This window comes from Oryx dammah, unplaced genomic scaffold (genome assembly GCF_014754425.2).
Source record: "Oryx dammah isolate SB20612 unplaced genomic scaffold, SCBI_Odam_1.1 HiC_scaffold_2, whole genome shotgun sequence".
Taxonomy (NCBI): domain Eukaryota; kingdom Metazoa; phylum Chordata; class Mammalia; order Artiodactyla; family Bovidae; genus Oryx; species Oryx dammah.
The window spans coordinates 96,143,540-96,287,718 of NW_024070186.1; the positions used below are offsets into that span (position 1 = coordinate 96,143,540).

The following is a 144,179-nucleotide window of genomic DNA, read 5'->3' on the forward strand; positions in this document are numbered from 1 at the left end:
CAGTTCACGTATTGCTGAAGCCTGGCTTGGAGAATTTTGAGCATTACTTTACTAGCGTGTGAAATGAGTGCAATTGTGCGGTAGTTTGAGCATTCTTTGGCATTGCCTTTCTTTGGGATTGGAACGAAAACTGACCTTTTCCAGTCCTGCGGCCACTGCTGAGTTTTCCAAATTAGCTGGCATATTGAGTGCAGCACTTTCACAGCATCATCTTTCAAGACTGGAAATAGCTCAACTGGAATTCCATCACCTCCACTAGCTTTGTTCATAGTGGTGCTTTCTAAGGCCCACTTGACTTCACATTCCAGGATGTCTGGCTCTAGATGAGTGTTCACACCATTGTGATTATCTTGGTCGTGAAGATCATTTTTGTACAATTCTTCTGTGTATTCTTGCCATCTCTTCTTAATATCTTCTGCTTCTGTTAGGTCCAGACCATTTCTGTCCTTTATCAAGCCCATCTTTGCATGAAATGTCCCCTTGGTTTCTTGAAGAGATCTCTAGTCTTTCCCATTCTGTTCTTTTCCTCTATTTCTTTGCATTGATCACTGAAGAAGGCTTTCTTATCTCTTCTTGCTATTCTTTGGAACTCTGCATTCAGGTGCTTATATCTTTTCTTTTCTCCTTTGCTTTTCACTTCTCTTCTTTTCACAGCTATTTGTAAGGCCTCCCCAGACAGCCATTTTGCTTTTTTGCATTTGTTTTCCATGGGGATGGTCTTGATCCCTGTCTCCTGTACAATGTCACGAACCTTACTCCATAGTTCATCAGGCACTCTATCTATCAGATCTAGGCCCTTAAATCTATTTCTCACTTCCACTGTATAATCATAAGGGATTTGATTTAGGTCATACCTGAATGGTCTAGCGGTTTTCCGTACTTACTTCAGTTAAAGTCTGAATTTGGCAATAAGGAGTTCATGATCTGAGCCACAGTCAGCTCTTGGTCTTATTTTGGTTGACTGTATAGAGCTTCTCCATCTTTTGCTACAGAGAATATAATCAATCTGATTTCGGTGTTGACCATCTGGTGATGTCCATGTGTAGAGTCTTCTCTTGTGTTGTTGGAAGAGGGTGTTTGCTATGACCCTTGCATTTTCTTAGCAAAACTCTATTAGTCTTTGCCCTGCTTCATTCCATATTCCAAGGCCAATTTTGCCTGTTACTCCAGGTATTTCTTGACTTCCTACTTTTGCGTTCCAGTCCCCTATAATGAAAAGGACATCTTTTTTGGGTGTTAGTTCTAAAAGGTCTTGTAGTTCTTCATAGAACTGTTCAACTTCAGCTTCTTCAGCGTTACTGGTTGGGGCATAGACTTGGATTACTGTGATATTGAATGGTTTGCCTTGGAAACGAACAGAGATCATTCTGTCATTTCTGAGATTGCATCCAAGTACTGCATTTCGGACTCTTTTGTTGACCATGATGGCTACTCCATTTCTTCTGAGGGATTCCTGCCCACAGTAGTAGATATAATGGTCATCCGAGTTAAATTCACCCATTCCAGTCCATTTTAGTTCACTGATTCCTAGAATGTCGACGTTCACCCTTGCCATCTCTTGTTTGACCACTTCCAATTTGCCTTGATTCATGGACCTGACATTCCAGGTTCCTATGCAATATTGGTCTTTACAGCATCGGACCTTGCTTCTATCACCAGTCACATCCACAGCTGGGTATTGTTTTTGCTTTGGCTCCAATCCTTCATTCTTTCTGGAGTTATTTCTCCACTGATCTCCAGTAGCATATTGGGCACCTACTGACCTGGGGAGTCCTCTTTCAGTATCCTATCATTTTGCCTTTTCATACTGTTCATGGGGTTCTCAAGGCAAGAATACTGAAGTGGTTTGCCATTCCCTGAAACTAAGCCATGCCCGCAGGGCAACCCAAGACGGGTGGGTCATGGTGGAGAGGTCTGACAGATTGTGGTCCACTGGAGAAGGGAATGACAAACCACTTCAGTATTCTTGCCTTGAGAACCCCATGAACAGTATTGTTAGTACCACTGTATTTTGTTAGCTGCATTCATAATTGAAATTTTTATGACTCAGTGTTTCTCTTCCCCACAAAATGCATGGACTGGAGCCCTGACTCTCAACATTTTGATATCCAAGTGTGAGGCCTTTAGGAGGCAGATAGATTTGGATGAGGTTGATAGCTTACCATGAACAATGTCGGATTCGTGATCTCTGATTTAGCTTCAGGACCAGGAACCAAGCTTGATCACTCAAGAGCTTTTGTGTAGCAGAGTTTTATTACAGTAAGAACAGGGACAGAGAAAACTTCTGACATAGACATCAGAAGTGGGGCAGAGAGGGCTCCCCTCACTAGTGTTAGCAAGGGAGTTATATACTTTTTAAAATTAATTTTACAATAAATCAAAAGAATGCTTCAAGTTTGTGAAAATTTTACAAGACTCACTCCCACAATTTACATTTTTACAATAACAAGATTAGTCAGAAGGTTTTCAGGAAAGAGAAACTGTCCTTAAGCAGGATACATTGTTGTTGTATAATCCTTAGTACAGAGTTTAAACAGTTGTTTGTAGTGTAATCATCAGTTCTGGCCTTAAAGAAAAAAACGTTTTCTGTGACTAAGACTAAGGAATGTAGAGGAAAAAAAGATGTTTGTCCTTTCCTCCTCCTTGAGAATTAGAGATCCCTATCTCCACTTTGAAAGCCCTAAATCCTTTCTCCTCCTCGGACCCGGACTTCTTATCAACCTGCCTAGGAATTGATTCTCTGAAGGTGATGAGGTGAAGCCCCCATGATGGAATTAGTGCCATTATAAGATGAGAAAGACACTAGAGTTCTTTCTCTGCTATGTGTGAATAAAGCAAGAAAGTGGCAGTCTGTAAGCCAGGAAGAGGGTGTTCATCAAGAGTCAAATCTGGGAGATGAGTGTGAGAGGGAGGCTCAAGAGGGGAGAAATACATGTATATTTATGGCTGATTCACACTGTTGTACAGCAGAAACCAACACATCATTGTAAAGCAATTATCCTCCATTAAAAATTTTTAAAATAAGTTAATTTTGAAAAGTAGTCCAAGCTCTTTAATGTTTCTTCCTTCCTAATTCTCAATAAAATATCTTTTTTTTTTCCCCTGGAAGAAAAAAGAATCAAATCTGCTGTCATCTTGATCTTGGACTACCCGGTCTCCAAATCTGTGAGATTTTAAACCATTCAGTCTATGTATTTTGTTTCAGCAGCCCAAGGAGAAAAAGACAGAAGGAAACACTGTATTTCACATAACAGTCAGTACAAATAAAGATGTATTTTATTTCCCATCTAAGTTCACAAACCCCTTGAATTCTATTCCAGATGGATTCTAGTAGTTGGGTCCCTATATACCAATTGTTTTTGCAATAAAGTCAAAACTCCTTAGCTTATTTTTAAAGTGATTTACAAATATCTCCAGAACTTTTTTCCAGCCTTTTCTATCCACAAAACCACATATCCTCTTGTAATCTAATCTCCAGACATACAGACCTCATGCCATGTCCAATTCTATCAAATGGTTTTGTGTCTTTAAGTCTAAGGGTGGTCTCTCTGACTGAAGTATCTTTCTTCTACTTCACCCAACAGGCTTCTTTATCACTTAAGATTAAGTATTTCTGACTCTGTCTTCTCCTCCAGGGAGCCCTTATTATTCTCTGCATGGCTTAGCTATGCCTCTACCTGGTTTTCACAAAACTGTTTATTCCTCTACAGCAGCCTTCACAACGCTTCACTTCCCTTGTTTCGTGCCATTTTCATTTAACTGTGTGGATTGCGTCTTGTTTCTTGTGCTATTTCCCATGGTTAGGGAAGTGCAAGGGCTTGATAAATTTCTATAGAATCATTTGATGTCCTGAAACTGTAGTAGCTTCTAGGCTCCAGTGGAGTGGTCAGAAAACAGAGATTGAGTATGTATAAACAGGAGAAGTGGTCCTGATAATGGTTTTAAAGTAGCAGACGAGGATTTGAACTTAATAATACACGGCATGATGTAGAAGAAAATGCTAGCAACCAGGAGAGAAAAAAACAACATGACTTTGCCTTTTCAAGAATACAAGCCCCTTTCCAGAGTAGGCCTGGGGGGCTGGCTAATCATCCCTATTTTAAGTAATACCTTGGTTAAATGAGTTCTTACTACATCTTAATTCCTTTGGGAAAAAAATCCAAGATAGTTACTAGTGACAATTGATTTTGTTACAGCTGTTAAGGTGAGGCTCCAGTGTTTTTATTTACAATTTAAAAAATTTCTTATCTCACTTTCTATACCTTTTAAAATTATATATATATGTACATATATATATGATATGAATTTGAGCAAACTCCAGGAGAGAGTGGATGACAGAGGAACTTGGTGTGCTACAGCCCATGGGGTCACAAAGAGTTGGACACAAATTAGCGACTGAACAACAACAACAACAAATATATATATATATACACACACACACATACCATACACATATTAAACATGTATATATACATATAGACATGCATATATACTCATATATACATATATGTGATGTATTATGTGTCTATATACAGTATGTGTATATTTATGTGTATATATACAGTGTGCTATTGTTGTTTAGTATCTAAGTCATGTCTGACTCTTTGTGGCCCCATGGACTGGAACCCATCAGGCTCCTCTGTACATGGAATTCTCCAGGCAAGAATACTGGAGTGGGTTGTCATTCCTTTCTCCAGGGGATCTTCCCAACCCAGGGATCGAACTCAGGTCTCCTGCATTGCAGGCAGATTCTTTACCACTTGGTCACCAGGGAAGCCCATATATACAGTATATGTGTGTGTGTGTGTGTGTGTGTGTGTGTGTGTATACAGTATTTGCTACTCTAGGCAAAAAATATTATACTAATTTTTATATCATTAAACACCCACTCATTGTAGCATAACAGTAACATACCCAGAGTAAATATTTAAAAATATTTGTTCAACATAGTTTGTTAACAGGAAAGGATTTGTGTTCTTTAAGATGTATAATTACTTTCATACCATATGCTCTTCTGATGCAAAATAAGGTTCGAGTTTTGAAGGTGATACCTCTATGGTTTAAAAATTAGATCACATCTAATATCCCATTCTTCTAAACACACAATATACTTTATGTCTTTTGCTCAGAGCTTAGGGATGGGGAAAGTGTCATTGGCATCCCTAAAACTCACTTTCAACTTTAGCTATATATTATAATGCTTTCTTCCTCAGTAGACACAATGACCTCATCTCTTAGCATTTTCAGGGGCTTTTCCCCATGGTTTAGTGGTAAATAATCCACCTTCAATGCAAGGAAAATCCCATAGACAGATGAGCCTGGCAGGCTACAGTCCATAGATTTGCAAAAATTTAGACATGATTGAGCATGCACACATGCATTAAATCTTGAAAACATCAAATGAACACGTTGGGAGGAAGAATGAAGATGCATTATATACCCTGGACAGCAAATCACCATGCTTATGCCACAGATAGTGTGAAAATGTCCAGGGATCAAGAAACCATGAACACCTGGTGGGAAGTTACTGGGGCTCGGGCAAGTATGGAGAGACTGATATATCAGGAAGCTTTTAAATTGTAGATGGCAGAAGTACCATTCAAACTAGCTTAACCAAAAAAAAAAAAAAAGGTATTAACACACATAACTGAAAAGTCCAAGAATAGTACTTGCTTCAGGCATTGTTAGAACTAGCAACCAAACAATGTTACCAGGACTCTGTCTCTTTCCATTTGGGGGGCAGGCTTTTTCCAAGTGGTAAGAAAACAGTCATCATTTTGTGAAATGCATTCACTTGTCTAGAAATTCTAGAAAAAGAGTTTTTGGCAGAAAATTCCATGGGAGAACTGGCTTAAGTCACATGCCTGTGATTAAACCAATCACTGTGTCCAGGAGATGTATGATCTGATTGGCCAGGCCTGGTTCTTGTATCTATTATATGTTGAGGAGGAAAAGACAAGGTTCAGAGTCAGCTCCATTAAAACTAAACAGCATAGATTCAACAGAAGAAAGAGGCAGTCTACTGACAGAGAGCTGGAAAGGGTGAACAAAAGAGGTCCTCTGCTAAGTAAAGTTATGAGACAGTGGTCCATGGATAACTCTATTGTTTTATAAGTGAGAAGGTGAAAAAGTATGTCTCAAATTTAGGTAAAACACTTAAAGTACATTTTTCTAATTAAAATGCTTTTAAAAATTGGAATATAATTGCTTTACAATATTGTGTTAGTTTTTCCCATAAAACGTGAATCAGCTACATGTATACATATTCCCTCTCTCTTGATCCTCCCTCTCTTCCATCCCACTCTTCTAGGTCACCACGGAGCACCACGCTAGCTCCCTGTGCTAAGCAGCAGCTTGGCGCTGGTATTTTATACATGGCAGAGTATAGATGTCAGTGCTACTCTGGATTACAGTTTTGAAAGAAGTGCATTCGTTTCCATTTATTGAGATTCTATTAAACAACCAGCAGTGTCTTGAGAGCTAGAGACAGAAACCAAACAGAGTAAGTTCTTACCTTTGGGAAGCTTATAGTCTAGTGATTGAAACTAGGTAAATAAAGCAACTGAGTAAAGGATATAGCATTTTAACAGAGGTAAGACTTACCTCTGCTTAAAATGTTTTCGCAAGAAAGAGTGATAGAAAACATTGAGCAACCTGCTCATGGGAGGCTCTGATGAGAAGGTAATATTTCAGGGAAGACTTGAAAGAACCATGTGAGTATCTCAGGAAGAGCATTTCAAGCAGAGGGAACAGAGAGGGCAGAAGTGGCAACGTCAGGAATGGAGTAAGCACGGACAATGAGGAGGTCCCTGTGGCTGGAGTTTCTCGGCCACCACTGAGTACCTGAATCAAGACTTCTCAGAGTTATGCAGCCGCAGCTACCCCAAGTTCATCAATGGATCTGGTATGTGAGAGTGCTAGGTTCTCAGGGAAATACTCCTCCCTCTTCTTGGACAAGGGGCCTGAGTTGCAACTTGGAGCTCCCATGAGAAGCTTCTAAGACTGAAGGAAGGGGAAAGGAGGTAGAGAGTGACAGGTGAGAATCAAAGCCCTTTCATTCATTTATTCATTCATCCATTCTTGCATTCTTGAAGCATGGCTTGCAGTATCTGCCTGCTAGTTTCAGATACTTGTGTAACTAGAATACAGGACTAAGCTGGACAAAAATCCCATCACCGAGCAGTTTGCAGTCTGGCAGGAGCTGTTTATGCAGACAGGCTGGGCTGTGTCAGGGAGGGGAAGGCAGCATGCCTGGGTCTAGGTGTGCAAGGGCAGCACTGCAGAGTCACCGTCGGGGCCGGTGACCCCGGTCCAGAGGCGAGGTTGCCTTCCTTCCCCGGGCGGAGTGATGCTGGGAGGCTTCCCGACTCTTGGTGCTATAAAAACTGGGACCCACGGGCTGCTTTCCTCACCTGCTGCTCCTCAGCCCCTCCTTGCTTAATGAACACTTCTGGGTTTCCAGGCTTTGTCCTCACTCTACTTAATAAACATTAGCTAAAGAGATGCACAACATGAGAGTTGTGAAATTCAGTTTTGTTTGGGGCAAAATGAAGACTGCAGTCTGGGAGACACTTTCTCAGAAAGCTCCGAGGAATGGTTCCAAAGTGGCAGTGGGGGAAGGTCAGTATATAAGACTTGGATGAAGGGGGAGTTCAGTGCAATCAAGCACTTATGTTACAAAAGGTTTTCTGCTAGGCATGAGGAATGGATGTCACCATGAAGGGATTTAGTGCTTTTCTAGATATGAGGAGATGCAAGGATTGGGATCATGAAATCAGTTCTTGAAAATGTCTAGCTATCTAAAGCCCTGTTCCACCAGTATCCCGGGAGAACAGAGTGCTTCACTCTCCACTCTGAATTCCCTTCAGGGAGTGTCGAAGGTCAGCAGCTGCAACAGCACAGGCAGATGGCAAAGGCCCTTGGTGGTGGTGTTCAGTTGCTGGCAAATGGTCTTGGCAAGTGCCAATTGTAGTTGACATAAAGGAAGAGGAGGAAAGGCCATGAAGGTAGAAAAACAGAAAAAGGCACAAAACTCTTGATTTTATTTCTACTCTGCATCTTTCTTTCCCTAATATAATGGGAAGAGGAAATTTTAAAAAGCATAATTCTTCTCTCCAGGCTTTAAAATAAAAATTCTGAGAGATATAACCTTGTTTTTACTCCAATGCATGGAATGAAATATCTATCATCTTCTTCTCTATAGTTTAAAGATAAATTTGTACCCATTGTGTACAATCAGTGAACCCTTCACGAACATGAGTTTTGAAGTGACTAAGTCTTGTTTTAGAATCGTGCTCTCCCTGGCATGGGGATAGATACAGCTGGAAAGAGCAGTGAAAGCCCAACAGGCATCACATATTGGTGGTTTGGTTTGGCAGCCCAGAGTTACTCTTGTTTACTTTTTGATTTATTTTCAGAATGTTTAGGTAGGTTATGAATTCTTTAGTTCATCCCAGCCCTGATCAGCTTGGAACCATTCCATCGTGTCTATATCTCTCAAGGAAACTTCTGGGAATATTAGACATTTAATTCCCAGGTCCTCAGGGGCCAGCCCACTCTCAAGCCTTACAGTCCCTGGGTGTCATCGAGACCTCACATAATCACAGCTGCCCAACTGTCATTAGAAAGTGTTCATCTAGAAAACACAATTCTAGCATTCCCTTTGGGAGAAGCAGGGACAGGGATAGGGTGAGGTGCATCCAAAAATCAGTGAAAAAGATAAATAATACTTAATGCAAGTCTTCCCCAGTGGCTCAGCGGTAAAGAATCCTCCTGCAATGCAGGAGACACAGGAATCACATTTTCGATCCCTGGGTTGGGAAGATCCCCTGGAGTAAGAAATGGCAACCCACTCCAGTATTCTTGCGTGAAGAATCCCATGGACAGAGGAGCCTGGTGGGCTACATACAGTCCACAGGGTTGCAAAGAGTTGGACATAACTGAGCATATATATGCATTTAATGCAATATTTTAAAAATAAAAATTCATGTTAAACTGTCTATGATAAACAGATATTAAAATTTCAATTAAAAGTTCTGTTTGCTTTTGTTGCTTGTGTGTTTTATGACCCTGCGTTACTGCACCCTGGGGCCAGCCCTTCCTCATCAGCCCTCAGCTCCCTGGCCTGGCATTGTGCCCCTTGCCCACTAGCAGGTGGGTGTGAGGGCTGATAGTGTGCCAACTGTTGGGGCAAAGTGGAACTTTCTATAATATATATGTATAGTTTTGTGTTTTATTATAGAGCTTTTATTAACGTTCCCATTTGATTCAAACTACAGAATACAAACTGATATTTTAATGAGCGTATACAGAAATGCACATTTTTAGCTAAGGCTTCACTAACGCCTAGGAAAACAGCAATGGGAACCGTGGATTTTAAGGTCCTCTAGCAGTCTGAATGAAAGCCTCTGTGGTGTGGAAAACAGTTTACAAAATAATATGTACAGCATGAGCCTATTTTAGCCTTAAATATATGTCTATGCACACATATGAATATAGCTTAATAGATAAGTGAAGAATATGTGGGAAGTGAGGAAGGCAGATAAGAAGGCAGAGAGGCTATGTGAAGCTATATCTCTGAATGTTAACATGCTCAATTCTGGGTGGTAAACTGTAGATTATTTTTGCCTTCTTTTTTGTTTGTATTTTTACTTTTCTACATTGAAAGCATATTATTTGAGAAATTAAGCAATAAAATTATTTTAAGGTTCTTATGACAATCCCATGTGCTTTCATTGCCATGTTAGCTGGCAATAATTTTCTTTGTATGGAGGCATCTCACTTCATCAAAAATATATTTAGTAAGATACTGTCTGTGACACTAAATATGCTATAATTACCAACAAGGGCGCATACCTGTTTAAAAAAAAAATCAGGTAACCAATCTGCTAGAAAATATACATTCAAAATGTCCTTGCCTATTTAATCAAATTCCCCAAGAACTCTTAATGACTCATCATTCTCATAGCTATAATCTTGCCCTCTTTCTCTATGCCTGGGAATTTCTTTCTAGGAAGAAAGGACAAAAGTGCAATTATATACAAGTCAATATGTGACTGAAAAATGTGGTCAGTGTGGATGCAGGCTTTTCCTGCATGATAGGCAGGATGAGATTTAATCCCCTAGGGGAAAAAGTAAATTTTTTTTTAAATAAAAAAAGCCCACATTTTTAATGTTCATTAGCTAGCATTTAGCGAGAAGGGTCACCTATCATTAAATTATTTTTATAGGCAGCTTAGCAGAAGCTGTGTTTCCATGACAACAGACAACGTATGGAAGGTCAAAAAAAAAATGTTAATGGAATTTGTGGTGATCTTAACAATGCTCTATGGAAATCATTCATTAATCTGATTTTCCTATTGCTCAGGATTCCATGCCAATTGCAGAACCAGCTTTCCTGGAGCTGGCTCATGTTGGAAATAATGTATTTTTGAGAGCTCCAGCATGCTTTTCCCTAGGGAGTTGAGATAGAGTTTGGTAATCCTCCCCTGATCTCTCTTATGAGCTGAATATGGGAAGAGACTACTATTAAAAGAAAACAAAACAACCTCCCCTCCTGCCCCCCCCCAAACAAACCAAAAAAGCCCTTAGATCACCTCAAGGTAACTATGAAATGTGTAGGTTTGGTCAGAACTGCAGGTGCAAGTTTTATCCTCATTCTCTTCTGGAATCCACATCAGAAAGCTTGTTCATGAATTAAATGTTATGTGAGAAAAAGAGGAATCAGGCTGCTTTTTAGATTTTTGAACTAAACCACAGGGTGGATGATGGTGGGAAAGACTGAAAGATGAACAAAGTGTGAGCTGGGTGAGGGGAATAAAAGGGTCTATTTTAGAAACCTTTTCATCTTCAAAGAGATCAGATGTATTACGTCATGCTGGAACATTTTAGACTTAAATAATGTAGCTCTGTCAAAAGAATTTATTTCATGCAGACATGGGCATGGTTTTGCTATCAATCTGGCCTGTTGCCCAGAATATGATCTTATTACCACCTGAAAGATTCACTTGTCAATGCTGAGGCCTTTTAAACTTGTCCTCAACCTAGCTTTTATTTTTTAAGCAGTAATCCAGATGTAGATGTTTTAGGATCATCAAATTCTGAACAGAATTTAGAATCTGCTTGTCTTTGCGTGTTGAACAGTATCAGCTGATTTTGTGTGTGTTGCGTATATATTTGAGTCACATTGTTGTGTACCAGTGTTACAGCTTCAGTTATCCTTGGCATGTCTTTCAGGATCATTACAAGCCTCTCTGATGTGTCTTCCCCTATTCTAAAATTTCTATTAAGGGGACAAGACTTTAAAAACCAAATAAAAATTAGTAAAAACAAAATTCCAACTCTGACACAACTAGTAATGTCACTGAACAGTGAATGTTAATATAGACTTAAAAGGTGATATGCTATTGTTTTCAGTATAACTATAGATTCATTCGGTGGATGAAGTTTAGAATTATACTTTGAAGAAGGTGGATTGTGCCCGGTCAGAGGAATGATGCTTTGAAGAATAGAGTTGGGAAAGAAATTAAAACATTTACCCTATCAAAAAAACTTTGGGGTAAAAGAATTCCTAAAGTAATATCTTGCCACTATGGTTCCAACCCACGGAAGACATTTTTTAAAATCTTTTCTCACATCTGATGAGACCATAATCAGATCAAGATTTAATTCCAGATACTTGCAAAGTCCTCTGTAGAAATCAAACTCAGAATAAATTAAAAACTCTTAAATTATTTTAATATGTTATTGATGCTTCCCTTTTGATCTTTTTATGCTTTTTTTTTTTTTTTAATCTCTTGGCATCTGAGATCTTAGTTCCCCAGCCGAGGATTGAACCCATGTCCCTGCAGTGGAAGTTCAGATCTGAACCCCTGGACCACCAGGGAAGTCGCTGTGCTTTTTCTTATAGACCTTTTTCCTTGTGCTTCTTCTGCTTACTGTCAGTGATGAGGAAAGACTCCTTGATCTAGTAAGGACTCATCCTTCACATGACATCAGCTTTCTTCAGAGCATTAACTGGGCACTAGCTCCACACAAAGCTGAGAACTACCAAGCTGTAGGTTCTGTCTCCTAAGATCACTTCTTTTCACGATCTTCATTAATTTCAAGGCTTTGACACAATTTTCTCGTCCTTTCCGGGAAATTCTATGTGCAGATAAATGTAGGAAGCTGAAGGGGAGTCCACTGGTGTTGTTTGTCTATAAGAATCAGGGTCAGGGCAAAGTACGACATGTTAAGAACTCGACCCAGAATTGACTTATGCAGTTTAGAGGAAAAAAGAACAGCATCAGATGCTTCAAGATTTAGGGACATTGCTTTGTTTCTGAAGGGAACTGTTTACTTCCTAGTAGAGGATATTAAAAAACAGAAACTGGAAGGATATTGGAAAAAAGGTGGATGTGCTAAATGTACCTTCTTTTTGTACGATCACCACTGGCAGGAACAATGATTATGACTAATCAGGAGTCTGTCAGTTGCATTGTGTAGGGATGAATCTAACAGAAGTTAATAAACTGAAAAAATAATCAAATAGACAGGTCAGTACTTGGATTAAAAATAAATTATCTAAGCAAAAGCCTGGGGGGTTTCTAAGAGTTATGCAGGAAGGAGACCGTCATTTATAAAATGAGGAGAAAGACGTGGGACAGATTCTTCCCTCACAGCCCTGAGAAGGACTCAACCTTGCCAACAACACCTTGATTTTGGACTTCAAGCTTCCAGAACTGTTAGAAAATAAACGTCGGTCCTTGTTTAAGCCACCCAGTCTGTGGTACTTTGTTACAGTAGTCCCACGAAAATAATGTGGTGCCCAAGAGGCCCATTAAGGACCTAGGCCATTTGTTCTGACTGAAGCCTTATGGCTTCATCCATCTTTTCTTTGTCAGAGTTGTTGGTATCAGACTGGGAGGTCAGAAAAAAAAGATAAAATGTAAGAACCTCAGTGTGTCAACCCAACTCACAAGAAGGCGGCACAGAAACACAGCCATTGGAGTGTGATTACTCTCATGGTTTATTAATATTCAGATTGAAAAAGGAGCCGCAGAGCCGCAAGTTACGCTAATTGGCACATTTGCTTTATTTACTTATTTTCAAAACAAACTGGGTTTTTTGAATTTTTTTTTTTTCCTTTTTGTTCATTCCATCACATTGAAAAGGAGGAAAAGAAAAATGGTTTTGAATTCACTCGATATTTTGGACTCCTCAGATGAACGGAACATTGCACACACACTTGGAACAGAGAGAAATAGAGAGGAAAGTGGACTCCCACAGGGCCACACGCACCAGATCAAAAAACTTGGATACAGTGCAAGAATTTCCCAAATGATTGGATCATCATTACCAAAAACTTGCCATAACAACACCAAGAAACAAAAATGTTTAAGCCACACTGTTTGACTTGGGATCGTTCCTGCTTTTTTTTTTTTTTAAATGTTTGCCACACAGAGAGAAAGAGGGCCAGTGGGTGGGAGAGGACAGACTCACGGACGTGAGCAGGACAGGAAGGGAAACTTCAGAGTGGAGTTAAGAAGAGGGTGAGGAAAGACAGGGTTCAGGAGAGGGGAGAGTGGGGACGTGGAAAGCCATTTCTTAAAGTTCAGGCATGTTCTTGGTCCGCCTCACGTTCTTCTCCTTTACCCTCATCCTGCCGGGCACTTTCCTTAGGTTTGGTTTCATCTACAGCTTCTGAGGAAGAAAACAGAGGGGTGGAGGGTGAGAGAAGAGTTAGTATTTTGTCTCATATGCTCAGATGACAGTGCAATGGATTTCTTCTTTTCATACTGCTTCAGAAAAGATTTCAGACATCAAGAGACTATTGCTATCTCAGTAATGTAATTTCCAGGTTCAGAAGAGGTTACCCCCAAGAAGTTGCTCAGTGATGCATAGGAAAGAGCTCAGGAATCAAACCATGATATCGTGGGCAAGGAGTCCACTAAACAGAAATTACAATGGTCTGTAATCTCTCAGCTATACAAACAAGGTGTTCACACATACAGGGTCCACAATGATCTCGTATTTCTTTTTTTCTTTTTGCCGCATGGCATGTGGGATCTTAGTTCCCCAGTCAGGGATCAAACCTGTGCTTCCTGCATTGAAAGCATGGAGATTCAACCACTGGACTACCAGAGCAGTCCTTGATCTTGTATTTTTTCTGCATCAATGTCAGACTTATCAGATACTATTTGGATCATTCAACATGCATTTCAAATTTCTCACTCCTTATTTCTGATATTATAAAGGTTGGAAAGTACAATCCCCTTGGAGGTAGGGATGTTCATGTCACACAGTGATGGTCACTTAGAGACAGGTTTCCCCAGGAGGACTCTAGAAGAGGTGTTTGCCCTTTGTTTTCTCCTATTCCTGATGACTGTGACATCAAACAATACCTGTTAGCATAGCAGTCAGCCTGCGGTCATGAAGACAAAAACTACACACTAAGGGCATGTGTGCTGAGTCGTGTCTGACTCTTTGTGACCCTGTGGACTCTAGCCTGCCAGACTCCTCTGCCCATGGGGTTTTCTAGGCAAGAACACTGGAGTGGGTTTCCATTTCCTTCTCCTGGGGATCTTCCTGACTCAGGGGTTGAGCCCCTGTATCCTGAATCAGTGGGGATTCTCTACCACTGCACCACCTGGGAAGCAGTCTGCACATAACGACAATGAAGCAGAAAAGCAGGAAAAAACCTACTTGTGCTCGACCACAGTACTTCTGGGACGCTTTTCCTTAGACTTTTCCTTATTAATGTGAGACAGGTAACTAACCTCTTTAAGCCACTGTAGTAGTTTTTAGTGTTTTGCAATCAAAAACATTCCAGATGACTATATTTATCCATAAGGCAAGTGAGTTTTGCTAAATAAGAAATACTTTGTGCTTTTATAAAGGATCACTTTTTCCTTAGGGAAGAGTTGATTTTCTAATAACTTGTCTGCGTGGTTTTCTGACAGAACTCACAGATTTCGTATTATAGATAGCTTACTAATATACCACCTAATGGAAAGAGAATCCATTCACCCTGACGTCACATCTGTCATTAAACTAAACTCCATGTGTTGGGATCCCCACGACTCCCCTCAGGTTCAGAGATTTGCTAAAGGACTCACCAGATTCAGCATATAGTTTTACTCATGGCTACTGTTTACTAAATGAAAGGATACGAAGAGGAAAAAAAGCAGTATGTGTACCCCAGTATTCATTGCAACACTATTTACAATAGCCAGGTCATGGAAACAACCTAAGTATCCTCTGGAAAATGAACAGATAAAGGTGTGGTACATATAAACAATGGAATATTACTCAGCCAAAAAAGGAACAAAAGTGCCAGAAAAATGGTACAGATGAGCCTATTTGCAGGGCAAGAATAGATACTCAGACGTAGAAAATGGACATGTAGACATTGCAAGGTGGGTTAAGGGGGTGGGATGAATTGGGAGATTGTATGGACATATATACATTACCATGTGTAAAATAAATAGCTAGGGGGAACCTGTCGTATACCACAGAGAGCTCAACTCGGTGTTCCATGGTGACCTAGATGGTGGGGGAGATTCAAGAGAGAGGGAATATATGTATACATATAGCTGATTCACTTTGTTATGAAGCATAAACTAAAACATTGTAAAGCAACTATGTCCCAATAAATTTTTTTTAAAAAGCAAAGGGAAAAGTTGTATGGGGCAAAGTTTGGAGGAACCCAGGCCCAAGCTTCCATGAGCCCTCTCCCCATGGAGTCATGCAATATGTGCTTGATTCCTCATCAGCAATGAAATATGACACATGTGAAATGTCATAGCCTAGGGAAGCTCTCTTAAGCTTACAAGTCTATGGTTTTTATCGAAGGCTCGTCATGTAGGCACCCTCTATCTAGCATATACCAAATCCAGACTCCTAGAGGAAAACAGATGTCCAGCATAAACCATATTGTTGGCACAAAGAGTTTAGGCATGGTGAACACTCATAGTTAGGAAGTGGTGAGAACCCTCTCAAAATTCAAGTTCCCAGATACCAGCCAAGGAGTCAATTTTTCAAACAAATATTGCTAAGAATTGAGAGATGCTGAGACTAGAGAAATGGGAAACTTTTAGGAGACTATTAGAAACATATAAAATGTTTCTTTGAAATCAGTCAGCTACATAGTTATATTCTGATAAAGCCAAACATTTATATCCAAACAAGACCATTGCTGCTAAATATAGTTTTTGCAATTTCTTCTTTAGAACACCTATTTAATAATATTCTTTTACATCTCTTCAGTAGGAGAAAATGCTTATCTTTTTGAAAATAAATTGTGTGTGTGTGTGTGTGTGTGTTTGTCTGTGTGTGTGTTTTAAGAATAAATACATTCCAGGTCTGGTAAACAGCAACTATGATAGGTCATTTTATCTTATGGCTTGTTTTTGATCAAAGTTTTAAAGTCTGATCTATTTTGTGGGGTTTGCAACTGACTGTAAGTTAAAATGTAGTTATGCTAGTAAGACTATCTGCAACTACTCATAAAGATTTTTTAAGGCTATATCCCTCCAAGGTGACCATTATTAACTCCTGAAGAACCAGCACACTGATCACATTTTCCAACCAAAAGTTTTGAGTGAAAACTAACTCAATTCTGATTTTCATAATACTCTATGTAGCAGCAGTGTGCCTCATGGATCACAGAATTCAATGCTCTAATGGATCACTTAATTTTCTACCAGAAGAAAGCTTCCAGATTCATTTGTTAGATCTTTTTTATAGCAATTTGGAAGTCTTTCAGATAATTTATTTAGTTCCCTAGCACTGCCCAAACCTTTGGAGACTAAAAATATACCTACAGTGCTTTACCATCCTTACCAGTTCCAAGAAACAACATATTTAATGCCGTCTCCAAACTGCAAAGAAAGAGAATATTGATTTGAACTGTCTAGAAGAACATGAAAGATTGACTGCAAGAGCAAGAGAAGACTTCAAACCTCTCTTACTCAAAAACTTGGGAGCTATTATATATGATTTGAAGGAGGTTAAGAAACTCAAAAGATGAGAAAGTAAGCAAGATAGGTGAGAACAGAGGTATATTTGTGGAATAAGAGAACACAATTCAAAAGGGGAAATCAAAGGAACAAAGATCCAGATAATTCTGAGAAGCAGCCAAACTTTCAATCCACTTTTGGAGATAAAATCAGGTTAAATCTTTCCAAATTCCCTCACTTTCTCTTGTTATCCTTTGCTTGGGTCCAGGAGAAAAGGTTAAGCTGGACATGCATCTGTTTGTTGTGACAGGAAGTCACTGTTGACTGTTCTCTATTAAAAGAGCCTCAATATCTATATATCATTTTCTCTTAAATGCTTCAAAGTATTTGAAATATAATTAGTCATTTGGTTGTCCAATAAACTGGTTTTGAACACTTGCAATGTGCTAGACATCCCTCCAAGTATTGAGAAGAAAAGTGAGAAAACCACAAAACATCCTTGTTCTTGTTTAAGACTTTAGTATTAATACCATTAATAGGCAATGAAATTCATATTTATAGGATGTTGGCAACGAGAGGGACCTTTAAGATCTTCAAGGGTAATGACAGTATCTTCTGGTCAACTGTGAATGTCCCATGTCCAGCGCTGAACCTCTCAGAAATCACCCTGTTCACTAGCAATCTCATGAATTTTATGATTTCTGTGTTACCTTAAAAAGAGAAAGTTAACATGATAGACAGTAAAGCCATGTATTCTTCATGTGCTAGAGTTGAAAGGTGCTTCAAAAGGGAAGAAAGAAATGTGTTCATTCATTCATTTATTTATTCAGTAAAAGGTCCTGGGCCTTTATTACACACCACACACTGTGCCATGCATTTCAAATGCAATGCGTTGCAGTGGCGATACAGCAACTAAAATACCAGGCAAAAATCTGCCTTCTTGGAATTCATATGCTAGTAATTATTGTCATGTGCTTTGTTTGTGGGAGAAGGGCTGGTAAAGGAAAAAGTAATATCTAGACAAGACAAGAGCAGCCTAAAAAGACATATTTTCTCCAAGGCCACTTCTCCTGGACTTGCAAAGTTGAATATCTCTAAACAATATCATAAATTTTGAAATACATTAAACTCTAGTAGTTTTCATATTCTTGACCCACAACTACCAGTCCTAAGAAAGATCAAGACCTCATTAAGACTGCAAAGAAATCAGTCATTTCTACATCCATCTGGAACTGGGTGGTGGTTGCCTTAAACGAGTAAGGGGATCCACGTGGATGTTTTCACAGTGGTCCTTGAAATAGGTATGTCTAACCGGCTCTCTGATTCTTGCTGAAAATAGTTTCCGGAAGCAGCTTTTGCCTTTGTGCATTCCATTCATTTCCTGGAAAGGGTGAGACTAGCACGCCTGCAACTTCTGTTGGTGAGCAAATACCAGGAGCATATGCAGCAGCGGCTGCTTATGTGCTCAGCCAGGCACCGGCTGCAGGGCTGAGGAGGGATGGCGGCGCTCCCAGCTGCCAGTGCCTACACTGCACTCTAATGGCCCTGTTTACTGGCACTGGTCCAGGCCCCTCCACAGCCCTACATTACTGAAATTAGGTTGAGTGGATTTCCCAGTAAAACATTATCTCTTGGGACCTGCCCAGCTCTCCCCAGCCTTGTCAACATTTATTAAATAGAAGCTGCTATCATCCTGGGGCCATGCCCACAATTACTCTACCAATCACCACTTGGCTGGGGCGTGTGCTTCCTTTCCTTCTGATTTTCACTTTTCTTGAATATTAAATATCATCTCCTCAAAGGCAAGTAATAAAAAATTTCAGTAGCAAACTCACATGTGTCCCTTTGTTACTTACATGGTCTTCCTCTTGAGCTGGGTACCAGCTGTCAGCCTGGAGCCTGGGGATCATGACTTTGGGTGGTCATATTTTGCTCTTTCTTTTGCTTTTTATTTTTACTATATTTACATTTTAAGTTCCTTTAAAATTTCATCTCTGATACTTACTATGACTTGGAGTAATTTACTCAACCTCTATTGTCTCACTCTCCTTATCTATAGCTGGTGTTAATATTGGTACCCACTTCATGTGGTTATTAAAACACTCAAATGTGTTAATTATTTGAAGTACTTAATAACAAATGGCATGTTTCAGTAAACTGCTCAGTAAATATTATTATTAAGTAATTGGAAGGGAACTAACACTGGTTTAATGTTTACTATGTGCCAAGCCAGGTGCTAAGTACTTTCACATATTGGTATTCCATATATTGATATATTTCCCTTGCTTTGCTATTCCTTTGTCAGCAAAGTAGAAATAATAATATCTATCTCATAGATTTGTGATGAGCATTAAATGAGAGGGAAAAAAACCCTAATATGGTGCCATTTCCTTGGTCACCTAAGTGCTTCATACATAAGAGTTCTCTCTCTCTCTGTCTCTCCACTAATTCATGCTTATCTACTCTTCCCAACTGAGCTATCAGGGAAGTCCAAACAGGAAATCTGCATAGGACAGGTGAATTGTATACAGTCTTTGCAACCCCAAGGACCTCACAGTCCATGGAATTCTCCAGGCCGGAATACTGGAGTGGGTAGCCTTTCCCTTCTCCGGGGGATCTTCCCAACCCAGGAATTGAACCCAGGTCTCCTGCAACCCACCTGTAATGTGGGGGACCCGGGATCCCTGGGTTGGGAAGATCCTCTGGAGAAGGGAAAGGCTACAACTCCAGTATTCTGGCCTAGAGAATTCCATGGACTGTATAGTCCATGGAGTCACAAAGAGCTGGACATGACTGAGACTTTCATTTCCACTTTCTTCTATTGTTAGCCCACAGCCAAAGATAAACTTTCTTCAAGTATCTCAAGAAAGAGAGAGAGAAGTCTGTGCCTTATAAAGCTTTTGCTTGTAGAGTAAAAATAATAATAATTCTTTGAAAAAACAGCTCTGAAGTCAAGGTCTAAAGTCCAAGATTAATCACCAGGGCAAAGCTGACTGCTGGCCAAACTTGAGAGGCATGATTCTCTGATGCAAGAACCAAGATGCTAAATAGTAATGTCTCAAAAGGCAGGAGCTTCTCTAAGACTGCTTTTACTTAAGAAGAGGACAATCTCCTCTATTTCATACCTACATGGCAGTCTGTAGGTAACCACCTTATCCCTGCCCTTAGTTCCATTTGATTCCTCCAGGTTGTAGCAAAAATACACTTACTATATTGGATGAGCAAGAAACAAGGAACCTCCTGCCCTCAGATATACAGTAAACTTTGTGTCCAGTAGGCAAGTTACAGAGGGGATGGCAATTCTCCAGGCTTAAATAGTATATCCAATTTTAAGAAAAATGCTCTGATTCAATAATAATTATTGAATCCAAGACTTGAAAAATAAACTCAGGACATCTTGTCTCTTAGTCTCAAGGAAAATGATCAAACTGAGATTTTTCAGCTTTATTATAAGAAAGAACTTTTCATTTCCCAGAAGGCTTTCAGTCATCTGTGGACAAGGCACGTTTATGGGGAGAAATCCCTGGGGCCTCGTGGAAGACTGCTCTGATAGGGTTATTCCTTCTGCCTGTGCACGTGCTCTCTCAGTTCTTGGATTTCTCAAGCAGGGAATCCCAGCATATTGTGAAGAATAAAGAGATTGAAGATGGAGAAGTGGCCACTTTCTTCAAAGAATTCCAGGCAAAGAAATGCCATACTTCTTTAGGACTCTTGATCAAACATGGTTGAAGTTAGCATTCTCCCTCTCACCAAAAGATTATCTATACTTCCTCTTCCTGCATTTCATAGAAAGTTAATAACTTTCTAAAAAATCAAGCCTCATGTAGTTGATGTTAATTATTTAGGTCCATACTTAGGAGATAAGGAAATGTCAAACAGGTTAATTGTGTCTGTTGCTCATTTTTTGTTGAATTTACTCTTAGCTATTCTTTCTTGAAGTTTTTTCCATTGATTGAATCAGGCTGCTTAGGTATTGTACCAGCTATTTCAAATTACTGTACTTCCTTAGGTATTTCCATTATACTCATTGCTTTCAACATTGAGTTATCTTAAGTCTTATCTTGTGATCAGAAGTGTAGTAATTTGTGTCTGTCAGACCTAGAGAAAGTTAGTAAACTATTTTCTAGATTATACTGGTTTTAATTTAAAAATTCAACCAATGATTTGTAATGTTTTAACATATTTGAGTTAATATGATTTATTAAAAAATTACAAATATTTTCAACATTTGTCTTTAAAAGCAAAAGCAGATCTAGATATGCCAGATCTCATGATCTGATATTTGACTACATGATTTGATTATCTGACTCCACAGCTAAAATGCATAAAGCCAAACTAGAAATAATTCTAATTCTATAAGGGTCACTCCAATAGTGACTACAGCTGTCTAAATTTTTTTTCCTACATATAAATATCTATTGCTTGGATAACATTTAAATTTTATAATAGAAGCACTATATTTATGAGTCATATTCAGCTCATGCTTTGCCATGTCTCATCACGATGTGTTTGGGTAGTGATTGAGATTAGCTAGACAGTTATTTATCTGTGTTGTTTAATTTTCCCTTATGGCTGTATCCACACAGCACAAAGAAAACTAAAGACTTGGCAGTTGTCTTGCTAATTTTATCACTGCAAGTGGATAAACCACATAATTCAGGACAAAAATGCAAAATCTGTATATACTGTCGTGGAGTGAGCTCTTAATTGTGAAATTGTAAAATTACACAATAATGAAAGCTGAAGATCTTAGAGATTATCTGATCTCAGCCCCTCACTCCCAGAAAAACTGAAGGTAGAGTGTTTCTGTGACTTGCCCAGTCTCACAGCTAATTAAAATTCAGCAGGCCTCCTGTAATACCATAATGTCTCTTTGGGGATGATGTATTCCACTGTTTGATTTTAACTTGAATCTCTCCTTATTATGCCTAAATGCACTGTGTAAGTCTGTTCCTCCCTGCTCCTTCCCTCCCCACCCTCCCTTTCCCTTACCTCATCACTCTTCCTCCCTCCCTCCATTCCTTCTCTCCTTTATGAAATAAAGGGTAAACTCAATATAATTTTACTTTAAAAGCTATCAAAAATAATATTAGATACTCTGGAGGCTTGCCCAACCAGGGCTGAGGACTACTCTTCTATCAAACTTCAAAACATTATGCACAGATGGTGAGAGGTGACGTGAATATTCTAAATAGAGAGGGGACAAAAATGGGGACGTCCGCAATTAGTGGCTTAAGCTAAATAGTTATCATTGATTATGGTAGGCTTCATAAACTCAGTGATTGAAGAAAAGAAAGTTTTAGTTGCTCAGACATGTCCAACTCTTTGTGACCCCATGGACTGTGGCCCACTAGGCTCCTCTGTCAATGGGATTCTCCAGGCAAGAATTCTGGAATAAACTGCCATTCCCTTCTCCAGGGGATCTTCCTGACCCAGGGATTGAACCCCGGGCTTCCAAATTGCAGGCAGATTCTGAGCCACCAGGGAAATGATTGAAGAGTTACTGGACAGTGAAAGTGATTGAAGAGTTACTGGGTAATGAAAGTCCAGAAGTAGCTGAAATTACTACAGATACAGGAATCTGTACAAGATCAGTACTAGATCCAGAGAAGACATAAAAGTGCATATCATTCCTCCATCTGTCACTCCCTCTGCTTCCCAATGAAAGCAGATTGTTCAAAAGCTGACTGAGAAATTTAACTCAATTTTGAAATTAGTTTTTAAAAAGATCATTGTAACAAGTGATTTAGCCCTATAAAAGGTGTTTGTGTTGTATGCTTGCATGTGGGTAAATAGATGCAATCCTCACCTCTCACTGGGACAATTCATTCTGCACTCATTGTGTTCTGGCTTCCTGGGGCCTGTCAAATTATAGCATTGCCATTGAATGAAAAATTGCTTTAAGAATCAATAGCACTCACTGGAACATAACCAGAACCATATCAAAAAAGTGATATTCATATTTGTGCTGATTTCTCTCTTTTCTGTAAAGATCTCAAAGCTCTTCTATTTAGTGGCAAAGAAAGTAATACGTCTGGCTATTTGGAGACACTGGGACAAAAATCTCTTAAAGAATGAGACTCATGGTCAGTCTGTAGCTTATGTGAGATGGAACCATGGACTCATACCCTTCCTGCTCATTACGCAGCACTGCTCTGGGGAAGGTCATCCTAGGAAGGCTTTCTCTCCTTTCTCCACTCAGAGCTTTTACTCTAATAAAACTATATTCTAAGACACACCTTATATCCAGAATCTACCTCCTACTCTCTTTCCTCCTTCATAATCCCGTTTATTTGAAAGCAACACACAGACACCTTAGAATAGAAAGGCTCGCTGGAGACCCGCCACCAACTCACCTAATAGAAGAACCCTCCTAGCGGATGGACAGCCTCCTCCTCAACAGACCACTCCAGCTCTAACTGTGCATTATTCCCGAGAATCAGCTAACATCTGCTTCCCCTAAGTTTTCATGCAGTTCTTTCCTCTACAATAACACCAAACAAAATATATCCTCAATATGCTTTCTTTTGTAGAAGTCCAAAAATGAAAACAGCCTCTTTCTTCAAGAATTTTACCTAACTGTTTCTTTTCCCTCTTCAATCAACAAAGTTCATTAAAAATATATATTTTAATTATGCCACCTTTTCTTTGTCTCACCTCTTAGTTCTTTTGGAGCTGACTTTATAATTTTTCTAACAATGCTCTCCTCAAATTCACCCCCTCCAATTATATCCAATGCAGAAGGGCTTTTCTCATTTACTACTACTTTTGATCTTCTTCTGACAACTCCTTTAGAAAGTGTTGATCTTTACTTGAGCTCTATGTTCTAGAAAATAGTGGAAGTTAAGAAATTCTCATAATTTTTTTTCCCTGAAGTCTCCTCACTGTTTTACACTCTAGAAAATGGCTCACTATAAAACCTTCTTCCCCAAGTGATTTGCTGTCCACTCTCTCTCTCTCATGATTCCAGAAGACTCATGGGTGATTCCCTTGTTTACCCATTACAAAGCCAAAGACAGGTCATTCTTCCTTTGCCTGAACTTACTGACAAAGCCAGACTCCTGAACTTTCTATTCTTTGTTTCATGAATGACTAGCTTAGATCAGAATTGTTTGTCCCTCTGACACAAGGTAGACATAGAAATAAATAAATCTTGTTCTGCTAACTGACTAGACTTCCGCTGATTACAAAATAAATCCAGTTATAAGTCACCTACCTAGAACTTACCTACTCCTCCTACAAAAGCTAAGGGAAAGCCATCCTACCAAGACACTGTGTTGGGAGTTGAGGGTCCCTATTGTAACAAATAGGGACAAAACTGAACAAAACTAGCTCCTTCATTGTTGCTGTATTTTTATTTCAGGCATCTTCTTAAATATCCCCTTTTTCTTAACTTCAGTGAAGACAAAATTCGCCATTTACATTTGCTATTTCCTATCCCCTAACAAGATACATGGAGAAGGCAATGGCACCCCACTCCAGTGTTCTTGCCTGGAGAATCCCAGAGACGGGGGAGCCTGGTGGGCTGCCGTCTATGGGGTCTCACGGAGTCGGACACGACTGAAGTGACTTAGCAGCAGCAGTAGCAGCAGCAGCAGCAGCAAGACACAATCCAAGATTCAATTCTACATTCTCTTCACCAGCTCTGCATCAAATAACTCATTCTAACAACTTCAATCCTGACTCCATAATCAGGTAACCACCACGTTTATGCAGAAAGAAATTTTATGTGGTAAAGTGTACCAAAAGATTACCAGGAACACACCCACAGTTGAACAAAACTTGGTCTATTGACACAGCACAGCTAGGGAGAACATATAGAAGAGGAATCAGGAAGCATGGTAGTAAGAAGGGGTTAGGAAGGACTGATCTGAGCTTGTGGGAAGGGATTTGGAGACGGATTCAAGGCAGCAGGGCTTTGCTCTTTATCGGATGCTATCACAACTGTCATTCGATGGTTGGGCCTTCCCATATGTATCTAGAAGGGAGAATGAGGTAAGTATCAGCATCCATACAGCAGGCTAGGGAAAGATTTGGCCATTGTATGCTTTAGACACTGTCCATACTTCGTCTGTGTGCAGACATGATTACGGGGTCTTGCTTTGTCTGGGACCGTCACACAAGTCCTCCGACACTGTGTTCTATGAAACTGTGCATGTTAATAGCAGAAGACTAGGGCTCTTCTGTGGCAGCCAGACCAGCTCCCGGCTTTCAGGTGCTGGTTTTCTGTTTCTTGGAAGAAATAGGGGTGAGGCTAAACTTGACTTTTCTAGATCTGAGGTGTCTCTGTTAAGGTCGTGCCTTGTAACTGCCTGTGTCCCGCTCCAGAGTTCTGCTCGGAATCCTTATGGATGTGTGAGTTCCCTGAGCACAGAAAGAAACTGCATTGATTGTTAAGAAACAGTGAAAAGGTTCTACCTCAGCGCTGTGTCATCAGCTGAAACTCTATCCTGAAAGGCTTTTACTGGCTCTTAAAAGATGCTGATGGCTCCCAATGGACTAGTGGCACGTCTTCCTAATTTAACATATTTTAATTAAATAAAATCCTTCCTGAGGAAGAAAGCGCGAACCACATTGCGTCTGTCACTTCGGTTGTTTTCTCACTTCACTGATATGATGAGACAAGTTTGGGTTTTTCTGCCTCTCTCTCTTCCTCTCCTTCCTTTAATGGCCTGTCAAAAGGAAATTCCATCCTGTGTTGGCATTAGTGCCTGCTGTAAATAAGAGGAAATGGGAGGAAAGAGGAGGTGGGAGGGGAGGGGGTTGTGGGATCGAAGCTGGATCCACAGCTCAATTGCAAGGCATCTCTCAGAGTGTCTAGACACCAGCTGCCTGGTCACCATGGAAACCCACAACTTTGGCTGATGGGCTGGGGAGTAACGACTCTCAGGAGATTCTGTTGGGAGCTTGGTGGTGGGGAGAGAGGAAGGTTGGGAGTAATGGCACAGAGAGTGTTAAGAATAATGGGGGGAGAACAAGAGGAAACAACTCTCTGTGAAACGGGGGCATTGACCTTGTTTCCCATCTTTCTCAGGCACACTCTCCATGCAGTGACAAGGTACAAATCTGCAATACCAGCAGGTGTCAGGACACAGGTTGCTAAAGATGAAGAGCTGAGCTGGAATGATTATACTCCCATCAACCTCCTGCCAGTGCCAAAGTACTGCCTCAGCAAACCAAGGCTTTCCACAGTAAACAGATGTGATCAACAATTCCCTGAGGAAGCACTGGGCGTGGGAAGTTCCGGTCCTCAAGAATGGCTGCCACTTTCACAAGCTCTCAGAGATGAAGGTTACTCCCTGCTCCTACCTGAAGTTTCCACCCTTCCTGCTGCACTCATTATCCTTTGTCCTAGGAAAGGGCTGGGCTACTGTTACATAAAGGAGGCTGGTGGAGGAATTGTTGAGGGAATGAGTAAGAAATGAAGAGATGCCAGTTTAGGGTCAAATTGTCCATCATATAAACATATTTTGCTCTCTTCTTCATAGAGAGATGCCTACCATCAGAGGTTTCCAATCCACAGATTTTTGAGTTTTTCAGTTGCTTTCTGTAACCCTGGTCCCTTTATACCACACATTCCTGTTGGATGGGAATTTTTAGGTAGCACTGGCACCCCTAACCCCCACCCTTCTCATCACCTAATTTTGTACCCATTCCCACTCCTTACCCCATCTCTCCACTCCACTTCCTTCACCAACTACCACCACATACAACCACGTCCCCATCCCCACTCCCCTCGCCGGGACCTCCAGGCCCTTTGGGGATGCAGAGCATTCCTTTCTCACTAAAGTTTGTCTACAGCTACACAGACTATGCCAAAGCCTTTGACTGTGTGGATCACAATAAACTCTGGAAAATTCTGAAAGAGATGGGAATACCAGACCACCTGACCTGCCTCTTGAGAAACCTGTATGCAGGTCAAGAAGCAACAGTTAGAACTGGACATGGAACAACAGACTGGTTCCAAATAGGAAAAGGAGTACAGCAAGGCTGTATATTGTCACCCTGCTTATTTAACTTATATGCAGAGAACATCCTGAGAAATGCTGGGCTGGATGAAGCACAAGCTGGAATCAAGATTGTCGGGAGAAATATCAATAACCTCAGATATGCAGATGACACCACCCTTACAGCAGAAAGCAAAGAAGAACTAAAGAGTCTCGTGATGAAAGTGGAAGAGGAGAGTGGAAACGGTGGCGTAAAGCTCAACATTCAGAAAACGAAGATCATGGCATCTGGTCCCATCACTTAATGGCAAATAGATGGGGAAACCGTGGAAACAATGTCAGACTTTATTTTTTTGGACTCCAAAATCACTGCACATGGTGATTGCAGCCATGAAATTAAAAGACACTTTCTCCTTGGAAGGAAAGTTATGACCAACCTAGACAGCATATTAAAAAGCAGAGACACTACTTTGTCAACAAAGGTCCATCCACTCAAGGCTATGGCTTTTCCAGTGGTCATGTATGGATGTGAGAGTTGGACTATAAAGAAAGCTGACTGCCGAAGAATTGATGCTTTTGAACTGTGGTGTTGGAGAAGATTCCTGAGAGTCCCTTGGACTGCAAGGAGATCCAACCAGTCCATCCTAAAGGAGATCAGTCCTGGGTGTTCATTGGAAGGACTGATGTTGAAGCTGAAACTCCAATATTTTGGCCACCTGATGCAAAGAACTGACTCACTGGAAAAGATCCTGATGTTGGGAAAGACTGAGGGCAGGAGCAGAAGGGGACAACAAAGGATGGTTAGATGGCATCACCCACACAATGGACATGAGTTTGGGTAAACTCCAGGAGTTGGTGATGGACAGGGAGGCCTGGCGTGCTGTGGTTCATGGGGCTGCATAGAGTCGGACATGACTGCGTGACAACTGAACAGCCTACCTTTATTGTCTGTCTTGCAGTGTCTTGCCCTCACTTGGGCAATCTTATCTATCACCATTGGAGTCTAACAAGACCTCTGATTTTTTTGGTGTTATCTGGCTCACAAAACTGTTTTTTAATTGTGCAACCTAATAGAAGATATGAGAATTAACACTTGGACTCTGACTGATGAGAGAGAGAGAGAATCTGTAAATTTTTATGCAGTGGTTCCTCTGAAGAAATATTCCTGTATGAAAACATGTTCCAGGCATCTTGAGCTATAATCAACATGGAGGCAAATTCAACACATTCAAAAAAGGCTGCTGCTGCTGCTGCTGCTGCTGCTAAGTCGCTTTAGTCGTGTCCGACTCTGTGCGACCCCATAGATGGCAGCCCACCAGGTTCCGCCATCCCTGGGATTTTCCAGGCAACAACACTGGAGTGAGTTGCCATTTCCTTCTCCAATGCATGAAAGTGAAAAGTGAAAGTGAAGTCGCTCAGTCGTGTCCAACTCTTAGCGACCCCGTGGACTGCAGCCCACCAGGCTCCTCCGTCTATGGGATTTTCCAGGCAAGAGTACTGGAGTGGGGTGCCATTGCCTTCTCCACAAAAAAAAGGGCTACTAACAGGTAAATACTGAGTTAGCTATAACTATCGTTTGTGATAAGTAGAACATTTTAATCCACCAGAGACTCTTCATTAGACTTTAAAGCTTCCATGACTTTGATCTGATGACTTAACCTGAGAGAAAGGCAGATCTCCCCTAAGCAAAAATGTGTCTGTGTCATTTATTTTTGGTCAGAGCAGAACTCCTAGTGGTTTGGAATTGCTATTAATAAAATGGCTCTCTTTCACAGATGTATCCTTGCATGGGGAGGTGAAAGCACTCTCTTCTCTATGATTGCGTTCCATGTAGGGAGTGACTATAACGCAGTGAGACTGGGCCACAGCTCTGCCCTTCCGGTGCCGCTGACATCCCAATCAGAGTCACTGCCAACATCTTTCCATCACTAGGAGGGATCTTATTACCTGTAAGAACTAGAGGAGTCTCCAAGGGACTTGAAAGGGCACAAGAAGATGAGGGAATGTCTGTCCAGATGGCAGAGGAGAAGATCCTTCAGTGGTGATAAGGAGTAAACCAACTGAATGTGATGGTGACCTTGGGTCAGTTTTGCCACCGATGCATTGACCATCACGACTGATTCAACTGCTCTGTTTGACTAAATAGGTACCTACCTTCTCACACATCTATTGAACATTCTGTACCTGTTCTAGCTGCTGGGGATACAGCAGTGTATAAAATAGTAATAATAATAAAAACAAAAAACACCATTTGTGGAGCTTATATTATTCTATAAATAAGCAGGTAAAATCTATAGCACGTCAAGTGGTGGTAAAAGCTATGAAACACATAGTGCTGGGAAGGAGAAGAGAGATGAAGACGGCATGACAATATCAGACAGAAAGTCTCTTTGAGAAGGTGACACGTGGACAGAAGCTGAAGAAGATAGAGAGTAAGTCAATGAGCATCTAAAGAGGAGAAGTTTTGAGGTAGAGGGATCAGTAGTGCAATGCTGTGGTTGTGAGCACATGTGGTCATTGGGCTTTTAGCACAGATATTGGAGTTGCTAGAAGGGAGTAGGAGAGAGAGAACAGAGAAGACCAACTCCAAGTGGTGACCTTTGCAGGATGTGAATCATGGAGGGCTTCAAGACCATTTTAAGACCTTGGCTTTTGTTGAAATGAGATGGAAGCAAGAGAAAATAAAATTGTGCTCAGATCCTAGATATATTTTGAAAGTGGAGCCAACAATATCTGCTGATTGATTTAATACAGGAAAAGACAAAAGAATCAGGAGTAATTCCAAGATATGTGGCCTGAGCCTCAGGAAAAGATGGGCTTGCTATTTCTGGAGATGGGGAAACTTGAGAAGTAGCAGGTTCCGGGAGAAAAGACAGGAGTATTTTCTTTTTCCAAAATGTTTGGTTTAAGGTATCTATTGGATACATCAGTTGAGTGACTGGTTGTCCAGAGTGGGGAGAAAGGTTTGGGCTACAGATGGACAGTTGGGATTTGTCAGGTTGTATGTCTGTGATATTTGAAGCCATGACCTGGGAGAGATCACCAAAGGAGTAAATGTAGTGAGAGAAGAGGAGGTTCAAGACTGAGCTGTGAGAGGTTCCAATGATTAGAAACAAGATGAAGAAACAAGGACAAAGGGAACTGAAAAGGAAGAGCCAATATGTTAGGAGAAAAAAAATCAGGAATAGGGAACATGCTAGAATAGGAAGTATAGTATTTCAAAGAGTAGAAAGTGATCAACTATGAAATCCTATCGGTAAGTCAAAGACTACGAGCCATGGAAGTGACCACTGGACTTTGGCAATGAGGAAGTCATTTGCAGCTTGGGCAAAAGTTGTTTCAGTGACGGGTGGGAGGGTAGGTGTGATTATGAATACAGACTCAGGAGCTAGACGGTCTGAGTTTGAACTGAGAATCCACCACTTCCCAAATGTGATATTTTGAACACATTATATAACCTCTCTGTACCTTGATTTCTTCTTCTACAGAATGGGGTGTAGTACCTACCCCACAGGGTTGTTTTAAAGTTTGAGACATATGAAATGCTTAGTTGATGTGCTCAGTAAGTTATTAACATGAACAGTTCTTATCATCACTTCTTTTAATCCTTCATAAGACATGGTCCTTGTAAGCAAGTTCTATTACTGGTTCTGGAGACTAAAAGCTAAAAAAAATGTTTGAGCAAATATAATGAAAACTCTGCCAACCTTGATTTCTCATGGTGCTCTATGGCAGATTTGGATCGAACCACCTCAGTGGAGTGTCATAGTTCATTTTCCACATAGTGCAAGATTATGATTTAATAAAACAGTCTAAGGATACAGAGTACTTGATGAGTTTGAGGTTTTCCAAGTGCTGCTGCTGCTGCTAAGTTGCTTCAGTTGTGTCCGACTCTGTGCAACCCCATAGACGGCAGCCCACCAGGTTCCCCGTCCCTGGGATTCTCCAGGCAAGAACACTAGAGTGGGTTGCCATTTCCTTTTCCAGTGCATGAAAGTGAAAATTGAAAGTGAAGTCGCTCAGTCATGTCCAACTCTTAGCGACCCCATGGGCTGCAGCCTACCAGGCCCCTCCATCCATGGGATTCTCCAGGCAAAAGTACTGGAGTGGGGTGCCATTGCCTTCTCCATTCCAAGCACTAGTATTCTTTAATTCTGAAAGACTCCAAAATATATTTTTTCTGATCACATAGAACGTTAGTGGTAGTTCACATGAAGTATTTTTAAATATATAAAATTCAGTGTTAACACATTGATATCTCCATCTTACAAAAGCAGTTCATCTGGCATGCTGTCAAACAGACATCTTTATCAACTAACACTTCTGCATCACAGTAAAAATTGACATATGTAATAGTGGTCCTGAAGCATTTTATGACTATGATTACTATACTTTTAATGTTATACATGTTTTATTATATCCCAAACCTTTTCCAATTGAAAATCCAATGATGACTTGATGGCAGTTATTAATCAAAACATTTGATTAGCCAGAATGTTCCATTCCCCGATCACACTAGGGAACACAGAACTTACTATAAACGTGCTGTTCCCTTTTTCTCTTGAGGACACCCAAGTTAAATAAAAGGGGAGAATGAAAATAATTATGTGCAACAGAAATGCGAGCCTGATGTATTCACACTCACTAATCACGTGACCTAAGATGTCTTTTAAGTTCTCTGACTTCCGTAAAGGGGACAACGATACTGCTCATTGTAGGGTTCTTATTAGGCTTAAACAAGAAACTCCACATAGAGCATTTAGTAGAGAGCCTGACAAGTAAGTGTTATTTATATTGTTATCATCATCAGTATTACTATTGCTCTTGCAGTTACTCTATGGTGAGGACTTAAAAGGGAACACCAAACCAAAGCCTGAATAATTCAAAGCTATCTAATATGCATTAGGTTGGCTTCACATGTTAATTAAGGCTTGAGTTAATATTAGTAATATAGAGTCACCACTGTCTTTGTGAGGAAGCCTCAATTAATTATAGGAGCTCAATAAACATACGGGGCGTGTGATATATTCATATGGATTTATTCCAGACGGATGGCTTTTGGGGCGGGACTGGAAAGAACAATCTCCACTTTGATTTCTGCAACAGCAGCCACCACCACTCAAGGCTTCAAGGGACGCTCACACAGCCTCCTGTATGGCCACAGTCCCCGAAGTGACAGGGGGACAAACGGCTGCTGTCTCACCATGCATCTCCCTTTCCCATCTCCTCCACCCTCCTGCCAGCCCACCAGGCACGTGCCAGCAATGAGCTGCCTGCCTCACTGGGATCCTCAGCTCCATTAATAAGCCCTGCAAGGCTGATAATTGGGGATTTGTGGAGCCTGCCGTCTTTCAATAAGCCATGTTGTTATGGAAACCACAGGCAGACCTCCATGTCCGTGCTATTGATCCTAAAAAAAAATAAAAGTGGAATGTTGGAAACAATCATTTCAAACCATCCTCTCCTCCCCCACACCCATCAGTTTATTTTAGAAGTTCACCTCCAATTTGCACACAGGAGAATTCAAAACACTTCTCACTTTCGGGTTCCTTCTCAGCACGCCCCTATCCAGTTCCTAATTACAAGTGAATGTTTTTTTCACCTCTAGCCAAAAATCAGCTGAGCAGTGTACCAAAGGAACACCAGAGTAGACCCTCTAAATCTAATTTAACACCATGGCATTAATTCTGATGATCTGAGCCAAGAAATCAGCGATGAATATCAATGTGCTTTCCCTGCCTCTAAAAGAAAACAATAATTGAACACGATTAAAAAATGGCCTTAGTCTCTCACTGGCCTCTCAAGAGGTAGTGTTGAGTAGCAAGATGGCCACCTCCCACCATAAGTCACGGTACTGTGCTCAGTGAAAGGAGGCTCCAGTTCTCAAATTGGCAGGGTAAAGGGGGACAGTTTCCTTGAACTACTTTTTTTTTTTCAATTAGCTGACAATCTCCTTACAATAAAAATCTAATTAATCCTTGTAAATGAATTTGGGCTTGATGCCAGAGCATACATGACTGGGAGGCATGTAAACAGCACTGAACGAATCCAGCCTAGAGGCTGCTGTGGGCTCTGAATCACCCACTCAGGCCCTACTGCGCAAAGACCAGGGCACCATTGTTTCCTGCTGAACTTCCCATCTCCTCCCAGCAGAGGGCACCAGCGTAATTCCGTTCCCAGCCTGGGAGCCTGGGTGAAAGTCCGTCTGGAATCGCTCTCCAGGAAGAAAGGGCTGCAGACAAGTGAAAGAGCGATGCCTCATGGTTGGAACAGCCTATTATGACTGGGTTCTATTTTTAAGTTGTCCTGAAATTACTTTTTATTATTCAGTCCTTCTAAAATGATTAAAAGCTCAGTCTCAAGACTGTTCATTGAAGCCACTTTTACGAATAAGTTAAAATTATTAGTAAGTATAGACTGTATTTACGTGTAAACCGTATAGAAACATCAGTCATTCTTGGAGCGAAAATAATATAATAAAGTAAAAACTTCAACCACCCTCTATTCACCTTCCATTAACTGTGATATTATGAGTGAAATCCTCTAACCACTTTCAGGCTTCTAATAATAAGCAGGTTCAGCACACCCTACCTTCCGCACACCAACAGGAAGTGTTGGGCCAGCATCTTCACTGATACGCCATAGTGATGTTTATTTCTTTCCTTCGGACACTACCCATCATCCCAACCTTGGAATTCCTTTCTTTGCAATTACAGACTGCAGCCCGCAAGCTGGCACGCACTTACAATGTTCTTGACTGGCCTTGAATTTTTACCCTTTTAAGATCACTTTTCTTTCTCAGACAGATTATAACTTCCATGATAACAGATATTCACTTTTATGCACCACATAGTGCCTTGTGTGGTGTTGAAATTATGCATATTAATAAATAAATAAAGTATTTGGGACTTCTGGGTTTATCCCCTCTATTCTAATTTGACCATGGACAGACCATGCAAGCTGGATTCTGCAGCATGTTTCAGCTTTCATTAAAACACACAACAACGTAACATCTTCTGGAGGGTGCCAGAGTATGGTGGATCTTAATCTTTTTGTGTCATGGTCCCAGCTGAATATCTGATGAAAGAGGAGGATACCGGAATATCATGCATATTCACATCCAGTATAATACGTTGCAGATAATTTCAGGGGACTGAAGGAACCTGCTGAAGTTCACCCAGTTCCCATATCTAGATTTTTAAGTTACCCTTTAGGTCTAAGTTTGTAAGACTGAAATCCAAGATGTGACAGTTTATAGTTGGTATCTACCTAGAAAGAGTGTATTAACTATTTCCCTTAAGGGACCCCACCATCTTCTATTGAATCCTTAGACTGCAGTTTCCCAGGGACCAATTATATGGAGCCTAAATTAATCCTGACATCACTACCTGGTGGAAGCTCCGTCATTACTGATAATGTAAGGACTTGGTAATCTTGCTGAGCTACAAGGTAGGCCAAATAGAAATAGTCTCTGACTCCCAGAAGAGACTGCAAATCATTATGTGTCTCTCTTGCTGGCCATAATACACATCCTATTTGCTCATTAATTTCCTTTATAAAGTCAGTAGTAGAGCCAAGGAAAAAAATAAAGTTTTTCAATAGCTTCACTTGAAAAGAACCAGAAGCAATGATGACTTTCTATTAGACACTTACTATGCGTTCAGTAAAACACAATAGTAGGCCCTTTACATGTGATCTATGTAGTACTAGCAACTACCAAGCCCAGCAACCAAGATGTTCTATTATTTCATAGACACCAAAGCGTCTCAGGTGGCACTAGTGGTATAGAACCTACCTGCAAACACAGGAGATGTAAGAGTGGTGGGTTCAACCCCTGGGTTGGGAAGGCATGGCAACCCACTCCAGTATTCTTGCCTGGAGAATCCCATGGACAGAGGACAGGCTGGGGCAGCCCCTCTCCCTTTGCTGAGGCTGACACCACTGAAGGGTCACACAGAGTCAGACATGATTGAAGCAACTTAGCATGCCCATGTGTTCAGTAAAATACCATAGTAGGCCCTTAAGCAGAAGCAATGATGACTTTCTATTAGTCACTATGTGTTCAATAAAACACCACAGTAGGTCCTTACATGTGATCGATTTAGTACTAGCAACTACCAAGTTCAGCAATGAAGATATTGCATTATCTTATAGATACCAAAACTGATGTTGAGTTGGTGACATAAAGCTGGTTAGAGATCAGGCCTTTAATTCAAACACTTGAAAAGTGAAAGTGTCAGTCACTCAGTGGTGTCCCACTCATTGTGACTCCATGGACTGTATGTAACCTGTCAGGCTCCTCTGTCCATGGGATTCTCCAGGCAAGACTATTGGAGTGGGTAGCCATTCCCTTCTCAAGGAAGATCTTCCTGACCTAGGGATTAAACTCAGGTCTTCCGCACTGCGGGCAGATTCTTTACTACCAACTGAGACACCAGGGAAACTTCTTCACTCAAATATAAGTAGGTCCAATTCCAACACCTGTGATCCTTCCCTTGTACAGTAATCCTCTAAGGAAGAGAGGTGGCTACATCCATTGCTGTTGCGATTCTGTCTATTGTTACAGTATCCATCAGGTAACGCATTTTCGTTTTGTAGTATTCTATAGTCAAGGCTATGGTTTTTCCAGTGGTCATGTATGGATGTGAGAGTTGGACTGTGAAGAAAGCTGAGCACCGAAGAATTGATGCTTTTGAACTGTGGTGTTGGAGAAGACTCTTGAGAGTCTCTTGGACTGCAAGGAGATCCAACCCTGGGATTTCTTTGGAAAGAATGATGCTAAAGCTAAAACTCCAGTACTTTGGCCACTGTTCATGAGAAGAGTTGACTCATTGGAAAAGACTCTGATGCTGGGAGGGATTGGGGGCAGGAGGAGAAGGGGACGACAGAGGATGAGATGGCTGAATGGCATCACTGACTCGATGGACGTGAGTCTGAGTGAACTCCGGGAGTTGGTGATGGACAGGGAGGACTGGCGTGCTGCAATTCAATTCGCAAAGAGTTGGACACGACTGAGCGACTGAACTGATACTCCTTGAAATATTTCACTTTGGGTCACCAAAATAAAAAGAAAAAAGGTGGTGGTTCTTTATTTACTTGATGAAAGAATCTGTTCCACTAACAATTTTATGAATGAAAAGATTATAGAAGATCCTTGTTTTTGCCATCTCCAAGTTGAAGATCTGCCCAGAGAATTTCCATATGAGGAGAGGGGAGTATGAGAACTACTTATTTCAGATTATCGGAAGAAAAGATGAGGCCAAATAATGTTCTTTGAAAACTTATTCTGTAACAGATTCTTTAACAAGGTTACATTTTTAAATCCTCACATCCTCTGTTTGAGGGTGGTGTTGTTATCTCCATCTTATAAATAAAGAGATGGACATAAACTGGACATAAAGGAACTGGACATGTTTCATAAACACATTATGAAAGCCATAGAGTGAGAACTCAGGGTGATACAATTCCAAAACTGTTTCCCTATGAGGCTTTCTAAGTAAAAACTGTTTTTGAGAAAATGCTTGGAATCCAAAATGTATTAGGATGAAAGATCTCCATTTAAACTCGTGGGGGTAGTAAAGCTCACGCCCACTTTCCTTTTCCTGCCTAGAAGCAGGCTGGGGCAGCCCCCCCTCCCTTTGCTGAGGCTATGCTGGCTGGGGACTGACGGTGTTGAAGGACTGAACAATAGTGAGCCTTGGGGATGGGGAGGGGAACAGCTCTCTCCCTGGGGAGCTGGGCCCCATCTGCCACTTAGATCTGCTTGGAGACAGAAAATCCATTTGCCAGGGGGTCCTTTTAGGGCCTGCTATTTGTGAAGCAGGCCTTTAGGGCCTGTCAATCCTAAAGGAAATCAGTCCTGAATATTCATTGGAAGGACTGATGCTGAAGCTGAAACTCCAATGCGAAACACCTGATGCGAAACCAACTCATTGGAAAAGACCCTGATGCTGGGAAAGATTGAAGGTGGGAGGAGACGGGGACGACAAAGGATGAGATGGTTGGATGCCATCACTGATGTGATGGACATGAGTTTGAGTAGGCTCCAGGAGTTGGTGATGGACAGGGAAGCCTTGTGTGCTGAAGTCCATGGGGTCACAAAGAGTCGGACACGACTGAGCAAATGAACAGACTGATTTGTGAAGTGGAGAAGAGAGAGTGCTAGAGAGGGAAGGCACCTTCAAAACCATATCCTTTTACCAGAGAGTAAGGTAAATGGGACATCCACTGCAGAGGGTGTGCTGGCAGCAAGGCTGGAGGGCATCCACAGCTCTCATACCTCTCCTCTGCTGGCCCATCACTGCCCTTCCCGTCCTGCTTCTCCCATGCCTCCTGCTTTCTTTTTTTCATTTCTACCTTCTCTTCTTTCTCTACTTCCTTTCTAACTCTTCCTGAATCCTCTGACATTTCCACTTCTGGGACTCCTCTATCAGTAGTTTTCTTCTCCTTTTTTCCTCTCCCATTGTCTGCCTCATTCATCCTCCCTGCAACTTCCTCCTTGCTCTCTCTTCAAATGTGCAGTCCCCACCACACCTCACCTAGTTCTCTTCCTAGGGGTCTCCACTCCTTTTTACCTTCAGACCAATTTTCCTTCTGAGCTAAACACTCTCCTCCAGATGCAAACTGGCTGGTGCCTGGATGACAGGTCATGGAATAGAGGATGCTGATTTAGAAAGTCTATGAGAGTTTCTCTGTAAGCAAGAAAGTTGGACCCTCGTCTAAAAAATTCTTAGTTTTTGGTGGGTCTTCGAATTTGGAAAATAAAATGATGCTTTTCCCTCTCTAAAGCTGCTTACAAGGATAAATCTTTCCATAGGTAAAATCCCTATGAATAATCAATCGAGAGATTTCCCTAGTGTTCCAGTGGTTAAGAATCTGTCTTCCAAGGTGGGGGACATGGGTTTGATTCCTGGTCGGGGAGTTAAGGTCCCACATGATGCAGGGCAACCAACCCCAGGTGCCACAAGTAAAGAGAAGTGTGAACAGTGCAAGAGTTCACATGCATAACGCTGCAACTGACTTGACACAGCCAAATAAATAAACAATAAAATAAATATTTAAGAAATAGTTGATCAGTGACATCCATCGAGGGCTCTCTACATGCAGGGGTCCATTCTGAGCACTGGGGGTGCTGTGCTGAAGAATGCCACGTCCCTGCCTTCAGGGAATGGAAAGTGTAGTGAGAGATAGATAAATCATTCATTCTAGGCACCAAGAGTGATAGAAGAACACAAATTGGGTAGAACTGATGGGGCTGGCCAAGGAGGTGCTATTCTGGTCAAATGGTCAGGAAAGTCTTCTTTGATCAAGTGATATCCAAATGGAGACTTCAAGGTGAAGAGGAAGCGATGGGAAGATTGAGGGTGAAAGCAAATGCAGTGGCCCTAAGATAGGAACAAACTGAGCGTGTTCAAGGGACCCCAGGGAATGTGGAATGGCTGGAGAAGAGTGAAGAAGGGCAGACTAGGACATGTGATCAGAGGCAGATACAGAAGTCAGATCATACGGGGCCTGGCAGGTCATGGTTATAATTTAGATTCCATTCCAGAGGTAAGCACTGGAAGGTATAAGGCAAGGGATTTGTTTGGACAGATATAAGTTTGTAGTTTTATGTGAGTGATCTTCAAGTCATCTGGCAGAAATGATAAGAAGTCAAAGTGCATTCAACCCTAAGCCTATCTCGCCATTATTGGATCTACTCCTCTTTAGCCAGCTGGGCTATTTCACTACGTGACTTTAAGCGTTCAAATGACATTCAGGATGCTCATCTCTGGAGTTAAAGAAGTGACCCTGTTGCACACGGGTGCTTCCTTTTTGGCATCTTTTTAGACAGAGGCACAGACAGCTATTATTCACTGGGACTGAGCAATGGAAGAAAGAAAGGTGACAGGTTTTTTAGAATTCTTGAGACAGATTTTGGGCTTTGCCTTTCTAGTAATCTTATTTTTGTGACTCTTTCAAAATTACATGGATAGAATTCCTTAAGTGGTATCTCATCAGAGAAAATGCTTTGTTTATGCAATTACGTTGCAAATTGGAGTAGAACTAAAAAATATTATTGCATTATTAGTGTGTTGCTTTTTGTGAAAGACTCAGAAGCTACAGATGTAGAAATTTGATTTAGTCTTGGTTTGTCACCTTGGGTGAGTCATCCAACTTCCATTTTTTAACAATTTGCATAAGAAACAAATTTTTATAGAATGTGAACAACTCCTATTTGAATGCAAACAGGATTTGAACAAGTCTTATATCTGGGAAGATCATCTGATTATAAAACAAACAATTGAAACTGAGTATAGAGTGGGTGCCTGAATGAGAAATGAGTTCTGAATTATGTGCAGTTGATTTTTAATCATGCCCAAACTCAAGGACTTTTGAAATTAGCCTTAGGTTTACTACGGTGATTTTCAGTTATTATTAACTAAAATGCTGAAGTTTTACTAAGATCCAGAACTAAGGGAAGAATAGAGAATTGTGGGAAGGTGGAGGACCCAGTGCCCACCAACCTGGCCACTGCGAAACAACCTAATTCCCAGATACCACCCTGAGGTCCTACTCCCTGGAATTTCAGAGCTCCAAGGGAGACAATTCAAAATTCACGGGTTTATGGTTTTAAAACAAGGCTTTTTAAAACAAATTTGGAACGAAAATAGAATGTAGTTTAATGTCCCTAACATCCTGCCTGGAGGTTACATAGACCAATCCTATCTATGACTAAACAACTGGACTATAACCCTGGGGGTTCTGTTCACCTTCTAAATAATACACACAATCTACTACCTAATTAGTGTAGCTGCAGTTATTCATACTCATTGTGAAGACCACGACAGTGAGACTGAAGGTTCAGATCTCACTTGACCATTTTGCTGTCCACGTGTAGAAAGTTAATACCAGAGAAACTCCTTAAATTTGTATTTTTGAAACTATACTTCAGAGGCCAGAGAAGGTCCATTTAGAGGGAAGGAACAGAAGCAGAAGAGGGGCTCTGGATCTCTCCTGCCATCACTGTTTCCCCCTACCATCTTCAACCAGATTAGCCCTAATGGGGTGGGGGATGCGGTGGTTAGTATACTTCTAGATGTTCAAGCTGGTTTTAGAAAAGGCAGAGGAACCAGAGATCAAATTGCCAACATCCACTGAATCATCAAAAAAGCAAGAGAGTTCCAGAAAAAAAACATCTATTTCTGCTTTATTGACTATGCCAAAGCCTTTGACTATGTGGATCACAATAAATTGTGGAAAATTCTGAGAGAGATGGGAATACCAGACCACCTGACCTGCCTCTTGAGAAACCTGTATGCAGGTCAGGAGCCATGTCCAGCAGTTAGAAATGAACATGGAACAACCGACTGGTTCCAAATAGGAAAAGGAGCACAACAAGGCTGTATATTGTCACCCTGCTTATTTAACTTATATGCAAAGTACATCATGAGAAATGCTGGACTGGAGGAAGCACAAGCTGGAATCAAGATTGCCGGGAGAGATATCAATAACCTCAGATAAGCAAATGACACCACCCTTACAGCAGAAAGCGAAGAAGAACCAAAGAACCTGTTGATGAAAGTGAAAGAGGAGATTGAAAAAGTTGGCTTAAAGCTCAACATTCAGAAACTAAGATCATGGCATCTGGTCATATCACTTCATGGGAAATAGATGGGGAAACAGTAGAAATAGTGGTTGACTTTATTTTTCTGGGCTCCAAGATCACTGCAGATGGTGATTGCAGCCATGAGGTTAAAAGACGCTTACTCCTTGGAAGGAAAGGTATGACCAACCTAGACAGCATTAAAAAGCAGAGAAATTACTTTGCCAACAGAGGTCCGTCTAGTCAAGGCTCTGGTTTTTCCAGTGGTCATGTATGGATGTGAGAGTTGGACTCTAAAGAAAGCTGAGTGCCAAAGAACTGATGCTTTTGAACTGTGGTGTTGGAGAAGACTCTTGAGAATCCCTTGGACTGCAAGGAGATCCAACCAGTCCATCCTAAAGGAGATCAGTCCTGGGTGTTCATTGGAAGGACTGATGTTGAAGCTGAAAGTCCAATACTTTGGCCACTTGATGTGAAGAGCTGACTCATTGGAAAAGACTCTGATGCTGGGAAAGATTGAGGACAGGAGGAGAAGGGGACGACAGAGGATGAGATGGTTGGATGGCATCACTGACTCGATGGACATGGGTTTGGGTAGACTCCGGGAGTTGGTGATGGACAGGGAGGCCTGGTGTGCTGTGGTTCATGGGGTTGCAAAGAGTCGAACATGACTGAGTGACTGAATTGAACTGAACTGATACATATATATGTATGTATATATATATGAAACATATCTGAAGAAATGATATACCCAGCTAAGAAATTTTGAAAGCTACACTCTTCAAAAATGACTCCTTATTCTGTTCCTACTGTCTGTGAATTAATTGTTTCACAATGCTCTGCCTAGAATTAAAAGCATCATTTGTACTAAAAATTTGAGGAAAGGAAAGGGGCAACCATTCCTCTACATTAGAAGTTAGAAAAGTTAACCAAGGTCACAATTCAATCCAAATGCTGAACTCATCTCTAAAAAGATAAAAGGTCTTTCAATTCATATCACACTTTGAGGACAATAGATCCATCCAGCTCTTTAGCAGTTATTATTATAATTCTAAACTTTATCATTTTTCTTAACCTTTATAATAAGTGTGCAGTCCATAACAGAAATCACTGCATGTTAAATTTAGTTCTCAAGGCCTTACTTACATATGTATACAAGTATGTGAGAGTTATTAGTTGATATTTATGTGTTTCTATATCAATATATTATTGGGGGAACTGATATTGTTCCAGGGCTTTCCAGGTGGCTCAGTGGTAAAGAATCCACCTGCTTTTCTTTCTCAAAGGATCTGAGAATACTGCAACCACACTGCTAAACCCTAGTCTTTCTTAGCTCTTTAAAATGAATAAGAGAGTTTCACAAAGACAAGCCATTCCTGTCTTTTTATCAATTACACAAGAGTTGCTGCAAGTTACACGCAGGGGCAAAACTATTCTGCCTCCCAGTCCAACCTCGCTGTGGTATGCAATCTGAACGGCTCATGAGCTGTAGGCAAATTATGTTTACACTCCTCTGGAAAAGGAGAATCAGTAACAGGAATGGGAAAGCCGATTTTCTGGTCTCTGTCCCAACACTGTTGGTTTGGGAACATATTAACAATTCAGCCTATAGCTGGGGCACAGCAGGTTCGTAGACTCTTAACACCTTGCAAAGATGACTTAAACATGTCAGATGAGGAAAAGAAGCCAAGGGACCTGGCAAATCATTCCTTCCCTGGGTGTACCTGTCACACACTGGCAAGAGTCACACACAGGTCACTCATGGGGCTGGAATGAAATTAATCAACTGCTTTCAGGAGGGAGCAGCTTTGGTCTCCTCTAGTTTGCAATATGTTCCTGAACATAATGCAAAATGCTCACATTGGTCTCTAAAGCCCTAAGTGGTATGAATTCTGGCTACCTTGAGGATGACGTATGCCCCTGAATAACAACAAAACTTTCCAGGGAGCCTGTGTATTCAGCTTGCAAAATAAAAGACAGGTGGACAGCACCACAGCTTTCTGTTTGAGCAAGTGTCTGCCTCCCTCTGTCACTTAGAATCTGCAAATAAGTTGTGATGTATCATAACAGGCACGGTCAAGCTATTTTAGAAATGGTAATGATGTGGAAGCACTCTGTCCAACAGTTTTAGGCAATTTATACATGTGCTTAAAGTTATAATTGGGTTGAGGTTAGAAACCAGTCTTTTAGGTCAGTTTAAGACTTTTACTGTGATAACACTGTTCATTCATTCTTAACTCATTCATCAAATACTTATCGGTTACCTTCTATTTCCCATTGCTATAGGTGCAAGATGGGCTTCCCTGGTGGCTCAGATGGTAAAGAATATGTCTGCAATGCAAGAGACCTGAGTTTGATCCCTGGGTAGGGAAGATCCCCTGGAGAAGGAAATGGCAACCCACTCCAGTATTCTTGCCTGGAGAACTCCAAAGACAGAGGAGCCTGGTGGGCTACATCCATGTGGTCGCAAAGAGTCAGGCATGACTGAGCAACTGACACTTCCCATAAGTGCAAGAGATTCAACAATAATCAATACATATGATGGAGCTACTTTTTCCACTGAGGGTTAATCTTCAAAAGCGGCTGCTAAATTATGACTTAAATACAATTAGTTGTATTTTTGTGTTAATTCGAATGAAAGGTGGCTTCTCAAGTTTTTAAAAATAAAAGTTTCCCTTTTTATTAGATACCTCTTGTCCTTTAAGATCCAGCAGTGGAAACTCTGCACCAAGAAGTCTTCTGGAACTACCTCTCCCTAATCAGCTTAAAGAAAGTGAAGTTGCTCAGTCATGTCCAACTCTTTGCAACCCCATGGACTGTAGCCTACCAGGCTCCTCCATCCATGAAATTTTCCAGGCAAGAGTATTGGAGCGGGTTGCCATTTCCTTCTCCAGGGGATCTTCCTGACCCAGGGATTGAACCTAGGTCTCCCACATTGTAGGCAGACGCTTTACCATCTGAGCCACCAGGGAAGCCTAATCAGCTTAAAGCAGGACTTTAACTTTCACCCACAATAATTTCATCATAGAGAGCCTTAGTACTAATGCCTAACTCTCCCCATCTCATTATAGACTCACAAACACATCTCAATAACACAACCAGCATAGAAAAGAACTTTACTCTGTACATACCCCTTCCTAGAGATAGAGAGATGTGCCTGGAGTCATTCCCCACTTCTCGCTGGCTTGAAGAGTGAAAAAATATGTAGTTCATTGTTCTTCTAGATTTTCTCCAATGGCCTGAACTCTTGGGAGACCTTTCCTACATACTGAATCTATGTGTATGTGTGTGTGTGTCTTTGTATGTGTACATATGTGCTTATGAGTTGGCAGAAGAATATGCTACAGGCATGGAGACAGTGCTAAAGTATATCTAAATTATATTCTTCACTTTTTCATACCCCAAAGAGAATATTCTAGCAGGGCTATAAAAATGTTCATCTTCACTCTAAGAGACACACACAAAATGGATCATTTAGGTTAATGGTTTCTGGTTTCTGTTCTGAAATCCAAAAGATTCTACCAACTTATACTAGAAAAAATAAAATCCAAGAACTAGCCTCAGCACTTACTTGAATACATATATGCCTACAGAAAAGAACATTAGTATTGAATCTGATTCATAAGGAAAGATATGTAGCCCTCCTAGGTTACTTCCTTTATCCCTGAAGATATTGCATTTTCCATTCCAAGTAGAATGGTGTGAGATGATTGAACCAAAATATTTTATCTTCCACAATCTTGTAATTTGTGATTCAAAAATTGAAAACACACGTGAGAACTGCTGAGTAACCATATCTAACTTGTGTATCATCTACACTATCTTTTCTTGGGATGAACAATAGCCCAATTCCAAACACTTGGGCCTGTTAGCCAATTTCACTGATGGTCAAAGATCCAATTATTGTGACTGAAGTGTGAATAGAAGGATTGGAGGAAAGTTTATTAGCCTTATTCATATCATTCTTAAGTTTTACTGACAGTCTACTGACAAAAATCTTTAAAAAGCTTAACAACCACAACTGTCTGTCAAATGTATCCATTGCTCGTCATAAGAATACAAAGCTTTCTACACTCTTGAAGCTGTTTTAATTACTTTAACGAAATAAGATGGGTATTAAAATATTAATAATAAATTAAATCTCAGATGAAAGTGAAACTATTGAAAATAAATTAGAGCCACTTGAGCTGTAGTTTTCCATCTCAGGGAGGTTAAAAGCAAGAGTCTAGCCATATCTGAAAACATCACCGTCAACTCCAACTTCATTTTCGACCTTAAGTGTAAGGTGGGTTAGAAAACTCTATTGAGATTTCCTTGCAGTCTCCTGGGCCTCCAGGGTAACCATAAATTTTCTTACTACTATCTCTTCTTGAAATCTTTGCCCATCTATCAAGACTGCCCTGCCCCCCTAAACTCATTATCTAATAGTTTAGAAAACAAGGCCCTACAGGGAAGAGAGAATGGTTGAGTTAGAAACCACTAGCTCCTCTTCCAGATGCCTCTTTAGTCTACCACTGCACACTTGCCTTTTGAAGTTAGAAGGCAGAGAAGACCTAGCTGAAAGCATTTACTTTGCAGGTGTTAGACCTAGGCTCAGAGGGCAGACAACCTGCCTGAAATCAATAGGATCTGAACAAGAATCCAGTTCTCTTAATTTTAGACTGTGTTTAGTCTCTTGTACTGAAAATACACAGCACTTGTACTATATACTTCCTACAAGATACTGGATCTATTAAAAACCTGATGCTATTCATCATCCTTGTGAAAAAAATTTATGGGCAATTCTTTTAAACAAGCCTCAAAATAAATTAGTTACTTTAAGAGCCAAGCTTTATTGCTATGAGATTAATAACTGGCTGGAGATGTTTTGGAAGAAGGCAATAAGTCAAATGTTCTTGATGATATGAATCGGTCTGAAATCCAGCACCTGATTAAGTTATTTTCTTATGGTACAAAATTCAAACACAAGTAAGGGTTGGCAACATTTCCACATCCTTTCAAACCTTTCCTTCTTTGTGCATGCTGTAAACCATATGTCTTGGGAGACCTTCAAGGGCTCCGGTCTTGTAGCTTCAAGATGCATTATCAGTTTCCTTCTTCCCTTGCTTTTATGTCTGATTATAGAAAGCTTTTCATTCTTCATTTAATGAAGCTATGATTGTGAGAATAAAATGAGAGTAATGATCCACTCAATGCTTCCTAGTCCATTAAAATGGATACTCTATTCTTTCTCTGTGTTTAGCCAAATGGACTCACTAGGTAACTCTTCCTGTTCTTGGTTCTTCCTCCTTTTCCTTGTAATCCCTTTGGAATTGAGTTTATATGTGTGTGTGCATGTGTGTATGTAGAGAAAACAATATCTGATGAATATGTATTAGTATTTGAAAAATATTCTACATTTTAAGAAATATTGATTTTCAGTTCCAAAGATAGTTTTCACCAATTTAAGATTGGGATGAGTTACATACATGCTTTTCTGTTTATTGGCTTCTTTTACAAGGTGGTAGAAGTTATTAAATATGAACTATGAAAGAATGGGCAATAAATAAAAGATATCACAATATGATTTTCTTGATGCTAAACTATATATCTTCTTATCTTTTACCTTAAATCTTTGTTTGAAGATATAGTGATTGTTCTCTAATCAGTCCTAATTATTAAGTTCTTTACACTTTTTTGGTTATAAAGTATCAGGGTCCTTTGGAAATGCACTTGCCAAAAGGGAGGAACAAGATATAAACAAGAATTTTAAAAGATATTAATTTTGATAAGCTAAATTCAGGGCAGGAATTGTCCAGAATAGATGAAACTACTTTCAATCTGATTGAGTTCCAAAAACTTCAATTTCTAAATTTCAGCTCTCCTGGTATATTTAATGGAGTAAGCAGTATTCCTGTTAAGAACAGTCAATTTTTAACTGATCTTAAAGCTCTCTGAGGCCTATCAAACAGTACTTGAGGAATTTTTAAACTAAGAACTCACGATTCAAAAACAGTGTAATACTCCTAACAACTCTGGGGTGATGGAGCAGTGAGGAAGTTGTGGCCAAGGAGTGTGGTTAGTTATTGGGTACTCATCTATAAATATGATCAGTAATGATTCTCAGACAAGAGGTTTGAGCATCCAGTTATACAAATGATGGGGTGATCTTAGATTAGGACATGAAGCTAAGGCTCTTAGACATTGCTCTCATCTTCACTTCTCCCTGGGTGTCAGGATTCAATAAATAACCTCTGCAATCAGGCTTTCAGAGTTCAGCTCTTGGTTTAGCTCCTTGCAATCTGTTGATGATGATTAGGTGCCTCAGTATGTCTAAACTTCAGTTTTCACAACTGCAAAAGGGGAATGGGAAATGACAACACTTATACTACAGAGTGGTTCCGATGATTAAATGGAATAATCCCCCCATAGCACAGGGTTTGACACTTAATTGTTTAAACCTTGAAAAAACCCTAAGAAACCAACTCTCCTAGCCCCTTCTCTAAAAGATGAAACAACTGAAGCCCAGCGAGAAGCAATGACTTGCTTAGTATCCCACATCTGATGAGTAAAGATATTGAGGCTAGAGCCCTGGTCTTCTTATTTGAGTCCAACATTCTCTCCTCAGCATTACCTTACTGGGAGCGCAGGACACAGAAATGTCCTAGGACCTGGTTGGGACTTCTTGACGATAATCAGAAATTGTCACAGCTGCTAAGATATGAGAAAATGCAGGAATTGGGATAATACATAAACGAGAGGTAAAGAACAGACCAGCTACGTGGTTGCTAAAGTCATTGCGAGCTCAGTGATGAAAACGCAGAAGATGTTTGTTCCTCCAGTATTTGAGAGTTGTTAGTAGTTATTAGCGGAGAAGGCAATGGCACCCCACTCCAGTACTCTTGCCTGGAAAATCCCATGGACGGAGGAGCCTGGTAGGCTGCAGTCCCTGGGATCGCTAAGAGTCGGACATGTCTGAGTGACTTTCACTTTTCACTTTCATGCATTGGATAAGGAAATGGCAACCCACTCCAGGGTTTTTGCCTGGAGAATCCCAGGGACGGGGTAGCCTGGTGGGCTGCTATCTATGAGGTCGCACAGAGTCGGACACGACTGAACTGACTTAGCAGTAGCAGTAGCAGCAAAGAACTGCAAGGCTAAAGTTAGAATTAGAGGTCTATCAATTTGACCCTTATTTTGTCACCGTGTCTATGGGCAATATATCCATTTACTTTGCTCCTATTTTCAGAATGTAAAAGTAGAAAGAAAAACATTATCAAATACCACTGGATTGTTGTCAAGCCAATAAAAATGATTACTCTAGCAATATAAAAGTGTGCCATGAAAGCTTAATAATCAACAGTATTTAAGCAGCGCGTCACTGAGTAGCTGACAGGGTGCCCATGTTTTATAGACAGCATTTATGGACTTTCACAACCCAAATTTTGACTCTTTATGAGTTGTGTATAAATTTAGGAAGTGGTTGAAACCACATATCAAATCAAAACTGCTTCTGAGGCACCCTGCCAAGTAAGTAAATATCCTTGGGAAATCTCACATGTAACACAGTGCTGTGGAAGTGAGTCTATCCTTTGGGGAGCTAAGACTATTATGGATGGATACCTTGGGCCTTAGAACATTTTGTTCTGGGGAATGTAAAAAATTTCCCCAATTCTAGAAACAGGTTGGGTATTTCATTTTTTGTTTTTACACATAATTATCATTCCAGAAACTATAAAATTCGTAGCTGTTCTTTTTCTAATAATTTGGTTATAGAGACACATATTACTAAAAACTTTTTTAGCATGTAGCCCACTGCATGAATGCCATCTCCTCCATATTTTGTCCCACAGTGCACTGGCGTATAAAGGTACTCCACATATTCTTGTAGAGTTCAAATGAGTTCAGATTATTACTGTGATTGTTTTCAACATTACTGCTTGAATTTCATCCCATTCTATTACTGAATGAGAACTCCTTAAGATCAGCAACCATAGCTAATTCATCTTTGTGACCCTAATGCTTGGCATGGTAGAAAGTTAATATAAATGAATGGAAACAAGGAAAGAACAAAAAGAGGAAAAGAGGGAGGGAAGGAAGGAAGAAGGAGGCAGAAAAAAGGAAGAAGAGAGGTAGGAAGACACTGAATTTCTATTCAGAGGGATGATAAATAGAACGCCTCTCTTTCCTAGATCATTATTGATGACCTCAATTAGAAAGGTAAAGAGACCATGACAAGAAAATGCAGCCCAATTCAACAAACAGAAAATGTAGCATAACTTAGAGTAATACATCCTACGTCCCACAGTCAAGTACCCTGTGGAGGTTACTAAGTCAACATCTCAATCTCTAGCTTTCTGGGTGTGCTCCCTTAGCAGTATGACATCACTTAGAATCGTCAGAGAAGAAATGTTGGCATCTTTTGTCAGGGAAAGTCAGCAGGTTATCATGGAGAAGACGAGACACAGCAGACAATTCTTTCCCTGAGAATCACTGAGCACAGTGATTCTATACAGCGAAGAGACACCAGAGACACTGTCATTAAAAGAGGCTTGAAGGTTTTCTCCTTATGGTTGAAGGGGGACAGTGCCATAAAGATAATATAAACACTCCTCCTGCTATAAAGGAATCATCATCAGAAATGCACAGAAAATTTTTTGCCTTAGATATACAGAGGATGTGCAGGCAGAGTGGCAAAGCAGAGATAGGAAGATATGGTTGGAGGATTAAAAAAATTCCAAAAGTCCTACTGCAATTGAGATCCATCTGTTATAAACTCACTAATATAAAGGTAGTAAAATAAACCAAACATTTACAATTTAGAAAGAATTTCCGTTTGTATTAAAGTAGTAATCAAACTCGGAGAAGGCAATGGCACCCCACTCCAGTACTCTTGCCTGGAAAATCCCACGGACGGAGGAGCCTGGTAGGCTGCAGTCCCTGGGGTCACTAAGAGTCGGACACGACTGAGCGACTTCACTTTCGCTTTTCACTTTCATGTGTTGGAGAAGGAAATGGCAACCCACTTCAGTGTTCTTGCCTGGAGAATCCCACGGGGGAGCCTGGTGGGCTGCCGTCTTCGGGGTCGTACGGAGTCAGACACGACTGAAGCAACTTAGCAGCAGCAGCAGCAGTGATCAAACTGATCCAAAATTTTGACCCTTTCACTGACAGCAATTTTTATCTTGACTCTCTCTTGTGGCTTGTTCTGCCCCCAACCCCACTCAACCTTCTCAGATTGCTCTCTCCACCCCTTCAGGCAGTCACAGAATCCTAAAGCATCCCAGGGTAGCCAACTATTCCCAGACAGTAGAGATCAATTAGGAATATTGTTCTTTTATCCTGGATTAGAATAAAATCCAATAAGATTCAGAGGAGAATGAGGTGCGGGGCCCATGGGAATCTGGGCTTGATGTGCTGTGATGGATCTCCTTGTCGCTTCTAGTTTCTACAGCTCCATGAGACTTGCTGTATCAGGGTAATCTGTGCTTGTCACCTATAGCAGGCAAGGCTAATAGATATATCAGTCCAGGAAGAAACTACAGGCAGCATTTGAAGATATAACCAAGATGACAATACCTACCTAAGCTCAGAAACAATGTAAACTAAAGTGCCGTTTGTGACTAGCTTCAAATTGAACTTCACCTATACTTATCAATTACCTTTCAGTGTACATACGAAACTCAGACTGAGGCATATTTCAGGCAGAAATTGTAAAATTTAGGACAGTGCGTGATCTCTCCTTGCTTTCACTAACCAGATACATTTTTAACAAAATAAGTGAATGGCATAAGAAAGGCTGTAGGAAGACTATATGAATGGTAAACAAAGGATTAAGAATTGAACTGTCCAGTTATGAATCGATGCTGTCCAGTTTTCATTTATCACGTGACATGTACTGACCATCTGACTACTTAAAATATTTTATTAATTTATTGGAGTTATTCTAACTTGAAAAATAATAAAACTGAACTTCCTTTAACATATATTATTTTTAGACTTTTCATTGAGTCAAGCAATTCTCCTTTCTATTAATCCAGATCATGAGCATTTACCTCATCACATTATATGCTTCTGTCTTTACTTACAACTTCAGAAAACCCAGTTTAGAAATATGACCTGAGCAGTGTCAAATATTTTCTATATTTAAATCATCAATTTCTAAGATGTACAAAAATTACCTAATAGATAGTCTATCATATGCAATGTGACTTCCAGCCATCATGCCTAAGGCTAGAACTTACACCTCAAGAAGAATAGTTAACAAGGTTTGACTTGCTGAGTAAATTAAAACCAAAACCATCACTATCACATGCCTTACCTTTTCCAGGGAAATATTCCCATCTTCTTGACCTCAAGGTGTGGCCCCTGGGGCAGGTATGTAGTTAGAATAAAGATTTAAAATGAGTCACTGGTAGGAAGAGATGTGCACTTTATCTGAAGTTAGAGAATGCTAATAACAATAATGGTTAATACACTCTGGCTTCTTACAGAATTTAGGGAGTAAGATGAAAGACATAGACCTGAAAATATCTAGAATAATCTTGCACCATCCTGTAGTATATAATGTGGAGAAGTGGATTTCATGGCAAATGTCCAGTAATTTCTTTCTCAATCTAATGGTCAGATGGCAAGACATTTCCCAGAACATCCTCGTGGACTAGGTCCTTTCCCAAGGATACAGTGTGGTCCAGTCCAAATCTGGGTTCTTAGACACAACATGCATTAAATCACTAAATCTTAAAAAAGTAAACCCAACTTTTTCAACAGGCACAGAAGTTTATCTTTAAGATTTGGGGCTGAAAGATATTTATGTGTCATACCAGGCCAGAGAGACTTTGGAAACTGTTGACCTCCTTCACCGCTGTGGATGTGCTGGGGTGAGGGCCAGGTCATGTTGAGGGGTGAAGTTCCCTTAAATTTATCTTGCACTGGGAAAGCCCTATTCCAATACTTCACAGGCTCTTTGGGCAACTATAGTGAAAAAACTCCAAGTTAGCGCTCCAAACCAAAGAGAACCTAGTACCTTTTAATAAGCAGAGTCAACCCTCAACCATGTATGCATATGGTAGAAGGTAGTATCTTCAATAATAAAATGATAATTTCTGTTTGACTTCACAACATGTTCTATATTTGGGAGTTTTCTTTTGTTTTTGGCAAGATCAACAGACTTATTTTCCTAATTAGTTTGACCCCAATTAATGTTACGATTAACATTCTCTGAGCGTACATACACATATGTACACTATTCACCAATTGATGGTGGGGAGAATGCCCAGAAACATATTGTGGGACAGGGAAAGGTGGTCTGAGATTATGTTTTTGCTGCTGGCAATTCACAAACTACATCATCTGAATCAACAGGGAGTTGGTTGTATTTATACCCGGCACTTCCTAGAGCCAGATAATCTCATTAGCTAATTCCCATCCATAACATATGTGTAGTCTCAGTAATAACTTATTAAACGAAGTCTATTCTACACACAGAATGCCCCCCCCCCCCGCCCCGCCAACCCAACCAGGATTACTTAGCTTTACTTTTTACGCCAATTCAATTAACAAGGCAATTGCCAGACTGTCTAGTACCGGCTGCTACACAGACCTGCCTGAGTTCTCGCTCAGGCTTGGAAATACTTGGGAATGTAAGTGGGCAGAGTTAGCTCCTGTCACTTTGGGGAATTCAGCGCAGCTTCCCTTGATTTCCTGAAAACACCTTCTAGAATTTTCCCCGCTCTTGCTGGCACAGGTGGCCTGGCTTTCCGGATAGGCCACCTGCCCTCCCTTCCCCGACCCCCGCCCCGGCCCCCGGCCGCTCCAACCCCCCCCCCCTGCTCCTGCCCCCCGTCCCGCCCCGCTTCTTGGCGTCTGACCCTGGAGGTCGCTCACCTATCTTCTCGGCTTGGCTGCTCTCCGCAGTCTCCGTTGGAGGCTGGGCTGTTGCCATGGCAGCAGCATCCTCTGCAGCAGGGGTGGTGGCGGCAGCAGCAGTGACAGCAGCAGGCACGTCGGCTTGTTTAGGCTCCTCTTTGGCCGGCGCATCTTCGGCCTTGGAGGACGGCGAGTTGTCAGTGGAAGCTTTAGTGGCACTTTCTGTCTCAGCAGAGCCGGCCTTCTCCTCCGAGGGCTCAGGAGCCTGGGGGGCTGCCTGCTCTGTGGCAGCATCGGGGGCGCCCTCCCCCTTCTTCTCCTCGGAAGGAGTTTCGCCGGCTTTGCCGGTCTTCTCCTCGGGCTTGGGGCCGGCTTCCGCGGGAGTGGAGCCTTCTCCCTCCTTCTTCTCCGTGCCTTCGGCGACGGCAGCTTCATCCTTCTCATTTGCCTCCGCCTCGGCGGCTGGAGCATCACCCTTCTTCTCTCCTTTGAGCTTTTTCCTCGTTATGTGTCCACGGAAGCTAGCCTGAATTTTGGTCGCGGCCTTATGAGCTTTATCTTCTGGTTTAATGCCATCTTGTTCAATCTTTTGGTCCTCATCATTTTTTTCAACCTTTATAGAGAAAAGGGGGGGGGGAGGAAAGAGATATGGAGCAATGTTCTTTTTCTTCAAATCACAGCATTCAACACATATTTATTGAATGACTTATTTTGTGCTAGGCACCATGCTTGGAGTTAAGCAAAGAGCAGTACTCTGAAAATTCAAACCAAGCCTCCTTTCTTTCCCTGGTAAAGAACTTAGGAGAGAACACATTATTTTACAGAAAAATTAATGTCCTTTTGGCCTTCCAGAAGCACTGGCATTATTTTGTCTGTTGTTCTTTTCCCAACTCAGTGTCTCTCCTTGGCCAAACTTACATCAGCCTTTTTGTAGATGTACCTTGGAAATTCAAGTCACACCCACCCTAGGTTTTCATCAAAGAGCTCTGAAAGATGTTGGTTTTTCAGGTTTTTGTGAGAGACTCTGTGAAAAACTTTATGATTTAAAAAAGTATTGTGGAAGTTTATTTGTTTCCTCAAGATTTCAAGCTTGGTCAGGAAACCAGTAGGTTTGGGGCAAAGGGTTTAAACAGGAAATTCCATGAGGATCTTGTGCAAAATGCAGATGAGTTCCAGCGCTCTGTGAGGTTTGTTCAGGATTTGAGAATTCAAAATGCTAGTCACAAAATAACATCCACTTCCCTCTGTGTGTGGTCCAGCATCAGTAATGAACATACCAGGCCTTCAAGGTTTGAATTCAGAAAATGGTCATTAATCTTGAGTTCTTTTTAAACAGAAAGAGTAGAAAACACAGCTCCCACTTTTGAAACAGTGGCATATATTCACTACATCACAATTTCTTATTCTCAAAGCAATTTAAACTTAAAGTTAGTTTTATATTATCATCAATAAAGTCTAGAATGTGAACTTTTTACCACCTGATCAGGTTACAGTATAACATAGGCTGCAAATAACTTTTTTCTACATGGAAATTGAATCAGAGGAGAGGAATGAAAGGTATAGTCGTGAAAAGAAACGCCTAGGCAAGTGAGCACTCAGAATTCACTATAGTGTCATTGCCTACCATGTGGTTACTTATAGTTCCCACATAACCATTGTATTAGTTTCAGGGGTACAACATAATGATTCAGTATTTGTATATATTGCAAAATAATCACCACAATAAGTTTAGTTAACTTTTGTGAATACTCTCTTAGGCAACGGGGAAATACAGCAGTGAACAATGCAGCAAAAGACCATTAATTAGAGAATGCTTGTCATGTACCCAGTCCTCTGCTTGGCCCCAGTCTCGACCTTGGCCTGACCTTGGCCTTTGCTCCAGTTTAGGATGCAAATCACAGCAGGCCAACATAAGGCATGGTTTCCACCTGTCATACCAGTTCTGTCCCAGTGACCCAGATCCTGTCCATCATGATGTAGACCTGATATTCTTCAGACAAGCGTATAGGCTTGTATTGCTTAGGTCCATCAACATGCTCATGGGAATACAAAAGTAGTTTTGAAAATAAACTGCCTCTGAGAGTAAAAGCAGGATGGATAAAATTCCAGTAAAATTCAAGGCAAGTTTTTCTTTTGCTTCAATTAACTGCACGTGTATTCACACAGAGAATGCAGGAGTGCACGACAACTCTGTGGAGGGGCCCCCTCTGCTTGCTCCTCCCAGTGCCATGCTGCCACACTGCTTGGTGCTCTGATGCACTGCCCCCTTCCCGCTCTCCTGCTGCTCTTGAGGACTCCTACTGGGACACATGCAGCACAATCTGGGGCACGGGAGCAGCTGTCCCTGCCAGGAGCCCTCTGCTCAGAGATGGAAGCATAACCCTGTTAAATTAACAGTTGTGAATGGAGCATGCAGCCAAGATGTTGTTAATTTATTTTCCTCTGTCTTGAATTTTCTGAATGAGGCACCATCTTATGTGATAGGACATCTGCACTTAGGCCTTGATGCCAAATGGTTCTTTAATACAAGTACTGGTACTTGTGAAAGTAACCAAGCCAAATATTTGAGTAGGCAAGTGCATAAAAGACCCTCTGGTGACTCAAGAAAACTGCATCACCCTTTACTCTTTAAGAACACAAAAGAAAAGGGATAAACTCTTAAAACATTGGAAAATATAAAAAGAAGGAAGTTAAGTCTGAATGATAAAAAGAAGATACTTTTCAAGGAAGCTGAGTGTCTGAATGATATGAAGAAGGTTACTTTATAAGGATGAAGGAAGAGCCCCTCTAAGTTCTTTTCACCTTCATCCCCAATCTGTTTTCCTCTCTCTGTCTCAATTTATCAAATCATCTGTCACTTTAACTTTCCAAATGATGAGGACTTAAGATTCTGTGCACAGCCTCTGTGTTGAAATGACTATTTAGAAAGTTTCAGACTAGACATGGGTGTGAAGATTGTGGGATCAGGCTCACCTGAACAATCCAGGAGTGGAAGGGGCACAAGACAGGAAGGGGTGGGCAGGAAAGGAGAGAATGTGAAAAAAAAAAAAAAAACATGGTTAGCAGAGAAGTGAGACAACCCTACAAGAGCTGGGAACCCAGGAGGTAAATACACCCAAAGAAGTGCCCAAATTACCCCCACAGACATGCAGCTTCTCCAGGAGGAACTGCTGGGCCCCTTAATATCATTAGAGATTTAGGGGAATTGGATTTTAGAAATTAAGTGGGAATAGAAATCACTGCAGATGGTGATTGCAGCCATGAAATTAAAAGACGCTTACTCCTTGGAAGAAAAGTTATGACCAACCTAGATAGAATATTCAAAAGCAGAGACATTACTTTGCCAACAAAGGTCCGTCTAGTCAAGACTATGGTTTTTCCTGTAGTCATGTATGGATGTGAGAGTTGGACTGTTGATGCTTTTGAACTGTGGTGTTGGAGAAGACTCTTGAGAGTCCCTTGGACTGCAAGGAGATCCAACTAATCCATTCTGAAGATCAGCCCTGGGATTTCTTTGGAAGGAATGATGCTAAAGCTGAAGCTCCAGTACTTTGGCCACCTCATGCGAAGAGTTGACTCATTGGAAAAGACTCTGATGCTGGGAGGATTGGGGGCAGGAGGAGAAGGGGACGACAGAGGATGAGATGGCTGGATGGCATCACGGACTCGATGGACGTGAGTCTGAGTGAACTCTGGGAGTTGGTGATGGACAGGGAGGCCTGGCGTGCTGCGATTCATGGGGTCACAAAGAGTCGGACACGGCTGAGCGACTGAACTGCACTGCACTGAGACAACTAATACAAATTGTACAGATAGAGGGAAAGACAGAGACAATGAGGGAATCGAAAGGGAAAGGAAAGATAGGGGAAGGAAGAAGAGAGGGGAGTGGGGAGGAAGGAGGGGAAGGAGAACCAGCCTAAGATGAGGTCAGCTTAAATGACCGTACAATTGAGTACAAACTGGGTCTTCAGCCAGAAAATGCCGAAGTGTACGTAATTTCTTTGGTGCTTGTAATTAATTCCATAAATATGACAAACTCCAGGTTATTTTCCAGTAAATTTCCTTTCACAGTCCTAGAGGTAATTGCATTGGTAGTGTATTTTACTGAGAGAGGAGACAAGGCGAAAAGGTTTCCCAAGACTGGCTGTGAGGGAAGCCACAGAGCATCAGACCACGTAGAACTTTGCCCAGCTGGAAATAGAAGAGCTTGCCCCAAACAAAGAACATGTGAGCCCAGGAAACCAGAGATCACTCAGTACATTTAGCACAACCCTTTCAGCTTCTAATAGGGAAAGCTGTGCCCTGAAAATTTGCTTCAGTTGATAGCATGAGTAAATCAGTCAGTGGTCTTGTTTGTATTTGAACTCAGGTCCTCTCCCTTCCTACCCAACTCCAAGTCCAATTTCATTGCATCAGTGACCTCAGATAACTTAGTCTTTCCTGTAGCAGACCATCCGTAAAGTGTCATGTCAACATCCTGGTTCATCTATTCATTTAACAACACTGAGTGCCTATGCTGGGCACCACAGACATACTAATGAGCAGACAGAAGCTGTGTCTATCCACACAGGACTCTTTTGTAAATACATTAAAAAAAAATAACCTTATAGTATTTAGCAATAAGCAATTTCCCAAGAATTCAAGGAGACATCTGAACTTTCACCCATCTATAAAGTAAGGATGGTAGGGTGTGTGCTCAGTCATGTCCAACTCTTTGCAGCTCCATGGACTGTAGCCCGCTAGGCTCCTCTGTCCATTGAATTTTCCATGCAAGAATACTGGAGCAAGTTGCCATGCCCTCCTCCAGGGGATCTTCCCAACCCAGGGATCAAACGTCTCTTGCCTCTCCTGCACTGGCAGGAGGGTTCTTTACCACTAGCACCACCATTGGGAAGCCCATATAGTAAGGCCAATAGTCTAAATATGTCAGTTACAGATGGAGGAGGTCCAGAAAAAAGGAGAGCCTGGTATTTAATGGCTAAAAAAAGTCAGTTTATAGTTTCATTAAAATATTTATTTCTTAAACTCAGCTTGGCCACTAATAACCTTTGTGCTGAGCTCTGATGAAATCCTCTCATTTTTACATGGAGATGTTGCTATCCATGAATTAATGAATGGGGACCTGCCAATGCAGTTCCTTACATGCAGGAAGAGGGTCATGATGAGTCACCATAATTTTTTCAGAAATCTTCATTGTTATAGCTGAGAATTTTTACTGAAAAGTTGTTTGGGAGCACTGTAATTTGTGAGCTCTTAAAGGAAACCAAGGTATGGAAAATGTTTACTTCTCAACTAAGGCTAAAATCTTGGATGGATATTGGTTTGAAGGAGATGAAGGGAACCGTTTCACTAACTTGCTGTTTTTGTTATTGTTGGTTTAGTTGCTAAGTCGTGTCTGACTCTTTTGCAACCCCACGGACTATAGCTTGTCAGGTTCCTCTGTCCAGGGGTTTCCCAGGCTCTTACCTGGAGAGGGTCGCCATTTCCTTCTCCAGGGGATCTTCTTGACCCAGGGATCAAACCCAGTGGATTCTTTACCACTGAGCCACTAGGGAAGCCTACTAACTTTCTGGGATCTAGTCAAATTTTAAAGTCCATTCGGTGAAAGGGCAATACTTTTCATCACCATTTAAGAATCACAGAAAAGAAACAGCTATTTCATACCCAATATTAAGCTCTGGTTAATAATTTCCTTTTTCTCTGGGGGGAGAGGGATGGACAAATTAGGATTCAGTCTAAGATGGCCAAACATTTGCATTTATTATGTTACAAAAGAGCTTTAGGCAAAAATCTATAAATGCCTAATTTTCAGAGCTAATATAACATCAGCCATTCAACTGGGACACTTCATTTAGCTTTTTGCAGTTATCACCAGAATACTTCAGCCTTCCACATACAGAAAAATGTGGCCCTGTATCTACTTCTGCTAGCTCTTAATACTACAATGATAATACTTTACATTTTTTCTGAAACAGGATTGAATTTTAAATACTTTTAAAAAGTCGTTGATGTGCATCAGTTCTTATTTCTAAGAATATCTTTAGTAAACCAAAATATTTTCAATTTGATTGAGCAAAAGATATTTCCAAGAAGCCAGATTGAAGGGCCAGAGAGATCAGAACCAGAGTCAAGTATGGATGGATCTGTACAAATCTAATAAATATCTACTTATGGCTCACTCTATTTTTGTTAATAATGTTTGAGGGGAAATTCACATAAGAAAATTTCACTGTTTTTCTATTTAGTTGGCTTTGAGCATAGTTGATAGCATATACTTTAGGAGACATGTCCAAGTATTAAAGAAACCCTCAGTGGAGTTTCTGTACTTGCACTGAATCTAGTCAAAGATTACAAATCCAGAGAATCACCCCTTATGGAGAGCGAAAGGAGGATGGTCCAATCTTGTTCAGTTTTGCAGAGGAAATTCCTCAGGTTTTCAGGCAGTTCTAGGAAAGAAGGTGTCATTTAAAAGATGAATAGGCATAGCTCGGATATGAGGGTCTCTTAACACTCAATCTGGTTTGAACGTCTTACTAAGGGTGTGAGGGGATGGGGAACAGAATGTAAATAGATGCAATGAAACTGTTGTGCTCCAGCCAACAATGGCCATCATTTTTTTGAACTCTGATCTTCAGTGCAATGAAGAATTCTTTTAGCTCCTAGACAGTTGGGGGCCCAGACATATGACAACTGGGCAATTCTCTGGGGCAACGTGAGACATCAAGATTGACTTTGCAGGCTTCCCTGGTGGCTCAGTGGTGAAGAATCTGCCTACCAGTGCAGGAGATGAGGGTTTGATTTGGGAAGATGCCACATGCCGTAGATCAATTAAGCCTGTGCACCACAACTATTGAGCCTGAGCTCTAGAATCCAGGAGGTGCAAATACTGAGCCCACATGTCATGACGGCTGCATACCCTAAAGCCTGTGCTAGGAAATAAGAGAAGCTACTGCAGTGAGAAGTTTGTGCACAGCAATTAGAGAGTAGCCTCCATTTGCCATAACTAGAGAAAAGCCAGAGCAGTAACGAAGTCCCAGCACATTAAAAAATTAAAAAATAAACAGAATAAAATTATTTTATAAAAGAGAGAGAGAAATACACTAAGAGTATATCTGCTCCCTTAAAAAAAAAAAAAAGAGGTACTTTGCAAATCCTGGCACAAGTGGTAGTGAGGGAATTCTCTTTTTCTCTTCAGATGAAGCATGCAGCATAGCACTGCAGTTCCAGAGTTGTAATAAGTGGGCAATAAATGCTCACTGATTGACTATGTAAAAAACCCAATAATCCCACAAAGGAAACTGGAATAATAATGTGAACTTTTCAAATAATGGATACTGATGAAGATACGGGTCTTCACTCACTTTCTTATATTATTTATTTACCATGTGCAGCCCAGCAACTTCCTAAAGAATATGAAGTGGCACATTCAACAGAGTATAAAGCACTACTGCTGAAGAACTCAGTTTCCATTCAAAAGAGTTTTCTTTTATTTTGTGTATGTATAACTCTATTGTCCCACAAAGACAGATGGAGATGAAGCAAAGAGCATACTATAATTGGCACCTTCTAACAGACGAAAGTCAGCATACAAAAGGCTTTTTTTGTTCACAGCTGAGTCTCCAGTTTCTAGAACGGTGTCTAGCATATAGTAGATGCTCAATTAATATTTGTTGGATGAATTTAAAAGCTGAAACTCAATTACTGCCATTTCAGAAAGACTATGATAAGCAAATTAATCTGGGATTAATTTTTTTGGTCAACTTTTTAAATGCTTCATTTCCCAGTGATGGACTTCAACAGCATCTGGCTAAGACAAGTATATGTTTGCCCAATACCTAACTGAATAACTGACTTCTTGGATGAGTTGAACAAAGAATCCAATTATAGAAATGAAAGAGCAGGAATCAGACAAGTCACAAAACTATAGAAATGACATTGATAATAATTTAAAAACACTTAGAAAGGGAAACAAATCTAGAAAAAAAACAACAACCAACATATTCATCTTACCCATGGGTTATCTGGAATCATATCAATCAAATTATTTTTCAAATATATATCTCACCTCTTTATAAGTTAAACAGGTGAAAATATTCAGGGAAGGTTGTTGGAGACTCTCCCTTCCCTGTTTAGACTTAATCTGTATAATGAACCCTATGGCTTAAGGTTGTAGGCTAGAGATGACTGGTCCCTTAGATATTCAAGGAAGGAAGCCCCTTTCTTCAAATGGGCACTGGGAAGAGGCCAGGGTTAAGACTAGGTATATACTTCTGCTGGTCTATAAAATTAATACTTTTGAATTATAGTCCTAGAGGAGACTCTTGAGAGTCCCTTGGACAGCAAAGAGATCAAACCTGTCAATCCTAAAGGAAATCAACTCTGAATACTCATTGGAAGGACTGATGCTGAAGCGCCAATACTTTGGTCACCTGATGCGAAGAGCCAACTCATTGAAAAAGACCTTGATGCTGAGAAAGATTCAGGGCAGGAGGAGAAGTGTACAACAGAGAATGAGATAGTTGGATGGCATCTCCAATTCAATGGACTTGAGTCTGAGCAAACTCCAGGAGACAGTGAAGGACAGGGAAGCCTGGTGTGCTACAGTCCATGGGGTTGCAAAGAATTGGACACAATTTAGCAACAGAATAACAAATCTCTAAGGGCCCATGCTAGACAGAATAATTTGACTAAACTCTTTCAGAAAAAGAGTATTCTTTGGGTATGGTGAAAGAGATATAAGTGAGCTAACTGAATCAAACGTCAAAGTCAGTGATTCTCAAGCAAATGCCAGCTGAGAGTCAACTCTGAAAGGAAGGGGCTCCACACTTGAGCAGCAGAAGCACTCTGATGAGAGCTGCTGATTGCAGTTCTCGACCTTGGCTTCCCAGGTGGCTCAATGGTAAAGAATTTGCCTGCCAATGCAAGAAACTTGGGTTCAATCCCTGGGTCAGAAAAATCCCCTGGAGAAGGAAATGGCAACAGCAACGCACTCCAATATTCTTTCCTGGGAAATCACATGGACAGAAGGAGCTTGGCAGATTACAGTTCATGGGGTCACAAGAGTCAGACATGACTTAGTGACTAAACAACAACAACCTCTACAAGTGATCACTACCTCTTAAGTGGCACGTTGGAAGGAAGGAGAGGTGGACAAGGTGAGGAGATACCAAAGCCTGTTCTAGGAGAAGTCTCTATGCCTACTATGGCCACTGAGCTGGGAACACAATCGAGGGACTCCTTATCAGGCTGCTGAAGCAGCTGAACTCATACACCAGATGATGAGTGGGACTGTGAGGCTTCCTCTGCCAACAAATGAAGAAAGAGGAGAGCAGAGGGCAGCCAATACATCTGGGAAAAGACAGACAAGCCTGACTGGCAGAAAGTCCCTGGTACCACCATCGCCGGTGAATTCCATCCAGTTGAGCATTCCCAAGAGCAGACCACACCCCAAGCTGCTGGAGAAGGTTCCCAGAGCCAACCAGGAGGAAGAGAAGCCCCAGAACCCAGTGAACTTGACCAAAAGCTCTGCTTTCCTATCAGGTAAGACTCTGCAAAATGTCTCTGGTTCAGGAAATTAAAACACAATGTGATAAATATTTAATTAAATCGCCATATTCTTCCTACTATACTGACTAGCGAGGACTGGTTTATTCTTTTCTTAATTAAACTTCTTTCATTATGAAATGTAATTTACTACATTCTAAGTCAGTCTCTGCTCTCTGCTAAGTCACTTCAGTCGTGTCCGACTCTGTGTGACCCCATAGACGGCAGCCCACCAGGCTCCCCTGTCCATGGGATTCTTCAGGCAAGAACCCTGGAGTGGGTTGCCATTTCCTTCTCCAATGCATGAAAGTGAAAAATGAAAGGGAAGTCGCTCAGTCGTGTCCGACTCTTGGCGACCCCATGGACCGCAGCCTACCAGGCTCCTCTGTCCATGGGATTTTCCAGGTGAGAGTACTGGAGTGGGGTGCCACTGCCTTCTCCTCTAAGTCAGTAGTACTGTATAAATTTTTTTCAGTGAACATAAGTGAGAGAGACACTCCTCATTCACTCTGCTGTATGCCCTTCCCCAAATAGTGCCACTGTTGGTCTCCGTCCCTGGTTTTTCCTTCTTTGTGCTTATATGAACCTGACATACATTTTTATCTCATTATTAACCAAATTGTCCCCTGGACTATACAGCCTCTGGAAGCAGGGCTTTGTCAGTTTTGTATAATCCTCAAAGCCTTGGTAGGTAAAACAGGGCTGGCACATGGTTGACGCCCCCAAAGTATTTATTTGTGGTTGTTTGTTAAGTGACTCCATGCCGTGCTGTTAGTGAACCGCGAGCATGTAAATGGGCAGCACCCAGATAACTGCCTGGGGGTCATTGCTTCTCTCTGGAAAACTAATGCTTGGGGTTTTGTCAAACTACTCCCCAGCAGCCATAGCGCTCTCTCCTCTTAATTTATAGTGAGCATACCACATATATAGTTAGTATTTAAATTCAGTTCTCATCAAAATCCTGTGAGGAATACATCACTGTGTCTGCTTTATAACCAAGGTAAATTGGGAAACAGAAAGCTGTTATCCAGTGTCTAAAGACTGGGCTTGCCCTCAATTCCTGTCTTTGTTTAGTGCTTTAATAAAAAAAAAAAAAACTGTCTTTAAAAAATTATTTTTTTAATTCATTTTTGGCTGTGCTGGGTCTTTGCTGCTGCATGGGCTTTTCTCTAGTTGCAGACAGCAGGGTCTGCTCTCTAGTATCGGTGAACGGGCTTCTCATTGCAATGGCTTCTCCGGTTGCGGAGTGCCTGCTCCAGGCTCAATAGTTATGGTGCATGGGCTTAGCTGCTCCATGACATGTGGGATCTTCCCAGACCAGGAATCAAATCTGTGTCTTCTGCATTGGCAGGTGGATCCTTTACCACTGAGCTACCAAGGAAGCCCTACTTAAGGCTTTTTAAAATAGACTGTAGCCTCGAAGCCAATATTCCCTGGTGCTAAGAGCTTAGGCTATACAATTAGATATACATAGGTTCAAATCTTGTCTCTGACACTTAATTACCAGCTCCTCATCTACGGCAAGTTAACCTCAGTTTCCTTACCTGTGAAAGTGAAAGTCACTCAGTCATGTCCGACTCTTTGTGACCTCATGGACTGTACAGTCCATGGAATTCTCCAGGCCAGAATACTGGAGTGGGGAGCTGTTCCTTTCTCTAGGGGTTCTTCCCAACCCAGGGATCAAACCCAGGTGTCTCGCATTGCAGGTGGATTGTTTACCAGCTGAGCCACCAGGTAAGATGGAGGAGTAACAGGGTTATCTCACTGGGTTCCTGTGGGCATTATCTGAGTTAATATATATAAAGTACGTGGCACAGTCCCTGTTATATTGTACATTCTCAAAAAGGGACAGCTAATTTTCACTTCATAGTCATTGCCATCATCACTCTCATCTCAATGTAATGTCTACATTACCATTAGACTGAGTCCATGACTGCTGGTATCCCCACCCAGGGAGGAGAGAGTCCAGATCCTTAACTCTATAGTACCATCTATACTCAGAGCGAGAAACAAAAATCATCTAAAGTATGCCATAGAGCTCAATCTAGTTCTTTCCTGTCCTTGGGAAGGGGGCAGATCTGTTTATACTGTCAAGGGTAAATCACAATCCCTCTCTCCTAACACACACCAATCCTCTTTAACTTTACCTATGTCTAAACCACCACACGATCCAGCATCTTTGTGATGGAAATTCACTTAAACTAGAAGTGTGTTCAGAGAAGGCAATGGCAGCCCACTCCAGTACTCTCGCCTGGGAAATCCCATGGATGCAGGAGCCTGGTAGGCTGTAGTCCATGGGGTCGCTACTAGTCGGACACAACTGAGCAACTTCACTTTCACTTTTCACTTCCATGCATTGGAGAAGGAAATGGCAACCCACTCCAGTGTTCTTGCCTGGAGAATCCCAGGGACGGGAGAGCCTGGTGGGCTGCTGTCTATGGGGTCTCACAGAGTCGGACATGACTGAAGCGACTTAGCAGCAGCAGAAGTGTATTCATTCTCAAAATGTACCTTTTACTTTGACCCCCCTCCCCCCATCCAACAACAACAGAAAAAAAATCTAATATAGCTACTATTTCACATCTCTATCTCACTATCTGTCTATAGGTCTTCCACATCAGGAAAACAATTGTCCTGTAGGTTCTGAGAGCTCCTCTGTTTACTCATCCTTGGTGAAAGCTGTGAATGCAGCTGCCAGAAAATTTTGTGGGAGGTTAGCTTAGGAGCATGTGGTCCTAAGGACAGGGAGATCAAGATTTGGGGCTTCCAACTCTATCCAGTGCATGCCCGTTGGATGTTAGTGAAGCTCCTCCAAGTGTCATTGTACCTAGCACACATCTAACGTGTCATTAGGGTGCACGTCATTATGAAACATAGTTGGCAAAAGATGGAAACGAACCTGAGATGCTATTTGCTTTAAAAAAATGACAGTAATTGAATTTATATATTTCAGGTTATGAAGTACTTTCTACCTCATAAAACTGTTCCTTGAGGAATTACAATGAAGTAGGCTGAGCAAGTATGCTTTCCCCTTCATAAACCGAAGCAACTGAAACACAGATTGGTGGAAAGCCCAACAAATAGAACAGATCTTAAGCCTAGGTTTTCAATCTCCTTGAATTTTAAGGAACCTAACAGAGTTCAATCTGAGAATTCAATACAAAACACTCCAAAAAAGAAGAGTCACTGAATAGTAGCAATGCTAATATCAGCGCTAAGACTACTTGAAGTACTTTATAATGAACAGAATTAGTCTACATTCCAGGTCTTATAACAGATGGCTCCAGAATCTCTGTATAGGAGGGATTAGGAGCAGGAACATGTTTGAAAGGGGGCAGTGGGTGATTTTTCTTGAAACTGCACTTGCACAGCAAGCATACTGCTTTGTATAGTACGCTTATTTCTATGAGGTGACTAGTGGGATGATTTTGCAGGCACATTGCTATCTGTCAACAGTAATTTGCACATGCCTTAATGGTCTATATCAATCACCAGGTATGTGATTGCCCATTTAGAACAGCACATGAGAAATCTAAAGAAAAACAAAAAAGAACAACATGCTTTCTTTCTGGTTCTAGAAGATATGTTGTATTCTTTCATGTGTGGAAAAAACAAATGAATATTTTTGGTGAGGAGGGGTGGGGATGTCAGTTCAATGGCATACAGTTTCAAGACAAATAGACTTATTTCCATTTTAACTGAAATTCTGTCCCCAAGCTGTTGGATAGTGTAAGGGCAAACATACAAGACTCTAGAAAAATCTATAAATCATAACTGAATCTAAATTTGCTAATGTTGTTCTTGTCACTCTTCTTCTCTTGCCCCTCCCTTTGTTTCTAGGCATCAAATTCTCTTTAGGTCATATTCCCTGGCATGGTTTTTGGCTCAAACAATTCATGTTCAAATCCTGGTTCAGCCATGGTTTAAATATATGACTTGCAATAAATGACTTAATTTCTTCAGAATTTAGCTTCTACATCCACCATATAGATACTAACATTTACTGTGCAGACTTTCTTGAGGATGAAAGAAAACGGTATTTGTAAAATGTCTGGTATTTAAAAACTCAATAAATAATTGCCTGGAAGAAGACAATACAAGTGAAGTGAAAGTTGCTTCTAGAGACTAAGGATTAGGTGCATTGTTTGATAAATATTTTATAGTTTTCTATCTCTGATAGATTATGGAGGAATTTTTTAGGGCTATGCATATTTCATAAAAATAACAAATGCTTCTCTCAAAAAGCCTCTTTAAAGGTACTATAAAATACCCTCTGAGGGTACTTTATTCTAATAATAAATTGAAGAATTATATAGTACCATGTGCCAACTACTCTTCTAGGCACTTTGTTATATGTTATAAATATAAAAATAGATTTATTAAATTAAATTTTATTTTATAGGTGAAGGGGCTTAGGCACAGGGAAATTAAATAACTTGCTCAAAATCACATAGCTAGTAATTAACAGGGTTTGAACTCAAAACTTTGCACAGTTGCATGGGAGGTAAAATGACCCCAGGAAAACAGGGCTGGTGCACTCACAGCATGCACTGTCTCCAGCCTCCCAGGCAAGGTGAAAAGTGGAGTGCGTGGTGGGAGAACCCAGAGCATGACTCGGTCATAGATAGTGCCTGCCAAGGCTGAGCCAGTTACCAGTGTCGAAAAGAACAGGCTTCAGAGCTGTCACCCCAATTTCATAGTTCTCATAAAATCAATTTACAACAGAAAAGTACAAATACATTTTTAAAGCAGGGGCTGTGGTATCGTGACCTCATCACCCTGGTGATGCTGTGACTCATTTTCCTTGTGAAGATTTTGACAGGCAAAGTTCACACTTGCGATGCTGAGAACAGCTCAGAGACCAGGTTTCCTATTAATTCTGAAAGCAAGAGAAAGAAAGCACCGGAACAGAGGAAGCAGTCTTGGGGGAAGTGTGAGGGGAGGGCCTCAGGTCAGGAATCAGGTCTATTTAATTACATGAGAAAAGCAGATGAATAAACTGGAGTCACTCTTATACTTATCAGAGGAAATGGGCTGAGCAGGTGGGAAAGATTTATTCAGAAGTCTGAGGATTTAAATCCAGAGTTCCTGAATTAAACATTGACTTTTTTCTTGAACCAACTATTCCTGTTACTTGACTCAAAATTGTACTGAGGCACATAGAGAAATCTATCTAGAACTATTCCATGGACGTCATACTTGCTCTGATTATATTCTCAGAAAAAAAAAATCATACTATTTATCCCACACAACTTCTTGAAAGATGAGTTTAGTGACAATGCTCATCATGGCACAAAGAATCAGCTTTGTGGTTCTACAAAAAGAAAACACCGCACCCTCTGAAACCATCAGAGAGAAAATTCCCTCTTTTGTTTTTGAAACTAGGTAAGCAAGTTCTCCAACTTCTAGATTAAACTAGATGAACCTACCTTCCAAAGATGTATGATAACCTGATCTTTGAGCCATAACAATTAGGCTGGATAATTGAGTAAAATTAAGCAGGTGTTGGGGCTTTCCTGGTGGCTCAGAGGGCAAAGAATCTGCCTGCAATGCAGGAGACCAGGGTTCAATCCCTGGGTCAGGAAGATTCCCTGGAGAAAGGAAGGGCAACCCACTCCAGTATTCTTGCCTGGAAAATTCCATAGACACAGGAACCTGGTGGGCTGCATGCAGCCCATGAACTCACAAAGAGTCGGACACAACTTAACGACTAACACTTCTATTACTACTAAGGAGGTATTAAGTCTGATTCTGAGGTCTTGAAGTAATGAAAAGTACTTTCCCTTCTTGATGCAGAGACAACTATGAGATGTTCCATAACCTTCCGTTGCAAGCCAAAGTGTCACACACAACCCCAGGTTCATGTCCAGCACTGTGAAACTCTAAAAAATGGGGAGTTTTATAGACATGTCCTAACGTGGGAAAGCCTTGGAGACTGTCCTGAACTCCAGAGTTCCAGGAAGTTAGGATGATGCAACCACTTTTCCCACAATTCTGATTTACTCTCCAGAAATCAATGATACTCCATGTCAGCTCAGGACTGGACCCAAGACTACGAATAAAAGATTCCCAGGGCAATTCATTAGCTATCTCTCCACATGGTTGGGGCAACTCAGTGGCTCTAGGTTAGAATAACCCCCTAGTTTCTCCAAAAGCACAGTAAAAGCAAACCCTTGTACTCACCTGGTACCTCCATAGCCTCTAGTAAGTGAGTGCAAATCAGTCTGGCTGTGCACCCCAGAAATACACACAACAGAAAGTTTAAATTACTGTGGAGAACTGAGGTAATAATGGCATAGTTGGTGGCAGTAGCAGAGTGGGTGTACAGGAAAGACCTAGACAAAAATTCTCTTTTTATCAGTGTCTGAAATTCCACCTTTGAGCATTATTCCCTTATTTCAAGGTTTACAACAGACACTAAAAGTGAACACTGTAGAAGCTCTCTTAATTGGTCTGTTTTCCACACTGTGCTACATATTTTATGAGATTAAGCTAAAATAGAGTTATGGTTTTATCATCACATGCCCCCGCACAAACAATTCTTTAAACATTCCCATAGCTTAGCAAGCCAAGAAGATCTGTATTGGTTTAGCATTTGAGAAATTCATGGAATGGACCCAGTCTGCCTTACCTGCTTCTCTCACAAGCACACCCTATACTGTAGCCAAGTAGGTCCGCATGCAGCTCACTGAACATGCTCCTCACCCCCATAATTCTATGAGCTTACTAACAATGTGGCTTTCCACAGACATCTACCTTGCGTGTCTTTTGAAACTCCAAACACCTGTCAAGATTCAGTCCAATCCTCACCTTGAGTGGAGAGTTTTCTTGCACCCTCCTAGATGGGCAGTTCAGAGGCCAGCAAAATTGTTCTGCAAAGAGCCAGGAAGTAAATATTTTTGGCTCTCTGGGACATCAGGTTTTTGTCACAATCACTCAATTTTGTCACAGTTCAGTCTTATAGCATCCAATAAGCTATTCAGTTCAGTTCAGTCACTCAGTCATATCCGACTCCTTGTGACCCCATGAATCACAGCACACCAGGCCTCCCTGTCCATCACCAACTCCCGGAGTTCACTCAGACTCACGTCCATCGAGTCAGTGATGCCATTCAGCCATCTCATCCTCTGTCATCCCCTTCTCCTCCTGTCCCCAATCCCTCCCAGCATCAGAGTCTTTTCCAATGAGTCAACTCTTCGCATGAGGTGGCCAAAGTACTGGACTTTCAGCTTTAGCATCATTCCTTCCAAAGAAATCCAAGGGCTGATCTCCTTCAGAATGGACTGGTTGAATCTCCTTGCAGTCCAAGGGACTCTCAAGAGTCTTCCCCAACACCACAGTTCAAAAGCATCAATTCTTCGGCGCTCAGCCTTCTTCAGAGTCCAACTCTCACATCCATACATGACTACTGGAAAAACCATAGCCTTGACTAGACAGACATTAGTCGGCAAAGTAATGTCTCTGCTTTTGAATATACTATCTAGGTTGGTCATAACTTTTCTTCCAAGGAGTAAATGTCTTTTAATTTCATGGCTGCAATCACCATCTGCAGTGATTTTGGAGCCCAAAAAAATAAAGTCTGACACTGTTTCCACTGTTTCGCCATCGATTTCCCATGAAGTGATGGGACCAGATGCCATGATCTTCGTTTTCTGAATGTTGAGCTTTAGGCCAACTTTTTCACTCTCCACTTTCACTTTCATCAAGAGGCTTTTTAGTTCCTCTTCACTTTCTGGCATAAGAGTGGTGTCATCTGCATATCTGAGGTTATTGATATTTCTCCCGGCAATCTTGATTCCAGCTTGTGTTTCTTCCAGCCCAGCGTCTCTCATGATGTATTCTGCATATAAGTTAAATAAGCAGAGTGCCAATATACAGCCTTGATGTACTCCTTTTCCTATTTGGAACCAGTCTGTTGTTCCATGTCCAGTTCTAACTGCTGCTTCCTGACCTGCATACAGATTTCTCAAGAGGCAGGTCAGGTGGTCTGGTATTCCCATCTCTTTCAGAATTCTCCACAGTTTATTTTGATCCACACAGTCAAAGGCTTTGGCATAGTCAATCAAGCAGAAATAGATGTTTTTCTGCTCTCTTGCTTTTTCTATGATCCAGCGGATGTTGGCAATTTGATCTCTGGTTCCTCTGCCTTTTCTAAAACCAGGTTGAACATCAGGGAGTTCATGGTTCACGTATTGCTGAAGCCTGGCTTGGAGAATTTTGAGCATTACTTTACTAGCCTGTGAGATGAGTGCAATTGTGCGGTAGTTTGAGCATTCTTTGGCATTGCCTTTCTTTGGAACTGGAATGAAAACTGACCTTTTCTAGTCCTGTGGCCACTGCTGAGTTTTCCAGATTTGCTGGCATATTAAGTGCAGCACTTTTACAGCATCATCTTTCAGGATTTGAAAGAGCTCAACTGGAATTCCATCACCTCCACTAGTTTTGTTTGTAGCGATGCTTTCCAAGGCCCACTTGACTTCACATTCCAGGATATCTGGCTCTAGATTAGTGATCACACCATCATGATTATCTAGGTCTTGAAGATCTTTTTCGTAAGTTCTTCTGTGTATTCTTGCTACCTCTTCCTAATATCTTCTGCTTCTGTTAGGTCCAGACCATTTCTGTCCTTTATTGAGCCCATCTTTGCATGAAATATTCCCTTGGTATCTCTAATTTTCTTGAAGAGATCTCTAGTCTTTCCCATTCTGTTGTTTTCCTCTGTTTCTTTGCACTGATCACTGAAAAAGGCTTTCTTATATCTTCTTGCTATTCTCTGGAACTCTGCATCCAGATGCTTATATCTTTCCTTTTCTCCTTTGCTTTTCACCTCTCTTCTTTTCACAGCTATTTGTAAGGCCTCCCCAGACAGCCATTTTGCTTTTTTGCATTTCTTTTCCTTGGGGATGGTCTTGATCCCTGTCTCCTGTACAATGTCTCGAACCTCAGTCCATAGTTCATCAGACACTCTATCAGATCTAGACCCTTACATCTATTTCTCACTTCCACTGTATAATCATAAGAGATTTGATTTAGGTCAATTAATGAGCATGACTGTGTTCCAATAAAACTTTATTCATGAACATTGAAATTTGGACTTTACATTGTTGTAAGCGGTCATGAAATAGATCTTCCCAGGTGGTGCTAGTGGTAAAGAACCCACCTGCCAGTTCAGGAAACACAGGAGGCTGGGGTTCAATCCGAGTTGGGAAGCAAGATCGGCCTACAATCTGTGGGGTTGCAAAGGGTTGGACAGATTGAAGCAACTTACCATGCACGTGAAATATCATTATTCTTGATTTTCTGTCAACCATTTAAAAATGTAGAAATCATTTTTAGCTTGAAGGTTTCTTTGCTAATCTCTGGGGCAGGGTTTACCTTTAGGTTAAACTCCACGGGCTTCTCACTGAAAATTGCTCCTCACTCCCCGAGTTCTGTGACTTCACTCACAATTTGGCCCTCACCAATATCTGCCTCTGCATATCTATGCGTCTATCATTTTTTCATTCTAGTAATCGATGTACATATTCTTCGAACTCTCCATTACTGTGTAAACTCTCTGAGGACAGGAATATTATCTTAATAATAGAGGCTACTTCATTGAGGCTACTCAAGAGATATTGTGATTTATGGTAAAAAAAAATATTGATCTTCATCCCCTCTTTGGACACAGAGCTCCAAAAACCTTTGGAATTTCCTGTGATGAGAGCAATAAAGGTGTCTTTTGTTATATTAATGAAGTGACTGCTTGAGGGTCTGGGGGAGACTGGTTGCCAGCAAAACTAGCCACATGACTACAGGGTTGGGGCTTTCATCCCACCCTCTGACCTGCTGAAAGGCTAGAAGGTCTGGAGGTTGAATCAGTCATCAATGGCCGGTGGTTTCATCAATTATGTCTGTGTCATGAAGCTTCCATAAAAAAACGCAAAACAGGGTTTGGTTCACCACGAACCTGTGGAGATTTAAGGAGAATGGTGTGCTCAGTGTCCTTTCCCACACCTTGCCTTAGGCCCCTCTTCCATCTGACTGTTCTTGAGTTATATAATCTGTTATAATAAACTGGTGAAATAGTGAGTAAAGGAGCTTCCTGAGTCCTGGAAGCCGTGTGTGTGCGTGTGTGCTCAGCTATGTCTGACTCGTTGCAACCCCATTGACTGTAGCCCACAAGGCTCGTCTATCCATGGGATTTCCCAGGCAAGAATACTGAAGTGGGTTGCCTTTCCCTTCTCTAGGGGTTCTTCCTGACTCATGGATCGAACCTGGGTCTCCTCTGTCTCCTGCATTGGCAGTGGATTAGGATTCTTTACCACTGCACCCATGTGGGCTTCCCTGGTAGCTCAGCTGGTAAAGAATCTGCCTGCAATGCAGGACACTTGGGTTCAATTCCTGGGTCAGAATCAACCCAGGCAGGGGCAGGCCTGTGAGCTCGCAGCACGCCAGCTGCACTCCTAGAACACGGAAATTCCTCTGGAGAAGGCATAGGCTACCCGCTCCAGTATTCTTGGGCTTTCCTGGTGGCTCAGGTGGTAAAGAATCTGCCCATAATGCGGGAGACCTGGGTTTGATCCCTGAGTTGGGACGATCCCCTGGCAGAGGGCATGGCAATCCACTCCAGTATTCTTGCCTGGAGAATTCCCACGGACAGAGGAGCCTAGTGGGCTACAGCCCATGGGGTTGCAAAAAGTCGGACATGACTGAACGACTAAGCGCAGCAGAGCACCCACCTGGGAAGCTGCTCTAGCAAATTAATCAAATCCAAGGAGGGGGTCATGGGAACCTCGATTTATAGCCAGTCTGTAAGAGGTACAGGTAATAACATGGACTTGCAATTGGATCCTGAGTCAAAGGGGGTTGTTGGAACCTCTGATTAAGTAGCCAATCAATCAGAAGCACAGAGAACAACCAGGGCTTGAGACTGGTATCTGAAGTGGAGGGTGTCTTCCAGGTCTGAGCATTTACCAGTGGAATCTGTTGTCTCTGGGTAGATGGTGGTGGAATTGAATTGATTGTGGGATACGTAGCTGGCATCTGGGGAATGGCTGTTGGTGTGGGACAGCCCCTCCACTGCCACATTGGAATTGGGTTCAGGACCTTAATTTTAGAGGCTGACATTTATTGATCACTTTGCTAAGGCACTGAGCTAAAGGTTTTGCATGGAAAATCTCATAACAAATGCATGAGGTAGGTATTATGATAATTATAATGTATGAGATAAGTGACATTATTTTTTACAGATGACAAAACTATACTTGGGGAGCTTCCATATTTAATTAGTGCTCTGATTTGATTATTTAGGCAGTTAGACTCCAGAGCTCACCCTCTCTACCACTCTACCCCTATTTCACATAGTAAGGCCTTAATAAAAGTCTGGTGAATGTGTGTTATAGTTTGGATTAAATCGTTTCTTTCCTGAGAATAGTTGATAATAAGGAAGATTGAAAAAACTGACAGAGCAACTTAAAGGGCCACAGCAGAGGACGTCAGAGGCAGGTAAGCTTCGTAGAAGGGAGGCATGAGACGTGGGTGCCACTGAAGCTGGACTGCTTTATTATTATATATTTTTTTGCTGCACTGCAAGGCATGTGGGATCTTAATCCCCCTACCAGGGATCAAACCCAGTACCGCTTGCATTGGAAGCACGAGGTCTTAACCACTGGACCGCTAGGGAAGTCCTAAGCTTGCCTACCTTCGAAGAGTCCTGCTATGTCATTGCTCAACTGTTTGCTCAGCTGCGAGGGTGCACAGAGGCACTCAGACCTGAATGTGGGTAGACAGCTAGAGAAATGCAAGGTAGAAGCAATCCCTGGGGAAATGCACAGAGAGACCTGCTGAGCCCAGGGTTAGGGTCAGGCCTGTGAGCTTGCAGCACACCAGCTGCACTCCCAGAAGGAGAGAAATGAGCTGCAGCTGGGAGGCCACTTGTGCGAGAGAAAAGAGACTGTTTTTTTAACCATCAGAATTGAGCCCGTTGCTTATGTGTAAGAGGTTTTGTGGAAGCAACTTAAATGGTGTTAAGTCACTAGACAAAAGATCACACCCTCTAGCTCAAGTCCCTGTCTCTAGGGACTCTCTCCAACAGTCTCAGGTCTGGGTGAGGACAGAGCAGTGAAAGGCATCCTGATCAGCTGAGGGAGCATAGCGACCTGGTAACAGGAAAAACAAGGGCTCCTGAAATCCCCAGGGCTGTTCTGCCAGTGAGAAAGGAAAGGCAAGGAGGAAAGATGCTGGCTGCTGTTCTGCCGCTCAGTACATGGAGTGACCGCGTCCACGCTTCCAAGAGCTGGGTCCCCCCTCCAGCCATCCCCGCCCCCCACATCTATTCATCAGGATCTGCATTCCCACGAATCTTTTGCACATCACCGTGTGAAATGTCCTGGCCTATGGTGCTCAAACTAAACACACTTGTCCTGGAAGATCCACAGTTCCTTTTGAATATTTCTTCAAACGAAAAGTACAATTTCAGAGATGTCTCTATTATGGAATTCAGAGAAATAAGAAGCAGCAGATAAATTAGCTAAAGCCATGAATTGGTAATCAGGAGACCAGTAGATTGTAAATCTGACATGTCCCATTCCACTGAAACCCCATAGAAGTTTCTGTTTCTCTGGGCTTCAGTTTCTGTATCTGTACACTGAGGGGGTTGACTAGGAGAGTCAAGACTCAAACAGTCAAAGTATCAAAGTCCTAATTGTGATACCGCTCAGGGCCTTGTGGAGCACCTGGGCACAGGGCCTTTCTGTGTCCCCCATTTCTTAGATTATAGCAAACAGCCTTCCTTCAGCTTCCATGACCTTCCCTGAGTTCCACTGGGCAGATTCAAGTAGTTGTTAATTGGGGAAGGGAGGGGCTGCAAGATCAGGGAGAAAACAGTCAAGTGCAGCCTTGTGGCAAGGTCCTGTTGCCCCATTAAGGGATTGTTGTTGTTCAGTTGCTAAGTCATGTCCAATTCTTTGAAACCCCATGGACTGTAGCTCACCAGGCTCCTCTGTCCATGGGATTTCCCAGGCAAGAATACTGGAGTGGGTTGCCATTTCCTTCTCCAGGGGATCTGCCTGACCCAGGGATAGAACCCAGGTCTCCTGCTTGACAGGAGGATTCTTTACCACTGAGCCACCTGAGAAGCCCCAATCAAGGGATAAACACAACAGGACCTTTGAGCTATTTTGCAGACACTGAAGCCCCCCCTTCAGGTGGAAGAAGTTAATGATTAAAGATGATATGTTGCCCACTAGCATGTAGACCCCAAACCAGCTGGACCTGAAGGCTGATGATATTGACTTCTACTTGCCTCATCACCAACCCAACAGAAGAATGTCCACAAGCTGACAAAGCCATCTTTGAACCATCACTATAAAACTTGTCACTATCTTCCCCAAGTGGGGACACATGGTTTTGAGGGCATGGGCCTGCTGTGTCCCCCTTTGCCTGGCAAAGTGATAAAGCTGTTGTTTTCTACCTTACCCACAATCTTTCTGTCTGTCTCCAAGATTTGATTGGCACCAGTGTATAGAGAAGTGAGCTTTCGGCATCAACTGTGTACAAATGTATATGTATTCCATTTTTCTATTCTCCTAAGAAAGAAAGCCTCAGAGAAGTTTCCTGTGATCTAATCTTACTCTGAAATGGACAAGGTCTCCCCCATACACGTTAATATCAACTGTCACTTAACTTTTAAAATGAGTTATGTTGTACATTGAACATATCATGAGACTAAGATATTTCTGAAAAGTACCAGTCCCCAGAGAGAATCACCAAAGTAAGTGAGCACAGAATTTGTCCCCATGTGCCAAGACTCTTGATTCTAACACATTTCAAGATGCCTTTACTTGCATGCTCTGTGAACCAGCAAATGACCTTCCTCATTTGGAAAACAGATACCATCTTCCTTTTAGCACCTAATTCAAACTCTCTCAGAATGCAAGAACACATCTTTTATCAGTCAGCAAAAAGCTTGAGCGCCAAAGAATTGATGCTTTTGAACTGTGGTGTTGGAGAAGACTCTTAAGAGTCCCTTGGACTGCAAAGAGATCCAACCAGTCCCTCCTAGAGGAAATCAGTCCTGAATATTCATTGGAAGGACTGATGTTGAAGCTGAAACTCCAATACTTTGGCCACCTGATGCAAAGAACTGACTCATTGGAAAAGACTCTGATGCTGGGAAAGATTGAAGGCAGGAGGAGAAGGGGATGACTGAGGAAGAGGTGATTGGATGGCATCACTGACTCAATGGACATGAGTTTGAGTGAACTCCAGGAGTTGGTGATAGACAGGGAGGCCTGGCTTGCTGCAGTCCATGAGGTAGCAAAGAGTCAGATAAGACTGTCCCCAAAGGCCTTTGTGTGAAAGCAAAGCCTTCTATAGGAACGCCTTACTTGACAATTTTTAAAGCCAAAAGATGTATGGAAAATCTGAATGAAATCTACTGTCCTAGTTGGGGGAAAAGAAATCCGAGACTGCTAAAAATAAATAAACAAGATATGCAAAATACTCATCCAGTGCCGCAGTTGGCTTCAACCTATTTAAACATGAAAAAGAGGTCAGAACACAGGGAGAGAAAGCTCTAACTCCCCTCAGCTTCAGATCCTCATCACTTGCAAATGGAGTTGATTTTCCTTCCTCTGCAGCTCATCCATCCTCCCAGGTCAAGATGAAGCCACTCCTGCCCAGGGTGCTAGGTCAGCAAACTGAAACTTAAGTTAATTTTTGTGTGCCTGTAAATGACCCATGTGACCAGAAACACAGTGTAACCAGTCAGCCAGTCTCCAAATGCTGAGTCAGCTATGGGCTCTATACTTGTTTCTTTCTTATTTTTTATCGTATAAAAGCATCCTGATTTCTGCCCTATTTTGCAGGTGCCCAGACCCTTGAGACCAGAGACTACTGGCCTCATGAAGTGAATAAAGTCTGTTTCAGTTCAGTTCAGTTCAGTCGCTCAATCGTGTCCGACTCTTTGAGACCCCATGAATCGCAGCACGCCAGGCCTCCCTGTCCATCACCAACTCCCAAAGTTCACTCAGATTCACATCCATCAAGTCCGTGATGCCATCCAGCCATCTCATCCTCTGTCGTCCCCTTCTCCTCCTGCCCCCAATCCCTCCCAGCATCAGAGACTTTTCCAATGAGTCAACTCTTCGCATGAGGTGGCCAAAGTACTGGACTTTCAGCTTTAGCATCATTCCTTCCAAAGAAATCCAAGGGCTGATCTCCTTCAGAATGGACTGGTTGGATCTCCTTGCAGTCCAGGGGACTCTCAAGAGTCTTCTCCAACACCACAGTTCAAAAGCATCAATTCTTCGGCGCTCAGCCTTCTTCAGAGTCCAACTCTCACATCCATACATGACCACTGGAAAAACCATAGCCTTGACTAGACAGACCTTAGTTGGCAAAGTAATGTCTCTGCTTTTGAATATGCTGTCTAGGTTGGTCATAACTTTTCTTCCAAGGAGTAAGCATCTTTTAATTTCATGGCTGCAGTCACCATCTGCAGTGATTTTGGAGCCCAAAAAGTAAAGTCTGACACTGTTTCCACTGTTTCCCCATCTATTTCCCAGTCTGTTTATATCACCTTAATTTTTTTAAGTCATTTTTTAAAGTTATTTAATGAATGAAACATGCATGCCGGTGCCATGATTCTAGGCTAAGAGAAAATCTCACAGTATAAATTTGGCCACATCTAGAGAAAGTGTCTCACTTCTTCCCACCTGCTCCATTTACCATCCTTCCCCCATCCCCATCCCCATCCCCACCGGAAAGTAACTCATTTGCACTTGTCTGTGGAGCTTGTGTTTCATCCTGGGAAATGGAAAGCTCAAGTGAGGAAATGTGGTTAACTTTTTTTTTTTCAATAATGAAGGCTCATTGTTTCTGGCCCTGACCTTAGCTGATTTTCTCGCCTATTTTGTAACCTAAGGACAAAGTATTCCTGTTCAGTTTCCAAAGGTCTTTTCCTGCTGATACATAGAAACTTTTCTGTCCGCTGCTCCCAGCCCTCGCTAAAGAAACAGGTGCCAACAGCCAGAGCTAACGTGCTCCTTGCAGCCCCCAACAAGGCAAGACTGGGAGGGACAGGAGTGAGACTTGCAGTTGACCCAGCTTTCTCTCTTCTGCCTTTCTCACCCGCTGTGTAACCTAGACGTGACTGGGGGCTTGGTCCCTGGTAAGCTGGGCGGCTGTGCTGCTGCCGGCGGACTGACGAGGGCAAAGGAGGAGCCGGCGCATCGCCCCTCACGCACCGCCTCTCGCGCTGCCCAGCCACCGAGCGGCCTGGGGCGCCGGCTGATGCTTTTGTCGTCCCAGCAGCTGAAAGAAGCAATTATTTCCCCAGGAGAGTTTGTGAATGCTCGTTAAGATAAAACAAAACTCCCCAATCTTCCGGGGGCGCTGGAATTCTCTCCCGAGGTTTGGGGTATTGGAGGAGGGGGTCCGAGCCACGCCCTGAGGTCCCCAGGGTACCATCGGCCCGGCCACGCCCGCAGCCAAGGACGAGGATGTCGGGAGGGGCTGATGAAGAGAAACAAAGGGATGATGTCACCCTAAAGAGAAGCCGGAGGAAACGCCTAAGGGAGGAAAAAATGAGATGGGAAGAGTGACTACGGGACGGAAACCGGAGTCGAAATGCGGAGAGGGCGTGGTGGGGGGGAAGGAGGGGCTGGGAGACAAAGGCTGTGTGGTTCGTAGAAGAGAGACCTAGCTGTCAGCTGTGTGTGCTGGACAGAAACCGGGGAGAGACACAAATCAGGCCCTGCTCCTCTGCTTAGGGAAAATAAGGAAGTTTGCTTAAACCCCTTCCTCTGCTTTTCAGAGTGTTGTGCCACACGCTCCCATGGTCAATTGTCAATTCTTTGAATGAGATGATAGATGATTTTTTTTTTAAGTCTAAGATGGTATAAGAATGGGCTTCAGAGAAGTAACATGCCTTGTACTTCGTTCATATGATTATTTTGCAGTTGGTTCCCTATAGCTTTTATAAAAATGTCAAAGGTATCCAATACCCCCAAAAGGTTAAATGTTACTAGGCTTTGGAAGCACTGTGGAAAAGAAGCAAAACAAGCAAACAAATAAACACTGAAAACTCAGTAAGTTTACCTAAAATGCAAATAATATCAAAGGTGAGGAATTCTGTAACACCTCTCTAGGTTAATCAGATTAATACAGTTCACTTAGTGAACTGTACAATGAACTGTATTTTGAAAGCAAGAGGCCAAAGGCTAGTACATTTTTATTTGAGGGAAAACTGAAGATTGGCTCATAGAAGACCAACTGGTGGGGTGGAGGAGAAACTAGGAGGCAGTCTTCCAGGTATGGGTAGGTTCCTGGAGGAAAAGAAGAACTGGCTTTGTCTATCTTTGGTTTTGTCTGAGCTGACATTGGGGCAAATCACCAGAGGAGAAAGCCTGTATTTCACTACCCAAGAAGAATATTAACTAATATTCTAGGGCCATTCTTGTGCCATGAAACTAAAAGATGCTTGGTTCTTGGAAGAAAAGCTATGACAAATCTAGATAGCATATTAAAGAACAGAGACGTTACTTTGCCAACAAAGGTCCATATAGCCAAAGTTATGATTTTTCCAGTAGTTATGTATGGATGTGAGAGTTGGACCATAAGGAACGCTGAGCACCAAGGAATTGATGCTTTTGAACTGTGGTGTTGGAGAAGACTCTTGAGTGTCCCTTGGACTGCAAGGACATCAAACCAGTCAATCCTAAAGGAAATCAATCCTGAATATTTATTGGAAGAACTGATGCTGAAGTCAAAGCTCCAATACTTTGGCCACCTGATGCAAAGAGCTGACTCACTGGAAAAGACCCTAATGCTGGGAAAGGCTGAAGGCAGGAGGAAAAGGGAACAATAGAGGACAAGATGGTTGGATGGCCTCGCTGACTCAATGGACGTGAATTTGAGCAAGCTTCGGGAGATGGTGAAGGACAGGGAAGTCTGGCGTGCTGCAGTTCAGTGGGTCTCAAAGAGTTGGACATGACTGAGTGACTGAACAACAACAAAATTCTTGTGCCAGTTTAGCTCATCACCCAACTGTAAGTAAATTGAGGGCAGGGACTTTGTTAGGTTGGACATATTGAAGCTGTGCACCTCTGAGTGGGACTTGAATCCATGTGCTGGGACTTGAACCTGGCCAAAACCCACGGTCTTTCAACTGAGATCACACACCTGGTTTTAGGACCTAATGAAGTTAAGGTTTGATGTCTCATCGCAGAAAGAATTCGCAAAGTGATAGATTATAAGTGGATTTATTTAAAGGGAAACTCACTCCATAGACAAGCGTGTGGGCTATCATAGGGGCAAGTGCAGAGAGAAAATGTGGTGTGGTTAGCTTCTATGGGCTGGGTAATTTCAGAAGATGAGTGGGAAGATTATTCTAACTATTTTGGGGAAGGGGTGGAGATTTCCAGGAACTGGGCTACTGCCTCCTTTTTGGTCTTTGATGGTCAGCCTGGGAACTTTCAAGGTGCCTGTGGGTGTATCATTTTGCTGATGTGTTACGGTGAGTGTATACTGAAGCTCAAGGTCTAGTAGAAGTCTACTTGTCTGCCATCTTGGACCTATTTGGTTCTGAAATGTTGTGTCCTTGGGCTATGTCCTTCTTTTAAAGGTTGTGCCCTGCTCCCTTCCTTCCTGTTTAAATGTCAGTCAGTTTCTGGCATAGTTCATCAGACATAGTGGACACTCATTAACTATTTGTAGAATAAATGAATGAATTCCCAAGCAATACACAGATTCTTCTCCCTTGTTCCCAAGAAACTGACCAGCAGCAAGAGGCCTGGGATCAATTTCGCCATCGGGTGGTAACTATTGGTAATTGACAAAATCTCTTACCCACTATTCCTTTCTTCTATGTAGACTGATAGGCGGGGCCAGGGAATTGAGGAACAGCCATTCATCCTACAAGTTCTCCTTAGACCTAAGCAACTAACCTCTTCTACACTTCCAATCAGGTCTTCACCAAACCACTCATTTCCTCTTTAATGTCCTTTTCTCTGTTTACTCACCACCCTGAGTTCACCTCCCTGCAATATTTCTTCTGTTGCTCAGTCAACATGAGAAATTTCCTTTTTATTCACCCCTCTTCTTATTCCTCTTTAGAATCCCATCATGATTCAAAGTTACCTACTAAACAAGAGTTTTACTATAATTTCCATTCTGGCTACTGTTGAATGGAGCTAGTATAATACCTCTAGATCAGAAAAAGGAAGTTTTAGGGGTGTGTGGAATTAGATATGAAGAACTGGTTCTATTACTTTCCCAAACCCAATAGCATTATTGTTTTCTCCTGTGTTTTCATTGCAAATGTATACCAGTCCAGCTACATTTTGGATCAACCTGAGTTTTATAGCCAGGCCCAGAAACATTAACACCATTTAAAGCTATTTCTGTAGCAAAAGCATTTTTATCATCAAGTTTATTTTTGAAAAAGCAAGCCATTTGTAACTAAATATTGCTTGCTCTTCTAAGAAGCTGTTGCCCAAGAGCCTGTCCTACTAAGGTATTAACATTTTCTGGGAAACGAGAAAGATAGATATGGTTTTCATTATTGCAAAACTGAAGTTTAGAGTAGACTAGTGATTTTCTCTCAACCAACTTACAGATGAACAGAAAAAGTGCTCATTCACCCAGATGGAGGGTTCCCAATCTTAGGGTATGTATCTAACCACTAGTGTGCTACCATAAAGCAGATTCCCCCGGGGCTGACTGAGGCACCCAACCTTTTTCACACCAAGGGCCAGTTTCATGGAAGACAAATTTTTTCACAGATGGCGGGCAGCAGTGTTGGGGGGTGGTTTAGGCAGTCATATGAGCCACGAGGAGCAATGGTGAGCAGCAGATGAAGCTTCCTCGCTTGCCACCACTTACTTCCTGCTATGTGGCCCGGGTTCCTAACTCCCTGTGGACCGGTACAGGTTCTGGGCCCAGGGACTGGGGAACCCTATCCCAGTGGGCTTAGATCCCAATGAGGATGATAAACTGAAGCCACATTTCCATTTGGAAATAGCTTCCTTGATTTTACTGAAAATGCTTATATCAAGCAACAGTCAGAATTTTCTATTCTTACCATATTGCCTCCAGATTTTAGGGACAGTTAGGGAGCTATCCCACACGTATGAGGGCTTGCTGGGTGGCTCAGTGATAAAGAATCCTCCTGCAGCATAGGAGTTGGAGGAGATGCAGGTTCCATCCCTGGGTCAGGAAGATCCCCTGGAGGAGGGCACAGCAACCCACTCCAGTATTCTTGCCTGGAGAATCTCATGGACAGAGGAACTTGGTGGGCTACAATCACAGGGTCACAAAGAGTTGGACACTACGGAAGTGACTTAGCAAACAAGCATGCCATACTTAAGATCAAGAATTCCTGTCTTAAATTCTAACGTGTAGGTATGCTCAACCCAACACGAGACCTAGGAGAGATCATTAAACCATGTCCTTCCATAGGCCTAGGCCTAGAGAGAGAGTGAGGCAACCAGTGAGAGAGATGGGGCTAGGCCTCCTCACCTCTTACATTTCCCTTTGAGTTCCTAGAGCCACAGAGAATGAGAAGGCTGAAACTGGGACAAAGTAGATAGCTGAATCGGATCATTAGTGTCAAAAGGCATGCTTTGGCCTAAGGCACTTGGCAGGTCTCTTTATTATCCTTGCATTCTGGGCCTGAAAGATCCAGATTAGCAGACTAGATGGCTCCTCTGTTACATTTCAATCATAACGACCTGGTTTGGTGCTGTTGGGTAGTTTATGTGGAATCATGAAAAGCAGAAAAGCATAGCCTGGAAGAAGAAGATTACACTTTTTTGCCCCAGCAGCAAAATTCCTAAATTAGGCATAATGTCATTGCATATCATTGTATGCAATGTAAATGCAAATTAACTTCCAATGTTTCATCATGATTACTAATTTATAGGATACATATTGTCTTCTGCACATCTCTTTGGTATGTGTGAAGGCACGGATAGCCTTGAATCAGGAGAAATCTCATCCTTTAGGCACACACTGGATCTCTGTATAACATTCTGCACACAATATATGACACAGATTAGATTCCGCCTAATTCTTGTTATGTCTAAGGTAGCATAGGCATTTAAAATAAGGAACCATTGAATTCTAGTTTTCAGGAGACAACCAGAGACCCCTAATCCCTGCCAGACCCTGCAGTGATGAGTTTAAGGATACTGCGGTGTTCACAAGTCAAAGTATGATCACTTTGAGGCAGTCTAGCCTCACAAAAGTCTTGCTATAGCTAGGATGCACAGACCTCAGAGATGTGTGGATGTGTGGAGCAGCAGAGTTCTTCATTCTACTTTCTTTTCAGTACATATTTCCTGATTGGAAAACTTTAGAATCAAAGATTTACCTTCTTTGTCTATGGAGATGTGTCCAGTAACACTAGGAATTTTCAAGTATGTCAAAAGATCTGCATCCTTTTTTGGGGTGCCCCTGGGCTTTTCTGCTGGGTGCCCTGCTGAACTCCCATATTCTTTGAATGTAAACACATGCAGTTACAGACACTAAAGAGACCACCACACAGAATGTTACAGCTGTGTTGCACTGGATATGTTTCAGGAAAGTGGACTTGGCATTGTTTCCCCCAAGAAACCACCAATTGCCACATCTGTTCTTTACAGCAATGGATATAATTACCATGATGCTGTTTGTAGACACATGACCCTCTGAAGGGGCACTGGTTAAACATCTGTAAACAGGAATAAACATCACATTGTGTCTCTTTCTCAAGTAATTGGAGCAATTTTTGCTGGAGGAAAAAGAAAGCCATCTTTTGTCCAGTTAACATTCCGCAGTATCTGCCTTTCTGAGAGTATAACACTGTGAGATTGCTTTTGCCCCCAGGAAGGAAGATTTGGCTGAAGCATTCTTTTGGCTCAGGAACTTAGTGTTCAAATAAAAATAGGAATTTTTTTAAAAGGCTGTGGGAGAGGTGTGCTGAAGTAGAATTGGATTTGCCTGTCTTTTTCTCAGATCATCCTGGGAAGAGTTGCTGGGCTCTTCAGTAAGGAGAGTTTATATTTCCTAAGTCTCTTTCTCCAGAGAAGAATTTTTCAGATAAACTCTTGTAATTTGCTGTTTCATCCACAGTAGGGGAATAAGTGGACAAGAATCTGCCCGCCAGTGCAGGAGATGTGGGTTCGATCCCTAGGTCAGTAAGATCCCCTGGAGGAGGAAATGGCAACCTACTCTAGTATTCTTGCCTGGAAAATCCCATGGACAGAGGAGTCTCATGGCTACAATCCATGGTGTTGCAGAGTCAGACACGACTAGGTGACTGAGCACACAGACAAGGGATCTTGCTTAGGGTCATACCAAAAATGGGTAAAATAGTCAATGTTCAAGAGACTCTGTACAGTATTTTGCTGCGAGCGCTAATTCTGTTTTGTACACATAGTGGCCAATTGATAAAACAACCGAATACATGAAATACAAACTATTTTACATCAGAACAAATAACTTCAAGCTAATGAGAGTCAACTGAACTGATTTTCCAGACTTAAGAATGGTAGATTTATTGTGGAAGCAATGCATAAATCTTATATATAGTGGATTTGTGGTAGAGGGAGGAATGGGCAGGAAAGAGACAGAAAGTGATGTTTCCTTCCTACTAGTGGTTTACATATTTTGAAAGCTCTTCTTTAGGACTAATTTTTAAATTTCAAATATTTAGTACCTAAAAAGTGAGAGATCAGTCTATTTTTTCATGGGAAAGTGTCTAAAAAGTGAAAAGTTAATCTAGTTTTTGATGGAAAAAATTATTAAATATGAACTAGGCAAAAATGGCATTTTATAATAGCAACATTTCCATTTGGATGGAATTACCCAAACTCTGTGGGCTTCCCTCATAGCTCAGTCAGTAAAGAATCTGCCTGCAATGCAGGAGACTCAGGTTCGATTCCTGAGTCAGGAAGATCCCCTGGAGAAGGAAATGGCAATCCACTCCACTATTCTTACCTGGAAAATCCCATGGACAGAGGAGTCTGGCGAGCTACAGTCCATGGGGTCACAGGAGTTGGACATGATTTAGCGACTAAACCACCACCACTACCATCACCCAAACTCTGGGGTCAGTACAAAGTCGGGGCTTTGGGGACAAGGCATAGAGGAGGCAAGTAGCATATCTCTAAACAAGAGATAAACTAGATGGTCAAGTTCTTTCTAGCTCATTCATTCTAGGCATCTGCAAACCCATATCTCTAAACAAGAGATAAACTAGATGGTCAAGTTCTTTCTAGCTCATTCATTCTAGGCATCTAGTTCTGGGAGACACAAAAGTTTGAAAAGCAGAGGTTACCCTAGCTAAACTAATGGCTTAAAACACAAAGTGAGAGCAGAAACTATTCCTTAAATCTTTTTCTAACCTCTTTTGATGCTGAAAAAAACTGTCTTGTGATTTGGTCAATAGAAATTGAGAAATGAGGAGTCCTTGCTGTCAGTATTTTCTCAAATAAGGTGTAGGCATCCAGTTTTTGATATTTAGCTCAGCGTTACCTCTCATTAGGGTATCTGCATAACCTAACTCTAGATACTTCAACTCAAAAAGTTTTGACTGATAGCTCACTCTATTAGAGGTTCTGAATAGCAGGACTTATTCAGTGCAAACATTTATAAAATTGTACAGAACCTACTGTTAATAATGTTAGAGAAAAATCTCTTATCAGTAAATTTATTAGCTGCCATTTTGTCTCAAAATGCTGGTCTGAACCACAGATAAGTCTTCATATCTACTAATTTCATCAAAATCTGTCAACGCTTTCAAAAATGGACAAAATGAGAAAGCAATATGCAACATATTAGCAACTTAGTTGAGCTACATTAACAATAAAAATCATTTACAGAATATTAGGTAGGAATCAATACTAGGTAGGAAGTCAAGAAAAACCTGGAGTAACAGGCAAATTTGGCCTTGGAATACGGAATGAAGCAGGGCAAAGGCTAATAGAATTTTGCCAAGAGAACGCACTGGTCATAGCAAACACCATCTTCCAACAACACAAGAGAAGACTCTACATGGACATCACTAGATGGTCAGCACTGAAATCAGATTGATCATATTCTTTGCAGCCAAAGATGGAGAAGCTCTATACAGTCAGCAAAAACAAGACTTGGAGGTGACTGTGGCTCAGATCAGTTCAGTTCAGTTCAGTCACTCAGTCGTGTCCAACTCTTTGCAACCCCATGAATCGCAGCACGCCAGGCCTCCCTGTCCATCACCAACTCCCGGAGTTCACTCAGACTCACGTCCATCAAGTCAGTGATGCCATCCAGCCATCTCATCCTCTGTCGTCCCCTTCTCCTCCTGCCCCCAATCCCTCCCAGCATCAGAGTCTTTTCCAATGAGTCAACTCTTCGCATGAGGTGGCCAAAGTACTGGAGTTTCAGCTTTAGCATCATTCCTTCCAAAGAAATCCCAGGATTGATCTCCTTCAGAATGAACTGGTTGGATCTCCTTGCAGTCCAAGGGACTCCAAAGAGTCTTCTCCAACACCACAGTTCAAAAGCATCAATTCTTTGGTGCTCGGCTTTCTTCACAGTCCAACTCTCACAGATCATGAACTCCTTATTGCCAAATTCAGACTTAAATTGAAGAAAGTAGGGAAAACCACTAGACCATTCAGGTATGACCTAAATCAAATCCCTTATGATTCTACAGTGGAAGTGAGAAATAGATTTAAGGGCCTAGATCTGATAGATAGAGTGCCTGATGAACTATGGACTGAGGTTCGCGACACTGTACAGGAGACAGGGATCAAGACCATCCCCATGGAAAAAAAAAATGCAAAAAAGCACAATGGCTGTCTGGGGAGGGCTTACAAATAGCTGTGAAAAGAAGAGAGGTGAAAAGCAAAGGAGGAAAGGAAGATATAAGCATCTGAATGCAGAGTTCCAAAGAATAGCAAGAAGAGATAAGAAAGCCTTCCTCAGTGATCAGTGCAAAGAAATAGAGGAAAACAACAGAATGGGAAAGACTAGGGATCTCTTCAGGAAAATTAGAGATACCAAGGGAACATTTCATGCAAAGATGGGCTTGATAAAGGACAGAAATGGTCTGGACCTAACAGAAGCAGAAGATATTAAGAAGATGTGGCAAGAATACACAGAAGAACTGTACAAAAAAAGATCTTCATGACCAAGATAATCAAGATGGTGTGAACACTCATCTAGAGCCAGACATCCTGGAATGTGAAGTCAAGTGGGCCTTAGAAAGCATCAATATGAACAAAGCTAGTGGAGGCGATGGAATTCCAGTTGAGCTATTTTCAGTCTTGAAAGATGATGCTGTGAAAGTGCTGCACTCAATTTGCCAGCAAATTTGGAAAACTCAGCAGTGGCCACAGGACTGGAAAAGGTCAGTTTTCATTCCAATCCCAAAGAAAGGCAAGGCCAAAGAGTGCTCAAACTACTGCACAATTGCACTCATCTCACAGGCTAGTAAAGTAATGCTCAAAATTCTCCAAGCCAGGCTTCAGCAATATGTGAACCGTGAACTTCCTGGTTTTAGAAAAGGCAGAGGAACCAGAGATCAAATTGCCAACATCCGCTGGATCATTGAAAAAGCAAGAGAGTTCCAGAAAAACATCTATTTCTGCTTGATTGACTATGCCAAAGCCTTTGACTGTGTGGATCACAGTAAACTGTGGAGAATTCTGAAAGAGATGGGAATACCAGACCACCTGACTTGCCTCTTGAGAAACCTGTATGCAGGTCAAGAAGCAACAGTTAGAACTGGACATGGAACAACAGAGTGGTTCCAAATAGGAAAAGGAGTACGTCAAGGCTGTATATTGTCACCCTGCTTATTTAGCTTTTATGCAGAGTACATCATGAGAAATGCTGGACTGGAAGAAACACAAGCTGGAATCAAGATTGCCGGGAGAAATATCAATAACCTCAGATATGCAGATGACACCACTCTTATGCCAGAAAATGAAGAGGAACTAAAAAGCCTCTTGATGAAAGTGAAAGAGGAGAGTGGAAAAGTGGCTTAAAGCTCAACATTCAGAAAATGAAGATCATGGCATCTGGTCCCATCACTTCATGGGAAATAGACGGGGAAACAGTGGAAACAGTGTCAGACTTTATTTTTTGGGGCTCCAAAATCACTGCAGATGTTGACTGCAGCCATGAAATTAAAAGACGTTTACTCCTTGGAAGGAAAGTTCTGACCAACCTAGATAGCATGTTAAAAAGCAGAGACATTACTTTGCCGACTAAGGTCCGTCTAGTCAAGGCTATAGTTTTTCCAGTAGTCATGTATGGATGTGAGAGTTGGACTGTGAAGAAAGCTGAGCACCAAAGAATTGATGCTTTTGAACTGTGGTGTTGGAGAAGACTCTTGAGAGTCCCTTGGACTGCAAGGAGATCCAACCAGTCCATTCTAAAGGAGATCAGCCCTGCATGTTCTTTGGAAGGAATGATGCTAAAGCTGAAACTCCAGTGCTTTGGCCACATGCGAAGAGTTGACTCATTGGAAAAGACTCTGATGCTGGGAGGGATTGGGGGCAGGAGGAGAAGGGGACGACAGAGGATGAGATGGCTGGATGGCATCACTGACTCAATGGATGTGAGTTTGAGTGAACTCCGGGAGATGGTGATGGACAAGGGAGGCCTGGCGTGCTGCGATTCATGGGGTCGCAAAGAGTTGGACATGACTGAGCGACTGAACTGAACTGAGGTAGGAATCAAAAATACAGAGATGTAAAAAATGCAGTTCTTGCCATCAAATATATATAATTATGTATGGTAAGAAGAAATAAAATTAAATAATTACATAAGTAAAGTAGCATAAATCCAAAATTAAATGACTGGTACAGCTAATATGTGCTTTAGAAATTAAGAAGAGAAAAATCATCACTGAGACTGGAAGAATTAACAGAAAATGGAGAATTCAAAGTTTAAGATGGATTTTGGAGAAAGGCAATGGACTCAGCTTCAGATAATTAGAAGGTAGAATCCAACTGGAGATATAAGAAGCATTTTAGGAGAGGAAATGTAAACCTGAGAGATATATTAATGGAGCGGTGATACTTGAAGGTATAAAGGTGGACAAGATTTCTAATGAAAATTAGAGATAAAAGATGAGAAAGATTAAGAGCTTGTTCTGGGGAATATCTGCATTTAGAAGATGTCCAAGTCTAGAGAAGAGAGCAGGACTGAGAGTATAGTGCCCAGGGGATCCCCAATCTCAGAGGCCAAGTAAGAATATTTGATAGGGTCTACCTGAAGGGATCAGAAGCAGAAAATAAAGTGATATACAGAGCTAGCAATCCAAGAACTAGGGAAGTGAAAATTAAGCACAGATAAATCTACGGAAGAGTCCATAGTAATTGCATAAAACAAAGAAGGCTTCTACTCCTGGCTTTGTGATACTGTCTGTACCACATGTGACTTGGTCTGAAAAAGTTAGAACGGTCACAGACCACATGTATTGATCGAGACACTTCTTCATGTCCCACAGAATCTAAAATTGTCCCTTTTTCTCAAAAGGTCCTCAGTTAGTTTCACATTTCAATTCCAGTCATGAACACCTTAGTTCAAGGCTTTATCTGCTCATTCTTTTTTTTTTTTTTTAAATAATCTTGTAACTTGCTTTCCTGTCTCCAGTCTCTCCATGCAATCTTGCATACCTAGGTACCATAAATACCTCTTTCATCATGTCACTCCCTTAGTCAAAAGATGATCATGTCACAATTTCTTACCACAGCAGGGTTTTTTTTTTTTTTTTTTAGTGTGTGTGTGTGTGTGTGTGTGTGGCTAAGACAATCTACACTCATATTTCACCTCCTAACTCTTACCATCAGACACTCTTCATGTTCTTCAGAATGGTCTCCTCAAGGTTCCACAAGGCACTATGTCATCCCACTTAGCTGGAATACTGTCTCTTCTCTCTCATCTTAAACACTCTCCTACTTTTCCCATCCTTAAAGCTTCCTGTCCCTCTGCCTCATCCAGTGACACTTCACTGATCTCTTACAGCACCCATATCCTTAATTACAGACTACCTTGTTTTGTTATTTTCATGAGTGTTATTTAGTTTGTACATATTTCTTAGACATCAGCCTTCTTTCCCCTTCTTAATGGTGGGGTTTACATTGCCCTGCCCATTATAATGCATCCTATAGTACATATTAGCAACAGAGTTAGGTCCACAGTCAGAGTTCAGGAAATCTGAGATGGTTGTTTAATTTCCTGGAAAGAGATACATAACATATAAAAGAGGATGAGAAAAAGGGTTTTTGACATACAATATAGCACCAAATTGCAAGTAATTCTCAATGGTTGAGATCTTTTCTGATTATATCTTCTTCATAAGAAATAGTAATCTACTCATTAGGGCACTGCAATTATTTCTGAGGGCTTGTGCTTAATTCAGAATAGCTGAGGAGCTTCGCCTCCTTTGTCTTTAGCTTATTTCTGTTTTCTTCAATTCCTTCAGAATGATTTAAAGTGTATCTGTAATCTCCACTGTGCTCTTTCGCTAGACTCTTTCTGTATCTCCACCTCTTAAGCCCCTGCTCCATCATCAAGACACTGTGCAAAGTTTACATGCTGTGATTTTTCAGGTCTTGTCCTTCAGCTTCTTTTCTTGACCAAACTCATCGGTTAATTGAGCCTTTCTTAGCTTTGAAAGAAAGAGAAAAAAGAAGCAAGAAAAAAGAATGCCCCAGCACAGTATCAGTTAGTTGTGTAAGCAAAGCTAACCTGGGAGTGACAGCTTTGGAAGTTTCCACTGTGCATATAAACAGTTGGCATAAGCGAAGATGCTCGCAGGAAAAATCTTTGTAGGTCACAAATGCTGGACAGATTGGTGGCCTAGGCCAGACAATCTGTTTATCTAAGGCTGACTTACCCTTGGCCCTGAGTTTCTGGACCCTGACAGTGAGGGAATATTAGGAGAATCTGAAATCATGGTTTAAGAAAAATGTTATCACGAGGCATAATCTAATATGTTTTAGTTTCAGTAGCACGTTAAAATTTTTTTTAAGTTAGTCCAAAAGAAGAAGGAGGTAGCAGAGGATGAGATGGTTAGATCGCATCACTGACTCAGTGGACATGAATTTGAGCAAACTCAGGGAGATAGTGGAGGACATTGGAGCACAAAGAGCTGGACATGACTTAGCAACTGCACAAGTCCACTGTTAAATTTCTTAAAATTATTATTAAACCAAAGTTATGACAAATTACAATTGACCATTACATTAGACCCAAACTACAAATCTCAGAAATCTCTAAAACCCCAATCCACAGTTTGAGTTTTGTGTATATATGTATATATTTGCATGTCATTTTATTTTTCATTTTGTGGGGACTCTTAACACTGAAATTCTTGCCAAGGCCAAATTCTAAAATATCTCAATAAGTGTTTTTTGTTGAGATATTTCAAAGCTTTGGACAACTGTAGGAATTTTAACACCCTAGACTTATTCCAAAGCTTGATTTTTCTGTGCAAACAAAACTAAACTGAGCTGATGAAATTTCACTCATTAAGAAGAGAGAATGTTCTGAAGTACATTAAAAGGTTTGGGGATTCTTTTTCTGGCAACAAGAGTCTAAAATTCATTGGTTACAAATATGCAAATTTGGTATTTAGCTCCCACCTCTGGGTGAGCATGAAAAATGGCCAGGCACAGTGAAGTTTGACAGAGGTCAAGATAAGAAGACACGGGGGAAATAGTTCACTAAATTAACTGTTCAGAGATTCAAATATGTAACTTTGACTTCAAAGATTCTGCATCTGACTTTTTGAATGATGAGGGTAAGCAAAGTTTTGGTTGGGCCCTTCTACACTTTTAAGTGAGGTTAACTTGCTTTCTCTCATTTGAGGAGTGCTATAAATGAATAATACCATCACCCAAATTGTCGGAGATACTCCAGCGAAAGCTGAACTCCAAGCTGATAATGATGTCATGAAGAGAAATTCATGTATCCTATAGAGGGGACAACCATATGTGATTCATTTTTTCAATCAGCATCCTTTAATTTATAGTAGACACTTAATAAATATTTCCTAATGAATAAATGATAAATTGCAAGTTGGAATCAAGATTGCTGGGAGAAATATCAGCAACCTCAGATATGCAGATGATACCACTCTAATGGCAGAAACTGAAAAGGACTAAAGAGCCTCTTGATGAGAGTAAAAGAGGAGAGTGAAAAAGTTTGTTTAAAACTCAACATTCAAAAAACTAAGATTACGGCATCCGGTCCCATCACTTCATGGTGAATAGAAGGGGAAAAAATGGAAACAGTGCCTGATTTTATTTTCTTGGGCTCCAAAATCACTGCAGACAGTGTCTGCAGCCATGAAATTAAAAGATGCTTACTCCTTGGAAGTAAAGCTATGACAAACCTAGACAGCATGTTAAAAAGCAGAGACATCATTTTGCTGACAAAGGTCCATATAGTCAAAACTATGATTTTTCCAGTAGTCATATACAGATGTGAGAGCTGGACCATAAAGAAAGCTGAGCACTGAAGAATTGATACTTTTGAATTGTGGTGCTGGACTCTTGAGAGTGCCTCGGACAACAAGGAGATCACATCAGGCAATCCACAAAGGAAATTCACTGGAAGGATTGATGCTGAAGCTGAAACTCCAATACTTTGGCCACCTGATGTGAAGTACTGACTCACTGGAAAAGACCTTGATGCTGTGAAAGATTTAAGGCAGGAGGAGAAGGGGAAGACAGAAGATGAGATGGTTGGATGACATCACCAGCTCAATAGACATGAACCTGAACAAACTCAGGGAGTTAGTGAAGGACAGAAAAGCCTGGGGTGCTGCAGTTCATGGGGTTGCAAAGAGTCAGACATGACACGACTAGACAACAGCAAAGATTAATACATGAATGATTTCATAGACAAGATGACTTCTAAAATCACTTCTAACTGGAAGATACTATGAAAGTGATAGGTGATCTACTGATAAACCAAAATAATCCATGTACCTTAGATGAATGATTGAATAATAGCTTTTTTAGGCCCCCTGTCTAACAAGACAGTCAGATGGATCCAGGCATGCTGAGGATGCCCCACATTGGCAAAACTATCACTTTATTTCTGTCTGGAATAAAACTTCTGATGAAGATCAGGCTTTGAGAATGCCAGGCAGGTTGGGTTTTGGTTCAAGATCAAGTTATCATCCCAGAACCCAGTGCCTGGCCATTATACAACCATTCAATATTGTACATTCCATTCCTCTTCTAAGGGATCTTCCCAATCCAGGGATCGAACCCAGGTCTCCCTCATTGCAGGTAGATTCTTTACCATCTGAGCCACCCGGGAAACCCATTCTATTCTTTAATTCCCACAAATCAAATTATCTTTTAGAATGTTGGAATGCCTTGAAAAGGTTTATTTTTATTTAAATCTCTGTAAGAGTATAAGTTACTGATGCTGAGAAAAGATGTATGAAGAATTCTAGCTGCAGTCACAACCATGTGGAATCATGGTAAACTCAGTAACCACCATAAAGGATTTTTCTTTTTGCCTAGCAATTTAAATCTTTTCTAGAATCTTTATCTTGGAGTGTTTTTGCCATGTTGACTCTTTGAAGATTAACCTGAAATGCAAATAGAACATGCGATGGATGTTCTATCTTATTCAGTGTTTAGAATGCCTCCTGGTGTCTGACTTATTGCTACAGGTTTGTTATCCTTTCTCAACCAGTGTTTGAACTCCTCCCACTCTCATCCATTCTTCACCCTGATAGTCCTGTCCAAAGACTCTCAGGTGAAATGCAATAATCAGTCAAAGCCAGATGGTGCCAGTGGCAACAGCAAGCATTTCCCCCTACAGTGCCTGCAACAAATAAATAAATAATACCATCAGGTTTGACAATTTAATGAGTATAAATTTACCACAGCAGGAAAATCCTCCCCAAATATTTAAACAATTAAAATGTAAAAGGAGAGATAAATAAGCATTTTGTAGTGGTAGATAGGACCAAATTCTGCTTTCATTGCTCTCAGGAAATCCACTCTATCACATATATTGTGATATATCTATCACAGATAGATGGAAATATATGGGCTATCAAAGGTCAGGATTAAGGGGCAGAAATCAAGAAGAACATGGCAGAAGGTAGAGTGAATGCATTAGCTATAGCACATCTGTGTGTGTGCGCGCTAAGTAGCTTCAGTCATGTCTGACTGTTTGCAACCCTATAAACCGTAGCCCACCAGGCTCCTCTGCCCATGGGATTCTCCAGGCAAGAGTACTGGAATGGGCTGCCATGCCCTCCTCCAAGGGATCTTCCTGACCAGGGATTGAACCTGAGTCTCTTATGTCTCCTTCTTTGACAAGCAAGTTCTTTACCAGCAGTGCCGCCTGATGAACCCATAGCACATTTTTAGCTTATTGTTATTATTACATTTGAGCAGAGTTTAAATTCATTTATTTATGCAAGAAATGCTTGTTGATCATCTCAATGAGCTAGGTGCCAGGAAATATCAGTAACTAAAAGAGTTTACATGCCACTGGTGTCAGAAAATAAAACAGAATAAATATCTTGGGTGGAAGCAAGGGTTAAAGAGAAAAATGAAAGAAAATAAAATGGGAGAGAAAGAGAGTGTCGGGTGGATTCTTCTTTATACAGGATGATGTGAGAAAGCCTCCTTGAGATTTACACAGGTGAGATCTGAGCAGAGTCCTGAGGAGGTAAGGGAGCAAGTCACAAGAATAGGCATGAACAAAGCATTTCAGGCCGAAGGAAGAAGGAGTGCAAAAGCCCTGAGACTGCTGCCATAATATGAGGAAAAATATTAGTATCTTTGGTCTGATTTCTTGAGAGTAGAATTGTGCCAGTCAGACTCTTGCATGCTAGACTAGATTTAGATAATATCAAAGCTTACATTATTGATGGGAAGGCCAGAGAACAAGGCTCAAAAAATAGGCAGGAACTAAGGAAAGCAAGCTGGACCCAGGAAACACAGTCAAGGCAAAACTGCTGACTGGTTAGGACATCAGTTTGCAGGCACCATAGATACCAGACCCCAGATACCACTATCACTGTGGATAATTTATCATTGCCTTTGCATCTTTGTATCATTCCTTCAAGATTCAGAGTGGCTGAGTCTAGGTCTTGAGATGCTCACATTCCAGTTGCCTGGAAGTGATAAGCCTCTCCTCCTTCTAAGTGTGAAGCCGGCTAAAATTTCTATTCTTATTTTATTGGCCACATCTGTAAGGTAAGATAATAATAATTCCGAGTTCCAGACTCCAAACCAATACATTATATATATATATGTATATATATGCATATATGTATATGCATACATACATATATATATATATGCATGTGTGTGTGTGTGTGTGTGTGTGTGTGTTAGTTGCTCAATCGTGTCTGACTTGCAACCCCATGGACTCCAGGCTCTTCTGTCTGTGGAATTATCCAGACAAGAAAACTCGCGTGAGTGGCCATTCCCTTTTCCATGGGATCTTCCTAACCCAAGAACCTAACCTGGGTCTCCTGCATTGCAGGCAGACACTTTACTGTCTGAGCCACCAGGGAAGCCCACACTATACATATAACCATTGAGAGCACAAGGTATGCAAACTTTAAGCCAGTGACATCATTATCTCATTTCCCAATTAACCAATTGTATTTTCAATAAACCTCAGATATGTTTGTACATATGTACACACATACACACTACTCAAAATTCAGAAACTAGTCCTTGAAGAATTCCTACCAAAAGATACTTAGACATATGATTCATTAGAGACCCCACACCATTATCAGCAATATCAACAATAACAAGCAACAGCTAACATTAAATTCTCGCTATATGCCAGGTATAGTTCTAAGTATTTTATGTATATTAGCACATTTAATCCTTAAAACCCTTTGGCATTGTGGTATTTAAATCTTAATACCTATGAATGTTCTCTTATTCACAAAACTTACTCTTCAGGCCTCCAAGGGTGATCGGACAGTCATATCTACATGAGAAGAAACACTAGTGTGCTCCTATAGTGGAAAACAGCTCTGAACAATTAGGAAAATATATCTAAGATTAATAAAATTATCCAGAGCACAGTCTAGAATACATACTTTGAAATAAGTCTACCACATTATACCGTGAGCTGCTTAAGGGTAGAGTGTGTGTATTTTTTTTTAAGAAAATTATTTCTGCATTTTTCAGTACTCTGCATAATTCCTGACTCAGTAGATGGCTAAAAAAATGTTTTTAGAATAAATATATGTCTTCCATATGACATTTGAAGGGCTTTCCTGTGGTCCAGCAGTAAAGAACCTGCCTGCAATGCAGTAGACATGGGTTCGAGTCCTGGGTTGAGAAGATCCCCTGGAGAAGAAAATGGCAACCTACTCCAGTATTCTTGCCTGGGAAATCCCTTGGATAGAGGAGCTTGGCAGGCTATAGTTTATGGAGTCGCAGAAGAGGTTAGACATGACTAAACAACTAAACACCAACAAAGATCCCTTAACCCTACTAGTCAGTGATATTTATTACCATCAGGCATACAGTGAAAGGGTGACAACTTTTCCTTGGGAGAGTAAATGAAAGGGTAGTTAGTAGCAAGCAGTGTAGAGCGCTTTGTGAAATCTAAAACAGTGGTGAACCCAGGAACGAAACTTAAGCAGTGTCCAGGGAAATAGGAAAGGACAGCAAGTACAGGACATATAAATGCTTTCTCTCTTTCTCTTTCTCTTTCTCTGTGTGTGGGTGTCTGGTGTGTGTGTGTGTGCATATACATATATATATATGGGCAACATATACACATACAGGTAGACAATACAGGGAAGGAAGAGTTACTAGGGAGGTTACTACAGTGATTACAGCATGGATTCAGATGGAGAATGAGGAAAGGTCTGGCATGATTTTATCAAAAAGGTGATTTTTCAACAGAATTTTTGGATTCAGAATATAGTTTGGCAGATGGAGGAAAGAATGCATTTCAGATAGAGAAGACAGCACCACTTAATGTTAGGAGGTAATAAAAGCTTATGTGTATGGGGCTTCCCTGGTAGCTCAGGTGGTAAAGAATCAGGAGGTCCCAGTTTGATTCCTGGGTCGGGAAAATCCCCTGGAGAAGGGATAGGCTACCCACTTCAGTATTCTTGGGCTTCCCAGGTGTTTCAGTCAGTAAAGAATCTACCTGCAATGCAGGAGACCTGGGTTCAATCCCTGGGTTGGGAAGATCCCCTGGACAAGGGAAAGGCTACCCACTCTAGTATTCTTGCCTGGAGAATCCCATGGACAGAAGAGCCATGGGCTGCAGTCCATGGGGTTGCAGAGTCAGACATGACTGAACTACTGAGTACAGCACATAGCTTATATGTATAATGCCTCCTAGATCTTGTTATCCCCTAGTTTAATTAGCCTATTCTCTAATCTTTTTGAACCAGCTTAGGCCTGACCTGTTGAACCTCTACTGAACTCCAAGGAAAATTTTCTTCTTAGTTTCAGAGCATTTGGCTGAAATTTTGTTTAATCAAAACAACCCAGATTTGTTGACTCTTCCTGGAGAATGATAAGGTTATTGGCAACTTAAAATTTACATTGGCCTGACACTGTGGCGTCTCTGGGTATGTAACAATTGAAAAAGTAGAACCTTCCTGTGAAAATGGTTTTCCACTCTTTAAAAGGTCTACTGAGAAAATAGCCTATGGAAAAGCCTGGAAGTGAAGTGAAAGTCTCTCAGTTGTGTCTGACTCTTTGTGACCCCATGGGCTGTATATACAGTCCATGGAATTCTCCAGGGCAGAATACTGGTGTGGGCAGCCTTTCCCTTCTCCAGGGGATCTTCCCAACCCAGGGATTGAACCCAGGTCTCCTGCATTGCAGGCGGATCCTTTACCAGCTGAGCCACAAGGGAGCCCAAAAGTCTGGAAAGTGGTAGCAAAAGAATGTTTGGCTAGATTAGCAGGATGTAAAATGAATTTTCTTCTAGAAGTGGCTCCAGGGGTTCCATCCATGTAAGGTACATCTTTCAGAGTTCTATCATATCTCACCAATCCAACTTCTCCAACGTTGAATACTTGCTTCTCCCATCTACTTTCTCAGCAACCCAAACTACTCTTGTATCTTCTTCACCTCCCACATAATTACCGAAATAAAAAAATGTACAACTGAGAAAAGTGACTCATTTTTTTTCAGCTGAAGTCTGCTTCAGCTTGCCTTCCTTATGCTCATCCGTTCCCTAAACAGGAAAATTACATTCTTTTGGTCCTCCTCAAATTTGATTTTGGAATAAGCATTACCCCAGCCTATAAGTGAGATGTGTTTCTAAAGTTTGTTTTGCAAGTTAGCAGCTTGAAACTTAGAATATCATTTCCTGAAGAAAGAAATTTAAAAGAGCTTTTAAGTTTCCAGCCAGACAAAAAAAGTATTTTTAATCTCCATGTTACATAGATTTAGTTCAAAGGGACCTAGCTGCCTAATGACCATGAATCATTCTTCTCCTTTCTTGATTATCATCTATTTTCTTAAAAAGGAAACAGAGTACATTGGAGATTATTCCCATTCTTCCTCAGCTCCATTCCCCAGTCAGAATCATAAGTTTTGTGTATAAGAGACATATGTTAGGTTTTGCTAACTCAGTGATTACCTGGCCATTTGTTTCATTCCCCTGTAGGAAAATCTTTCCTTTTGTTTATCAGTTTGTGGATAGATACAACATCGGACAGATGGATGCTTCCATAGCACATAGACAGGCACCAGACAAAACAACAATTAAACATCATAGTGCACATTTTTTTCTAATTTGGAATTAAAGAGAGTAAAAGGAAAAAGAGTAAATGCAAGCAGACTATGAGTCATATCATTAACAAAGAGGAAAGATGTGAAATTTCACCAGGATTCCTCTGGGAGGGGTTTCAGAGGTCTCCAGTTTTAGATATTACGAAAAGGTTGAATATTTGAGGCCAAGCTTGGGAGAAGGCATATTAATGGGTTAAAAAACTATATCATTTTAAACAGCTATTCATCCTTAGCTCGAATCAAGATAGCATGGCTATCTTTCCATGTTGAAGTATCTCTCCACAACATGAGGACTGTTACTTGCTGAAGCAACCAGCTGGCACCACTTGGGTGAAATCCAACTCTGTGCGATCTTAGCTCTGTGTGAGATCTCTATCAGGTGCCTAATTATAAAGTGTGCCAGAGTGGGCACGTTCCATGATTAATTGGTGATAAGTGGGCAATGTTTGCCTTAAACTAACCAAATTTTGACTCATTAGACACTGATATTTGGTCCTTTGCGTGGGCTTCATTGACTCAACTTCTATTTAATGGGAGCCTATAATGGGGAGCTTCTAGCATAGCAAAAGAGACAGACACATACGTGAATACTTATAAAAGTCTGTGGAATGGTGTAGTATAGGCAGGTGCTAGATACAACAATGGCAAACACATATCTACCTGGAGGATCAAGGAGTCTCCACAAAGAAGGCAATGACTCTAGCCACATTGTGGAAATACGTGAGAAATATGGCAGGTAGAAAAAAATGAAAGCAAGACATTCTAGCAAAAAGGAATAGTGTTTAGAGAGGAATAAAGAATGAAGTAACATGGGTTGTTCCATGAAACTGAACAATTGCAATGGAGTGTGGGATATGAGTGTTAGTCACTCAGTCGTGTCTGAGTCTCTGTGACCCCATGGACTATAGCCCATCAGGCTCCTCTGTCCATGGGATTTTCCAGGGAAGAATACTGGAGTGTGTTGCTATTTCCTTCTCCAGGGAATTTTCCTGACCCAGGGATTGAACCTGGGTCTCCAGCATTGCAGGCAGACTCTTTACTGACTGGACCACCAGGGAAGACCTGGAGTGGGATAGGAAGAGGAGTAGATTTTGAAGTTTGAGGAGATAGACAGGGACTAGAAAATTAGCCAGTACATTTTTTTAAAAAACAGGTTGTGCACAATCCTTAAAGAAAATAGAAGTGGGGCAATGTATTAGAAAGTGACCGGGACACCATTCAGATGAATTTGTCACAAAAGGTCTCTCAAGAGTCAGAGAAAGAGCTTTCTGGGTAGAGAGAGTGATATATGCAAAGGCTTTGAAGGGGGAATGTGCTTGGTGGATTTTAAAAACTAAAAGGAGGCCAGTAGACTTGGTAAGCAAGAAGGGTATGTTTATAAGAAGAATTCAGGGGAGGAGGAGGTCCTGGATCGTGTAGACTTTCATAGGCCTTGGCAATGAGTTTGGTTTTGGTTCTATGTGGAATAGGAAGCATTAAAGATTTTTAAATCATGGAAACACATAATCTGATAAACATTTTTTAAAATACCACTGTTTCTACTGAGGAGAGAATGATTGTAAGGGGTTGAGGATGAAAGATAGTAGATTAGAAGGGGAGGCCTTTATGTTAGTTTTCATGAGTGACAACTGGGTTAGAGATGATAGTAGAAATGAAAAAAAGGGGTCAGAGATAAGATGTTTTGAGGTGCGACTCTATGGACTGCAGCCCGCCAGGCTCCTCTGTCCATGGGATTCTCTTGGCTAGACTACTAGAGTGGGCTTCCATGCCCTCCTCCAGGAGATCTTTCTGACCCAGGGATAGAACCCAGGTTTCCTGCATTGCAGGCAGAGTCTTTACTGCTGAGCCATCAGGGAAGCCCAAGAAGGACAAAACCTACATAACAACAACATTTCAAGGGTTGATAGAGAAGGAGGAACCAAGGAGAAAACAAAAGAATGTGAAGCTAAGGATAGAGAAGAGAAAACACAGCAGAAATAAGTAGTATGGAAGCCAAGAAAATAAATAAGAAGGTATGTTTCCTGGTTTTAAATGTCCCAGAGAGGTCATACAAGAAAGCTCTACTTATCTTTCTGAAAGCTTACAGATCCATCACTTTGTCTTGTACACTCCCCCAGAAACACTCAAATGTGTATCTTGAGCCAGGTTCTGAACTCCATACCTTATTTTCAAAGAGTTTGCAGACAAGTATGGGAAGATCAGGTACATACTAATGGATAATCAAGTAGGACTTTGTTTAATGAATGCTGAAAAAACAGGATAGGTAGTATATGCTACTGAAGATCTAAGAGGAGAAGAAGTCACTGGCCATCAAAGAAGGCTTCACAAATGAGATAACTCTTTACTTAGGACTTAAAGGGTGGGTGAAATTGACCTAGGCACAAAGGGCATGTTTCAATTTGAGGAAATTATAATGAACAAAAGTATAGGGACATGAATATTTACATTCATACTCAGTCTGGCTAGCTGAGACAAAGTGCCAAAGTGGAGGAGGAGCTTTGCTATAGAACTTGTTATTGCATGAGTTGGAAAGCCTTCGAGACAATTTTGTTCAGTATTCTTATTTTATGTAGAGTAAAATGATAGCCCAGAGACATTAAATTTGTTTAAATTCACAATCCAAGTCCATGGCAGAGCCAGTAGGAGGTAAGGCAAGATTAGAAGATTGGTACCAGATTCTAAGAAGCCATGAAAAACAATCATAAATAAATATAGTAGAATTAATGCTCTAAACAAAGAACAACCATTGAAATTTTGAGAAAAAGGAGAGTAAAAAGTAAGATTAACCATCAGATAGTATGCAAAGGTGATGCCAAAAAAGCAAGAAATTTTGGTGATTATCCAGCTTTTCTTACTTGGGGTTTCTCATCTGAACCACAGACACATAAAAAATGATTTGAGTGTTTTCTGCATTCTGCCAAGGATGGTGTGTAACTAGTATGGATCTAGATGTATAGGAAGGAGATTAATTCATTATGTACAATTAGGGACTCTAGGGCATTAAGGGGTGTTAAGGCTTGGCTCTATTCTAGAATGCTGGTTGAGAAAGGCTGGCGGAAGAAGGAAAAAACAGATGTATAAAATATTGCAAAAAGAATTTGGTAACTGATAGTGTGGCTTTTATGAGGGAAGGAAGAGTAATCAGTTACTTCCATATTATGAGTTTGATAACTGACTCATATGTCTGATGTCTCTCCAAAAAGACATTGCAAGAATAGGGGAGTCAGGGGTCTAGTCTAGGGAAAAGATAATTAGCTTAACAAGACACTTTCTGAGGTAATAACAAAAAGATAAAGAAAAATTATAATGTTGTTAGTATCTGGAAATCTTAGATTATGGGAAATTTAATTTTTCTATTGACTTTCCTGTGTTTCTCATAATTTTGGTCCTTTATGAGTAGATTTTTACAATATACCCAAGTATGGTAAAAATAACAATTTTGATAAGACATATTTAGTAAAACAAACTTCAGTTTATATATATATGATTCAATCAGTTTCTAGTGACACTACAATGAGAACATAGAAGAACTATAAAGTCTACAGGAAAGATATAGTCTTTTTAAGCTAAGAATTAAGTTTCTTTTCACTTAAGTGAGGATAAAAACTGAATTTGTTGCTCAAATATACTTAGCATACTAGTGTCCAAACTTCTTGGATTCTTTCCTAAATACTCTTATTCTTGGATTCACTGTATCTTCCAGATGATGTTCAGAAGTGAAGTCTGAGCCATCTGTGGCCTTTAATGTTCCCTTGACAGTTTTCACTAGAGGGCAATGGCCCAATTCCAAACAGTAATTCTATTTTGTAACTCCTCTTCCCTTTTCAAGAAGAGTCCTCTTCATTTCCTCTTCTATCCTGGTTTTGCTCCAAAGGGGTAAGGTATGAAGTTCAGGGTGGAAGAAACTACACGACAAACTTGTTGCTGTTTTCTGTACAGCTCTCCAATTAGCTGTCCATCAGTACGAAGCACAAATCTGACTGAGTGATCAAAAGGTATCACTCTGTGTTCTCAGTCAAAGGCAATCAAAGTCATGAGGAGCACAGGTTTTAAATTAGCAAGAATGATTTATTCAAATGAATCCTAAATACCAACCTGATTTCTCCAGAGTAGCTTTCCAGGATGATAGAGAAAACAGAATCACTTTCTCCTTCATTGAAGTAAATAAGTCCTTGAGATGCAGTCATTAAGGGAAGATTGCAAATGGTGCTTACTCTTAAGAAAAAAACATTTGAATAACTCAACCCCCCCACCCCGATCGGATTTGTCTAAAGAAATAGCCAGTATTTTTTAAATGAGATAATATCCTCTCCTTCCTTTTGAAAATCTTAGAAGTTTTTAGAAATATTAATCCAATAAAGCTGTGGAAGATAAATTACCCAAATGCCTAGCTGAAGCTGAAATGCAGGATGTTTACAACAGATCAGTTATAAAGTCTCACTATTCCTTTACATCTCACAAATAAAGATAACAAGAAAAACAGCTTTGAAATGCAATGTTCACCCTAAACATTGTTGTTGTTTCGTCGCCATGTCTTGTCTCTTTTGCGACACCACGGAACATAGACTGCCAGGGTCCTCTGTCCATGGGATTTCCCAGGCAAGAATATTGGACTGGATTGCCACTTCCTCCTCCTGGGGATCTACCCGACCCAGGGATCGAACTCAGATCTCCTGTATTGCAAGCAGATTCTGTACCACTGAGCTACCAGGGAAGCCCCTGGTAAAATTGCTCAATACTTATTTCCCATCCCCCATTAGAACTCTGAAGAGTCTGGATAGCCAAAGTGGGTTGCCATCATACAATATGTATCTAGAAATCTAATTGCAAGTTAATTAATTAGAAACTAATAATTTCTCTTTAAAGAGATCCTGCCTTAATTTTTTTGGGGGGGAGGGCAGGTACATATCAGAGACAATCCTCTGTACTGAAGTTTGAGTAGAATTGTGGAATGCCTCTCTTGGAATAGCTGTTGAGGATCTAGTTTGGTGATTAAGAAGAACTTTTACTTTTCAGTTTATACTCCAAACTGGTAAATTGGTTTCTGAACAAAAAGCAAAGTAGGAGAGGGAAGAGGATTTGCATGTTAACAGCTCCTAGTTTAAGCTAGTTCCTAGGCTGGTTGAGCTGACTAAGAGGTTCTGAAGCCATTTAGAAAAGCAGCCAATTCGTGAGTTTGCTTAACCTTTGGAGATCATTTCGTTTATTTTTTCTCTGCCTCATCTAGCTCTTACATATGGTCATTAATGGGAAGACATTAGGGTCTTTCAAGTTTTCATTTAAAAATAACATTCTGAATAGTTATTGGAACTGAGATTACAAATAGATGAAAGCTAATTACCAAAATTCTCTATTTAGAGCAAACTGGTGCATATGGAGACAACAGCTCAATATTTTAGAAAGTGTCAATTTGCTAAAAATAGATAAATATGATGATTACAGCTGGAATTAATTCAAGGACATTCAAAATGAAGTGACTAATATCAAGGAGTAGCATTTCTTTGATATAAATTCAAGGGAGATGTTTTATACTCATTATTGCCCAATCCTTTCACAGAAATGAATCCCATAAACCCAATGGAAAACATAGATCAAAGTTCCACCACGCCAAATTAGCAAGATAATCCTTCTAGTCAGGGGGTACCTGCCAGAGTTTAACTCCTGGAAAAGAGTGAAGGCCTTAGTGCTTGTCAACTTTAGGTATGGAGATGTGCCCTAACCTTCCTCTGTTCGGTATGAGAGCTCTTAAGATCAGTTATTTGTGTGGTTACTGCTTCCTTTCAGAGTCATCAGTGATGACAATGCTACCAATAATAAGAACATAATATAGGCAAAATTAAAACAGCCAAAGGAAAAATAGTGATCTACCACTTTTGAGGTAAATCACTCCTAATTGGCTGAGCTTTCCTATTATGGACATACAGGTATATATACAGGAGACTCTTTCTCAGTCAATTTAGTCTCTCCCTAGGTCTATAGGTATGAGTTTCCAGAAATTGTCTAAACCACATGATGTAGCTCTTCCTCCAGTCAGAGATGAAGGCTGCTGCTGCTGCTGCTAAGTCACTTCAGTCGTGTCCAACTCTGTGCAACCCCATAGACAGCAGCCGACCAGGCTCCTGTCCCTGGGATTCTCCAGGCAAGAACACTGGAGTGGGTTGCCGTTTCCATCTCCAATGCATGAAAGTTTGGTCTACTGATAACTAGCTGAGCTGAGAAGGACCCATCAGGTTTATTCAGTCTCATTCTTTCTCTCATATTCTCTATCTCCTTTTTATTGCTTTTTGTATATGTGTATGTACAGAGATATATTTCTATCTCTCAGCTAAAATTTTTAATTGAAAGGCAGAGAAGCTGGGGTTATTAGTAACCGATTCTTTTAAATGCAGGGCTCCAGAAAGAAAGTCTATGAATTCCTTATATTGAGGTTTCCAGATCTACTTTGGTTCCCATAAGCTTGGCTTTTCAACTTTCTTAATTGTGATATCTAGTTTCCTTTCAATAGATTCCTTTTCTAGACCACTAAAGGTGGGGTCTGTTACTTATACCCAATCAAAGGACATATAATAATACAAGTACATATGTGTGAGTGTGTGGATAGAGACAGGGAGGGAGAGAAAGAAAAATGCATACACACTGTCACACATATACACAGAGACAGAGAGAGGACAGAGAAAGGAAGGTAGGGTGAAAGATTAAAGGTGATCATTAACCAACCATAAATATACTCCAAATTTAAAAAAAAAAAATTGCTTTCCCTCTGTGCTTAGCCACTCAATCATGTCCAGCTCTTTGCAACTCCATGTACTGTAGCTTGCCAGGCTTCTTTGTCCATGGGGATTCTCCCAGCAAGATTACTGGAGTGGGTTGTCATTTCCTTCTCCAGGGGATCTTCCCGATCCACGGATCAAACCCAGGTCTCCCGCATTGCAGGCAGATTCTTTACCGTCTGATCCACAAGGGAAGCCCTGCTTTTCCCCAAATTTCTAATTAATATATCTTTCTAAACTCTAAATAAGCTCCCTTTATGAGAATATTTTTCAAAATATCCATGACATTAATTTTTCTAAAATTTTGGCTTAAACTTTTGGCTTCTAGGATAAACAAATCTCTTGGACAAACTTAATCCAGTTGTTAAAAATATTTTTAAAATATTAGCCATACATTAAGAAATCAGATCCTTTGGGTTGTAAAAGTTTATTGCTTGTATCAGAATTGGATAAATTTTGTATTATTAAATAGGTAACTTATCCCAATTAACCAGGGGACACAGGAGAAGTGAAAGATTCTTTGTAGAGGTCCTGAGAGTTTGGATTATTTATGGTGTTAGAGATGAGCTGGCAAAGGTTCAAGGATTGTGCATCACTTCTGATCAAGGTTAATTCCTGATGCTGAGGCACCCTGAGGTTGTATAAAGACTGTGATCACCTTTCCATAGTGCTGTCCCCAACCAGGCTCCATCCTCATTTTTAGTCTCCCAATCAGCCCCACATTTCCTCTCCACTCTTCTGCCTGACTGGGCCCTCCAGTGATTGATGTGAGCACAGCATGCCTGGTAATCTTAGTGCAGAGAACACAGTTTGGAAGTGATGTGGGGGTGGGGACGAGGATGGGGAGAAGCAGCCAGTTTAGCAAATGGAGATGAGAAATCTAAATGTGAAGAACAGACTAACTCAGAAAAAGATAAAAAGAAAAATAGAGGATAAAAAGAAAAATGTCTTTGAACCGATCCTTGGTGTTGCATGACAATTTGAACATCTGCCTATTTAACTTCTCTCACTGAAGTTTTCAAAGGAAATGATAGAAATATGCTATGTTCCCACCCACCCAAGGGCTTCCCAGGTGGCGCCAGTGGTAAAGAATCAATCTTCCAATGCAGGAGACATAGACACGTGGGTTTGATCCCTGGGTTGGGAAGATTCCCCTGGAGAAGACCATGGTAACCCATTCCAGTATTTTTGCCTGCAGAATCCCATGGACAGAGGAGCCTGGCGGGCTACAGTCCATAGGGTCCCAAAGAGTTGGACACAACTGATGTAACCTAGCACGCAAGCACATGCTCCCACCCATTAGCATGGTATGCTTACTCTTTAGAGAACAGGAGAGGAGGAGTGAAAACTGAAAATGTATGTATATTCTATAGAGAGCAAGAGTACTCCTTTACATAGCACCAAGAGTACTTTAGGTTTCAATATGTGGAATTCCTCGATTAATAATACTTTGCACTTGAAACACATTGTTTACAAAACACTTTTATTTTTATGACTTTATTTGAGCCTCACACCAACTTAGTAGAAAAGGCAGGTCTAGATTTGGAGTATTCTTTTTACGTGCCCACTTATATAGATGGATAAACTGAGGCTCAGAAAGATGCTGTTACTTACCCAGGGTCACAGGACAAGCAATTGGCAGAGCCGGGTCTAGAACCCAGAGTAGGGTTTATTCCACTACAAAGACATGAAACAGGACATTAAACACACAACATCTAAGAAAATAAGATCTGTGAATAACTAAGGATAGGGAATCTAGAGGGCCATGCTCCCATAGTACAATCTAAACTCTATTCTGAGCAGGACAGAAACAGAACTGTAAATTTGACCACCACCACCTTGAGGGCAGGGCTTCCCTGATGGCTCAGCTGATAAAGAATCTGCCTACCAGTGCAGGAGACACAGGAAACGCAGGTTCAATCCCTGGATCAGGAAGCTCCCTGGAGGAGGAAAATGGCAACCCACTCCAGGATTCTTGCCTGAAAAATCCCATGGACAGAGTAACCTGATGGGCTACCATCCAAAGGGTTGCAAAGAGTCAGATGACTGGGTGACTAAGCACACACACGTACACATCTTTAGAGAAGGATGAGTAGAACTGAGTGTGCATATACCATAGGCTATGGTCTTCTGTACCTTAACATATCCCCTCATGGCCCATCATGAGGACCTCTCCCTCCCTACTTTTATTCCCTCAATAAATATTTTTTTTTATTGATAAGCTACTATGTGCCAGATATAGCTTAATGTACCTGTGTTGTCTAAAACATCTATTTGGAAAGTTGGAAGGGACATACTTTTTCTTAAAACTCTCATATTTTGGCCTTGTCCACTAAATGTGAACTGGCATTACTTAATTAGAAAAACTCTACTTGAACATGAGGAGAGGAGAGAAAAAAAGGAAAGCTGAAAGAAAAACATTGAGAGCCATGAGCAAGAGGGTGTGGAGAGTGGGAAACACTATTCAACTTCACTGATAGGTCATCTGGTCTTACTGTTCTCAAGGCCATGCTAATTAAGTCAGAAAAAGTCCACTACTGAGGGTCTGGCAAAGAGTATTTTCAGGTAAAGCTGTATTCACAATGTGCCTCATCCTGGCCACCATAGGCCTGCCCCAGAATCGAAATTCCTTTACCCTATTCCAAGCTAAGAAAGATAAACTTTATCTGATTCTCATTCATTCAACGGACATTTGAGGGACTACTTACCATTCAATCTCCCTTTACCTTCATGCAAGATTTCTCTTTGTGGAATATATTTTGTGCCTAGTTCAGTGAGAAGAAAACAAACCCAAATGAAACTAAAATTAATTCTTGGATGTGGGCCTCTGAGCATAGGCCAAAGTACACACATTTTTTTTTTTTTAAGTTTGTGAGATCAATGAAATAACAAAGGGTAGTGAGGGATTGAGTCATGGTCTATATGGAATAGTTGTGGAGCAAATCAACATGTGTAAGCAACTGGGGCCCAAAAGGAAGGGCCCGAGAAGATCCAAAATAATGATAAGTGTGTGCCTAACCTAGGACTCTGCTAACCACAGAGAGTGGGGCTAGTGTGCTGAGTGGTGGGGAGGAGACATCAAAGTGAAGTTTGCTGATGGTACCAGTTATGATAGTTGGGAGAAACATGGTCTACATGGGCTCATTTTGCATTTTGCATCTGCTTTGATTAAAAAGCAACGGTTTTCATGTCTGTTGATTATTAACAAGAATCAATAATGTTTAGTTCCACTTCAAAATTTGGTGCCAAAAGATCTTTAAAAAATCTAGTAGAGGTTCCATCTATTTATATACACCACAACTCATGGAAAGACTGTAAAACTAGTTCTGTATTCATTTAACAAACAGATTATCCATAGTTAAAATCCATTACATTATGTGCCAAGCATTGTGGTAGGCACTGGAGATAGACAAATGATTAAGGTTTCACCATTTCCCTTTAGCAGCTCACAGTATGGACACCAGTATGTGGGAAAAACCAATGCTATATAGTGTAACAAAGGGTATAATGGTGATTATACAGACTATAGCATGGTCACAAGAAGGTAGAAGAAAACAATTCAAGGGAGGTCAAGAATGGCTTAAAAAAGCTAACTTTTGCAGAGGGAATGGAAATTTTCTAGGCATAGAGCAAAGACACCAAGGCCTGAAATATTGATGTGGCATCATCAGTTGAGAGAAGAGGTATTTGAAGACAGTACTGGAAAGATAGTCAAGACTAGATCATTCATCAGTGCTGAAGAGTTTGTATTTAGCTTACCATTAATACAGAACCATTAGAAGATTGTCAGGAAGGAAATAATCTGATCAGATTTGTGTTAGGAAAAGATAAGAGCAGTGTTATTTGCAAGAATGGAAGGAGAGCAAGATGGAGGATGTAGGGAGTCCAGATAAAAAGTCATTGTCTTTGTCCAGATAGGAGGTAATGAAAAGTCAGAACTAGGTTATTTGTGGTGCAGGTGGAAAAGCAGAGGATGAGTTCAAAATCTTTTTAGTGAGGATCTAAGAATTTCATAGCTAGATTTGGGGACTGGAAGAAAAGAATAGCTTTAGAATCAATACCATTTTTCTAGAGTTTGGAAGCTGGATAGATGGTGTTATAGCAATAAGGGTGGGAATTTGGAGGAAGACTAAGTGGTACAAAATGGGAGACACTGAGTTTGGCTTTATTCATCATTAGCATGGGCATCTCTGAAATATCGACAGAGATGTCTATGGATCAGAGCTCAAGGAAGAGATCTAGTTTACAGATTTGGAAATCACACTGGTATTTTCAACTCTGGAGGTGAGTGAGACCACCTAGAATTTAGTGTGTAGAATAAGAGAGATCAAGATAAATAATTAGCATATAATTGATATTTGGGGAGGGAGAGAATGAACAAAGCCAGCAAAGAACAGAAAAGGACCTATCTTAGAGGGAGGAGAAAGAGGAAAGATATGATAGGGCCAAATGAGGAGATAGTTTCAGGAAGAGGGATGGACAACAATATAAAATACCAAAGAGACAGCAAATGAGATGGAAACTAAAAGACAGTCACTGGATAGGGTATCTCTTTCAGAACACATTTTAGTGGAATTACAGGAACAGAAGCCCTCTATTTAAAGATGGGATAGTGAATGGGGAGTGATGAAGAGGAGGAATCAAGGATGAACAGAAGGAACGACTTCTCCAACAGGAAACGGAAGTGTACCAGGCACTTGAAAGTCCTGAAAGGTGGGCAGTTTCTAAGCCAAGCCTCATGTTGCAAACCTCAGAGAGAAGTTTCTTTTATTTGTAGCAATCTTTGTTTTCATATCAATTTTGCTTGATCCTCACAGAAACTTTCAAAGTAAGCATGGAAGGACTTTTGGTTTGTTTGTTTTCATTTTTTGGTTTTTAGTCTCCATCCTACAGGAGGAAATTGAAGCCAAAGATTATATGATTCATTCAAGACCACAGAATCAGTAAGTTGTATAAACTGGGGACTCTCAGCACAGTGCTCTTCCCAATACTAAAGAGAATGTTCTGAAAATCAGTACAGTGGTACAGGGGCAACCAGACCATACTTCAGAAATTCATAAAGGAGAATTCCTGCCCACAATCACTTCTTTGACAACAGACACACTTGGTTGCCGGAATGCCTCTATGACAGCTAATGCTGCTGCTGCTGCTAAGTCGCTTCAGTCGTGTCCTACTCTGTGTGACCCCACAGACGGCAGCCCACCAGGCTCCTCCGTCCCTGGGATTCTCCAGGCAAGAATACTGGAGTGGGTTGCCTATGACAGCTGATAGGGAAGTAATTATTTAAATATTGTATCTTCTCTTGAGAGGACCTAAGTATGTGCACCCTTTGAAATGTCCCTTTAATATTAGAGGAAGTTCTAGACTTTTCTTACTTTATCAGTATAAACAAGGAGAACATTTGGTTAATATATCTGCCTACCACTAGTGCAAGGACACCCCCGCCCTTTTCCTTCTGGTGCCAGGTAAAACCGACGTATGTAGATTAATCAGCCCCAGGCTTAACACTGACAATTTCACTATGAAGGAGGAAAAGGAGACCTGGAGCCACTCTCCTTCCCAGTGAACAGGAGTGCTCCCCTTTAGCATAAAACATGAAAGGTTTCTGTAGTTATGCCAGCTCAGCAAGAGAGAAAATTAACCCTACATTTTCTTAACCCAATTGCCTCACCATGGGTGGAGAATTATAGACTGTCAGCATGAGAGAGCAGGGATCATTGTATCTGCACCCTGGCATAGGCTAGAAGGAATTATAGATTCACCAGATATTAATGCATTTCTAGATTCACCATTAATTCTCTAAGATTATCTGCAAGTCTAGACAATTTGGTAGAAAAAAATGCCCTTTAAATGATTTCTTCTTCTGTTTAAATTTGGAAATGTGTCGTAGAAATCACCATTTAAAATAAAAAACTGAACAGTTTCAACTATATTAAGTAGAATGCCTCCATTTAATTAATCCTCTTAGTCCCTGGTGACATGGGTGTGGCTCGGTAAAATTTAGGAGGAATTCAATTTATCACTAGAAGGAATCGTCTGCACCAAGCAACCAGGCAGCATCCTTCCACACCTTTCCAGCATTGCAAGGGAAAGACACAGCCAGGTTGGAATTCTGAACTGCAGATCACACTAAGAATTATCTGTCATATGCAGAAAAATGCAGATGTTGGTGGTGTTGAGGGGTAGGGGCTAGAGAGCTTCTTGCTTGCACTGGTATTCTTTATACTTCAGTTACAAATTAAAGTCTTTATTTTTCAACAAAAGAAACACCTCGCAGTTCTATTGCTTTGTGGACACAGATCACATCTTGCAAGTTTTTCATCATCTGCAGAATGCATGGTAATTAAGCTATTTAAAGTTAGCCCCAAGACATTTGAAAATCATAAGCCAATAAAATCTCAGGGATCCTTTTATTTTATTTCTCTTTTAACCACTCCTTTATCCTCTACTTCTCTGCACCCCACTCTCATTCTCTTCTTCCTGCTATAATAATCTATAGTGGTAATTAGCGGCTAATAAAGATCATTTATGCTTTCTCTGCAGCCATAGGCAATGTATTACAACTAGGAAATCCAGGACTGCTTCTTTATGCAGCTCAAGTGGAAGAGGAAGGAAGTGCAGCCCCCAGCCCCCTCCCATGTTTCTGCTGGATTTCATGGGTGTGGCAGAGTTTAGACCTTTGCAGGATTTTGCCCTTGTTTTATTCCCTGTTAAGCACTAGGATGGTAAATAGATGGCAGAAGAAAGATAAACACAATCAGAGTCTGTCATAAATGATATAGGATCATTTCACCCTCAAGCACAAAACCTGTGTGAGACTAAGTACTCAAGCTATAGAAATGCCAGTCAGTGCAGTGTGAGCCCACACCCTGAATACACCATTTCCTTCCATCTGATTTAATGGCATCCTAAATACTGACTTATGTGAATGATATACAGCAATGGTCAGTAGGGGCCAGGACCACTTCACACAGAAGTACACATGTATAAAACGTATGGGCAAAAGAGGACTATTTCTATACCTTTCCGTTTTCTCTCTTGAATATGAATTATGCTAAAACACATGCCGGCATATGGAACCCATACAGGGTACATGCATGACTGTCCTATGTGAAGTATGCGGATACTGTACACATTCACATATGAATGTCTACAACTCCCGAAACACACTACTTCAGCTTCATCACTTTGCACACATCCTAGTGAATGCTTGGGGCTGTCAGTGAGAGGACCCAGGTGAAGGCAGCTGTCCCCTTTGGGGAAGGGAATTTCTTTAGCCTTAATTCCCTTTTAAAATATCATGCTTGGTTTCCTTTGTCAGAGGGGGCATGTGTATATACACATGTATGTGTATACATAAGGTGACAAAAAGTTGTAAACCAGCATATTTTTTCTTTCCCCAAATTAAAGCTTTTTTTAAAATGAGTAACATTGGTTTCCTTAAGGCTCTGCCTTCCTAAATTTTATTTCTGCAGCTCATCAGGAAGGCAACTTCAGAACATTTTCTTGACAGTGTGCTTAGCCCAGCCACCTGTATCTACTGCATTTATGTATTAGAATGAAGGAAGATAAGGAGAGGAAACGTGCAGGTTTGAAAAATGAGCGAACGGAAGCATCAGTCTCTGGAATCCTAGAGCAGTTTAGCGAAGTGCCACATGTAAGACTCTTCGCCTTCCCCAAACATCCTTACACAAACCACACGCAAAACCACAGGTGCCTGCTACTTTATCATCTATCTATTAATATCTATCTACCTAGTTATTTATTTATTTAGTTTTGTCCCCGGTCTCTCCACCCTCTCCACCCACTGCTCTGAGATTCTGCTTCAGTCTCCCTTCCCCTTCCTCTTCCTTCTCCTTCACCCTCACTACCTCGCCCCTCCCCCTCCCAACCCCCGCGCCCCTCTTTCCAGGGCGCTGGCTAAAAGTGCAAAGCTGGCAGCCAGGTTCTTCCCCACCCCTCCACTCTCTTAGGATTCGCCAGGTATATTACAAATGCCCCCCCCCCATCCAATACCTGCACGGAAATAATGCCCAAATCCTGTATCTTGCACCCCACCCATAAGGCAGTCAATGTGCAAAGGGCTTTTTTGCCCAAGACATCCTCCCCTCCCAGGAAGACGCACACACACGTACAAGCACACACTCACCCAAATCCCACATCCATTTTCCTCCTTAACCTTCGCCAAAATCCCTCAGAGGTGTTCCCATCAATGTTGGAAAGCGTCTTTTGGCGGATGCCGCGGCACTGTCGGTTGCTGCGGAATACCGTGCTAGTCATTCCTCCCCACCCTTACCCCAATCAAGTTTCTAAAATGTCTTTCACGAAACAAGTGAGCAATTTGAAAATGGAAGGAAAACCTGAGTAGTGGGAGCAGTGTGGGAGAGAGGGAGGGGACTCTGCTTCTTGCTAATCTTCTATGTGTCCCTTTTCCTGATGAAAATGAGTCACCATGCTTATAATCCGGAATGTTAGCCCATCTTTGGTCACTACAATTCCAGGAAAGATGCAAAGGAAGGGGAGAAGAGACCTGGTTTCCAACAGGTAATTCTCCGCTCGTCTTTCCCATCCCGTCGGTGCTCAAAGCTCCTAGGGGCGTGGTCCACCCTCTCCTCGGACCAGCTGGTGCACAATCGACTGAATTTTCCCCTTCTACATGGCCAATTTCTTTCCCAGCCCCGGCAGTCTCTGGATTCTCTTTTGAAAATCTCCCATATTACAGTTTCATTCATTCATTGAAAAATAAATTAATTCAACCTTCACATGTCTTCCCATTAATACCTGCGCCAGTGTGCAGCTCATGCATGTGGGAAATAGGGCTTCTTCCGCAGCACATGTGAGAAAATTGTACGATAGAACAAGCAAGTACTCATTACTGAATATGATTCTTTCAACCTCCCGGCTTTTTTGCGAATAATATAAAGGATTGCCTCCCCATCTTGTAGGTAGAGCCCACATTTTCTCCCCCACACCTCTCTTCACATCCACACCGGCAAAACCAGACACCTAAAAAAAAAAGAAAAATCTTTTTTCTAGCCAAACAGGCGTATTTTTTTTTCTAACCTCCTCCTAATCAGTAGCAGCATTCCAAAACCAGACTATGAAAGAACAGAATAAAAGCTGGGATGCAAGCATCAGTTGCCATATGCTAAGGAAACGGGAGCACCACGGCCAGAGCAGAAGCGGTTAAAATATTTTTTCTACCTTCACGGGGAAATATTGCACACTGGTAATTTCACAACAAGAAGAAGTAAAAATCTTTAGGTCTACCTGTTTGGTTCTTCGCATACAGCACAGCATGGTTGTATCGTCCCTTGCCTTCTTCCTGCCTTCTCTCCTTTCCTCCTCTCTCTTTCTTACTCCCCCCCTCTCCACCTCTTTTCTGCTCGCTTGCTCACTCGCTCTCTCTCTCTCGCGCTAGCGCGCGCTCTCTCCCTCCCTCCCTGTCTCTCTCCCTCACACACGCCAGGGCAGTTAGCAGCAACTGTAAGGTCCACAGCTATTGCTCACCGCACATGCTCGCTCTCCCCCTCTGGCTCTCACTCTCCTCTTGCCTCTCTTCCTCTTTTCTCATCTCTCCACCCACCCTCTGCCTATCTCTCTTTTTCTTCCCTGTCTCTGGATCTCTTTCTCAGAATTGTTCACTAGCTTTCAATGACTAATCACTCCCCCCAGCCCCCCCCACCCCTATTCTAGACAGTCACCCCCCTCCCAGTCCCCTGCCAGCCTCATGAATATTTAAACATCTCCAATCTGGACCCAATTACCCACCGACTTTCCCACTGCATTGAGAGGATGGTGCGGTGGGGGCATAGAAGGGTATTCCAGCCTGTTCAAGAGATTTTATGGAATATGTTTTAGAGAAGAGGAGCTTAAGGAATGCTAATATTTCTTTACTAATTCTTTTTTCTTCCCAATACTGTAAAAGCAAAGAACTGCTATTCTGAAAGAGTAGTCAGACCTATACAATATGTTATATACGCTCTTTAGATTTTATGCACAGTTAATCATTGTGAGGGTTAAGTTCTCCCCCCAAAACAAAACATGTGAATATCCTACCCTGTAGAAACTGTGCTCAGTACTCATATAACTTAAATACATGTGTTTTTAAATTTATGTTCTACATAAATTTAGACATGCACAAACATATCGCATACATGCTCCAAAAGCCTTGAAAAACCCGCATGAATGTACTGCATTTTAAACACTCTAAGCACTCAAGTTCAGAAGTAATAACCAATGTTTAGGATTTAGCATTCATATATAAAAATCACATGGCGGGTTTTTTTCTTAATGCACATACACCTGTTTGAAAATTGGAGTTTCTTCTAATTTTACTGAAAAAACTGAGCTATCTGTGTAATATGAATAGTGTCTATCGACTGAAGTAAAAACACAACGTGAGAGCTGTGAGTTTCCATTTTACTTTTTCCATTTTACAAAACTGGGAATTTGTTAAGGACTATAGCCTGGGAGACAGGCTCTCAGAGAGTTCTGAGGAGCTGCTGAGGTAAGTGGGAAGGTCGGCACACAGGAGATCTTGGTGACATGTGCTTGGTCCATCTTGGAATAAGATTACTGCTAGACACAAGGAAAAGATATCTTGATTAACGGTTTTAGGGCTTTTATCTTGGTTAATGGTTTTAGAGCTTTTCTAAGAATGGAAAGGTACAAAAATCCATGTTCTTTAAAAATTTTTCCTAAACATATCCATCAGAAGGCCAATTCTGCCAGTTTTCTCAGAGCACAGAGTGCTTCATTCCTGGTGTATTAAAGGTCAGTGACAGCAGGGCTAATGACGTAACCCTTCCAGAGTGAGTTAGTGACATTCTTTGTTTGGCAAGCCCAGAATGATAGTTTACAGTTTGGACAAGAAGAATAAAAGTAAATTCATCTGTGATGAGAAGAGAAAATATATCATGAAGGCTATTTCTTCAATTTCATTTATGGTTTTTCATAGTTTGGGTGGAGGAAAATATGACTTTAAAGAAAGCATACATGACATAGATTTTAGATACATATAGTGCTGTGTGATCTTGGGAATGTTACTGAGCCTCTCCGCAGCTAGTTTTCTTTATATAGATATGTATGTGAGTGTGTGTGTGTTTGGCTGTGCCAGGTCAGAGTTGCAGCACATGGGGTCTTCAGTCTTCCTTGTGGCATGTGGGATCTTTAGCTGCAGCTTGGGGGATCTAGTTCCCTGACCAGGGATTGAACCCTGGCCTCTTGCATTGGGAGCTCAGAGTCGTAGCCACTGGGCCACTAGGGAAGTCCCTACACCTAGTTTTCCAAACAGTGAAATGGGGATAATACTATCAACCTTGTCAACATGTTGTGAGGACCAAATAATATAATTCATGCAAAGCACAATAAAGTCATTCTCAGTACATAGTAGCTTTACCTCAAACACTGTACTTTTCTGAAATTTTGGTGATGTTTTCAAGTAAATATCTTAAAGAACTTTTCAAACTCCTTCTTTTTGTTCATCAGTGATGATAAACGTTCCCAATTAAAGTAACTAAAGTATTAGTCGCTCAGTCGTGTCCAGCTCTGCAATCCCATTGACTGTAGCCTGCCAGGTTTCTCTGTCTGTGGAATTTTTGAGGCAAGAATATTGGATGGGTTGCCACTCCCTTCTCCATGGGATCTTCCCAACCCAGGGATCCAACCCAGGTCTCCTGTACTGTAGGCAGCTTCTTTACCATCTGAGCTACCAGGGAAACCCAATAAAATAGTTCCTATTCTTTCTAGTCCATCCCAGACATGAGTCCATCAACCAGACAACTTATTATCATAGTTATTATCAAGATCACTAGGCTTAATAGGTGCTCAGTACATTTTGACAAAATTCAAGGTACACTCACCTTAGAATGGACTATCTCGGAGAGACTCCCAGTGGGGTAATGGTTATAAATTATTCCCAGAGGACTTCTTGAGTATGACTGCTTCAGATCCAGCCTTACTTGTGCTTTCACTCCTCTCAGTTTGCTTCTTAGTTTTCATATTTAGTGATTAAAAAAGAATTAGGTTTTGAGTTTAATATTTTTTTTAATGTTGTAATGAGACCAGTCAAAGCCAAGTTTTCAAAAACAACCATCTATATATTTAAGTGACAGAAAAGGTAAACAATGGATAAGAAACAGCTTCGTCAGAGTCATTCCTGTTGGGATTAGTGTCTGCCTACTTAGCCCGCTGAGGGCTGGAGGGTGATAAAGGAGGAAGCAGAGGGATGAGAACTGAGAGCAAGAGAGAGAGAGAGAGAAAAGAAAGCGTAATTGGGTATTTAAACAGATTCATAGATAAGATCATTGCATCAACACTGAGGCCTAACAAGGACCATAGTTGGCTATGGAAAAGGGCCAACTGCTTTCCCTTTCAATAGACTCCTCAGCTCTCCCATTTATATCTTCTTTACCCTTTTATTTGTGGGGAGGAAATGGCATGATTAAATCAGAGTCTAGAGTTCAAAATCAAGCACAGGCCTGGATGAACTATGTGACTTAGTATGTTAAACCACATTTGTTAAGCCCAGTTTTCTCAGCAGTTTACATACATTATTTCACCTAATATTCAAAATGAGATAGATACAATCATTCATTTCATTTTGATGGGACTATTTAAACTAATAAATTAAGTACCCAGACGAGGACACACAAGTAACAAGAGGTAAAGCCACAACTCCAGACCCCATTAACCACTAAAATACAGCAACACTCAATGGGCTTCCACACCTCACTACTTCTGATCCTTAGGAGTTTAGACCATGTAGTGGAAGCTTTTGTGTTGAAATGAAATCAGCATCCTGAAAGGTCCACCTATTAGCCCAGCTCTTACCCTCAAGAGCCATGAAGAACACAGTGATACCTGCAACCAATAGCAAGTCCTCAGTATATATCCACCCAGTGTGTGTGTGTGTGTGTGTATATCCTCAGTGTATGTTCAACCATCCTCAGGTGCCTCAGCATTTAGACTCCTCACAATTTTGGATGCCTCCCTCTGGACATAGTACATTCTGTCAGTGAGCTTCTAAAAATTACATCCCAGATGGGAGATCAAGATTCTAAATTTAATTTGAATAATATGGAATAAATTCTAATGCATTACTTTTCCTTTAAGCAAGGGAGGTTCACATGTTAGTCACTCAGTCATGTCTGACTCTTGGCAACCCCGTGGACTCTAGCCCATCAGGCTCCTCTGTCCATAGAATCCTCCAGGCAAGAATACTGGAGTGGGTTGCCATTCCCTTCTCTAGGGGATCTTCATGACCCAGGGATTGAACTCGGGTCTCCGGAATTGCAGGAGGACTCCTTACCATCTGAGCCACTAGGAAAGCTGAATGGAGGTGGCAGAAGGAATGAGGAAGGAATAAAGCACACACAGATAGGATCTTGGCAAAAAAAAAAAAAGTATATATAAAAACAAGCTAAATAATTATTATTGTCCTGATCCCCACCAGCCAACTCTACAGTGGATCCACTAATCTGTATACATTTATAAATAATCCCAGAAAACCCTTAAATGTAAACTCTTAAAATAATTTAAGACTAGGGATTAATTCACGAGACTATCAGGTAACTTCCTGACTATAGGTTAGGCAATACCATCATTCTAGAAGAAGGTGAAGAATGGTGAAGGCCAGGTCCCAGTTCCTTTCTCAGAGCTCTTTGAATTTCATACTAAACTGATGTTGCTTTTCATAACAAACCCAGGAGTTGCTAGGCTTTACTAATGGCTCTGTCAGATACCCTACCATTTTATGATTGCTACTTGAGAAAAGAACATTGTCCAATCAGGTAGAGAATATCTTGATCTTTTCTGTCCCCTTCGCAGGATTTTTTTTTTCAACTTTTAGTCAGCCTTTTACCTGTTGTAGTAGTGTGCTATGATTACTATAACAAAATACCACAAACTAGGTGGCTTAAACAACAGAATCTTATTTGCTCACATTTCTGGAGGCTAGAAGACCAAGGTGCTTGCAGAGTTGCTTCCTCCTGAGGGCCAGGAGAGAAGGGTCTATTCCAGGCCTCTCTCCTGGACTTGCAGATGGCTGCCCTCTCACTGCCGCCTCATGAAGAGGTCCCTCTGTATACCTGCACCCTTGATGTCACCCTGTATCCAAATTTCCCCTTATTAAAGGACATCAGTCAACTGGATTAGAGCTGACTCATATAAACTTGTTTAACCTTATTTTCCTGCCCAAGATCAGGAGCAGCGGCCATGAGGAGATACCCCACGTCCAAGGTAGGGAGCAGCAGCTGCGCTTTGCTGGAGCAGCCGTGAAGAGATAGCTCACGTACAAGGTAAGAGAAACCCAAGTAAGACAGTAGGTGCTGAGAGAGAGCATCACAGGGCAGACAGACTGAAACCACAATCACAGACAACTAGCCATTCTGACCACATGGATCACAGCCTTGTCTAACCCAGTGAAACTAAGCCATGCTGTGCGGGGCCACCCAAGACAGACGGGTCATGGTGGAGAGGTCTGACAAAATGTGATTCACTGGAGAAGGGAATGGCAAACCATTCAGTATTCTTGCCTTGAGGACCCCATGAACAGTATGAAAAGGCAATAAGAGAGGACACTGAAAGATGAACTCCCCAGGTCGGTAGGTGCCCAATATGCTGCTGGAGATCAGTGGAGAAATAACTCCAGAAAGAATGAAGGGATGGAGCCAAAGCAAAAATAATACCCATTTGTGGATGTGACTGGTGATAGAAGCAAGGTCTGATGCTGTAAAGAGCAATATTGAATAAGAAACTGGAATGTCAGGTCCATGAATCAAGGCAAATTGGAAGTGGTCAAACAGGAGATGACAAGACTGAACATCGACATTCTAGGAATCAGCAAACTAAAATGGACTGGAATGGGTGAATTTAACTCAGATGACCATTATATCTACTACTGCATGCAAGAATCCCTTAGAAGAAATGGAGTAGCCATCACAGTCAACAAAAGTCTGAAATGCAGTACTTAGACGCAATCTCAAAGTGACAGAATGATCTCTGTTCGTTTCCAGGGCAAACCATTCAATATTATGGTAATCCAAGTCTATGCCTTGACCAGTGATGCTGAAGAAGCTGGAGTTGAATGGCTCTATGAAGACCTACAAGACCTTCTAGAACTAACACCCCTAAAAGATGTCCTTTTCCTTATAGGTGACTGGAATGGAAAAGTATGAAGTCAAGGAAACCTGGAGTAACAGGCAAATTTGGCCTTGGAGTATAGAATGAAGCAGGGCAAAGGCTAATAGAGTTTTGTCAAGGGAGCGCACTGGTCTTAGGAAACAGCCTCTTCCAACAACATAAGAGAAGACTCTACACATGAACATCACCACATGGGGTCAATACTGAGATCAGGTTGATTATATTCTTTGCAGTCAAAGATGGAGAAGCTCTATACAATCAGCAAAAACAAGACCAGGAGCTGACTGTGGCTCAGATCATGAACTCCTTATTGCCAAATTCAGGCTTAAATTGAAGGAAGTAGGGAAAATCACTTGACCATAAGGGTAAGAACTAAATCAAATCCCTTATGATTCTACAGTGGAAGTGAGAAATAGATTTAAGGGACCAGATCTGATAGACAGAGAGCCTGAGAAACTATGGACAGAAGTTTGTGACATTGTACAGGAGACAGGGATCAAGACCATCCTCAAGAAAAAGAAATGCAAAAAAGCAAAATGGCTGTCTGAGGAGGGCTTACAAATAGCTGTGAAAAGAGAAGCAAAAAGCAAAGGAGAAAAGGAAAGTTATAAGAATCTGAATGCAAAGTTCCAAAGAATAGCAAGAAGAGATAAGAAAGCCTTCCTCAGTGATCAGTGCAAATAAATAAAGGGAAACAATAGAATGGGAAAGACTAGAGATCTCTTCAAGAAAATTAGAGATACCAAGGAAACATTTCATGCAAAGATGGGCTCAATAAAGGACAGAAATGGTAGGGACCCAACAGAAGCAGAAGATATTAAGAAGAAGTGGCGAGAATACACAGAACTGTACAAAAAAGATCTTCATGAATCAGATAACCATGATGGTGTGAACACTCACCTAGAGCCAGACATCCTGGAATGTGAAGTCAAGTGGGCCCTAGGAAGCATCACTATGAACAAAGCTAGTGGAGGTGATAGAATTCCAATTGAGCTATTTCCAATCCTAAAAGATGATGCTGTGAAGGTGCTGCACTCAATTTGCCAGCAAATTTGGAAAACTCAGCAGTGGCCACAGGACTGGAAAAGGTCAGTTTTCATTCCAATCCCAAAGAAAGGCAATGCCAAAGAATGCTAAAACTACCGCACAATTGCACTCATCTCACACCCTAGCAGGAGAAGGCAATGACACCCCACTCCTAGGGTAATGCTCAAAATTCTCCAAGCCAGGCTTCAGCAATACGTGAACCGTGAACTTCCTGATGTTCAAGCTGGTTTTAGAAAAGGCAGAGGAACCAGAGATCAAATTGCCAACATCTGCTGGATCATTGAAAAAGCAAGAGAGTTCCAGAAAAATATCTATTTCTGCTTGATTGACTATGCCAAAGCCTTTGACTGTGTGGATCACAGTAAACTGTGGAAAATTCTGAAAGAGATGGGAATACCAGATCACCTGACCTGCCTCTTGAGAAACCTGCATATGGTCAGGAAACAACAGTTAGAACTGGACATGGAACAACAGACTGGTTCCAAACAGGAAAAGGAGTATGTCAAGGCTGTATACTGTCACCTTGCTTATTTAACTTATATGCAGAGTACATCATGAGAAACGCTGAGCTGGAAGAAGCACAAGCTGGAATCAAGATTGTCAGGATAAATATCAATAACCTCAAATATGCAGATGACACCACCCTTATGGCAGAAAGCGAAGAGGAACAGAAGAGCCTCTTGATGAAAGTGAAAGAGGAGAGTGAAAAAAATGGCTTAAAGCTCAACATTCAGAAAACGAAGATCATGGCATCCAGTCCCATCACTTCATGGCAAATAGATGGGATATAAGTGGAAACAGTGTCAGACTTTATATTTTGGGGCTCCAAAATCACTGCAGATAGTGACTGCAGCTTATTTCTTGGAAGGAAAGTTACAACCAACCTAGACAGCATATTAAAAAGCAGAGACATTACTTTGCCAACAAAGGTCCATCTAGTCAAGGCTATGATTTTTTCAGTAATCATGTCTGGATGTGAGAGTTGGACTATAAGGAAAGCTGACTGCCGAAGAATTGATGCTTTTGAACTCTTATGTTGGAGAAGACTCTTAAGAGTCCCTTGGACTGCCAAGAGATCCAACCAGTCCATCCTAAAGAAAATCAGTCCTGAATATTCATTGGAAGGACTGATGTTGAAGCTGAAACTCCAATACTTTGGCCACCTGATGCGAAGAGCTGATTCATTTGAAAAGTCCCTGATGTTGGGAAAGATTGAGGGCAGGAGGAGAAGGGAACAACAGAGGGTGAGATGGTTGGATGGCATCACCGACTCAATGGACATGATTTTGGGTAAACTCCGGGAGTTGGTGATTGACAGGGAGTCCTGGTGTGCTGTAGTTCATGGTATTGCAAAGAGTCAGACACAACTGAGTGACTGAACTGAACTGAACTGAACCTTACTTTCCTCTTTAATAGCCCTGATTCCAAACAGAGTCATATTTTGAGGGACTGAGGTATAGGGCTTCCATGTGTGACTTTTGAGAAGACAAGCCAGTAACAGGGGCATTCTCTACCAGCACTTTCTGACTTCATTCATTTATCTAACATTTTCTATGTTGCAAAAACATCCTGCCCTTAAGGGTATACATATGTGAAATGAAAAAAAAAAAATGTGCCGTTTGAACCAAACAACATTCAATGTCAAATATGTGCTATAAGAATTCAGAATAGGACGGAAATCACTGTGGACTAGGGTACGTCTTTTATTTCATGATTAGGAGTTAACAAGTAGAGAAGACATAGTTTCAGAGAAGGTAGAAGGACTATGTCAGAAAAGGCAAAATTCACAAATATCCACCACATGATCACAGGACTGTCAGGACTGCCAATATGCAGAAGAAGGGGAGCTATAAAGGAGAGCAATGAGAGAAAACCTTGGAAGAGCTGGCTACACTGAGACCAAGAAGGACCCAAGGGCCAGGCAAGAGGAATGTATTGCCATCCTAGGGCTTCCATAGCATATTTATTCTCTCACATTTTTAAACTCTGAATTTGAAGTATTAGTTGAATTAGTTCCTCCTGCAGGCTCTGAGGGAGAATCCATTTCATACCTTTATTCTAGTTTCTTGGGGCTGTGGGCAGTCCTTGCTCTTCCCCGGTTTGAAGGTGCATGAATCCAGTCTCTGCCTCCATCTTCGCTTGGTCTTCCCTTCCTCTTATAAGAACATCTGTCATTGACTCCAGGATCCACTCTAATCCAGGAGGATTTCATCTTCATTCACCTAATCACATATGCAAAGACCCTTTTTCCAAGAAAGGTCACATTCATAGGTACTGGGGACTGGGACTTGGATACAGCTTTCTGAGGATGTCAACCCACTGGAGGGGATTAGACATAAGGCTTGTGAGAAGGAACACTGTAGAGAATTTCTGTAGTGATGTTGTCTAGTATGGATGAAGAGACAGATGTAGTGGGGCTCAGTGAGAGGGGCATTCTAATGCCTAGACCAGGAAGGGGAGGTGGAAAAGAAAGCGAACAGTCACTTGTTGAGTGCCTAGTATGTTTCAGATATCACATGCTTTATGCTTTACATATTCTGTCTCATTTACCTCACAGAAGAATATCAAGAGGGAAGAGAAAAATAGAAGAATCACAAGTGGCTTGGAGATTGAACCCGGGGAGCCTGGAGAATGAGAATACAAAGCTCGGATGTGTGGAGGTCCAGAATGGGATGTGGTATTGTAAGGGGAAGTGATGAGTCAGTTCTGAAAGTTCTCATTTTATGGAAGCATTGAAAAGTCCAAGTACAAAAATAAATAAATAAAAAAGTTCAAGTGCAACACAAGACCAGATTGTAAGAGAAAGACTCAGAAGTTGTCTGAGCCTGCCAAAGTCTTCCAGGCAGACATGCTCCATCTGGTTCCAAGGAAAGGCAAGCAAGCCTCTGTGATGTAATGTCATCATATTAATTAAGCTGAGAGCATTTCCGTATAGCCTCATTGCCAGAATTCATCCTGCTTTCCGCAGGCAGATGAGAGTTTGAAGCCAAGACCTGGATCATTTTTAGGACCCTCTAAATCTTTGTTCATCTTTCCAGACTTGTCACCAATCCTTTCAGACTGTCTCCTTCCAGCATGCTCTGGAGGCCAACTGAGTATCTGAGTAGCCAATATCCCAGAACAAGGGTATCTCAGGGAGGGAACCATGTGCTGATAGCAGAGGAAGAGAAGACGAAAGGCATGTGGCCTGTAAGCTAGGACTCAGTAGCTACACAGTGACCAGGGAAGTTTGAGATTGTCTGCATGGGCAAATTGAAATCAATGGCTTACTGAGTGTTTTAATAAGCTGATGTGAAAAATTCCAAAAACTTACACAAACTTCTGCTACCAAAACATCGTGAGTCGGAAATTAGAGCATTTTGTCTAACTGATGAAACTGATCATTGAAGGAATCACAGAACTTTACACACATCTCTCTTGAATCCCATTCAAGTATTGTAGCTTACCTCCTAACTGGAATGCACATTTCTGCATTGCAAATGCCATTTCCTCATTTTTTTTTTTAAATGCATTCTGGTATTTCCTGCAGGGGCATAGATGGATCTTAAGATTTAAACCTTATATGATTTGGGGGATCCTTATTTAAGAGGATGAATACAAATTAAAATTGAAAGTGAATATTTATTTGGAATAAGAAATCACAAGTTACATATTTCAAAAATTGGGATGTACCATCAGTTTAGTTCAGTAGCTCAGTCGTGTCCAGCTCTTTGAGACTCCATGAGCTGCAGCATACCAGGCTTCCCTGTCCATCACCAACTCCTGGAGCTTACTCAAACTCATGTCCATCGAGTCAGTGATGCCTTCCAACCATCTCATCCTCTGTCTTCCTCTTCTCCTCCTACTTTCAATCTTTCCCAGCATCAGGGTCTTTCAAATGAGTCAGTTCTTCTCATCAGGGGGCCAAAGTATTGGAGTTTCAGCTTCAACATGTCCTTCCAATGAATATTCAGGACTGATTTCCTTTAGGATGGACTGGTTTGATCTCCTTGCAGTCCAAGGGAATTTCAAGAGTCTTCAACACCACGGATCAAAAGCATCAATTCTTCGGCACTCAGCATTCCTTATAGTCCAACTCTCGCATCCATATATGACTACTGGAAAAACCATAGCCTTGACTAGATGGACCATGGTTGACAAAGTAAGGACTCTGCTTTTTAATATGCTGTCTAGGTTGGTCATAAGTTTTCTTCCAAGGAGTAAGCGTCTTTTAATTTCATGGCTGCAGTCACCATCTGCAGTGATTTTGGAGCCCCCCCAAAATAAAGTCTGTCACTGTTTCCATTGTTTCCCCATCTATTTGCCATGAAGTGATGAGACCAGATGCCATAATCTTCATTTTATGAATGTTGAGTTTGAAGCCAACTTTTTCACTCTCCTCTCTCATCTTCATCAAGAGGCTATTTAGTTCTTCGCTTTCTGCCGTAAGGGTGGTGTCATCTGCATATCTGAGGTTATTAATATTTCTCCTGGCAATCTTGATTCCACCTTGTGCTTCATCCAGCCCAGTGCTTCTCATGATGTTCTCTGCATATAAGATAAATAAACAGGGTGACAATATGCAGCCTTGACGTATTTCTTTCCTTATTCAGAACCAGTCTCTTATTCCGTGTCCAGTTCTAACTGTTGCTTCCTGACCTGCATACAGATTTCTCAAGAGGTAGGTCAGGTGTTCTGGTATTCCCATCTCTTTCCGAATTTTCCAGTTTGTGGATATCTACACAAAGGCTTTGCATGTCAATCAAGCAGAAATAGATATTTTTCTAAAACTTTCTTGCTTTTTTGATGATCCAGCAGATGTTGGCAATTTGATCTCTAGTTCCTCTGCCTTTTCTAAAACCAGCTTGAACATCTGGAAGTTCACAGTTCACATATTGCTGAAGTCTGGCTAGGATAATTTTGAGTGTTACTTTACTAGCGTGTGAGATGAATGCAATTGTGTGGTAGTCTGAACATTCTTTGGCATTGCCTTTCTTTGGGATTGGAATGAAAACTGACCTTTTCCAGTCCTATGGCCACTGCTGAGTTTTCCAAATTTGCTAGCAAATTGAGTGCAGCACTTTCACAGCATCATCTTTTAGGCTTGGAAATAGCTCAACTGGAATTCCATCACCTCCACTAGCTTTGTTCATAGTGATGCTTCCTAAGGCCCACTTGACTTCACATTCCAGGATGTCTGGCTCTAGATGAGTGATCACACCATCGTGATTATCTGGGTCGTGAAGATCTTTTTTGTACAATTCTTCTATGTATTCTTGCCACCTCTTCTTAATATCTTCTGCTTCTGTTGGGTCTCTACCATTTCTGTCCTTTATTGAGCCCATCTTTGCATGAAATGTTTCCTTAGTATCTCTAATTTTCTTGAAGAGATCTCTAGTCTTTCCCATTCTATTGTTTCCCTCTATTTTTTTGCACTGATCACTGAGGAAGGCTTTCTTATCTCTCCTTACTATTCTTTGGAACTCTGTATTCAGATGCTTATATCTTTCCTTTTCACGTCTCTTCTTTTCACAGCTATTTTGAAGGCCTCCCCAGACAGCCATTTTGCTTCTTTTCATTTCTTTTCCATGGGGATGGTCTTGATCCCTGTCTCCTGTACAATGTCATGAACCTCCGTCCATAGTTCATCAGGCACTCTGTCTATCAGATCTAGTCCCTTAAATCTATTTCTCACTTCCACTGTAGAATCATAAGGGATTTGATTTAGGTCTTACCTGAATGGTCTAGTGGTTTTCCCTACTTTTTTCAATTTAAGCCGGAATTTGGCAATAAAGTGTTCATGATCTGAGCCATAGTTAGCTCCTGGTCTTGTTTTTGCTGACTGTATAGAGCTTCTCCATCTTTGGCTGCAAAGAATATAATCAATCTGATTTCAGTATTGACCCCATCTGGTGATGTCTTTGTGTAGAGTCTTCTCTTGTGTCATTAGAAGAAGGTGTTTCCTATGACCAGTGTGTTCTCTTCGCAAAACTCTATTAGCCCTTGCCCTGCTTCATTCTGAACTCCAAGGCCAAATTTGCCTGTTACTCCAGGTTTCCTTGACTTCATACTTTTCCATTCCAGTCACCTATAAGGAAAAGGACATCTTTTAGGGGTGTTAGTTCTAGAAGGTCTTGTAGGTCTTCATAGAGCCATTCAAGTTCAGCTTCTTCAGCATTATTGTTCGGGGCATAGGCTTGGATTACTGTGATATTGAATGGTTTGCCTTGAAAAGGAACAGAGCTCATTCTGTTGTTTTTGAGACTGCATCCAACGACTGCATTTTGAAATCTTTTGTTGACTATGATGGCTACTCCATTTCTTCTAAGGGAATCCTGCCCACAGTGGTAGATATAATGGTCATCTGAGTTAAATTCACTCATTCCAGTCCATTTTAGTTCACTGATTCCTAAAATGTTGATGTTCACTCTTGCCATCTCCTGTTTGACCCCTTCCAATTTGCCTTGATTCATGGACCTAACATTCAGGTTCCTATGCAATATTGCTCTTTATAGCATCGGACTTTACTTCCATCACCAGTCACATCCACAATGGGGTGCTGTTTTTGCTTTGGCTTTGTCTCTTCATTCTTTCTGGAGTTATTTCTCCACTGATCTCCAGCAGCATATTGGGCACCTACCGACCTGGGGAGTTCATCTTTCAGTCCTCTCTTATTGCCTTTTCATACTGTTCATGGGGTTCTCAAGGCAAGAATACTGAAGTGGTTTGCCATTCCCTTCTCCAGTGGACCACATTTTGTCAGAACTCTCCACCATGATCCATCTGTCTTGGGTGGCCCTACAAGGCATGGCTCTTAGTTTCATTGAGTTAGACAGGGCTGTGGTCCATGTGATCAGATTGGTCATTTTCTGTGATTGTGGTTTTCAGTCTGTCTTCCCTCTGATGCAGAAGGATAAGAGGCTTATGGAAGCTTCCTCATGGGAGAGACTGACTGAGGGAGAAACTGGGTCTTCTTCTGATGGGTGGGGCCATGCTCAGCAAATCTTTAATCCAATTTTCTGTTGATGGGTGAAGCTGTGTTCCCTCCCTTTTATTTACCTGTGGCCAAACTATGGTGGAGGTAATGGAGACAATGGTGACCTCCTTCAAAAGATTCCATGCAGTACTGCTACACTCAATGCCACCAACACTGCAGCAGGCCACCGCTGACCCACGCCTCCGCTGGAGACTCCTGGACACTCCTGGGCAAGTCTGGGTCAGTCTCTGGTGGGGTCACTGCTCCTTTCTCCTGGGTCCTGGTGCACACAAGGTTCTGTTTGTGCCCTCCAAGAGTCTATTTCCCAGTCCTGTGTAAGTTCTGGCAGCTCTATGGTGCGGTTAAAGGCAACCTTCTCCAAGAGGGCTTATGTCATCATACCCAAGTCTGCTGCACCCAGAGCCCCTGTCCCTGTGGCAGGCCCCTGCTGACCCGTACCTCCAGAGGAGATGCTCAAACACAGCGCTGTCTCAATCTCTGGGGGGGCCCTGGGTCCTGGTGTGCACAAGGTTTGTCTGAGCCCTCTGAGTGTCTATACAATTTTTAGTTGGATAGTAAAAGAAAATTTGGATATATAGCTTCATATTACTTAATGTACTCATCTTGGCTTGAAACCTTTATAGGTTTTACTTAAACATTATTGATTTCAACTCTTCATGCAAAGAGGGTGGCCCATCCTATAATCCAAAACTGTGGGTCCCCCCTCTTTCCCTTTCTTCACTCCACCATGATTTTATCAAAACTAGAACTGAGTTTCTTTGTTTCCCACACTTGATCCTTTCTTATCCGAAATTCAAGTCTACTCTTGTTTACACTGAACTTATTCACAGTGAAGCCATCAAAACACACCTGTGAGTCTAATGTATTCTGTCCATGGAATTTTCTTTAACATTCTCTGTCCTTAAGGTTCTGGAATGTATATATTCCCAATAATCCTCATCTGATCTTCTTTTAAATCCATCCTAGTACATGTAAGAGTCTCCCCAATTCCTTGGCTGATTGTTTAATTTTCTACTTCCAGGTTCTTTATTTCTTCCTTCATTTCAAAATCGCAAATGTTTCTAAAATTCAACAAAAAATTCCATCATTTAGGCTTGTCAAGATTCTTTGTTGATTAAAATACCCCCTCTCTGAATTTCCCAGACAAAATTAGCTTGTAATAATTCTCCCAGGTTAACTGCAAGTTCACTATACTATAGACCACACCGTGGCCTCTCTAATCCACATATAAATGTTGACGACTAGAAGGTGATACTATATTTATGTTTTTTTTTTTTTTAGTTTAAAGTATATATTTTTATTTTTCCTAAAAAGCTTCAGATCCAAATAATACTCTTTATTAGATAAGTACATTTTAAAATTCTCTTTTCTTCCACTTAATCCCTTGTTGTTGAGTCCCACCTGCTATGTTTTTTTAATCCAGTCTTTAGATTATACAGCATTGAGAGATTACAATTATAGAAAATGGAGCTCAAAAATGTTATCTTGTCTGTCTTCCTGACACTAACTAATGACTCCAAAGTTTAGTTTCCTTTTTTGAAATTGAGGAAATCTCTCATTAAGGTGTTGTCATCCTCATTCTTAATATTTGATGTATTAGGAGTCTCTTTCCTTCACGTTAGCATATTGTCATCTTCTGGGCCTCCATCAGAATAGATGTGTTTAATGGTCTGATGGACACGGAGAATATGTGCTCCCTCTTAGTAAGTCTTCAAATAATCAGCTTCACAGAAGTTGAGCCCTGCATGTCTTCAGTCATTTGTATTGCCTGTCCCTGAGCTTCAAAGATCCCATGAGGTTGAATGACACCTATACTGTCATCTGGCCCAAACTCTCCATTTGATCTGTGCTTGAAGAAAACCATGTAACTTCCAAAATTTTCATTTTTAACTTTTGACAAGTGTTGGGATGGTCTCTCCTGTACAAACTGATATTTGTCTTCCTCTACCACGGGACTGGAAAAGGTCAGTTTTCATTCCAATCCCAAAGAAAGGCAATGCCAAAGAATGCTCAAACTACCGCACAATTGCACTCATCTCACACCCTAGTAAAGTAATCCTCAAAAATTTCCAAGCCAGGCTTCAACAATATGTGAACCATGAACTTCCTGATGTTCAAGCTGGTTTTAGAAAAGGCAGAGGAACCAGAGATCAAATTGCCAACATCCACTGGATCATGAAAAAGCAAGAGAGTTCCAGAAAAACATCTATTTCTGCTTTATTGACTATGTCAAAGCCTTTGACTGTGTGGATCACAATAAACTGTGGAAAATTCTGAGAGAGATGGGAATACCAGACCACCTGACCTGCCTCTTGAGAAATCTGAATGCAGGTCAGGAAGCAACAGTTAGAACTGCACATGGAACAACAGACTGGTTCCAAATAGGAAAAGGAGGACGTCAAGGCTGTATATTGTCACCCTGCTTATTTAACTTCTATGCAGAGTACATCATGAGAAACGCTGGGCTGGAAGAAACGCAAGCTGGAATCAAGATTGTCGGGAGAAATATCAATAACCTCAGATATGCAGATGACACCACCCTTATGGCACAAAGTGAAGAGGAACTAAAGAGCCTCTTGATGAAAGTGAAAGAGGAGAGTGAAAAAGTTGGCTTAAAGCTCAACATTCAGAAAACGAAGATCGTGGCATCTGGTCCCATCACTTCATGGGAAATAGATGGGGAAACAGTGGAAAGAGTGGCAGACTTTATTTTTGGGGGCTCCAAAATCACTGCAGATGGTGATTGCAGCCATGAAATTAAAAGACATTTACTCCTTGGAAGAAAAGTTATGACCAACCTAGATAGTATATTCAAAAGCAGAGACATTACTTTGCTGACTAAGGTCCATCTAGTCAAGGCTATGGTTTTTCCTGTGGTCATGTATGGATGTGAGAGTTGGACTATGAAGAAGTTTGAGCTCCAAAGAACTGATGCTTTTGAACTGTGGTGTTGGAGAAGACTCTTGAGAGTCCCTTGGACTGCAAGGAGATCCAACCAGTCCATTTTGAAGGAGATCAGCCCTGGGATTTCTTTGGAAGGAATGATGCTAAAGCTGAAACTCCAATACTTTGGCCACCTCATGCGAAGAGCTGACTCATTGGAAAAGACTCTGATGCTGAGAGGGATTGGGGGTAGGAGGAGAAGGGGACGACAGAGGATGAGACGGCTGGATGGCATCACTGACTCGATGGACGCGAGTCTGAGTGAACTCCGGGAGATGGTGATGGACAGGGAGGCCTGGCGTGCTGCGATTCATGGGATCGCAAAGAGTCAGACACGACTGAGTGACTGAACTGAACTGAACTGAACTGAAGCACCCCCTTTCACTTTTCACTTTCATGCATTGGAGAAGGAAATGGCAACCCACTCCAGTGTTCTTGCCTGGAGAATCCCAGGGACAGAGGAGCCTGGTGGGGTCGCACAGAGTTGGACACAACTGAAGTGACTTAGCAGCAGCAGCAGCAAGCATCCCCTGGTAATCCTGTTTGCATTCCCTGGGGCCACCACAAATAATATCTCTTTCACATATTATTCCAGCAAGTGTTTAAATACAATTCATCCATCTTCCTTGAGTCTTGTGCACACTAAACACCTTTAGAGTTTTTCTTAATAAGATTTTGAGGCCTTTCATTCTGGTAACATTCCTACCTTAACACACTACAAATGATTTTTATTCCTTAAAATATGGCATCCTAGCTAATAAATATGCTTGCATGAGAAAAGAATAAATCCCTTCCATAATTTTAGATGTTAAGCATCAATTAATGTATCATGGAACTGTAAGAGCTCTATGTGTGTGTTCATGTGTGTGTGCATATATGTGTGCCCCGCTACTGTATTAATGAATTGTGACCTTATTCAGTGGTGTGCTGGTATATGTTTAATGACTGGCTCTCCAGAGGCTGGGGTGGGAGAGACATGATTTGTACTCTTTGCCAATTTCCTTGGTGTAAATATTCCTACCATGGCCTTTTTCAAACTGCAAATGTGACGTCACTGAAAGCAAAGCTGGGGAGAGATGCACAACAAAGCAACATGCTATAGAATTTTCACCAAATAGATACAATAGATGTAAATAATCTCAAGAGCATAGATAATAGTTAAAAAAATTTAAATTAGTAAGTGATATGCTTTGAGCCTTTATTATTTGCTTTTAATATGTTATTTAATTTTACAGTTTATAAATAGTTGACTTTTTAATAATGCTATGTTTAACTACTGGCTTGCAAAATTCCTGAAAATATAACAGCTTGCAAAAGCTTATCCAGCCACATCTAGCACACTACTTATTTATTCCAATTAAAATCTTGAAATCATTGTCTATGTGTGACCTGCGAAACCGAACACCCTTCACACCGTCCTGAGGTTGTCTAGTTCTGTTGTTACCTTGCCTTTTCCTCTGGGTAAAACATTGTATATACTCTTGTTTGCTTTTTCTTGTTAGAGTTGGCCAATCATCTCACCCTGTCAATAATTCTTTAGATCCTAATTCTGTCATCCCACATTTCTGTCATCTTTATCCCTTCTGGCTTCATGTCATCAACACATTTGATGAGCAAGCCTTATATATCTCTAGCTGGGGCATTGAATTAAAAAAAAAAAAAAAAAGCCTGACAGGACAGGGCCAAGGACAAAATCCTTGGGCATGCAAATACAAAGCTCTCTCCACACAAGCACTAAACTATTCATCAGCATTGATTCAACAAGGTATTTGTTTACTGAATTGCCTTTGTATCCAGTCCAAATTTCTCCACCATGTCTATAAGACTCTCAAGACACTATTTCTGAGGCACAAGACTAAAGTCCAGAAACCCTTATCTTCCTTATTCTCATGTCAGAGAAAAAGATCACACTTTCCCTATGCAAACCTGATCACTGTCTCCAGCACTCATCAATTCTGCTTCCTCTCTTTTGTCTTTTCAATAGCCCTCTTCTTCCTCCATCCCAGCATATCAACATAGCATATAAGCAGTGCTGGAGACTCTTTCTTCACGCTGTTCTTTGCCCATTTGGAAAATTGCATATTTCACATTTTTTTATTTTTATTATTTCTTTTCTCCCCTTTATTCTCAGCATGACCAATACCATACCTTTGCTTTCACTTAGAAAGTAGAGGCGTTCAGGTAGGGATTCCACTTATCTGTTGTTTTGCCACCCTCAGACTTACATGCACCCAAACCTGGCAAAGTGGAGATGAAGGTTTCCCTTGCATATTTGAAAGATCTTCTCATAATTCCTCAGAGAAGTTAGTCCCCCTGTTCCTTCTGTATCGTTATTGCCATGCTCTCAACTGAATCTTCAGCTTCATCTTTTAAAATACTCTAGCTTCTTCCACCTTTTAATAGATAAACATTCTCCTTAACCCCAGCTCTGCGTCTCATTGTGTCTCTGCCTACCATCTTCACTTCTTCACTTCCTATTTAATTCTCACTTCTTGGCAATTTGCCTTTTGTGTTCACCAAGCCATTGCTTTTAATTAGGTCACCAGTTCTCTCTCTCTTTCTCTTACACACACACATACACACACACACACACACACACCATTTTATTTCTTACCTTATAAGGCTTCTCTGCAGCTTCAAGACTAACCACTCTGTTTTTTCTTTAATTTCTTTGCATCTTTGTTCAGTGACATTTCACTTGCCTAGTTCCCCTTCTCCATCTCTAATGCCATCTTTCTTCTTGTCAGATTTCTCTTCCTCAGTCACCACTTGCCTGGGGATCCTGAGCATGGCCCACAGCTCCCACTATCACCACGTCTTTCTGTACGACTCCCAGTTCTGTATTTTCAGCTGAGAACTTGTTGCAATTGTGCTTCAGATGCAGATCTCCATACGCATGATTCAGTCTCCAAAAATGAACATCTTATCATCCTCCCCACATCTTGTCACCAAAATATGCACCTCCTCCTGTAATCCCTATTCTGATTTATAGGACTGGCCACTCACCCACTTGCTTGGGCCAAAAATGTGCTGGAAACCTCTCTCTTCCTCTTCACCCACATTCAGTACGTCATGAAATCTTCTAGACACCAATACTTTAGGTTTGCATTTCTTGTCTGATTTTTGTGTGTGTGACAGATTTCTAACTTTTATTTTCCCTGTGTGCAGTGTCGATTATTTAATTGATCTTCTGTGCGTGGATGCATGCTAAGTTGCTTCAGTGGTGTCCAACTCTTTTTGACCCAATGGACTGTGGCCCACCAGGCTCCTCTTCCCATGAGATTCTCCAGGCAAGAATACTGAAGTGGGTTGCCATGCCCTCATCCAGGATATCTTCCCGAGTCAAGGATCGAACCTGCATCTCTCATGTCTCCTGTATTGGAGGGCAAGTTCTTTACCCACTGCCAGGGTCATCTTTCTAAAACAACCTTTGCAGATCATGAAACTCTTCTGCTTACTCTCACACAGTAATGCCCAGTTAACTGCAAACAAAACAAAACAAAACAAAACACCACAAATAAATAAACAAAAAAAAAAAAACAGTCCAAATGCCTCAGTATCCCACAGCCTACCAATCTACCTCTCCAGTGATATCCCTAAACACTTAATTCACTGCATTTTCCAAAGACATCTATGCCTTAATTATCTCCTTGCTGTCACATATGTAGACTACAATTCACAGAATACTTTCTCCCATGGTTTAGTGAAGTAATTTCTATTCCTCCAAGTAGCAGCTAAATTCTCTTCTGTGAAACATAGCTTTTCTCCCATTGCCATTTCTTATATGTTCCTACTCTTCTATTTCATTCAGGCCCTTGTCAAGCACATCACACATTATTGACCATATTTACTTAGCTCCCTATTTCCATCATTGTACAGAAATTTAAAAAAAATTTCTTAAAGAAAGGAACTGAATTTTATTTATCTTTGTATCTCCATTTTTGGCACATGTCCCCGTACATCCTAGGTAACTCAGTAAATTTTCACAAATGAGTAATTTCTTTCTTTAATATTTTATACCTCAGCCAAAGGAAGTAATGTGGAGACTAGTATGAATTTTTTTCTTGGGGAATCAATGCTGGCGTTCGGAGATTAGTACTTCCACATCTATATTCCCAACCCAGACTTTCAATATTCAACTCTAGATAAATACACCAATATTAAACTTATTACTTTATGGGATAAACATTTTTTTCATTTTGGGTTTTGAAAACAGAAATAGGATTTTTCCAAATCCAACTCCCCTGTCCCAGAAATGGTTCTGTAGATACATTTTGTCACTTTCATAAACGTCATCATTGTTGGGTAAAATTTTTTGGAGTGGCTGTATGTATGTTAATACAAAACCAGGAACAAAACAGCTGTATTAAGAAGATTTTAGAGTCATAAATAACTAACCACAAATAACTAAATTTAATTATGACCTACAAATAAGAGTTGAGCTGTATTCTGTAACAAGAAACGTGCTCATAGGCAATTGTTTGTGTTCACTCATCACATGGCTGAAACCACTAGGGATCCTAGAAGAAAGTGAGCTCTTTCTTCTTCTCTACCATTTTTAGCTGCATCTTCCCACCCCACCCTGCCCCCCAGACACAACTCTGTGTGGCCTCTGGTGGTAAAATGGTTGCTGCAGCTCCAGATATTATAGATGCTTTCCAGGCAGGTATGGGGATGGGGGGAAGGGGCAACACTGATATCTATCCCTTTTATAAGAAAGTAATAGCTGTCTCAGAATCTTCCCTGTGAATTTTACCCTATGACTCATTGGTCAGAACTATGCTGAGTGATCATACCTGAAAAATTGGGCTTCCCAGGTGGCTCAGTGATAAAGAATCTGTCTGCCAAGTAGGAAACTAGAGTTTGATCCCTGGGTCAGGGAAATCCTCTGGAGAAGGAAATGGCAACCCACTCCAATATTCTTGCCTGGGAAATCCCATGGACAGAGGAGCCTGGCAGGCTGCAGTCCATGGGGCTGCAGAGAGTTGGACGTGACTTAGCAACTAAACAACAATCTGAAAAATCAAGGAGATTAGAAAAGTAAGTACCTTGTTTTTCTTCTAAGCTTTTACAGTGGAAGGAAAGCAATAAAAAATGGGTTGGAAATTAAGTCCTGTCTACGTTAGTGGGTGAAATTATATGGAACTGTCTGATCACTACCCTATGTTTCCCAATCTGTATTGGTTCTTATCTTACATTACTCCACTGCTTTCTTAATTCAAAAAATGTATAAAATGTGTCTCTGGATAGTTTGAACAATGTTTACACTGCCTTTCCCACATGCACAACATTTATTTTGAATAATTTTCCCCTCTTGATATATTTGATAGCACTTTTTAAGGCAAAAATCTAATCTTTTTGCTTATGTTTTAAAACCCTGTAGGCCCATTTATATTATTTTCTCTTTACCAGTGCTAATAAACAACTAAATTTTAATATTATTCACAATTTTCACTAGTCTTCTGCTTATTCCTTTTTCTAGATCATACGTATAATACTAAATAGAATCAAATGAGAATGTATAACATTGACCTTTGAGTCATCCTAATAGAAACATTTCTCACCAACTGTATACATGCTCAGTTTATATTTTCTCCATATCTCTAAGCCAAATGTTAAGCCTTTTCATAGAGTGAAAGAAGATCAGATTTAAAAGGAGCTTCTAGCATCATGTGCTCTAACCCCCTTCATTATAGAGGTCAGATAACCAAGAACCAACTGTCAAAATGACAATGCTAGAAACACTGGTTTCCTGGCCCCCAGTTTCATGTTTCCTTTGCAAGGGTGCTAGGGTGAGACATGAGTGAGTGAGCTTTGCAGGAGAAATGTGTTCAATATTAGAAGCATTGGGCCAGTGGAAGAGGAGCCAAGAAGGTGGACTGTTGAGGTGGTCTCCCAAAGTTTAAGGACAAAATCCAGGTGGAAATTGTAGAGCAAGCTCAGGCATGATTCAAGCAATCTTGGGCACCAAGTCCAATCTGGTAGGACAGGGCACAGCAGTGGGGGAGTCCTTGGGAGCCAGGCAGCTGCCAGTCATGATTCTGGGAGGTGTGCCCATATGTTGTAGAATCCCCACCAGAAGGCTCTTGTTTGGGCAGGGCTCCAGTTCCTGGAGTGGAGAGCTGACAGGTGCCAGGTGGGGTCCAGGCCCTAGAAGGATGTACAGCTGTTGAGAGTGGGGCTCTGGTCATAGGAAGTAGATAACTGGTTGCAAACCAAAGAGAAGAAAGTTGAGCAGAAAAAAGATATGGTGGCCAGCGTCAACATGAGGGGTAGTACTATAACAAAGATTACACAGACATCCAGGGCTTACCCTGGAATTCTGGCACTTGGAGATGAGGGACTGCAAAGAATAATTGAAAAGCATAAAGAAAACCCAAGAGCCACAGTTGAACGTTTAGGCCTCAGAGGTCTAGAGGTGAGGAATTTATTTCAATGGCTCAGCAGGCTCAGTCAGCAGTGGCTCAAGCTGGAAGACAGAAACAAGCCCTTAGGTTTGCAGCAGTAATGAATGCGGTCAGGAGATCCAGGCACCACACCTGCCAGTTGGTAGAATCTAATTTACACTTAATGTTTGACCTAAAATTATAAACCCGCCTGCCAATGCAGGAGACGTAAGATTTGCAGGTTTGGTCCCTGGGTTGGGAAGATGTCCTGGAGAAGGGCATGGTAACCCACTTCAGTATTCTTGCCTGGAGAATCCCATGGACAGAGGAAGCCTGGCAGACTACAGTCCATGGGCATGGGCTCGCATGGAGTAAGCCATGACTGAAGCGACTTAGCCTGACTGGGGGATAGAAGAAAGCATGTCAGGATCTACAAACCTTAATTTAATACATTCCATAGGAAAAGTTTATCTTGAAGCTTTTTAAAAAACATTTCAGTAGTAGGTGGTGTTCATGAATTCATTATCTACAATATGTTTACAGATTTGTATGTCTTAATATAGTTACGTTGTTGGTTTGTGTTAATTTTAGGTCTCCTTCAGCAGCTTCTTAGTTCTCTGAGACTTTAAAAAAATACAGACAGCTGAAAACAGCTCTAAGGACAGCATATGGATTATATCAATTGGAGATGGAGGGAATGCATGGTGGTCAGGTTTCTGTACAGTCAATACAACTGGGTCATTAAGGTGACCAAGACCACCAGACCATGAAACACTTGGTCCAATCATTTCATCTATCTTAATGACCAAATCCAACCAACTGCACAAAGACACAATCAATTGCTCAGCAACTATCCATTATGATGGCACAAAACAAAACAAAACAAATTGGCAGTGTTTTGGTCAATTCAGTAAAGCTACACAGACAAGATTGCCAACATATGCTTGCTCCTAGTGTTCATGGCTTTTGTGGTTCAGATGCAGTTCTTTCATTCTGATTACTTAGGAATACTCAGCTCTCCAAGTGTTTATCTCCAGCTTGCTTTTTGCCATTAGTTTATGTCACTTTATTGTCTTCAGTTTATCTTGTTAGTAACAGATTTTTAAATCAATTGGTCTTTCCTTTCTTAGGCATCATTCTTTTTATATCCCTAATTATACCTTATTAGAAAACCTATTTTGTTCTGTGTTTCAGTTTTATCTGCTGCATTTGTATGAGCCTTCCAATTGGCCTTACTTCTCTTTAAAAGCATTAAAAAAAAAACACTGATATAAATTATATTTTACATACAAGCAAAAATAAAACAGTTGCATACATATTTTAACATGTATGTATATAGATATTTAGCTTATATTTATCTCTACCCATGCCTATATAGATTGGCTGTAGCGTTAGTTGCTCAGCCGTGTCTGACTTCATGCGACTTGATAAACTGCAGCCTGCCAGGCTCCTCTGTCTGTGGGGTTCTCCAGGCAAGAATACTGAAATGGATTGCCATGTTCTTCTCCAGGAGATCTTCCCAACCCAGGGATTGAGCCTGGGTTTCCTGCATTGCAGGCAGATCCTTTACCATCTAAGCTACCTCCACATTCAAATATTTAGACCATCTACCTCAATATCTAGTATCTATAAATATGCTCATATCTTGAACATGGATTGACTTATTTTTTCTCACTGAAATTCTACTTTAGTGTTGTTATTGTTGTTCAGTCACCCAGTTGTGACAACGGTTTGCGACCCCATGGACTGCAGCATGCCAGGGCTCTCTGTCCCTCACCATCTCCCAAAGTTTGCCCAAGATAATGTCCATTGCATCGGTGATCCCATTCAACCATCTCACCCCTTGATGCCTTCTTCTTCTGCCTTCAATCTTTCCCAACATCAGGGGCTTTTCCAGTGAGTCAGATGTTTGAATTAGATGACCAAAATACTGAAGTTTCAGCTTCAGTATCAGTCCTTCCAATGAGTATTCAGGGTTGATTTCCCTTAAAATTGAGTGGTTTGATCTCCTTTACTGTATATCCAGCTTTAATTTTCTTTTCTTTCTATAGTGGTCAGGTTCTACTAAGTTTTATCATTGCATTGTACTCCCTTAGGTTTTCTAGGCTGGGTCCACATAGTGCTTTATTAAACAGGATTTATTTGATATTATTATTATTTGATAATAATATATTAATTGTATTTCTTTACTTTAATGAAATTATTAGAATTGATTAACTGCTTTGATACCTGTAGGCACAGAAAATAATTTTGTAAAACTTCATTTCCTGGAAAAACTTTTGATTAAAGAGAAAAGTTTATATTAAAGCTTTAGAGAAAAGAGGGAAAGTGTCAGAATTACTTATTCTCCAGGAATTAGCTTTACACAATCTGATCTTTGGCTTTGTGTATGGAGCTGTTTGTGTGTATGCATGTGTATGTTGTATGTATGCCTGCGTGTGGGTGCATGTTATTTTTTTTTCTTGGTCATCATCGTTGTTAAACTCTAGTGGTGTGAGACTCACCATGATAACTGAATTGCAGGTGCAGTGTGCCTGTGCCTCAGGCTCGGCTGCAGGAACAGATGGTATTTGAGGCCAGGTCCTACCAATTAGAGCAGGGAACAGATTATAAGGATTAATGGGGGTTAGGTGAGGGTGTGAGAGGGGTCAGAGTAGGCAGCTGTTATTGGGGTTGACTTGAAGTCAGAGAGACAAGGTTTCAGGCTAGGCAGTCAGGGGATGGGTGGGCTTTGGATATATGAGTAATAAAAGCACTTCATACAGAAACTAGCCATGGTCTGAACAGTTCTCCTCAAGTAGACTTAACAAGCTTGAAGATCCAGATAGAGTTAGTGACTGAGTTGTGTCTGACTCTTTGTGACCTTGTGGACTGTAGCCCACAAGGCTCTTCTGTCCATGGAATTCTCCAGGCAAGAATACAGGAGTGGGTTGCCACTTCTTACTCCAGGGGATCTTCCTGACCCAGGGATTGAACCCAGGTCTCCTGCACGGCAGGCAGGTCCTTTACCATCCAGGGAAACCCAGAGAAGCCTTTTATTCTCAAAGTCTCAAACTTCTGAATTTGTCTCTTCTAGTAGAACGTCAGTTAGCATCCGTGTGCGTGCTTAGTAGTGCAGCCATGTCCAACTCTTTGTGACCTCGTGTATTATAGCATACCATGTTCCTCGGTCCATGGGATTTTCTAGACAAGTACACTGGAGTGGGTTGCCATTTCTGACTCCAGGGGATCTTCCTGACCCAGGGATCAAACCTCTGTCTCTTGTATCTCCTACACTGGCAGACAGATTCTTTACCATTGGGCCACATGGGAAGTCCTTCAGTTAGCATAGCTGACTTAAACCTTTTTTCTATTTATAGATTTCCTTCTATTCTTATATAAGCAAATAGGGCAGGGAGTTCCTGGAGAAAGAGGACCAGGTATGACTTTCTTAACATATGACAAACAAGTTTGGGTATAAGCCATCTTATGACCTAAGTCTGGCCACAATGTTTGGCTTTGAGCAGGTCTCAAGATTAATGATCTCATGGGAACAAAGTAACACAGGAACAAACTATTATCAGGCAAGAAAAGTAAAAATAGCAAAGATAATATATCAATTGTAAAGACTTCCAGTTCTGTTTCAGTGGTAAAGATTAGCCTAACGTGTTCAACCCCTAGATCAATTGGAAACTAAGGGATGATGAAATTGACCTTTTTTGCCCCTGATGAAAATGCATGTCACTTTAGCTTAAAACTTCCCAGTTTTGTTGTTCAGGAAGATATTGCTTTGGGAAAGATCCTCTGTGTTCTCCTTATTTGCTGCAAGTAATAATAAATCCAAAGAAAACAAATAGAGGAAAACAATAGAATGGGAAAGACCATTCAATGAGATCTCTTCAAGAAAATTAGAGATACCAAGGGAACATTTCATCCAAAGATGGGCTCAATAAAGGACAGAAACAATATGGACCTAACAGAAGCAGAAGATATTAAGAAGAGGTGGCAAGAATACACAGAAGAACTATACAAAAAAGATCTTCATGACCCAGATAACCATGATGGTGTGATCACTCACCTACAGCCAGATATCCTGGAACACGAAGTCAAGTGGGCCTTAGGAATCATCATTACGAAGTTAGTAGAGGTGATGGAATTCCAGTTGAGCTATTTCAAGTCCTAAAAGATGATGTTGTTATATGCTAGCAAATTTGGAAAACTCAGCAGTGGCCACAGGACTGGAAGATCAGTTTTCATTCCAATCCCAAAGAAAGGCAATGCCAAAGAATGTTCAGACTACCATATAATTGCAGTAATCTCACACGCAAGCAAAGTAATGCTCAAAATTCTCCAAGCCAGACTTCAATAGTACATGAACTATGAACTTCCAGATATTCAAGCTGGTTTTAGAAAAAACAGTGGAACCAGAGATCAAATTGCCACCATCCACTGGATCATCAAAAAAGCAAGAGAGTTCCAGAAAAACATCCACTCTTCTGCTTGATTGACTATGCCAAAGCCTTTGACTGTGTAGATCACCACAAACTGGAAAATTCTTAGAGAGATGGGAATAACAGACCCCCTTACCTGTCTCCTGAGAAATCTGTATACAGGTCAAGAAGCAACAGTTAGAACAGGCGATGGAACAACAGACTGGCTCCAAATTGGGAAAGGAGATGTCAAGGCTGTATATTATCACCCTGCATATCTAATTTATATGCAGAGTACATCATGCAAAATGCTGGGCTAGATGAAGCACAAGCTGGAATCAAGATTGCTGGGAGAAATATCAGTAACCTCAGATATGCAGATACCACCCTTATGGCAGAAAGTGAAGAGGAGCTAAAAAGCCTCTTGATGAAAGTGAAAGAGGAGAGTGAAATAGCTGGCTTAAGACTCAACATTCAGAAAACTAAGATCATGGCATCTGGTCCCATCACTTCATGGCAATTAGATGGAGAAACAGTGGAAACAGTAACAGACTTTGTTTTCTTGGGCTCCAAACTCACTGTGGATGGTGACTACAGCCATGAAATTGAAAGATGCTTGTTCCTTGAAAGAAAAGCCATGACCAACCTAGATAGCATATTAAAAAGCAGAGAAATTACTTTGGTGACAAAGGTCCATTTAGTCAAAGCTATGGTTTTTCCAGTAGTCATGTATGGATGTGAGAGTTGAACCATAAAGAAAGCTGAGTGCTGAAGAACTGATGCTTTTGAACTGTGGTGTTGGAGAAGACTCTTGAGAGTCCCTTGGATTGCAAGGAGTCCATCCTAAAGGAAATAAGTCCTGAATATTTACTGGAAGGACTGATGTTGAAGCTGAAACTTCAATACTTTGGCCATGTGATGAGAAGAATTGACTCATTTGAAAAGACCCTGATGCTGGGAAAGATTGAAGGCGGGAGGAAAAGGGGATGACTGGGGATAAGATGGTTGGGTGGCATCACTGACTCAATAGACATGAGTTTGAGCAAGCTCCGGAAGTTAGTGATGGACAGGGAAGCCCGGTGTGCTGCAGTCCATGGAGTCGCAGAGTTGGACATGACATAGTGACTGAACTGAACTGAATAATAAGTCCTTTCTACTCCTGATACATGACTTGGTTGTGTGTTTTGGCTCCACACCCACCAAGAGGAGAAATCAGTTTTTTGGGTAACACTCGTGTATATGAACTTGAACAATCATTCCATAAACTTAAGAGTTGTCGATCTGAGATGTCAGATGGAAACAGTATTCTTTTCTGCCTCGATCTGGTCTATTCAGAGAAGTCAAAGATTCTGAATGATTTGACAAGTTAATGCTAGGGAGGCTTTCATTCTTCATAAATAGATGAATCCATCTTTCAGAGAATCCAACTCTCTGAGAATATTGACCAAGACTGAGGACCTTTGCACTTTCCTCCATACAAAATGTTTTGCATCTGCCTGGAAAGAACCTAGACTTTATGGGATAATTTGCGGTGGCAATGTCGGGTGGGGTGTATGTAACTTTTATCAGCTACTACTCAAGGATTATCTGTTGACTTTAAAATTTGGCTACTGTTGCTTCCTCTAACATTTGTATTTTGAAGATTTTGTGACATTCATGCTCATCCCATTAGCTGCCTGGGAAAGTACTCTATGGATTTTGTGTGTATGCCATTGTTATGGTTAGTTAAAGGATGATAAAGAAATAGGGGATGTGGTATAATAGGAAATTCATTTATTCTTTTCCTGGTTTCTGACAGGAGCTCCTGAAACCCTTGCAATTTCTTGATTGATAGGAGTCTCCTTTATGATTCAAAAGAAGCCCTTTTGGATTGCACCTGCTGCTGCTGCTGCTAAGTCACTTCAGTCG

At 41.2% G+C, this 144,179-nt stretch overlaps 1 protein-coding gene across 1 annotated transcript; it reads right to left on the reverse strand.

The window, feature by feature from the left end:
* Positions 1-12,993: 12,993 nt before the first annotated feature.
* Positions 12,994-114,972, reverse strand: GAP43 (growth associated protein 43). Its single transcript, XM_040224740.1, has 3 exons — positions 114,637-114,972; positions 52,338-52,932; positions 12,994-13,683 (listed from the first exon to the last, which is right to left on the reverse strand). The coding sequence occupies exons 1-3, from the start codon at positions 114,664-114,666 to the stop codon at positions 13,595-13,597; spliced, it is 714 nt and encodes a 237-aa protein (XP_040080674.1). The 5' UTR covers positions 114,667-114,972; the 3' UTR covers positions 12,994-13,594.
* Positions 114,973-144,179: the final 29,207 nt, after the last annotated feature.

Excerpts from the sequence above, each read along its gene's own strand:
- GAP43 (XM_040224740.1), bottom strand. The coding sequence starts at position 114,666 with ATGCTGTGCTGTATGCGAAGAACCAAACAG. Across the intron at positions 52,933-114,636 it reads GTATGCGAAGAACCAAACAG|GTTGAAAAAAATGATGAGGA; the intron begins GTAGACCTAAAG and ends TTCTCTATAAAG. Across the intron at positions 13,684-52,337 it reads CAGCCAAGCCGAGAAGATAG|AAGCTGTAGATGAAACCAAA; the intron begins GTGAGCGACCTC and ends TTTCTTCCTCAG.